General features: G+C 41.4%; 3 protein-coding genes, 2 long non-coding RNA genes and 2 pseudogenes across 5 annotated transcripts in view; 3 read left to right on the top strand and 4 right to left on the bottom strand.

Moving 5' to 3' along the window:
* Positions 1-3,467: 3,467 nt before the first annotated feature.
* On the bottom strand, positions 3,468-12,226 carry LOC116058502 (calpain-2 catalytic subunit-like). Its single transcript, XM_036006377.1, has 13 exons — positions 11,990-12,226; positions 11,408-11,477; positions 11,040-11,158; positions 10,676-10,809; positions 10,308-10,576; positions 10,199-10,260; positions 10,030-10,115; positions 6,142-6,216; positions 5,826-5,986; positions 5,575-5,744; positions 4,501-4,512; positions 4,140-4,342; positions 3,468-3,582 (listed from the first exon to the last, which is right to left on the bottom strand). The coding sequence occupies exons 1-13, from the start codon at positions 12,224-12,226 to the stop codon at positions 3,468-3,470; spliced, it is 1,713 nt and encodes a 570-aa protein (XP_035862270.1).
* A 1,718-nt stretch (positions 12,227-13,944) lies between these two features.
* LOC116058505 lies at positions 13,945-20,190 on the bottom strand. The gene is made up of 3 exons (XR_004107067.2): positions 20,065-20,190; positions 15,667-15,674; positions 13,945-13,956 (listed from the first exon to the last, which is right to left on the bottom strand). It is a non-coding gene; the product is annotated as an uncharacterized LOC116058505 (long non-coding RNA).
* Positions 20,191-21,725: 1,535 nt separating this feature from the next.
* LOC116058486 (angiogenin-like) lies at positions 21,726-22,163 on the bottom strand. Its single transcript, XM_031311316.1, has one exon. It carries the CDS (start codon positions 22,161-22,163, stop codon positions 21,726-21,728), a length of 438 nt encoding a protein of 145 aa, XP_031167176.1.
* A 21,058-nt stretch (positions 22,164-43,221) lies between these two features.
* On the bottom strand, positions 43,222-69,304 carry LOC116058503 (annotated as a pseudogene).
* A 28,970-nt stretch (positions 69,305-98,274) lies between these two features.
* On the top strand, positions 98,275-99,428 carry LOC116058397 (annotated as a pseudogene).
* A 211-nt stretch (positions 99,429-99,639) lies between these two features.
* Positions 99,640-110,265, top strand: LOC116058387. Its single transcript, XR_004898513.1, has 5 exons — positions 99,640-99,725; positions 99,813-99,986; positions 101,687-101,860; positions 109,710-109,756; positions 109,880-110,265. It is a non-coding gene; the product is annotated as an uncharacterized LOC116058387 (long non-coding RNA).
* A 9,821-nt stretch (positions 110,266-120,086) lies between these two features.
* LOC116058396 (NLR family CARD domain-containing protein 3-like) overlaps positions 120,087-123,021 on the top strand; it is a 15,292-nt gene continuing 12,357 nt past the window's right edge. The window contains exon 1 of the mRNA XM_036006116.1: positions 120,087-120,171. The gene's annotated coding sequence lies outside the window, so the exon portion shown is untranslated. The remainder of the gene's footprint in view (positions 120,172-123,021) is intronic.

Genomic DNA, 123,021 nt, shown 5'->3' with positions numbered 1-123,021 from the left:
GTAGTAATAGATTACTCTGATTCATCAGGTAGTAACAGATTACTCTGATTCATCAGGTAGTAACAGATTACTCTGATTCATCAGGTAGTAATAGATTACTCTGATTCAGCAGATAGTAACAGAATACTCTGATTCAGCAGGTAGTAATAGATTACTTTGATTCAGCAGGTAGTAACAGATTACTCTGATTCATCAGGTAGTAACAGATTACTCTGATCCATCAGGTAGTAACAGATTACTCTGATTCATCAGGTAGTAATAGATTACTCTGATTCATCAGGTGATAATTACTTAGGCAATGGTGGATCAGTTCCTTGAAAGTGAACAGGTGTGTTATCAGTCCATCTGACTACAGTGTTCTTGTTCTTGACTGATGAACCACTGTACTGACAATAGGGAAACTCATCCTCAGGATTCATCAGCTTGGAGTCAACAATGTCAAAGGGGTCTATGCTCTTTCTCAGATTCATAACTTCAGGTTTATCTGGGTCAGTGTATTTGGATCCTTTATCCCCACAGATTTCTTCCACGGCTTTGATAGACGCATTGATGAAGGTATTTCTCGGCTTCCAACCTTCAGAGTTTGTCTTGATTTTTTTGTTTTTAATCACTTCGTCACATTGCTTATAAGTCCTAATTATTATTATTCTTATGTCCTTGTAGATATGCTGTCTGTTAAACTTGTCAGCTTTACTTTCTCCAGGCTCCACCTTTTTTTTAGATCTGCCCCTAGAGACCACCACAGAGACCACGACCACAGAGACCACCACAGAGATCACGACCACAGAGACCACCACAGAGACCACGACAGAGATCACGACCACAGAGACCACGACAGAGATCACGACCATAAAGAGCAGCAGAACACCAGCAAAGATAGAGATCTTCATGTTGATCTGGAGAATACAGAGTTAGAAAAGCTGTTAGAGACTTTACTCTGACATATCTAACATCTCTTTATATTATCATATAAAAGCTGTTAGAGACTTTACTCTGACATATCTAACATCTCTTTATATTATCATATAAAAGCTGTTAGAGACTTTACTCTGACATATCTAACATCTCTTACCTTCCTAACGTAGCATATATCTCTAGTACATACAGCATTCTCTAAGCAATTCTTTGTGTCTAACACAATGACAAATGACTTATTTTCTCACTTTCTGTGGAAAGACACTGCTAATCCATTGGAAGATTAACCACTGCACCTTCAGCCTCATAAGAAGCTAACAGCATGGATTTCATTAAAGCAGATCTTTTTCCTTGTATGTCACGTAAGAAATCACAAATCCTCCCCTTTAAACAGCACATAATGTCACACCACTTGCACCCCTTAAGTGTTCTAATGGTGCATTGATTTGTGTATTCATCCTTTAATAATCCATCATTGTGTACCACTATTTCAAAGCTGCATATCATACGTTGCATTAATTTTCAGATTTTCAGATGGTCTGAACAACCACATGTGGCTCCTGGCTCATAAGGTGGGAGGGATGGGGCCGCAGGAGGACTTTACTTTACATGAACAGGCAACCAGACACAGGCATGCAGCCAGAAGAGAATGATGCAGAGCACCGGATCATGACTTTATCGTAAAATATCGACCAATAATAATCGGCGGGCGATCAATCGGGGCATCCCTAATTCAAACCATTCATTTTTTAGAAATTGCTTTATATTAAGTTGTAGTTAAAGTGGTTTTATGTTATGAAAGCTGTCTAAACTATTTATTAAACTCCCTGTTCTGAGTAAAGGTCTTTCTGTTAAATGCATCAATGCCTACCTGATTTTGTTTTGTGTGACTGTTATATCATTGGTGCAAGACATGTTTCAGCAGCTACCAAGGAAAACTGGAATCTATGCAAATATTTCTTCTGCAGAAATGTTGTGATCATTGGAGCATCTATAGCCTACAGCTTATATTTCCCAGTACAGTAGGTGTGTCTCAATATCTGTGGAAATATACTGCTAACCATTTAAACAGTAGTCACTGCACCTTGGATTTCATTGAGGTGGATATGTTTTTAGTGTTTACTCTGTACCATTTGTATGTTATTGTATGTATGGATATTATCAACGTCTAACTTTGCTGCCTTCTTGGCCAGGACACCATTGATTTATAAAGGTCAAATATGAAATATAATAGCTGTAATGGTAGGTTTACAAGATGATGACTACTGAAATTATTATTATTAAACATCCTGGGCTGAGTAAATTTCTTTCTGTTAAATACACTGACTATGTTTATATGCACATAATATTACATTTTTTGCACTTATTCTAAAAAAGACAATATTCCGAGTAGGCTGTTTACATGGTAAATGGAAGGGAATATTCTATAACTATTGCAAACTGTTTGCTAGTTGGTTTGAGTACAACAACCATAGCAACACACAGATCTGACTGTAACAGGTATTCTACATTGCATGCGTAACAAATGCAGAGTGGGAACTTGACGCCAGAGGTCCTTGACCATGCATCAGACATTTGACGAGTAGGGAGTGAGACTGTGTTGAATCTTTTGGTGTTTGTTTCCATCTACTTATTGTACCCACCTCATGTCTTTTCTAAGTGATGCCCTGAACATTGTAGGAATTTGGTCCAAGTTCTTTGAAGCCTAAGGATGAGGGCAGAGCCTCAAAGCAGTCACCCTGAAACAGCTGTCCTCTCTCTGGACAGCTTTTTCTCAGCAATTCAATGTCCTGGTTGAGTTATTTGGCCACCTGAGAGTTGGATCCTATCTTCTGCGATTTCTCTCAGCTGGGCTGAAGTTTAGCTGCAATGCAACATTTTAAAAGATTAAGACTTTCTGTCTGTTTATGACAGTCTAGTGTGTGTGTGTGTGTGTGTGTGTGTGTGTGTTTAGACAGGCTCTGTGCTGTATGTGCAGCTTCACTGTCTTCACACCCTTTATTGTTCATGCCAAACTGTCTCTTGCTCACCTGTCTCATTACTCTGCCTCTGGCTTTGATTGATGGCCCGTGATTGGCCCAGATGGATGAATGTGAAACGTGTGCTGGTCCACAAAAGATTAGATTGGTGGAATGAAATCATACTACTACTAAACATCATAGTTACTGCAATTGCATTACTGCAATAATCTCTCCCCAACAATCATAAACAGTGAAAACTATTTCACCTCTGACTATTTTAACCATATGTGTCTGATCTGTGTCAGGTTTTATAAATTATAGTCTGATAGTCCAGAGGCCATAGTTTGTTAGTTTCTTTATTTTCTTTCATTTCACAGAAGTTTTGCAACAGCTAAAAGAGCCAAAACACCAACTAATGAGACAGAATTGTTCCCGCTGCACACCAAAGATTAAAAAATGGAATAATACATGTGAGTGATACAACATATCTCCATGTTTATGTTCAGCAAATATGATTCAAATTTACACACTTTAGCCATTTTCAAGCATTTGGAACTTATAGAGTGCTTGTGAGCTATCATTGACTATACTTTATATATAATAAATGTGATTTTTTTGTGAATTCAATGAATGTATTGTTAATCCTCCAGCAGGTATCATCTCACTTGTCTTGTCTCCAGAGTCAGTAGATCGCCAGGCACAGCCACTGAGAGAGGAAACAACATTATACAGCAAGCTGTCTAAACTAGAAGTCCTGACAAACCAGCAGCTTTTGTTATCATCTTACACACCTGTTGCATATCCAGCTCAATCTTCCCTGTGTCAGCTCTCTCCAGAGTCTTAAACATTTCTGGTAGAGACAGAAAAAAAAGTTCTGGTAATGTAAACATGCCACTGCTCTCAGAGTCTACAAATCAATATTAGATATACTGAATGGATAATGTTGTGTTTTGTGGACACTTACTGAAGAGCATTTCCAGTTTAATGAGACAACCCACAAAACAGTCAAAGTCTATGACATACTGAGCATCGGAATAACGGCTGACAATGGAAATAGAAATGCATAGCTTGAACACACTCTGTTGTCATGCAAGACAATAACATTAACAGTAAGTTTTGACTGTGAATTTAAGACTTTTCTGTGACCAAAGAAGGAGCTGACCTCTGAGCTTTGTCCACTAGATGGCTGTATTACAGCAAAGCTCTGAGGTCTACATTAGCCTGCAGACATCAATCAGTCTGTATGTTACTGTAACACAATACCTGGCTGCAGCCTTTTTCTCAGAGAACACCCTGAGAAGGAAGCTGCCATTCTTGTCAGGCTTTTCGGTCGAGGGAACAATGGCATATTCTCCTGGAGGAAGTTTAAAGCGATCGTACACTTCCCGTTTCTTGGCGAAGGAGCACTTGGCCACAGGTCTCTGCAGGGCATCTGGACCCAGGTGAACATTGCTTTGGCCTTTGTACTGAAGAGTAACAGGAGAAAAGGCCTTTTATAGATGAAATGTCAAAAAACCACCCAGAAAATCACAATGCAATCAAGTAATACTCGTGACACTTGAGATGTCTATCTTGCATTTCAAATTTCAGAGAAAGTAAGGGATAAAACAGTTTAAATACAGACCTGATCTGGGACCTGTAAAAAGGAAATGAAATGAAAAATCAGTCAAATACAGAGCTCTGATTTCATGATAATGAATAGGGCTGTCAATCGATTAAAACATTTAATGTAATTAATTACAGACTCTGTGATTAATTAATCGAAATTAATCGCATACATAATTAACGGTGCCTGAACCGATACTTTTTAAGAAATTAAAAAAAGAAAAGAAAAAAAAGGGTACTAAACAACAGTTGGTGACATTAAAGAACGGAGTGTTTATTGCTAAGGCCATATGGTCAAACAGTCACACTTTACACAGTTTAGCGTTAGCTGTCAGCATTTTAACCGTGTTTAATCCAGCTACTAGCTAGCGGTAAGCTAACGTTAGCTGCTGTCAAGTATAGTGTTAACTAGCTAGCGGTAGGCTAACATTAGTTGCTGTCGAGTATAGTGTTAACTAGCTAGCTAGCGGTAGGCTAACATTAGCTGCTGTCTAGTATAGTGTTAACTAGCTAGCTAGTTGTAGGCTAACATTAACTGCTGTTGAGTATAGTGTTACCTAGCTAGTTGTAGGCTAACATTAACTGCTGTTGAGTATAGTGTTACCTAGCTAGTTGTAGGCTAACGTTAGCTGCTGTTGAGTATAGTGTTAACTAGCTAGCTAGTTGTAGGCTAACATTAACTGCTGTTGAGTATAGTGTTACCTAGCTAGTTGTAGGCTAACGTTAGCTGCTGTTGAGTATAGTGTTAACTAGCGTCACATGCAGCGGTGTTTGTGTTTCCTGTATCGTCTTCAGAGCATCAGAGAGAAGAGCAGACATATCAGTGGCTCCAGATTTCGGTAGCCAGGGTTGGCAGGAAGAAGATTTTTACAGTAAATGTTCCAGTTAATGATCCAGGCAGCACATTCTCGTCTCCCTCCTTCATTTTACAGTCCAATGGAGGCTAGAACGGCTCCGGGTCAAACCTCAATATGGAATGGATTAATCTGCGTTATTTATTTTAACTCGTTATTTTTTTCTCTGATTAATTAATCGAAATTAACGCGTTATTTTGACAGCCCTAATAATGAAACATCAAATTATTCTGAGGCACCTTATAAATGTCAAAGCCAATGGTCTCAAGTTTGCGGCCGAGCCTCTTCTGCTGTCGGCCACCCTTTTGCATGAGCCCAACCAGAAAGGTGCATCCATCCTTCCCATCCAGGGGATCATCATCCACATCCTCCAGGCGCACCACAAACTGAGGGTTGGACGAGAATGTGGCTGGAACAGACAAAAGTGTAATTCTTTATATGAAGTGTAACAGAACTTCTTGCTCAGAGGTACATATGGTTCCTCTGTTACCTGGGAACCTGTGGCAGCCGCCTGCAGTAGAGCCCACCGTCCACGTCCCTTCAAACTGGTAGTGGTTCCAGTGGCCCACTTCATCACTCTTGAGTGAGTCTGGGGTCAAGTTACAGATCTGCAGCTGGGTGAACTGCTTGATAAAGTCTGAATAGGACATCCTGAGGAGAGAAACACATTTCTCAACAAAGAACATTGTGTCCATCACTTTTCCTAGTCTGAGCCTAAATAATGTAGTTCATTTGGTGATGGTGAAAATATGTAAATTATTACATTTATTCTCATGGAAATGAAAGGTTAAAGCCAATAGATTTACCAGAATTCTCCATCATCAGCCGCATGGTTCAACTTTGATTTCTCATCTTTGCTGACATTGTTCCATTCACTGGACCTAATTGTGATTAAAAAAATAATCATGCTTTTAGGATAATCCTGGAAATATCTATTGGTAGCTTATGGTTAAAGGGGCGCTATGCAGTTTTGGCCATTTCTTCTCTGTTTTCTGGCTTTTTGCTCCCCCTACAGGTATCTCTATAGAGCGCCAGCTACCAGGGCTCCAGACTAACTTTTTGCCTTGGTTGCACTGGTGCGCATAACTTTTTTTTTTTTAGGGGAAATTAGAATAATTAAATGTTATAAATAATGTAAAAGAACTAGGAAGGGCGGGGTATTAAATAATGGAGGAGGGATGTATATGTCTGGTAATGTACATGGCTTGTAGTTATATTTTTGTTGAATTTAGAAACGTTAGAAATGGGGACCAGGTATCTTCACAGGCTGACATTTGCTTCTTTCTGTGTACATAAAGCACAAAATTTAGATGCACCCAAACTTTTCCTTGCGTCGCCGTTAACGCCACAATTTCAAGGTCATCTTTTTATCATGCTCCATATACATTTATATATATTATGTAAATTATTTTAAACAACAATTTAAAACAATTGGAGTAGCTAAATACTTTTTTTCATTTGAAGCACAATTATACTGTATACAAAAACATGTTTAAAGTGTTTCACTGAGCTGCCAAAACTAAAACATTTTAAGCAAAATAAAACATTTCAATGTAGAAAGTGCTACTGTTTAAAAGTGCTTCCCTGAACTGAGACCCAACATTTCATGGCTCAAAGTCTTATAGCGGGTCCCCCCTTGCTGTCGCATGTCCCTCAGATAGCCAACATCTGTCATTTTTCCCCCATTGGCCTCTTGTCATAGTCCCGAGCATCAAAATCCTTCAAACTGCCCCCCCCCACACACACTGATTCTTATCAGATATTCCACTAGTCCAGGACTAAAAATCATATCTCTGTATTTTTCAGCTGAATGGTGATACACGATACTGTATTTCTTTTTTACAAAGACAGGGTTTCCTTTACCAGTTTAAAAATATACAGCTGCAATACACGTAAATTATCTGAAATAAATATTCTGGGATATATTTAAAAAAAAAAAAAATCTCTGAGAAAGCTCCTTCACTTGTTTTCAAAAACAATAACCGATTAAACGAGAGAGAGGACGCCCGGATAGCTCAGTTGGTATATATAGAGGTTCGACTCTGACCTGCGGCCCTTTCCTGCATGTCATTCCCCCCTCTCTCTCCCCTTTCATGTCTTCATCTTTCCTATCAAAATAAAGGCCGAAATCTTAAAAAAAAAACAAAAAAAAACCAGACAGACAGAAACAGGGAGACAGAGGGAGAGAGGGGGAGACAGAGGGAGAGAGGGGGAGACAGAGGGAGAGACGGGGAGACAGAGGGAGAGACAGAGGGAGACAGAGGGAGAGAGGGGGAGACAGAGGGAGAGAGGGGGAGACAGAGGGAGAGACAGAGGGAGAGAGGGGGAGACAGAGGGAGAGACAGAGGGAGACAGAGGGAGAGAGGGGGAGACAGAGGGAGAGAGGGGGAGAAAGAGGGAGAGACGGGGAGACAGAGGGAGAGACAGAGGGAGACAGAGGGAGAGAGGGGGAGACAGAGGGAGAGAGGGGGAGAAAGAGGGAGAGAGGGGGAGTGCGATGGACTGAAGTGTATGCTACTCACAGAGTGACGGCTGACTCATTATGAATGGGTCCAGCACGGGTCGAATCCGCTTTGGCGGGTCAGCGGCGTTACACACGTCTGGTGTATGAAATGTCTGTATCGTCACTGCGCTGCATTTTTATGAACTATGATAATGTGGCCATGGGTCACATCTCTCGCCCAGGTCCAGCAGGCTCCGTCTCACGCTATTACTCAACCAGCTGAAGTTAGTTCCATTCAATAACTTCTTCTGTGTTTTTCGCCGTGGCGGCCGCAATAACAGAGAGTTACCAGCGGAAACACTGGTACCAATACAGGTTCCCTCTCATACTTAATATACAGCTGTGGTAATAATACAGGTTCCCCTCTCATACTTAATATACAGCTGTGGTAATAATACAGGTTCCCCTCTCATACTTAATATACAGCTGTGGTAATAATACAGGTTCCCCTCTCATACTTAACAATAAATAGCTGTGTTAATAACAATTAAAACTGTAGGCGGTGCTGTGTCTCTCCATGTTGCAGGGGAGCCGTGTGTGAGCGAATGGGGGGGGGGCACACAGAGGCACGGCTTTACAGAATGAACGGGTCATGTAACGCAACATTAAACATATCGATATAAACAATATCGCTTTGTTCGTGGAGAGGCAGCGGATGCGAGGACGTTAGGTGCACCGGTGCGACCTGGGAAAAATCTTAGTTGCACCCTTACAAATTTTGGTCACACTCTAGAGCCCCCCCTACAGGTTTCTCTATAGAACCCCCCCCCTACAGGTTTCTCCATTGAGCCCCCCTACAGGTTTCTCCATTGAGCCCCCCCTACAGGTTTCTCTATAGAGCCCCCCCTACAGGTTTCTCTATAGAGCCCCCCCCCCTACAGGTTTCTCCATTGAGCCCCCCCTACAGGTTTCTCTATAGAGCCCCCCCCCCTACAGGTTTCTCCATTGAGCCCCCCCTACAGGTTTCTCTATAGCCCCCCCTACAGGTTTCTCTATAGAGCCCCCCCCCCCTACAGGTTTCTCCATTGAGCCCCCCCCCTACAGGTTTCTCTATAGCCCCCCCCTACAGGTTTCTCCATTGAGCCCCCCCTACAGGTTTCTCTATAGAGCCCCCCCCTACAGGTTTCTCTATAGCCCCCCCCTACAGGTTTCTCCATTGAGCCCCCCCTACAGGTTTCTCTATAGAGCCCCCCCTACAGGTTTCTCTATAGCCCCCCCCTACAGGTTTCTCCATTGAGCCCCCCCTACAGGTTTCTCTATAGAGCCCCCCTACAGGTTTCTCTATAGAGCCCCCCCCCCCTACAGGTTTCTCTATAGCCCCCCCCTACAGGTTTCTCTATAGAGCCCCCCCCCTACAGGTTTCTCTATAGAGCCCCCCCCCTACAGGTTTCTCTATAGAGCCCCCTACAGGTTTCTCTATAGAGCCCCCCCCCTACAGGTTTCTCTATAGAGCCCCCCCCCCTACAGGTTTCTCTATAGAGCCCCCTACAGGTTTCTCTATAGAGCCCCCTACAGGTTTCTCTATAGAGCCCCCCCCCCTACAGGTTTCTCTATAGAGCCCCCTACAGGTTTCTCTATAGAGCCCCCCTACAGGTTTCTCTATAGAGCCCCCCCCCCTACAGGTTTCTCTATAGCCCCCCCCCTACAGGTTTCTCTATAGAGCCCCCCCCCTACAGGTTTCTCTATAGAGCCCCCCCTACAGGTTTCTCTATAGAGCCCCCCCCTACAGGTTTCTCCATTGAGCCCCCCCTACAGGTTTCTCTATAGAGCCCCCTACAGGTTTCTCCATTGAGCCCCCCCCTACAGGTTTCTCCATTGAGCCCCCCCCCTACAGGTTTCTCTATAGAGCCCCCCCCCTACAGGTTTCTCTATAGATCTCTCAGTCAGTCTGCCGTTTCCTCTTTCGTTGTTCTTCCGACAATGCTTTCCTAGCTTTCTGCTTCTTGACGATAGTGTGAAAAACTCCATCGCTACCTTGAAAGCCAGTTCCTGAATGGGCGTATGTGTGCAGTGCTGTGAGCGAGGGGGGGTTTTTCAGCTCACAGGCGCTAGGGGGGAGCGAAACGGCCTCCATTCAACCCGAAAAAAGTCATATAACCATTCCAATGGCTCCGAAGCTGTTCAGTTAAGGTAAATTAAGCTAAAAAACTGCATATTTCCCCTTTAATGGATCAAGAACGTAATTATTTACTTATCACTCCAAGGCCCAGTCCACTCCTTATAACCCCATGGGTTCCTCATGCGAACCAGCTGAACCGGCTCACCTTGGAAATGAACCTGGGAGAGAACAACAGCAGGCATTGTAATTTACATGCAGTTGAAAAAAACAGCATAATGTGACAGTTTAGATAATCATATACCTCCTCTGCACCAGTGACTGAGTATGCATGTGCCTTGACAAGTTTGAGTGCTTTAAATTCCTCTGTCTCGGCACTGGTGGTCTGAAAACACCAAGAACAACACTTCAACCTGATGACATGAGTACTTTACTTCTGTTGGTGTGTTGGCTTGCAGGTAAACATGCAAATCTGTATGAAAATAAGCAAATTACTATGAAAATAAGACCTACTTGAATAGAGCAAGCAAGAAATGAACCCAGGCTCAGGGCCTTCTGCATGATTTGGAAGAGCTTCGGTGGAGCTTTGTCTAAGTAATATATTTCTGCGATCCCTCCTGTGAAATCCTCCAAACCCTCAGTAGTGTTTCTTCCTGTCAGGGCCTCATAGCTGCCATACAACCTGTCAGACACAGAGGGATGTGACCAGATTTACCAACTATATATTGTACATTTTCACTGGATTAACGTTTTGATGAATCAAAAAAAGAACGATCCATACTTGGCGTAGGCCTTCTCCAGCAGCGCGCTCCAAAACTCTGAGCCCACCGCTGAGTGAACAAACAGCAGCTTTCCATTTCTTGTGGGTAAACGGTCATCGATCACCACTTCCACCCACTCACCAAACTGCCAGAACTGAGAAGAAAATATTCCCATCAGTAAACTCAACGTCAAATACTTTTATGACTCATTGTAAGACAATTGTGTGATCCTTGAATATTATGTTCTATGCTCTGCATGTCACAACATGGCAATATAGGGCAACTTAGTACAAAACACAAAAGTACACTATTTTTTGTTACCATTTTATGGTCGAACATGGTAGGAAAAAGTTAGAAGTCAGATAAGAAGGACATTTGTCTGACCTGGAAGTGAAATATCCCGGCGTAACCTTCAGTAAAACTCTGTTCCTGGGGCACCACGCGAGCCAGGATCTCCTGGTTTAGAGTCAGACAGGTTATTGCAGCCAGAAGCCAGCAGTCACCTACACAGTAAAATCAGAGACATGATCTGAGATTGAGCAGTATGTGGCATTCACCGCAGTGCAGCACATGCTGCAAACAGCATGTGCCCACAAACAACCACAAGCTTAGAATGGTAGAATGGGTTGAGGGGCATAGACCAGGGATGCTTGTGGTTCCCTTTGAAAATCCAAAACACCCCATCATCCATCCCTCCATCCATCCATCCATCCATCCATCCATCCCTTCCTTCATTCTTTCCCCTCACTTACCCAGCTTTCCTTGGCAAATGTCCATCCTTGTGGCTCCATCATCAATGAACTTTGGGTTTGAGCACAGCTCCTATATAGAGGACCAAACAATCACAGACAGTTGAACATTGAGAGCAGTCTTGAGAAATCTTTCCTTGGATTGTCCAGTATCACACTACTGAGATAATAGGAGGAAATACAGTTCAATGATTTAGCTCTGAGGACTGCGTTGAAAGTAAAGAATCTATGAAAATAATTCACAAACACATGATTCAACACATTTAGGTAAATTCTCTCCCAGAGATTATTACTATGGTGAATATTATTACAGTATGAGGCTTAAGTTTAAACTTCTGTGGGTTTAAAGTGTTCTGAACTGAAGTAACGAGGTACAGATACTTTTTTTATAAATGTTTTTTACTTCTGCTGTTTTCCAAAGTCTTAGTTTAAAATATTCACAATTCAGTAAATGATAAGAAATAAAATAATTAACGTCAAGTCAGTGACAAGCTCACCAACCATAGGATCATTTAAAAAACACAGTGTTCCTTATTTGTTTGGTTAGTTTTCATTGCTGTGTGTTTTTTCTTAGAGGCTTCCTACCTTTGGCCTTTTCCAAACAACCCCCTTGGTTTTGGGTGAGTCTGGTCCCAGCTCATCGTAGCCCAGGGATGTGGGCTCAGCTGGGAAGAAGTTGTCCTCAAACAGGCGTCCACTCTTCAAACACTGCTCGCGCAGAGTCTCATAATCCTGCTGGGAGAACTTCACTGCTTTCTTGTTTGTGCCAATGCCTTGTTCCCTGTCCTGCTGACGGGCCAGTCGATCTGCTGGGGATGTCATCCTCACCTTGTGTAGTGTATATAGCCCTCCTCTCTGTGAGCTGAGTTGGGTTGACGTCTGCTGCCTTTGTCCCAGCCTCCTTTATACAGCTGCCAAAGGTGAGGGGAGGAGAGGGTGGGATCACAGACACTTTAGCACTTTTAACACTTTGGCACTTTAGCAATTTAGCTCTTCACCATTCACACACATTTTCTGAAGGAAATCTAATATCTAGTAGCTAGTATCATATAAAAGCTGTTAGAGACTTTACTCTGACATATCTAATATCTCTTTATATTATCATATAAAAGCTGTTAGAGACTTTACTCTGACATATCTAACATCTCTTTATATTATCATATAAAAGCTGTTAGAGACTTTACTCTGACATATCTAACATCTCTTTATATTATCATATATATGTCTTTAGTTTTATAAATGTCTCCTAACTGTCTGATGATGTAAGAACTTGTTAAGTGACATCAGGAGTTTCTACAGCTCAGAATAACTGCTCACAGGATTATTAATCTACATCTTTCTGCAGAAGTAATCCATAAAGTCCTGATGCAGCCAGAAGAAGTTCTGAATGATTGCAGATATAAACATACAGAGTTTAAATGTGTTAAAGACAGAATAATAATATATCACATGATAACACACTTCATTACTAAGATTATACAGAAAAACCAAACATGTGCTGGTCATATGGGATCATAACAGACAGGTTACATCACAGTTCTCTTCTTTAGAGAGGGACGGACAGAAGATGCAACAACTACTGATACAGTTACAAAATAGCAGAAAAACAACAGAAACATCAAAAATGTTGGAAAAATGTGCCTTAAATTTTAAAACCACATCTAACTTCAAGGCTCTTCAAAAAGTTCAGAAAAAGCTTCAACAACTACATAAAAAGTGACAAGAAAGTCTGCACAGTGACGTTTGAAAAATGCGCCTCAAGTTTCAAAACCACATTTAAGTTTAAAGTTCTTCAAAAAACAAAGAATAAAGCTGCAAGAACTGAGAAAAAGAGAAAAATTAGCCCTAAAAACAAGGAAAGAAACATCTGAAAAAACGCCAAAATGTCTAAAAAAAGAAATTCACCAAATAAACCCCACAGAAACATTGTAAAAAAAAGCTCCAGATGCGTTGGAAAAAGCAGCCAGAACTGCTTAAGAAGCATAACAATGAAACAGAAACATTAATTTAGAGTCAAAACCATTTAAAAAAAGCATCTACAGCTTGATAAAAAGTTAGTTTCTGGCAGCTGAAACAGAATCTAAACCAATCAGAGAAGTTTTAAAGACAGAAAATATAAAGAATATTTACCTGAATGACAGGAGAGAGAGATAGAAAAGTCTGAGAACTCCTCCATCTTTATACTGTCAAATATTATAATACATGCCCACTTTATCTTTCATAGGGCCAGCAGCAGGTAAAATATTGTATCATATTACAGTTTTTCGATTGCTAAACCACAGTGGGCACAACTGGAGTAATGTGCAAAACTCTAACTACAGTCTACACAGCAGCAGTTCATGTGTTTGGTAACTTTTATTATTATATTTACTGTTTTTTAAAAGGTCACATAGCATGAAAATATCACTTTATGAGGAGACACAGAAATGCCACATCCTAAGGAAAGCTCATTGTGGGACTGGCTCTAGTGGCTGGAATTCTGGACCAAGGCTGAATTTAGGGAAAGAGACTTCAGATACAGTATTAGGGGATCAATATATATATATGTAAGCCTCTAAAGTCACTGTAAAATAGTCTTGTGACATCATAAAGATGAATCTCTGATCAAACAGATAGTAACTTCTGTCTCCTGTCAATAAAATTGACTCACATTATTCACACATTACGTGCTACAAGTTTCTATTATTACATCTGTGAAGGAGAGAAATACTTTAATATAAAGAAACCTGATGTTGGTATTCTCAGAAAAAGATAAAGAACCTTTGAGATTGTTGGATGAACACTGTAAAAGGTTAATGCTGAGTCTCCCAAATCAGTTTTCAGCCTCATATAATAATAATAATAATTTACATATGGTGGACATCTTTCACAATCAGATGAGACCAAATTATACACAACCCTTTGCATCATATCATGAAGCTATTACACAACTCCTGCAGCCTCATGCAACAAAGTTTTAATTAAGGCAAGTCCAAATTAGGCCTAGTTTAAAAAATGTTGAGTTTACATTGGGGTACCCTATATTTTCTGCCGGAGGATGCTCATCTTTTTTCTTTTTAGTTTCTAGCTATTAATGTTCATCAACCGCAAAACTATAACATTGTGTTTTTAAATAACGATGTATGGAATAAAAGATGCTCCTCTGTGTAAATAGTTTATTTTTAAGTAATGGAAAGAGTCGTCTCCCCTGGCCCCACCTCCCCAGACTGGAAGTTCACAGGGGTTGCCAGGTTGAGAACGCAGCATCCAACATTGTCAATGTTAGCTAAATGCTAGTCTCCAATTGGCAGACTTTACTCCACATCGCTGGGAGTAGCTAACGTTGGATGCTGGCTATGTTGAGCCTGTTCTCTCACAGAGCTCTCTACCCGACTGACAGCCACCCTTTCTCAGCTTACAATCACGGCATCAACCGCTACAAACACGACAACCTCGCCATTCTCTCTACCCGACAGACAGCCACCCTTTGTGGGCTTTAAAATTTAAAATTTATTTAAGGTGTGATGGAATGAATGCAACTCTGGTAATCCAGTTTGTTTGGTTGGTGCTACCAACCCTGTGGCACGTTGGTTTTACTTGTTTGTTTTTCATGTCCGGGTGTCAAAATGTGCCTTTGACTACCACACACAAACCAAAACTAAAACGGATTCCATTATGTCTATATATATTATTACTTTAACAACGTGCTGAGCGTCATGAAAAAACTCATGTACACCAATCAATAGATTAAATTACGTGACCATTTCACAAACTGCCGTGAGACTGGGTTGAATTATTAGCTATGTTTCCATATCATAATTAATAATAATCAAATTATCTGAAGTTCCCCCAACACATTCATGCGAATAAAGCCAATAAAAGTTTCCATCCAATGGACGTCACATGCTGTTTTGTTGTCAAAGTGGTATGTGGAATAGATTTGAGACATTTTAAAGTGTTTCCATTCATTTTCACACTAAATCACACAACATTGAAGCTAATATTTGCAACGTTTGCTAGCCAAAATGTATTGCGACATCCATTTACAAATGATTGGTCCAATATGTAATATATTTACTGTAATAAATCCAAAAATGACTCCAATGCATCATCACATATTAAGGAAACATGCTAAGTTGAAATATCTTTTCTGACCACAATGCTAATGCCAGTATTTTCTCCTTTTGGAATTTCCGTACTGTGTAACACAAATTTGTGACACAAATAGTTTTGGCCTGTGTGATGTTATCAACTGCCCAGTTTGACAGTCAGGACGGATTGACAGATATACCTGTAAACACGTAAACCCAGAGCGCTACAGATCTGTGTGTTGCTATGGTTGTGGACCCAGTAGAGATGCATTCCCAAAAGAAAAAGGGACACACAGATACTTTAAAACATTATCAAAGACTTGGATATCAACAGGTTTTAGGATATGAACAAACATCACAACGCCGACCTTTTACAGAAGATAGTTGATGGAATGGAAGAGGGAGGCTGTGTTTACATAGTCCAACAAGTCCGCCATCAGTGGAAAACTTTGAAATAAATATTCTATACTATTTTACATTTATAGAATATTCCCTTCCATTTACCATGTAAACAACCTACTCTGAATGTTGTCTTTTTTAGAATAAGTGCAAAAACTGTAATATTATGTGCATGTATACATAGTCAGTGTATTTAACAGAAAGACATTTACTCATCCCAGGATGTTTAATAATAATAATTCATGTAAACCTACAATTACAGCTATTTTATTTTATATTTGACCTTTATAAATCAATTGTGTCCTGGCCAAGAAGGCAGCAAAGTTAGATGTTGATAATATCCATACATACAATAAAATACAAATGGTACAGAGTAAACACTAAAAACATATCCACTTCAATGAAATCCAAGGTGCAGTGACTACTTTTTAAATGGTTAGCAGTATATTTCCACAGATATTGAGACACACCTACTGTACTGGGAAATATAAGCTGTAGGCCATAGATGCTCCAATGATCACACCATTTCTGCAGAAGAAATATTTGCATAGATTCCAGTTTTACTTGGTAGCTGCTGAAACATGTCTTGCACCAATGATATAACAGTCACACAAAACAAAATCAGGTAGGCATTGATGCATTTAACAGAAATACCTTTACTCAGGCTAACAGGTTACATAATAATTGAAATAGCTTCCATTACATGAACTCACTTATAACTACAACCTGGTATAAAGCAAATGTCTAAAATATTAATGGTTTGAATAGAATAGAATGACTGTACATTATATATGCACAAACCCGAGTGGAATGCAATCATATATATTTGATTTTATTCAGAGTTAATTAGTGCTGTCAGTTAAACGCATTATTAAATGCGTTAACGCAAACCCATTTTAACGGCGTCAATTTTTTTATCGCAAGATTAACGTTCTTTTTGGCCTAGCAAACTTTGTAGTTTTTTTCACATGCTGTTGCAACAACTAGTAACGTTAGAAAGACTACAACACCACACCGGATCTAGCGAGACCGGAAACACAACAACAGGCACGCCGCACACACTGGTTTTGGCTGGCGAGCCGGCCAAAGAGTAGTAGGCTAACGTTACGTTTTGAGTGGATGGCGAGCATGAGATGCTGAAATGGATGCCAAGAAGATTCTGAATGGAAAGTTTACTTTTAAAAAGTTGCCAAATGGTTCCATTGACAAGACCAAAGTGATCTGTGTGTTTGGTGGTTGTGAACTGAGCTATCATCGCAGCACGTCCAGTCTGAAAGACCACTTGATGGCCAAGCACACAGCTGATGGTCAAGCACACAGCTGATGGCCAAGCACACAGCTGATAGCCGAGCACACAGCTGATGGCCGAGCACACAGCTGATGGCCGAGCACACAGCTGATGGCCGAGCACACAGCTGATGGCCAAGCACACAGCTGATGGCCAAGCACACAGCTGATGGCCAAGCACACAGCTGATGGCCAAGCACACAGCTGATAGCCGAGCATACAGCTGATGGCCGAGCACACAGCTGATGGCCGAGCACACAGCTGATGGCCAAGCACACAGCTGATGGTCAAGCACACAGCTGATGGCCAAGCACACAGCTGATAGCCGAGCATACAGCTGATGGCCGAGCACACAGATATCACAGAGATCACAGATAATGAACACATACTAAATTTGTGATTCAGCATATTAGCTTGTGCATACATAATACAGTACTGTCTATGAATGCCCCTATCATCAGACAGGTCATCAGTTATGTAGTGCCTTAAGTAATTGACCTCATCACACACTTTAAGGACAGTACCAGACAGAGAGAAAGCAATCACAATATCACTCTTCTTAGAATTGTACTTAATGTCAAAGTCTGAGCCATATTGGGAGCTGACCCTTAGTAACTAGCATCATAATTGCATCATTTATTTCTTGAGGGAAAACAGTCACATCTTCATTATTATCAATGTTACCCACTATAAATGAGTTACTTTTAACACAATTAAACAGCTCATAATAATGTTTCTGCCACAACTGAGTAATTTTCTCTGAGCCACTGACACCCTCAATGTTCGTTGGTAACGATGTTTTACAGTTATTCATTCTTTTGATTTCTTTCCAGAAATCAATAGGACTATTTTATTGCAGCTTCCTTGCAAGAGAGTCAGACCTCATTGTATTTTCATTTCTCTTAATGGAACGTAGAGCATATTTAAATTTAGCATTTGCATGTTTTTTATAATCAAATAAGGGACCATGTTTATGCCTGCCTGACTCAACCCATGCTTTGAAGGCCCTTCTTGCCACAGCATTTATCTCTTCCACATAGTCATTCCAGCCTGGCTTGACTCTGTACAATCTGTGTGTCTTATACAGGGGCCTGCTCGAAACAAGGAGGGACTTCACAATATTCTCACACAGGGAGCACAGCTCAATACCATGTTAAGGGTTATTACAATTGATATCACAGCATGCAGTGGAATCCTTTGGTAATTCAATGTTACTCAACAAGATGTCAGACTGAATATAGTATTCTTTAAGATCCTCCTCAGTCAGGTTAGACCAATCTATTTTCCCCACACACATGTTGTTATCTACAGACACAAGAGTAGGTATATTGCCTAGATTTACAGATAAAGAAAAAGGCACATGATCAGTAGTGGCAAATTCATAATTAATACTCATGGCTTCTAAAGAATCATGAGCATCAGCCGTGCAAATACAGTGATCTAGCCATGAGGTTGTGTGCCATGCCTCACTGATCTAAGTGTAGCTACTATCAGGCAAGAGCACTTTGCTAGAGAGAATCAGACCATTATCAGAACAGAACTGCATTAAATGTTTGGCAAATAAAGAGCTGCCATCGGAAACATCTGCATTCATATCACCCACAATAAAGAAGCACGTGGAAGCATTATCTTGAATGAAAGACATGACACAAGCCAATCTATTAAGGTATTCATCTTCATTTTGAGAACACTCATAGGGCGTATATATGTTTAAGATAATGAAGTTTTTATTACCACAATTAAACTCAATTCTTATGGCCCAATCAACATCCAGTCTAACCACATTAACCAGCTGATCATATTTTGTATGCCATAGCAGGGCAACAGCGCCAGGTATTCTACCATGAATTATCCCATTACTCAGGTCAGTAGTAGATTCAACCGCCCCATAAAAGTCTTTATGCAGGGAATTTAGACCCTCTAAATCCTGCTTTGGTAAAAACGTTTCTTGAACACATAGTACATCACAGGCCTCCCAAAGTTTATCCACTACAAGGCGGCGCGATTTGTCTGCTTCACTGTGCCCAACGCGCAGTCCTCGTGCATTACATGACACAATATTGATATTCGTTTATATTTATTCATCCCGGGCCGCAACCTGGCTGCTGCTCCCCTGTGGAGCTACAGGTGTAATTTAGATTTAGATATTTCAATATGGGTTAACTGAAATATTACCTCAGTGTAGCCTAAGCAATTGATTTTATTACTGAATAGTAATTGAGAGAACTGATTTGGCCTTATCTACAGGAGGTCCAGTCCACAGAGGGATATTGAATCACATCGACTCTTCAGATCCCAGAGACTTCAGGGTTTAGAGATTCCCAGTTCAGTTGGCTGGGTGGCGAGCTACAGGATCGAGACTCTGAAGACGGATTGCCCTGGATTCCTTCTTCATGGTGGAAGGACAAACAGAAACCAAACTCATATGGGCCCCAACGTTTAACATCTCTGAACTCTTGTCATCAAAGAACAATTGAGCTCCTAGAACTGAAAAGGGTTTCTTTTATGTGCGCACTTTATTATTTTAGTTGTTATTTTTCATACCTGTGTTTTATCTGTATATGTGTATGCCATGTTTCTGTGTATATTAATACACTTCTCAAACTTTATCCTGGTTTTCTAGTCTCTTTATTGACGTTCAATTATCTGGCTCTTAATCTAGTTTTCTTCTGGTTCTGGTCCAAATTCACACTGATATCAACTACATAACACTACTACGAGCTATTTCATAAATCATTACATCAAGTACATTCTGACTACATCTTAATAAGGGTTACAAATACTGTTTTTACTTGTGTTTCTGTTGTATCTGCTAGCCTTTGCAACTCATTTATAAATGCTTTGTAAAGCATAGCAAGTCCTCACTTTAGATGGGCTCACACCATGAAGTCAACTAATCAGTACCCAGTGAGCAAAAAGTCGTCTAAAATACGTCTAAAAGACGTGATTTATGGACATCCAGAGGACGTCCTCTCGGGAGCCAGAATGAAAGGTTTTTATACGTCTTTTCTGGACGGTGCATAGACGTCAATTAAAAATGTTTTAAAGACGTAATTGTTGGACCAGTGTGCATTTTTTTTCTGGACGTTGTATAGACGTCACCCAAAACACGTCCCAAAGGCAGCCAGAATGAAAGTTGTTTGGAATGGCTTTTTTGGACGTAGTATAAATGTCAATTAAAGATGTGTTGAAGACGAACAGACATTAAAATCCCAACTGTCCACATTTGCATCTTTTAAAAAACCTTAACTTTAAAAGAATGGCAGTGAGTTAAAAACACAAAACAAGAGCTTTGAGAAAAATCCAGTAATTGTAAATGCAACACAGTCTCACTCCCTACTCGTCAAATGTTTGACGCATGGTCAAGGACCCCTGGCGTTAAGTTTCAACGCCAGGGGGATACCCGTTGCATTATTTTTCGACGAGAGGGTCCGTCAGATAGACATTCATGTTAATCCCTCACCGTCAGATATCGACGAAAGAAAAAACACGCTCCCTTAACTCGAAATCTGTAACAGTTTTATTATTGGTATTTTTAGCCCAATAACCGCTGTTTTAATCAACATTATTCACCAGATCTTATCATGGTTTATATGTATTTCTTTTAATGTTATTATTTCGGTCTATTTCGGCCAGGGAAGCTGGGTTGCTTTGTTGTTTATTTATATTTTTAAAACTATAACGCTACATCTATCAACATTTATTTAGATGTTATCATAGTATACATTTCTTTATTTTAATAATATTATTTTGGTCTTATTACCGGTGAAATATTACAGTATGCTGTAATACAGAACACGATATGGTCTGAGCTAGACGCTTTCAAAGCTGATATCCCCCAATGCAATGCGGCCATTCATTCACAGAATCGGGCAGCGATCAGCGGGTCAGTCTCCCTTCAATATACATATATATACTGACATGAACATAAAGAACTCATTCCAACGTTTTGAGGGCAGAAAATAAAACAGATCATTGTCCTGTTTGTCCTTTTTTCAATTGAAATATAGTAAATTTAGCTTCAGCATTAGCTTCAGTCTGTGTGCAGTCAACATGTTAAAGGATGTTTAGCTTTAATACCGATCTTTACCCATGTTCTCTCCTCTTTCTCAGATGTTTTCTGTTGATGTTCTCAGGACTTTTAGTTGTACATCGTTTGTTGACTATTGTTTTTTGACTCTATTCATATGAACATGAATATTTCTTCTGTATGTCTCTTTAGATTTTAGTTTGTAAAACACTTTGAGCTGCATTTAATGTGTGAAAGGTGCTTTACAAACAAGATATTATTATATTGATGTGTAGTTTTATCTACTTTATGAATGAGTGAACATAGAGGCATTAAAAACAGACCCAGAGTTAAACTGTCACACGTTTTATTCAACAGGAGACACAAGTTACTCTGATTCATCAGGTAGTAATAGATTACTCTGATTCATCAGGTAGTAACAGATTACTCTGATTCATCAGGTAGTAACAGATTACTCTGATTCATCAGGTAGTAATAGATTACTCTGATTCATCAGGTAGTAACAGATTACTCTGATTCATCAGGTAGTAACAGATTACTCTGATTCATCAGGTAAAACCCTTACAAAGTGAACAGGTTCACGTTTTTCATTACATCCAACTACAATGTTCCTGTCGTCATATCTTACACTATTGTACTCACAGTGAGGAGGTTTACCTCGACCTCCTTTGCAGACAACAATTTTGAATTTATTTTTGCTTTTATAATTATCACCACCAATGTTCTCTCCTTCAGCCCTACAGACGTGTTTGACGCTGGTGAACTTTGCTTCAATGAAGGTATTTGTCGGCTTACAGTTGCCGTTGCAGTCCGTGATTCTTCTCTTCTTCATCACCTCGGTGCAGCCGTCATCGTCCATCTTCTCGTTGATATGCTGGTTTATAAACTTCTCAACAGGATCTTCTTCTTTAAACTCCAGAGAGAGCACGGCAGCAGAGAGCAGCAGAACACCGGCAGAGAGAGAGATCTTCATGGTTGTCTGGGGAACACTGAGTTATAATAACCATCATTAATAAATGGTAAACAGATTATTATTTTACTTATGATTCATAGGCCAGCGTTGAAAATATAGAAAGGCATAAAAAAAGAGCCAAAAAGCATTGAAAGAGTGAATATATTAACTATCCATGTTGATGGATAAACTCTTGGATTTCCTCCAGCAGCAGAAAGCAGCAGAACACCAGCAAAGATAGAGATCTTCATGATAGTCTGGGAACATAGAGTTATAATTACCTGAGATTAGATGAGATTATTATTACTCAGCAATTTACTGAAGAGTTGTTGCAGAAATCTTCAGTCTGTCCTTCACTCCTCTGGTTTCATACAATGAGAAAGATGAAATGGTTACCAAAACAAAGAGTAAACTCTGACACGATGCAAATCTGAAGAGTCTGTAGACAGAAAAATGAAATCATCTCGTGTCTTATATTGTCTGACAGAGAGAGGTTGTCTCTGAAGTTCATCACCATATATGGTCCCCAATCAGCTCCAGGTTCAGGTGTTACCCCCACAGATCACATATACATACACACTTTACTGATGGTCAAAGGTAACCACAGGAAATCAAGAAGGAAAGTTAAGAAGTTGTTTTCACACTTTCTTCTGATGCAGACGCTGACTGTAGTTTTTAGTCAGTTTTCAGTCAGGATGTACTGAGGTATGCTTGCACTTTTGACCCTGTTCACACCACAAGTAGTTTGTTCCTCTATGATAACCACAGAGCTGGTTCACACCACAAAGCCATTCTTACAATTAATATCTTACACAAACACCTGTTTGATCAATCAAAATAAAACAAGATACTATCGTAAATTCTAATGAAGATATATTTGCAAAATAAATTCTGTAATTATATTGGCATGTTATGGAATTTATTCTCATGAATAATATGATAAACAGAACTAAAAATAGAGTGATGCTGTTTTCGATGCCTCCGTCTGTCCTGAACTAAGAAGTCTTATGATGGTGAAACTAGAACCACAGACTGGTCCAGAAAAAGCTGATGAAGATCTCCACGCTGCAGCTCTGACCATGTTCCAAGGAGAGGCTGAGGTCAGAGCAGAGGCCAGCGTGGGACAGGAAGCTCCATGGGACGCCACCCACATGACCCTGAGGTGTACTTCAGATATGACACTAAAGACACTGGGCCAAAGACTGTCTGCAACAACAGACCAGCAGCCATCAGGCCGACGGAAACAAGGAGGGGGGGGAGACCTCAGGCTGCTCTGACTCATCTGACGCCTGTGGAGGACGGTACTACACCAACAGCACACACACATTCTGATAACACACACATACACTATTAGGAGAAGATAAACTACTAGATCAAGATATTTATTACCTCCAAAACAAGTATGCACCCCTTGTGTGCACCTATGTGAAGGATCAGTTGCACCCATTCTAGAAAATGCCTCAATGTTGATTCAGTTGCTGATTAAATTGCTGAATGTTAGAACATTGAGTCACATTGGTCATTATTACTGAGACTTATGAAGTGTCAGGTTTAGTTCCATCATAGTGTCAACAAACGTTAGCTGATGTTGTTGTTCAGTAGCTCAGAGATCATCAGATAATGAAATTACTGGTTTATCCATGTCACATTCTCATTAGGGGCTGAGCCTCCCTAAAGATCTGATCCTAGATCACCCCTGTTGAAAACTGTGACATTTTTTGCAAAAATAATGATTAATGAATAATGAAAAGTGGGAAATGTATTAATCTGTTATACTGTTGCTTAATCTTTCTTATAAATCTGCAGTTTCTAGTTTGTTCCTCTATGATAACCACAGCATCACCCCCATTTTGTGTGAAAATGTGACTACAGATTGGACAAAAGGATGTTAGCGATTGTGATGAACTGTAAGCTTTTAAAGATATGATTTCAGAAATTCAATTATCATATATATGTCTTTAGTTTTATAAATGTCTCCTAACTGGCTGATGATGTAAGAACTTGTTAAGTGACATCAGGAGTTTCTACAGCTCAGAATAACTGCACACAGGATTATTAATCTCAATCTTTCTGCAGAAGAAATCCATAAAGTCCTGATGCAGCCAGAATAAGTTCTGAATGATTGCAGATATAAACATCCAGAGTTTAAATGTGTTAAAGAGAGAATAATAATGTAAAGTATATTTACCTGAATGACAGGAGAGAGATGAGTTCTAGAGTCAGCAGCAGGAGAGATACCTGGAATATCACATTATACCACACACACTACGTTACATCACAGTTTAATTCAAGCTTCTTTAGAAAACAATCAAAAAAATGACAAAAAACGTCATAAAAACTAAGCTATAAAAGTGTTGAAAGCGAGCATCACGTTGGAAGCGAGCATGGCAAAAAAAAGAAAGAAAACTGTTAAAAGTGTTGAAAGCGACTTTGAATGAGCCCCAAAACTAACCGGACTGTCGGGTTCAAACAGCTGAAGTTAGAGAAGAATCGTCGGATACTTTAGACTATTTTATTACAATAAAGAATACAAAATAAAATGAGAGGAGAGAGTCAGCATCAGTCTTGTTGGTTCTTGGGTGGCCCAGTGGTGGAGCGAGCGTCCATATGTAAAGGCCCAGTCCTCCAACTGTCACAAATTAAAGGCCTAAATGCCCAAAAAAGTGATGGAATGGAAAATCACATATCTGACTATTAACCCTAACACTAATATATCTTACTAAAACATGTCAAAAGTAAAAAAAAAATTGTGAAATACAGCGAAGAAAAATTGTTGTGAAAAAAGTGTTGATAAATTGACAAAAACATTAAAAGAAGTGGCAAAAATATCAATAATTAGAGAAGAATTATTACCAAGAGTTGTTGCAGAAATCTTCAGTCTGTCCTTCACTCCTCTGGTTTCATGCAATGAGAAAGATGAAATGGTTACCAAAACAAAGAGTAAACTCTGACACGATGCAAATCTGAAGAGTCTGAAGACAGAAAAATGAAATCATCTTGTGTCTTATATCGTCTGACAGAGAGAGATTGTCTCTGAAGTTCATCACCATATATGGTCCCCAATCAGCTCCAGGTTCAGGTGTTACCCCCACAGATCACATATACATACACACTTCACTGATGGTCAAAGGTAACCACAGGAAATCAAGAAGGAAAGTTAGGATGTTGTTTTCACACTTTCTTCTGATGCAGACGCTGACTGTAAATGATGACCTACAAGAACAGACAAACATTAAAAATACTTTTGTTAATATCACAAAGTAGTCAGTTTACAGCCAGTTTACAGTCAGTTTTCAGTTAGGATGTACTCATGTATGCATGCACTTTTGAGTGTGTGTGTCTCTGTGTGTCTCTGTGTGTGTGTGTGTGTGTGTGTGTGTGTGTGTGTGTGTGTGTGTGTGTGTGTGTGTGTGTGTGTGTCTGTGTGTGTGTGTGTGTGGCATAAATGTGGGATACGCACAAAAAAAGACGTACGCCGCTCTCTAAGCAAGAATTGGGATTTATAAAAAGCAAACTTGATGAGAAAATGTTCGGTCCTCCACGGACTCTCTGACCCCGGCGTACACACAGAAAGGAACGGAGGAAATGAGAAACGGTGACTCCGACGGGAGATGGATGAAACACGTCAAACTGAGACCAGTGTGTAAAATAAAACAAAATATTGCCCCTCATTGATGATATGAAAAATTCACAAAGCCATTCTTACAATTAATATCTTATACAAACAGCTGTTTGATCGATCAAAATAAAACAAGATACTATCGTAAATTCTAATGAAGATATATTTGCAAAAAATGTTCTGTAATTATATTGGCATGTTATGGAGTTATTCTCCTGAATAATATGATAAACAGGACAAATAGACTGATGCTGTTTTCGATGCCTCTGTCTGGCCTGAACTAAGAAGTCTTATGATGGTGAAACTAGAACCACAGACTGGTCCAGAAAAAGCTGATGAAGATCTCCACGCTGCAGCTCTGACCATGTTCCAAGGAGAGGCTGAGGTCAGAGCAGAGGCCAGCGTGGGACAGGAAGCTCCATGGGACGCCACCCACATGACCCTGAGGTGTACTTCAGATATGACACTAAAGGACACTGGCGGAAACAAGGAGGGGGGGGAGACCTCAGGCTGCTCTGACTCATCTGACGCCTGTGGAGGACGGTACTACACCCACAGCACACACACATTCTGATAACACACACATACACTATTAGGAGAAGATAAAATACTAGATCAAGATATTTATTACCTCCAAAACAAGTAGAAATTCAGCTGAAGAGTTTAAAACATTTTAACTAACAGATATCAGCATCAAACCTCTCTGATTAATTACATTAACCCTCCTGTTGTCTTCAGGTCAAATTTGACCCATTTTCAAAAAGTTTCTATATCCGAAATTTGGGTTTCTGTCAACCAAATGGTCAAAACAAATAACGTGGCTGGTTCCATACAACACTCTTCACAAGTAAAATATATGATCAGTTGACTACTTAATTGAATTTTGGGTGTTTTATTCACTTTTATTGTATTTGAAAAATAAATAAAAAATAAATAAAAAAATGCAGAAAGAATCGACAAAGACATCCGAAAAAGTGAAAAAAAAGTTTTTATTTTAAATTTTCACCCAGAAAAACAAAAAGTTGCCGACGGAAAGACAACTAGAGGGTTAATACTAGTATTTTCTGTCAAACAGACAGAGTGTAGTAACATGAATGTTTCCTAAAGAAGGCATGTTATGGAAGATTAATAAAGGTAAAGATGATGTTTCTGTCTGTTAGTGTCTCTCCTTAAAAACAGCAGCATCATCAACATCAACCATTTAGAGATCAGAGCTGAAGATGAAGAGATTATTTTAGTTTCTGCTCCACTTGTGTTCAGTCTGTTCTTGTTTCTGACAGAATATAAACTGTGAAGAGAGTCAGGGCTCCATCTGGTGGAACAATCCTCAACTCATCCTCAAAGAAACATTTCTTTGTGTGTGTGTGTGTGTGTGTGTGTGTGTGTGTGTGTGTGTCTCTCTGTGTGTGCGTCTGTGTGTCTGTGGTAACCCTATGTTTTAACATTTTCATAAAAAACTTAAAGGGGCATTCATGAGAAAAGCTACGTATTCTCTTCCTGTTTTAAGCTGCCATCACTACGACAACTACAGACACATTTGGCTGAAAGTTGTCAATTAACAGTCGCTCGTTAAACCGAGGCTGCGGTCAAATAGTCAGTTAAAGCTGCTGCCATGATAAGAGCCGTTGGAATTGTCAAAGTGGTAAGGAAAGGTTCATCAATGCTTCCTTTGTTACCTCCTTTAGCATAGGATACATTGGACCATCCTTTATGAAAGGAAAGAAGATAACGCCATCCCACAAGTCCTTGCGGCAGGAAAGTTCTGGCAGCCATAATCACAGTGTCTACGCATGGCTTGTCTTAATATATCTTTAGTTTAAAGTCAATATATTATTATACAGATATGATTATTTGGACCATGTGTGAATTACCTTAAATCATCCACCCCCCCCACAGAATCTGTAGGCGATTGCTTTTTAACTCTTGTGTTCTTCTGTGCTTTTTTATCACTAAAACCAACTTATTACCACTAGTTTTACACTTTTTTTGGAAATCAATAGTCAATAAACTTTTATTTATATGAAACATATCCTTATCCTTTGAGTTAAAATGCTGAAATTATGAATTATTTTGACTAATAGTTAACATCAGGGGAACTTATGTTGAAGTTTAGTCAGGATACTGTTTTAAAACCATTTCAATTGCTTTTTTTTAAATGTTATAAAATGTAATAAAACACCCAAAATTCAATAACAGTAGTGAACTGATCCTTCAGCGTTGAATGGAACTATCCGTGTTGTTTTTTGGGAAATTAGGTTAAAAGAAACCCAAAACGTCTGATATAGAAACTTTGAAAACGACCCGAGGACAACAGGAAGGTTACATGATGTATTGTAGTGATGTATGTGAGTTATTTCTTTAAAGATAGACTTTAATAATAGAGGCTGCTTTCAGTTACTAAATGTTTCCATGTGTACAGTAATGTCCCTGCAGCTAATCGGCCTATCGTTGGACATTTAAACAGCTAAACTAAAATCTATAGTTATAAACTTGACAGAGAAAACATAACTCAACTTGTAGCTTATGAAATAATGGATGGATTGATGCTGTTGACTGCTGTCCTCGTGTGTTAATGTGCACAGCAGCCCTCAGCTCTGCTCTGTTTACAGTTTAAAGAATATTATCCTCATTAATAATATATTTCTGTCACCCACCCGCAACCATCTAACCCTTATAACATGTAATATGTATAGTAGACTGGTGCACTACCCTATCCCACCCATAGTGTTCTATTTATTGACAAATGTACATACTGTACTTACACTTATACATAGCCATATCCTACTGCTCTTCATACTATTCATCCTGCACATACACTTACTCTTACTACTCTTATAATGTTACTACACTGTACATAGCTGTACATACTGCACACAACTATCTATATGGTTCATACTGAATATCCATATTTATTCTGTTTTTTTTATAATATATTCTGTTAATACACTGCATATATCTATATTATTCTTACTATTATAATGTTACTGCTACTATCTGTACATGTTGTTCATACATTGTTCATATTACATAGCCATATTTATTCTGCTCTTATAAGGTAACTGCTAATACACTACACATATTTATATTTAATTTATATTACTCTAAACCACCTTCTGTAAACCTTCTGTATACTACTGTCTACACTGCACTATAGTTCTTGTCCTGTCTACTTGAATATCACATTGCATTTTTCTGCTCTTTTTGAACCTCTTGTTGGATGCAAACTGCATTTCGTTCTCTTTGTACTTGTAATCTGCCCAATGCCTAACAAAGAGTTGATTGTTGAGTAAGCAAGTTTGGACACATCTATAAGATATTGTATTTATGTGTGTGTGTGTGTGTGTGTGTGTGTGTGTGTGTGTGAGAGTGAGTGCGCTGATGGCGCCCCTGTTTTCCTGTTTTTTTGCTAAACTGCTTGTTTTTAATTACTATGGACATCATGTTATCTATAATCCTGTGAAATTTCTATTTAAATTGTTATTTTTTAAATTTGTTATACCTACCCAGGGACTACAGGTGGAAATTAGCAATTGCTGCTATAACCTGGCCCAGGACATATTCTCTTGTTTAACAAGTTTAATGTTTATTTGTGCATTGTCCCTGTTTGAAATAAATCAATTTCCATTTCCATTCCATTTCCAATGACAAAATTAAATCTAATCTAATCTGTGTTACACCTTCTGCTTATCTTGCATATGTTTAACAATTATTTTCATCCAGTAATCAGGATTTATGTGGATAAATATGAGTGGACAGGAGGAGGAATCGTGCTCTGAAAGACTTGTTTCTGTGTTCTAACCCTCGTGTTAGTTTTTCTAGGTCAAAATTTAAATGTTTTGGACGTCTTTGTCACAACCTGTCCGTGACTCAGGCTGTGTTTCCTTTTTTTTGGTCTTCTGTGTGTGTGTGGGAGTGTGTGGAGTGTGTGGGCAGGCGTGGCTTTCTCCAGGGCACCTGGCTCTCCAGCCCAGCTGCAGGCGATCTACTAATCAAGCTCCAGCACTAGTACTCCTGTGATCCAGGCAGCCAGCGCCAGTTCGTTTCAGTCTACCAAGTGGTAACTACTCTCGACCAAACACTCTAGTTCTCTAGTGAACCTGTTTTGAAGTTTTTCTTTGTATTAACACTGTGTCGTCTTTCTGTGCGCAGACGTTGGAGGGCTTCCTCATCTTCGCTTCCAGCCACGCCACCAGCCTTGTGTGTTTTCGAGCCTGCCTTGCCTACCTCCACTCCTCCACTCCATTTGGATCACCACCCTCCCTAGTTAAATTGCAAGACTTCTGTTTGGCTGAACTTACATTAAAGAATTGTTTTCAAATTCCACCCATCTAGTCTGTGTTCGCTCTTGGGTCCAGACCTCACCCTAACAGTCTTTTTCGACATTTTGTTGCTTTTCCCGATGTTTTTGTCACTTCTTTTCAACGTTTTTGACGACTTCTTCTGTACGTTTTTTAAATTTTTTTTTTTTTCAAGTTTTTGGAGCTTTTTCTGACATTTTTGTAACTTCTTTAAACATTCTTTCATCAATTTATTTTTCAAATGGTATGAAAATTTAATAAAACACCCAAATTCAATGAAAATAGTGAACTGATCCTTTACTTAACTTGTTAAGAGCACCGTAGGGAACCATCCACATTATTCCTTTTGGACATTTTGGTTGAAAGAAAACCCAAATATCTGATGTAGGAATTTGACCCGAGGACAAAAGGAGGGATAACAAATAACCTTCATTTTTTATATATTTTATATTATATATATTTTATTTACTTAGTGACTTTAGAGTCTCTTTTAGATACTTTGGCTGATGTTTCCTCTGAAAGGACTTCATTTAGTTTATACATTGTTTGTTGACTATTTTATTTAACTGCCACTTTTACTGCTTTTGGTTCTGGACCTTTTTAACTATTGTTTTTATTATATTAATATGAACATAAATATATCTTCTGTATGTCTCTTTAGAGTTTAGTTCGTAAAACACTTTGAGCTGCATTTAATGTGTGAAAGGTGCTTTACAAATAGAGTTATTATTATTATATTGATCTGTTACCTACTTTATGAATGAGTGAACATGACGACATTAAAAACAGACCCAGAGTTAAACTGTCACATGTTTTATTCATCAGATATTAACAGATTACTCATTTACATCAGGTAGTAATAGATTAGAATCAGAATCAGAATCAGAAAGGGCTTTATTACCAAGTACGTTGCACATATGAGGAATTTGTCATGGTGTTGTTGGAGCATGTCACACATACAAATATAAGAAGGATAAAAAGAATATAAACAATGTAAGTATAAACATATACACACAGTACATATTAATAACGATAAAATAAATTTAAATAAATAGTAAAATAAGTTAAACAGTAGTGAAAAGGGACGCTACAGCAGAGTAGGTACAGTGGCATGAGGAGCCAGAGGTGGGGTGTGGAGAGAGTCAGGATGGATTCCGGGCCTTGTTAATAAGACTAGTGGCGGAGGGGAAAAAACTGTTTATGTGGCGTGAGGTTTTGGTCCTGATGGACCTCATCCTCCTGCCAGAGGGGAGTGACTCAAAGAGCTTGTGTCCGGGGTGGGAGGGGTCAGCCACAATCTTACCAGCACGCTTCAGAGTCCTGGTGGTGTATAGGTCCTGGAGCGGCGGCAGATTGCAGCCAATCACCTTCTCAGTTGACCGAATGACACGCTGCAGCCTGCCCTTGTCCTTGGCAGTGGCAGCAGCGTACCAGATGGTGATGGAGGATGTGAGGATGGACTCAATGATGGCTGTGTAGAAGTGCACCATCATTGTCTTTGGCAGGTTGAATTTCTTCAGCTGCCGCAGGAAGTACATCCTCTGTTGTGCTTTCTTGACGAGGGAGCTGATGTTCAGCTCCCACTTGAGGTCCTGGGAGATGGTAGTTCCCAGGAAGGGAAAGACTCCACAGTGTCTGTGGAGCCACAGAGGGTGATGGGGGCAGGTGGGGCTGGGTTCTTCCTGAAGTCCACAACCATCTCCACTGTCTTTAGAGCGTTGAGCTCTAGGTTGTTTTGCTTGCACCAGGTCACCAGGTGGTCAGCCTCCCACCTGTAGGCGGACTCGTCTCCATCAGAGATGAGTCCGATGAGGGAGGTGTCGTCCGCAAACTTCAGAAGCTTGACGGACTGGTGACTGGAGGTGCAGCTGTTGGTGTACAGGGAGAAGAGCAGAGGAGAAAGAACGCAGCCCTGGGGGGATCCGGGTATTGGATACGGGTATCCAGGTATTGGAGAGATAACAGGTTGTGGTTTAAACGGTTCATTACCTTCAATGTGATAAGGTGTACCACCGTCTTTGCTGCTGGTACAGCTGACTATAATTCTCCTGTCGGTATAAGTTTCACCTTTGTAAACACAGTCGGGATACTGGGAAACTTTATCCCTCTTACATTCAACAAGTGGGTAAATAGCTTTGCTAATTTTAAATTTGTGGTTTTGTGGCCACAGCTCCCCTCCTTCTCTACTACAACAGATTGTTCCGGTGGAATCTGCATTTTTACCATTCAAGAAGGTATTGGTAGGCTTGCAGACTTTGTTTTCCTGATTGATTTTTTCATTGTATTCCTCATTGATTCCTCTATTTTTTATCACGTCGGTACATTGGTCTTCAGTCATCCCCTTGTTGACGTGCCTTTTATAAAAGGACAGAGCAGCATCTGCACCATCTGCAGTTTCTGGTCCCAGGAACATGAGAACAGCAGAGATCAGCAGAACACCAGCAAAGATAGAGATCTTCATGTTGATCTGGAGAACACAGAGTTAGAAAAGCTGTTAGAGACTTTACTCTGACATATCTAACATCTCTTTATATTATCATATAAAAGCTGTTAGAGACTTTACTCTGACATATCTAACATCTCTTACCTTCCTAACGTAGCGTATATATCTCTAGTACATACAGCATTCTCTAGGTAATTCTTTGTGTCTAACACAATGACAAATGACTTATTTTGAGGTCAGGGAGCTTGTTGTAACCATGGAGTTATGGTCATTTGAATAGATCATGTTGCTGTTGTAAAAATAATACATTAAATATAAATAAAATCAAATATATATATGTTTGCATTCCACTTGGGTTTGTGCATACATAATGTCCAGTCATTCTATTCTATTCAAACCATTCATATTTTAGACATTTGTTTTATACCAGGTTGTAGTTGTAATAGTGGGTTCATGTAATGGAAGCTACTTCAGTTATTATAAAACCTGTTAGCCTGAGTAAAGGTCTTTCTGTTAAATACATCTGCCTATCTGATTTTGTTTTCTGTCGGTGTTATATCATAGGTGCAGAACATGTTTCAGCAGCTAGGCAAAGTAATAATTAAACTATTGTAGTATATGATTTACTTCCACACATGGTTCCATTTGTCTAAAACAAATGGTTAGAGGACACAGTGACTTTGCTTGAGCTAATGGGGGTCACTGACTGATTGGCTCCAGCACTGGACTGAACTACCCCCATCACCACGTCTCATGTTACACAGGACAGTACTTAACCTCATGTTTGAAGAGAAAATCTTCAGAGTAACCACTGACTGAGGTACTCTCTGGGTTCTGCAGAATCCGTCATGATGCTGGAATCTTTGATGTAATAAACCTTTTATTATCAAGATCAGCGTCAGCGAATACTTCTTCCAAACAGCATTACAGCAACGAAACTAAAGATACCACACTATAAAAAAATAGACTGGAATCTTTTCAAGTATTCTCTCCACAGAAGCGGCATCATCATTGACACGTCTTTATAGTTTTAGTTCCCAGTAGGTGTGACTCACTTTCTGTGGAAAGACACTGCTAATCCATTGGAAGATTAACCACTGCACCTTCAGCCTCATAAGATTCTAACAGCATGGATTTCATTAAAGCAGATCTTTTTCCTTGTATGTCAAGTAAGAAATCACAAATCCTCCCCTTTAAACAGCACATAATGTCACACCACTTGCACCCCTTAAGTGTTCTAATGGTGCATTGATTTGTGTATTCATCCTTTAATAATCCATCATTGTGTACCACTATTTCAAAGCTGCATATCATACGTTGCATCCATTTTCAGATTTTCAGATGGTCTGAACAACCACATGTGGCTCCTGGCTCATAAGGTGGGAGGGATGGGGCCGCTGGAGGACTTTACTTTACATGAACAGGCAACCAGACACAGGCATGCAGCCAGAAGAGAATGATGCAGAGCACCGGATCATGAGTTTATAGGAAATATATTGACCAATAATAATCGGCGGGCGATCAATCGGGGCATCCCTAATTCAAACCATTCATATTTTAGAAATTGCTTTATATTAAGTTGTAGTTATAGTGGTTTTATGTTATGAAAGCTGCCTAAACTATTAATTTAACTCCCTGTTCTGAGTAAAGGTCTTTCTGTTAAATGCATCAATGCCTACCTGATTTTGTTTTGTGTGACTGTTATATCATTGGTGCAAGACATGTTTCAGCAGCTACCAAGGAAAACTGGAATCTATGCAAATATTTATTCTGCAGAAATGTTGTGATCATTGGAGCATCTATAGCCTACAGCTTATATTTCCCAGTACAGTAGGTGTGTCTCAATATCTGTAGAAATATACTGCTAACCATTTAAACAGTAGTCACTGCACCTTGGATTTCATTGAGGTGGATATGTTTTTAGTGTTTACTCTGTACCATTTGTATTTTATTGTATGTATGGATATTATCAACATCTAACTTTGCTGCCTTCTTGGCCAGGACACCATTGATTTATAAAGGTCAAATATGAAATAAAATAGCTGTAGTTGTAGGTTTACATGAGGAAGACTACTTAAATTATTATAATTAAACATCCTGGGATGAGAAATTTCTTTTTGTTAAATACACTGATTACGTTTACATGCACATAATATTCCAGTTTTTGCACTTATTCTAAAAGAGATAATCTTCCGAGTAGGCTGTTTACATGCAGCCTTACAAAATAGTATTGAATATTTATTTCAAAGTTTTCCACCGATGGCAGACTTGTTGGACTATGTAAACACAGCCTCCCTCTTCCATTCCATCAACCATCTTCTTGAAAAGGTCGGCGTTGTGATGTTTGTGCAAATCCTAAAACCTGTTGATATTGTGACGACCCTTCCCAATCTGCCTGCCTGTCATGTTCTGCTCCTTTGTCTGCAGCTACTGGGAGTGGGCAGGCAGGTGGAGCTGGGAGGGTTGTCTGTACCTGGCCATCTGGGCGTGACTTACAGAAGGCATAAAAGACTGCCCTCCTGGGAGTCTCTCTCACTCTCTCTCAGCTGGTGCTACTGCATCCATCCACCATTGTGTTCTTTGTTTGGTTTGAGCACCTTACAACATACATCACACCATTTATTCACTCATCCACACATGGCAAACACGACTGATGTCTTCTACATTTACACACCCCACTATTGTATTTATGTTGAGTTAATTTGTGTTATTAGTATATTTAGTTAAATAAATTACTTTTTGACTAACTTATCTGTGTGTGACCTCCCTTTTGTTGCCAGCCTTGAGCCAGACGGTAACAAATGGGGGCTCGTCTGGGATCTTTAGTACTGGGAAACTGTAAAGAAAAAAAAAATTTGGGAGTGTTTCACACAGATTTTTTTTTATCTTCTGGTAATTGTTAATGTTAACATGTTTTCCTGTACTGCTGGGCAGAGTTGAAGGCTGGTGAGTCTTTAGGAACCTTTATTCCTGACAGGCATAAGCAATGACGGGCACTCGTTGTTCCCATTGACCTGTTTTTTGTTTTAGTTTGTTATTTTTGTGCAGCAGGTGGTTAGAGCGGTTCCAGGAGCTGCTCGGGTGCACTCCATGGCTGTCTAGGTGATTTTCAGCATGCTGAAAGTTAACCGGGTTACTGGGTTTGTGCTTAATTTATCCCGCTGCTAGCCTGCATGAAGACTAGGGTTGAGTGAGAGAGGTAGTATTGGTTAGGCAGTTAGCCAGAGGAATGAGGTTCCATAACTAAAACAGCCTGTCATCTTTGTCTGGTGGTGGTGAAAACTTGTTTCTGGTGGTGTTCTTGTCTACCTGTAGTGTGCTGGTACAGTATTTCTTGCTGAGGAAAGGTTCTGTCTGGAAAAATGGCTTCAATTGAAGAATTTCTTCGGTGTCCAAGTGAAGAGTTGCTTAATTCTTACAAAAAAGAGCAGCTATTTAGAGTGGCTGACCATTACAGCGTAGATCTCCCCAAGAAGTTCAACAAAGATGAGTTGCTGGACACCTTAAAGGCCAAATTAGTGGAGCAGGATGTTTGGCCTGTCCTAGTGGAGTCTGCTAGTGTGCCTGTGGTAGTGACTAGTTTATCTGATGTAAATGGGGATGTTAAAGTGTCTAACATGGCTCCTGTGCTGGCTGGTTTTGTCATTTGAAGAGCAAAAACAGCTACTCTTGCTACAATTGCAGAACGCTATGGAGTTAGAAAAGGCACGACAAGATGTTCGTCTTCGGGAAACTGAACTTGCCCATGATCAGGCGAGACAACAGGTAGAGTTGGAGCGCTATAGGTTGGACCTTATAAGTAAGGGAAGGCTTCAGCCTGAACCACAGAGGGCTGAGGACTCAGTATGGCTTGCTCCTCATACTCCATCATTTGATGTTTCTGTAAATTTGCGGTTAGTTCCTAAATTTAATGAACGGGATCCGGACATTTTCTTTGTGTTGTTTGAACGTTTAGCGGAGGCCTGAAGATGGTCTGACACTGAGAGCACTCTACTGCTTCAGTGTGTGCTCACTGGCAGAGCCCAGGAGGCATTCTCAGCCATGAGTGTTGCTGACAGTGTTAGCTACCAATTGGTTAAAGCTGCTGTACTTAGGGCCTATGAATTGGTGCCAGAAGCATATCGTCAGCGGTTTAGGTCAGAGAAGAAAGAGAAGCGGTCTTACACTAGCGGTGATTTGGCCACTCATTTTAATCGATGGCGTGCTGCGTCTCAGGTAAAAACCTTTGAGGATTTGCAGGAACTAATTTTGCTGGAACAGTTTAAAAATACTGTGCCTGGTCGTGTTGTAACTTATATAAATGAACAGAAGGTAAGCAAGGTTACAGATGCTGCTAAATTGGCAGATGAGTTTGTCTTGACCCATAGAGGTTTTTTGGGAGAACCGTGGTCGTGGAGATGCTGCCCACTCTAACAGGAGTTTGTCAGAAGGGACAGAAAGGTTTTCAGTTGAAGCAGACAGGGGTTTCCAGGGAAAGCTGGATCCAAATCGTGTCTGTAATTACTGTTTGGGTGAGGGTCACTGGAGAAATGAGTGCCCGGTGCTGAAGAAGAAGTTGAAGCCTGGGTATTCACCAGTATAATCGTCTGCTGCTGCTGCGTCTTTGCGTGCAGAGCGAAGTCGTGTCATTGCTGCTGTGCGGGAACACACAAAACCTTCATCAGAGTCGGGGACTAGGGTTCCTGTGATGGAGCAACAGCAGATTGTTTCCTCAGCTAATGAGGAGATTGAACCTGGTTATGCTGCGTTTGTAGCTGATGGTTATGTTTCACTGGTTGGGAGTGGCAGGAAAGTTCCTGTAAAAATATTAAGAGATTCAGGGGCGCTTGACTCATTTATTGTGGACTCTGTGCTATCTGTCTCCTCTGAGACAGACACCGGCTCCAGTGTTGTTGTCCGGGGGATGGGTTTGACTGTTTTTTGCGGCCTTCCTTGCCTATGGGGGGAGTACACGTCATTCTTGGAAATGACCTGGCAGGAAATCGTATGTGGCCTGGTTCATCTGTTCCGGTGGACACTCCAACTCACCAGGTAGAAGGTTCTGACTCACCCAAAAACATTTCTGTGGTGCTTTCAGATTGTGCAGTGACACGAGCTATGAGCCGAGCCAGTGATGGTTCCTGTCTGGATAGTCCAGTTAAGAAAAGAGAGTCTGTGTTTCCTGTGCCTGCTTTTCCCTTGCCTATGTCTTGCAGTGATCTGGTAAAAGAGCAAAGAGATGACCCAACCCTTCAGGCTCTGTACAGCCAGGTTCTTCCGGATGATGAGGTGGAGAGTGCAGCTTGTGGTTATTTTCTCCAAGACGGCCTGTTGGTGAGGAAGTGGGTTCCCCAGGGGGACTGTTTTGTGGGGGATGAAATTGTGCAAATAGTTCTGCCGTCTACATTGAGACTTGCTGTACTTCAGATAGCTCCTGATGGTATGGCAGGTCATTTAGGGGTAAGGAAAACCTATGATCGAGTTTTGCGACATTTTTACTGGCCTCTTTTGAAGAGAGACATTTCTGCTTTTATTAAAACTTGCCATACATGTCAGTTAACTGGTAAACCAAATCAGGTAATTAAACCTGCCCATCTGTATCCTATTCCAGTTGCTGAACATCCATTTGAGAATTTGATCATTGATTTGTGTTGGTCCTTTGCCACGCTCAAAAGCTAGAAATACCTTTTTGCTTACAGTAATGTGTCAGGCTACACGTTATCCTGTTGCTTATCCCCTCAGAAACATCACCACTAAGTCAGCTGTGAAAGCTCTTACACACTTCCTGTCTATTTTTGGTATTCCAAAGGTTATTCAGTCTGATCAGGGTTCTAACTTCTGTTCAAAGTTGTTTGCAGAGGTGTTAAAGCAGTTAAATGTCAAACATTCTCAGTCCAGCGCTTACCATGCTCAGAGCCAAGGAGCTCTAGAAAGGTTTCATCAAACCCTGAAGTCTCTTCTCTGTGCTTACTGCACTGAGTTGGACCGTGACTGGGAGGAGGGGTTACCGTGGTTAATGTTAGCTGCCAGAGAGGTGTCCCAAGAGAGTTTGGGCTTTAGTCCTAATGACCTGGTCTTTGGTCACAAAGTAAGAGGCCCTTTAGCCTCACTACATGATGACTGGAAAGCTGAGGAGGCTCCAACCAATTTGATAGATTATGTAAATGGTTTCAGACAGCGGTTGTACCATGCAAATAAGTTGGCGAGAGATAATCTTCAGGGAGCTCAGAATAAAATGAAAACGCTGTATGATCGGCAGGGAGAACGCCATGATTTTAGTTCAGGTGATCAGGTTTTGGCACTTCTGCCGTTGGTTGGCTCTCCTTTTCAGGCAAAGTTCTGTGGCCCCTATACAGTGACCCGAAAAGTGTCAGACCTGAACTATTTTGTCTCAACTCCAAATCGAAGGAAGTCTGTACAGTTGTGCCACATTAATTTGTTAAAACCCTATTATGCTCGCTCTGCTATGCCAGGTCCCGGGTCTACGGTTTCCTCAGGTGCTGCAGCAGTTACAGTAGAGCATTCACCTCCATCTGTGGATCCAACAGTGGAAAATGAGGAGGAGTTGATTACACCCGATGATGGTGTGTTAAGAGGGCGTCTTAAGAACTCTGAGTCATTTGCTGAACTGGAGGGAGTGTTAAAACATTTACCTGAACCAAAGCGTGCACAGTTGGTGAAATTGATAAGAACTAATCCGTGTTTATTTGATGTTCCGTCTCGTACTCATCTTGTTGAACACGATATTGAGGTGGGAGATGCTAAGCCAGTCCGACAACGTTTTTATCGCATGTCTCCGGATAAACGAGAGCAGTTGGAAGCAGAGGTCAGTTATATGTTGGAAAATAACATTGCTGAGCCATGTGCGTCTCGTTGGTCCTCTCCATGTTTGCTTGTAAAGAAGCCTGATGGTACGTTTAGGCCATGTACTGATCTTCGTAAAGTGAACCAAGTGACGAAGCCTGACCCTTTTCCACTTCCACGTATGGAGGACTGTGTGGACCAAGTTGGCTCTGCTAAGTTTGTCAGTAAGTTTGACCTACTTAAAGGTTACTGGCAGGTTCCTCTGAGTCCTAGAGCTAGAGAGATTGCGTCCTTCATTACACCCAGTGGTTTGTACTCCTATTCAGTGATGCCATTTGGGTTACGTAACGCCCCAGCCACCTTCCAACGTCTAATGAATAAGGTTGTGTCAGGACTGGTGGGTTGTGCTGTCTATTTAGATGATGTTGTGATATACAGTGACTCTTGGGAGGATCATCTTCAGCGCATCCAGTCCCTGTTTGATCGGTTGGCCTGGGCTTGTTTGACCATCAATTTGGCAAAATGTGAGTTTGCTGAGGCGACAGTCACCTACCTGGGTAAGGTGGTTGGTCAAGGGCAGGTTTGTCCAGTAAGAGCAAAGGTGTTAGCTATTGACCAGTTTCCTGTTCCGACTACCAAGAAAGAACTCTCGTTTCTTGGGTATGGTGGGTTACTATCGTGGGTTTTGTAAAAATTTCTCCACAGTAGCAGCTCCACTCACTTCTTTACTAAGCCCAAAGGTGAAGTTTGTATGGTCGCTTCCATGTCAAGATGCCTTTGAGTCTGTGAAGTCGTTATTGTGTTCTGCCCCTGTCCTAGCAGCCCCACAGATGGACCAGCCTTTTTCGCTGTATGTGGATACTAGTAAGGTGGGAGCTGGTGCTGTACTCATGCAGACTAATGAAAATGGTGTCGGCTGTCCGGTGAGTTTCTTTTCTAAAAAATTTAACTCACATCAGCTGAATTATTCGATCATTGAAAAAGAGGCACTGGCCCTCATCTGGGCATTGCAGCACTTTGAAGTTTATGTGGGGGGTGGAGTGAGTCCGGTGGTGGTTTATACCGATCATAATCCTCTAACTTTTCTCCACTCACTCCAAAATCCAAATCAGCGGCTTATGCGTTGGTGTCTTTTCCTCCAACCATTTCATTTAGACATACGACATGTAAAAGGAGCTGAAAATACGGTGGCTGATGCCATGTTCAGAGCTATGACTATTTAAGTGACTTGGGTTTGCTTCATGTAGTATCTTTTTCTATTTGTTTGGTGGTAGTCTCTCTTAAATTGCTTCCTACAGGTACCAAGGTTGCTCGGAGGGTGACCTTGATGGGTAAGCTATGAGGGCGTCTGCAGGTTGTATTGACATACACAGGTTGAAAGTGATGTTCCAGAGTCATATTGTTGAAGATCTGAAATTTGAATTTTGAGTTGAGTTTTTTTAGTGTCCTTGGGACAGTTGGAGTTACATGTTGTAATAGTGAGGACTCCCATCTTAAGGGAGGGGGTGTGACGACCCTTCCCAATTTGCCTGCCTGTTATCTTCTGCTCCTTTGTCTGCAGGTACTGGGAGTGGGCGGGCAGGTGGAGCTGGGAGGGTTGTCTGTACCTGGCCATCTGGGCGTGACTTACAGAAGGCATAAAAGACGGCCCTCCTGGGAGTCTCTCTCACTCTCTCTGGTGAGGTGGTGCTACTGCATCCATCCACCATTTTGTTCTTTGTTTGGTTTGTTGCACCTTACAACATACATCACACCATTTATTCACTCATCCACACATGGCAAACACGACTGATGTCTTCTACATTTACACACCCCACTATTGTATTTATGTTGAGTTAATTTGTGTTATTAGTATATTTAGTTAAATAAACTACTTTTTGACTGACTTATGTGTGTGACCTCCCTTTTGTTGGTGTGTGTGTGTGTGTGTGTGTGTGTGTGTGTGTGTGTGTGTGTGTGTGTCACATCCGCTCTACAAGCGTAATAAATCCTACCAGAAATACCAGGAGAAGAAGAGAAACAGGTCCTTTTTGACAGCTACTGTCCTCACATTTCTTACACAACACACACCATTCTTGAACAGGATGATCAGCAGGGTGTCATATCTCTCACAGTATTAAACATTAAGCGATAGGAGTTAGGGTTTTAGAGCCTCGTCTTGGTGTTGAGGCCTGAGGTCAGTTATCAGAGTCAGTTTGTCAGTTAGTCCATCATGACATCATGTTAGCTGACAAATAACGCCTCCTTTCTTCCTCTCATCTTCCTCTCCTTATATTTGTACGTGTGTGTGCACATTTGTACTGTGTGCATTTGTACATGTGTCAGTGTCAGTTGATTGAGATTACCTTATCTGACAATTCCCCACTTTTCAGACTCATTCATTCTCCTTTAGCTGCTTTGTCATCCAAATTGAAGCCAGCAATCCCATTTAGCATCATCTTAAAATTAACTCCCATTCCCAGTTTTTCAACTATTCTCACTACTTTACCTTCTAACACAATTCAAGTCAGCAATCCAGTTTCCCAGTTTCCAATGGAAAATCTTCGGGAAATCGCTTAACATAGTTCAAAACAACCCCTCTTTGGGGCCATACTGTATCGCCATACTTTAATGTAGAAAAATAATTAAAAGTTTAAACCGAAGACACGACTTTGGCCTTTATTGGGCTGAATGGGCATTATGATATCAAGCACGGTTTCTACCAAATCACAGTTTATGTATTGTCCAGTTTTCAGACCGTTTCAGATTTTCCAATGTGTGTGTATGGGGTCAGAATGTTGAGAGTTAGAGTGGAGGACAGAGGGGGGAGCTGCAGTACGATTCTCTGAAATATTTTCCAAACAAATTGCCCTACACTTTTCACTCTTCATACATCATGGTTGGTCAAAATGTAGGAACATTTGTGCCTGTTGCAGACATGTTACTATGAAATCTACTGGACCTAAACTTTTGGCTCTGCTCATACCAACTGCTGATAGAAACAAGGAAAAAATATCTGGAAGGACGCAGACGGTTCCCTGTTTGTTACCTGCTCTGTGTTGCATACGTCAAACAAACACAACGACAACTTCTTGACATAATTCGGTCATCTATTATATGTAAATGTGTTAAATTTTAAAAGGTACACCTCTTTCTTTGGAACTTGACGCCAGGGGTCCTTGACCATGCATCAGACATTTGACGAGTAGGGAGTGAGACTGTGTTGAATCTTTTGGTGTTTGTTTCCATCTACTTATTGTACCCACCTTATGTCTTTTCTAAGTGATGCCCTGAACATTGTAGGAATTTGGTCCAAGTTCTTTGAAGCCTAAGGATGAGGGCAGAGCCTCAAAGCAGTCACCCTGAAACAGCTGTCCTCTCTCTGGACAGCTTTTTCTCAGCAATTCAAAGTCCTGGTTGAGGTATTTGGCCACCTGAGAGTTGGATCCTATCTTCTGCGATTTCTCTCGGCTGTGCTGAAGTTTAGCTGCAATGCAGGACATTTTAAAAGATTAAGACTTTCTGTCTTGTGTGTGTGTGTGTGTGTGTGTGTGTGTGTGTGTGTGTGTGTGTGTGTTTAGACAGGCTCTGTGCTGTATGTGCAGCTCCACTGTCTTCACACCCTTTATTGTTCATGCCAAACTGTCTCTGGCTCACCTGTCTCATTACTCTACCTCTGTCTTTGATTGATGGCCCGTGATTGGCCCAGATGTGAACCAAACAGATGAATGTGAAACGTGTGCTGGTCCACAAAAGATTAGATTGGTGGAATGAAATCACAATTATATTTATACCTCATTTGGTCCTACTAAACATCATAGTTACTGCAATTGCATTACTGCAATAATCTCTCCCCAACAATCATAAACAGTGAAAACTATTTCACCTCTGACTATTTTAACCATATGTGTCTGATCTGTGCAAGGTTTTATAAATTATAGTCTGATAGTCCAGAGGCCATAGTTTGTTAGTTTCTTTATTTTCTTTCATTTTACAGAAGTTTTGCAACAGCTAAAAGAGCCAAAACACCAACTAATAAGACAGAATTGTTCCCGCTGCACACCAAAAAGATTTAAAAAAAGGAATAATACATGTGAGTGATACAACATATCTCCATGTTTATGTTCAGCAAATATGATTCAAATTTACAAACACATTTTAGCCATTTTCAAGCATTTGGAACTTATAGAGTGCTTGTGAACTGTCATTGAGTATACTTAGTTTGTAAAAAATAAACGTGATTTTTTTGTGAATTCAATAAATGTATTGTTAATCCTCCAGCAGGTATCATCTCACTTGTCTTGTCTCCAGAGTCAGTAGATCGCCAGGCACAGCCACTGAGAGAGGAAACAACATTATACAGCAAGCTGTCTAAACTAGAAGTCCTGACAAACCAGCAGCTTTTGTTATCATCTTACACACCTGTTGCATATCCAGCTCAATCTTCCCTGTGTCAGCTCTCTCCAGAGTCTTAAACATTTCTGGTAGAGACAGAAAAAAAGGTTCTGGTAATGTAAACATGCCACCGCTCTCAGAGTCTACACATTAATATTAGATATACTGAATGGATAATGGTGTGTTTTGTGGACACTTACTGAAGAGCATTTCCAGTTTAATGAGACAACCCACAAAACTGTCAAAGTCTATGACATACTGAGCATCGGAATAACGGCTGACAATGGACTGCAGCACAGCACTGTTGACCTGGAAACCTGTGGAAGAAAAATAACCATCAGTTAGCATGATGTTCTAAAAGGTGTCAGATAATAACAGGGTGCTAATGGTAGAGTTACACAGCCTGGCCCACTCGTATTTGTTCCTGTGGTAAGTATACATGAATTAAATCTATGTGCAGGGAGGGAGTCCTCTAACTGGCTTATCCAGTCTGCCAGTAACTCCCAGGAACTGCCCACACACACACACACACACACACACACACACACACACACACACACACACACACACACACACACACACACGCACACATGGGTGCCTGTGGGGCTCAGTGGTCAAATACAACCCAGAAAAATAAGCATCATAAGTGCTGTATTTACAAAGCTGTATTTTTTTTCCATTTTTACAAGCATGTCATATTTTGAATATGTGTCTCATAACTTGATATATGTGTGTAAACTATAGTGGCATACTCTGTTCAAAAATAACTAAAGTATGCAGGCAACATATTTAAATAGCTGATTTTGATTCTTATCAGGAAAGCAAATGTTATCCCTGAATTTCAAGCTATAAAATGTAAACTTGCAGAGAACATTTTGCAGCAAAGCAGTAAGGTTATGATAAATAATGTAAATAAAGAAGGTCTTTTTCATATTCATGGCCATAATTTTAGTGTATGAGATTCCTCAGGTGATAACGTTTGTTACCTGCTTCAGTGGCGGCGCCTCTCATCTCGTGGGAGTTCATGGTGCCAGAGCTGTCTGTGTCATGTTTGTTGAAGATTGCCTATATGACCCAGGCACCCATGTGTTCTGTTAACAGATACAACCAGGTATAACAACCAAAACTCATTTCATATTCATACATTGCATAAATGACAACTTACCAGGTATTTCTGGATTTTGCTCCAAAGCAAGTTGAATTCCATCAGCCCCAATTTGCCACTTTCATCTTTCTGAGGAATGTTAAAGCAGCCATATTATGCTCATTTTCAGGTTCATAATTGTATTTTAAGGTTGTACCAGAATAGGTTTACATGGTTTAATTTTCAAAAAACACCATATTTGTGTTGTACTGCAGTGGTCTCTCTCACTGCTGCAGATCCTCTTTTCAGCTGGTCTCTGTTTTAGCTACAGAGTGAGACCTCTTTTCTTCTTCTTCTTCTGTACTATCTTTGATTGCACTGCACATGCCCAGTAGCTCAGATGTAGATCATGTCAGCTAGCTAGCTCCATAGACAGTAAAAGAAAGGCTGTTTCTACAACTTTGCTCAATTACAAGGCAGGATTAGCTGGGAGACTTCTAAATGAGGGCGCACATGGAAGTAGTTCTTTTGTAGATTATGGTGAACTTGTGTGTGTTGTAGCAGTGCTTTGCTATTGAGAACGAGGTAGCATGCTAGCGTTAGCATGCTAGCGTTAGCCATAGCGTTAGCATGCTAACGCTACGAGCTAATGGTTGCGGTTAGCCTGCTCGTTTCGGCTTGTGACATCACAAGCCGTGCTGATTTTGAACAGCTCACCCAGAGACTGAAGGCAGGACACATTCAGAAACCGTATCTCTCTCTAAACAGCATGGGTGGATTTTTTTCAAAGTTTGTATGTGTGGGGAAGCACCAGAGACACAACATAACACCCCAAATCCCAGAAAAAGTGATTTTTTCATAATATGGGCACTTTAAGGTTTATAAAAAGCTCATCCTGGATGATGAATTTAATTGATTGTTCACATATCTTAATTCCACACAGTATATTATAATGCACAAACTGCAAGTTCAGTTTCAAAACATCAGCTGTGGGAGGACAATTTATTCCTTAAAGAGGATACATCTAGCAGACTGACAATAAGGCGACCTGTCTCCAGGCTGAAGCCATCTGTCTTGATATCAGACCCTGCAAGAAAGAGACACAACATAGCTAGCTCTAACTCTTACAGTAAGTCAATGAAAATAAAAAGGCTACTTGTTCATGTATGTAAGAGATTAAATTTACTCACGCTGAGAGAAAACTTTGTTCAAAATTTCAACCAGTTCAATGTCCTGTTTGAAAAATGCACATTATAAGTTGTTTTACTGCTGGATTTGTAATCCAGGTTCAGAGCTGTTGATGTATTTCTTTTATCCAATAGTTCTCATGTTGACATACATTGCCATCAGTCTGCTTGAAGAGCTTCTTGAAATGAGGATCCACATCACTCTCAGATAGCTCCTCCTGTGAGACGGAGACAGTATGTTACTCATGTCAAATAGGAGAAGAACTGGCTCTTCAAATTTGATTCATTTTTTTTTTTTAAATATTGTTAAATGTAACACAACATATGTTAAACATTAAGTAATAATCATTTCAAATTAAATGTGACATGATATTTCATTTAATCTCAGTACTAAAGTGGAAAGGAAAGAATGCCTAACCAAAGCAAGAGCAGCTATATCATTCTGTGGATGTTCTTACCTCCTCTATTTGAATGTCAATGTCATCCTCCAGTGGACTGAAAAAAATAGAAATGCATAGCTTGAACACACTCTGTTGGCGTGCAATTACAGCAAAGCTCTGAGGTCTACATTAGCCTGCAGACATCAATCAGTCTGTATGTTACTGTAAGACAATACCTGGCTGCAGCCTTTTTCTCAGAGAACACTCTGAGAAGGAAGCTGCCATTCTTGTCAGGCTGGAAGGTCGAGGGAACAATGGCATATTCTCCTGGAGGAAGTTTAAAGCGATCACACACTTCCCGTGTGTTGGCGAAGGAGATCTTGGCCACACAGCTCTGTTCCAGCAGGACATCTGGACCCAGGTGAACATTGTTTTGGCCTTTGTACTGAAGAGTAACAGGAGAAAAGGCCTTTTGTAGATGAAACGTCAAAAAGCCACCCAGAAAATCACAATGCAATCAAGTAATACTCGTGATATTTGTGTTGTCTTTTTTGCATTTCAAATTTCAGAGAAAGTAAGGGATAAAACAGTTTAAATATATACCTGATCTGGGACCTGTAAAATGGAAACAGACAGAAGAAGTATTTTTTTTTTAAAAAATCAGTCAAATACAGAGCTCTGATTTCATGATAATGAAACATCAAATTATTCTGAGGCACCTTATAAATGTCAAAGCCAATGAACTCAAGTTTGCGGCCGAGCCTCTTCTGCTGTCGCCCATCCTTTTGCATGAGCCCAACCAGAAAGGTGCATCCATCCTTCCCATCCAGGGGATCATCATCCACATCCTCCAGGCGCACCACAAACTGAGGGTTGGACGAGAATGTGGCTGGAACAGACAAAAGTGTAATTCTTAATATGAAGTGTAACAGAACTTCTTGATCAGAGGTACATATGGTTCCTCTGTTACCTGGGAAATTGCGGCAGCCGCCTGCAGTAGAGCCCACCCTCCACATCCCTTCAAACTGGTAGTGGTTCCAGTGGCACACTTCATCACTTGTGAGCGTGTCTGGGGTCAAGTTACAGATCTGCAGCTGGGTGAACTGCTTGATAAAGTCTGAATAGGACATCCTGAGGAGAGAAACACATTTCTCAACAAAGAACATTGTGTCCATCACTTTTCCTAGTCTGAGCCTAAATGATGTAGTTCATTTGGTGATGGTGAAAATATGTAAATTATTACATTTATTCTCATGGAAATGAAAGGTTAAAGCCAATAGATTTACCAGAATTCTCCATCATCAGCCACATGGTTCAACTTTGATTTCTCATCTTGGCTGAGATGGTTCCATTCACTGGACCTAATTGTGATTTTTTTTTTTTTTAAATCATGCTTTTAGGATAATCCTGGAAATAACTAATGGTAGCTGATGGTTAATGGATCTAGAACGTAATTATCTACCCATCACTCCAAGGCCCAGTCCACTCCTTATAACCCCATGGGTTCCTCATGCGAACCAGCTGAACTGGTTTGCCTTGGAAATGAACCTGGGAGAGAACAACAGCAGGCAATGTAATTTACATGCAGTTTAAAAAAACAGCATAATGTGACAGTTTAGATAATCATATACCTCCTCTGCACCAGTGACTGAGTATGCATGTCCCTTGAAAAGATTAAGAGCTGTACGTTTCTCTACCTCATTGGCACTGGTGGTCTGAAAACACCAAGAACAACACTTCAATCTGATGACATGAGTACTTTACTTCTGTTGGTGTGTTGGCTTGCAGGTAAACATGCAAATCTGTATGAAAATAAGCAAATTACTATGAAAATAAGACCTACTTTAATAGAGCAACCAAGCAATGAACCCAGGCTCAGGGCCTTCTGCATGATTTGGAAGAGCTTCGGTGGAGTTTCTTCTAAGGTGTATATTTCTGCAATCCCTCCTGTGAAATCCTCCAAACCCTCAGTAGTGTTTCCTTCTATCAGGGCCTCATAGCTGCCATACAACCTGTCAGACACAGAGGGATGTGACCAGATTTACCAACTATATATTGTACATTTTCACTGGATTAACATTTTGATGAATCAAAAAAAGAACGATCCATACTTGGCGTAGGCCTTCTCCAGCAGCGCGCTCCAAAACTCTGAGCGCTCCGCTGAGTGAACAAACAGCAGCTTTTTTTTTCTTGTGGGTAAATGGTCATCGATCACCACTTCCACCCACTCACCAAACTGCCAGAACTGAGAAGAAAATATTCCCATCAGTAAACTCAATGTCAAATACTTTTATGACTCATGAGCAAGTCAATTGTGTGATCCTAGAATATTGTTTTGTTATGTTCTGTGCTCTGCATGTCACAGCATGGCAATATAGGGCAACTGAGTACCAAAGACAAAAGTACACTATTTCATTGTTTTGTTTTTAACCTATTACCATGAGCCATCATTTTATGGTTATGGTTAAGTCAGATAAGAAGGACATTTGTCTGACCTGGAAGTGAAATATCCCGGCGTAACCTTCAGTAAAACTCTGTTCCTGGGGCACCACGCGAGCCAGGATCTCCTGGTTTAGAGTCAGACAGGTTATTGCAGCCAGAAGCCAGCAGTCACCTACACAGTAAAATCAGAGACATGATCTGAGATTGAGCAGTATGTGGCATTCACCGCAGTGCAGCAGGTGCTGTAAACTGTAAAAATCCAAAACACCCCATCCATCCATCCATCCCTTCCTTCATTCTTTGCCCTCACTTACCCAGCTTTCCTTGGCAAATGTCCATCCTTGTGGCTCCATCATCAATGAACTTTGGGTTTGAGCACAGCTCCTATATAGAGGACCAAACAATCACAGACAGTTGAACATTGAGAGCAGTCTTGAGAAATCTTTCCTTGGATTGTCCAGTATCACACTACTGAGACAATAGGAGGAAATACAGTTCAATGATTTAGATCTGATGACTGCGTTGAAAATAAAGAATACCCCTATGAAAATAATTCACAAACACATAATTCAACACATTTAGGTAAATTCTCTCCCAGAGATTATTCAACCTGGTCTCACAGAATTCCGTGAAATGAACACGGAACCTTAACCGAAAATCTGTGACAGTTTCACAGAATCGCCGAAAATTCCGTGACGGGCCCACGGATCCGATGCCTATGTAAGTCAATGACAGACATCATCCGTGGTCTACGCTCAGATTCCCTGATCACAGCACGTTTCTTTCTGCCAGTCGGGCTGCAGCAGTGAAGCTGTATAACTTTGTTATTATTGGTATTTGTAGCCCAATAACCGCTGTTTTAATCAACATTTATTCACCAGATCTTATCATGGTTTATTTCTATTTCTTTTAATGTTATTATTTCGGTCTATTTCGGCCAGGAAAGCTGGATTGCTTGTTTGTTTATTTATATTTTTTAAACTATAACGCTAGATCTATCAACATTTATTTAGATGTTGTCATAGTATACATTTCTTTATTTTAATAATATTATTTTGGTCTTATTACCGGTGAAATATTACAGTATGCTGTAATACAGAACATTACGATATGATCCGAGCTACTGACACGCATTCAAAGCCGATATCCCACAATGCAATGCGGGCATTCATTCACAGAATCGGGCAGCGATCAGCTGGTCTTTAACGCCAGTATCGCTTCAATGTACATATATAATATAATATAATATACATATATAATATAATATACATATATACAGTCAGTGGTTTAGTCACCAGCAACAACACGTTGCTCAGCTTTGTTCCATTAAGTTATTCACCGTAATAACGTTTCAAAAAATCCGCGGAAAACTCCGATAAGATAAAAAATACATAATATTCGTAATATTGATGTTTTTGTCTGACGTTGTATTTGAGGATGTAAACAATGAAGATATTAATAATAATAAAATACAGTTTCATGTATTTGTCTCATGTATTGTGTGTTCGGCCGGCCGGCGGTGGCGGCAGTCTGAAATGGAATGAAGCCAGCAGCCACGGCAGACAGCAGAGACACAGGAGTCCAACATGTCCCCCCACCCTCCCCGGAAGAACTACAAATACACAAGCTTTGTAACAGCTTCTGGGGCCTGTCTATAGTGGGAGTTGTAGATTTTAAAGATATTGGTATATTTCTCATAATTACAAGTTGGTAGTGTAGAATTATGGATACACCCTGAGGTTTTTTGGGATGGGGAACACACTGGTGTCATCAGATTTTAAAAAATATAATTGTTGAATAGGTGAAAATAGCTTATTACCACATTTGACAGTGCTTACAGTGAATAAACTTTGGTGACCATATCTCCATGACAGCTGAGGTCCAAAGCTTTCTAAACCAGCTGGTCCTATGTGTCTAGCACCTTCTATAACAGCTGGTCCTATGTGTCTAGCACCTTCTATAACAGCTGGTCCTATGTGTCTAGCACCTTCTATAACAGCTGGTCCTATGTGTGTAGCACCTTCTATAACAGCTGGTCCTATGTGTGTAGCACCTTCTATAACAGCTGGTCCTATGTGTGTAGTACCTTCAATCCAATCCAATCCAATCCACTTTATTTATATAGCACAATTTAAACAAACACAAGGTTTCCAAAGTGCTGCACAAAAAGATAAAACAGAAATAAATAAAATAAATAAAACACAATATGACAAACACCATACAAATATGCAAGTATACACATAAGATCAACACTCTACCAGGAGTTAAAAGGCCAAAGAAAAGAGGTGAGTTTTAAGTAGATTTTTAAAATTAGACAGAGAGGAGGACTGTCTAATGTGCAGAGGCAGTCCATTCCAAAGTTTTGGCGCTGCAACGGCAAACGCTCGGTCCCCTCTGAGCTTAAGCCGAGCTTTAGGCACCGTCAGGAGCAGCTGGTCAGCTGACCTGAGAGATCGGCTGGGAGTGGAGGGGTGCAGCAGCTCAGAGAGGTAAGGTGGGGCAAGGCCATTCAAAGCTTTAAAAACAAATAAAAGAATTTTAAAATGAATCCTCAAATGGACAGGCAACCAGTGGAGTGAAGCTAAAATAGGTGAAATATGCTCGTACTTGCGTGTGCCAGTTAAAAGACGTGCAGCAGCATTTTGTACCAGTTGCAGCCGAGCAATGGAGGACCCACTAGCCCCTATATAAAGTGCATTACAGTAATCCAGCCGAGTGGTCACAAAGGCGTGGATTACTGTTTCAAAATGCTGTCTCTGAAGGACTAGTTTGATTTTTGCCAGCTGCCTTAGCTGGAAAAAGCTGGACTTCACCACAGCTTTAATCTGGTTGTCAAATTTGAGGTCTGAGTCCACTTTTACCCCCAAATTTGTCACAATAGGCCTTTGATACTGTGCAAGAGAACCCAGATCAACTAGGGGGGGGGTCACAGACGAGCCACCAAAGACCATGACTTCTGTCTTTTCTTCATTAAAATTTAGAAAATTTAAAGACATCCAAGCTTTAATGTCGTGTAAACACTGTAGCAGTTGGTTAACAGAGTAGGAATCAGACTTTTTAAGGGGAAGGTAGATTTGACTGTCGTCCGCATAGCAGTGAAAAGAAATGCCATGTTTCCTGAGAATGGAACCAAGTGGGAGTAAATATAGAGAAAATAAGAGAGGGCCAAGCACCGAGCCCTGTGGGACCCCACATGAGAGAGGAGCAGTGGAGGACACAGAGTCATCAAGGCCGACACAGAAAGTCCGATGTGACAGGTAGGACCTGAACCGTTCCAGTGCTGTGCCACCGGCGCCCACCCACTGCTCCAAACGAGCAATGAGGATGTCATGGTCCACTGTATCAAATGCTGCAGTCAAATCTAAAAGTACAAGGATAACACAGTGACCAGAGTCAGTAGCTAAAAAGATATCATTAAAAACTCTTAAAAGCGCTGATTCTGTGCTGTGCAATGCTTTAAAACCAGATTGAAAAATTTCAAGAATATTTTGTTCATTTAAAAAGTCCATCAGCTGGGAATATACAATCTTCTCAAAGATTTTAGAGAAGAAGGGCAATTTGGAGATAGGCCTAAAATTTGTCAAAATAGTAGGATCCAGCCCAGGTTTTTTTAATAAAGGCAGCACAACTGCATGTTTAAGATTTACCGGGACTACTCCAGAGAAAAGACTGCTATTAATAACTGTGAGACAAGATGGCCCAACAGTGGTAAAAACCTCCTTAAAAAATCGAGGTGGGACAGTATCATCCGGAGAACCAGAGGGCTTCAGATGACCCACAATCTCCTGCACAAAAGACAGGGTCACAGGCTCAAACATGTCAAACACAGCAGGGCAGGGAACAAACACCGAAGGATCAGAAGTAGAAGGTGAAATAAGTGCTCTGGTAGAAGTGACTTTATCAATGAAGTAGTGAAGAAAATCCTCACACACAGCAGGAGAGGCCTCAATTACAGTCTGTGGTGCATTTAGAGCCGAGTTGATAACTTTAAACAACACACGGGGTTTACAACAGTTAAGAAGAACAATATCAGAAAAATATTTTCTTTTAGCCTCTTTCACAGTGGATTGGTAATGACGCCAGCAATCCTTCAATATTTGAAAAGAGACTTGCAATTTATCCTTTTTCCACTTTGGCTCAGCTCTTCGGCAGTCCTGCCTGGCAGTGCGGGTTGATTCATTCAGCCAAGGCTCTGATTTGGCTTTCTTCTGCCTGGTCTTTAATGGAGCAGCAATGTCTATAGCAGTTTGACAGGTGTCGAGAAACCATAAGTTAAGAGCCTCTGTATCCTCACACACAGACTCGGGAATGACGCAGATCTGGCTGAAAACTGCGGAGAAGTGAGCAGCAGTGGAGGGGTTAAAAACTCGACATCTGCGAGCAGCAGCGCGAGGTTTAACTGTGTGACAGCAAACAGCAGCTTCAAAAAGTACAGGCATATGATCCGAGAAAAGAGCGTCACAGACCACCAGGTTAAGAACAGGCAAACCATAAGATAAAACAAGATCAAGTGTGTGACCACGTTCATGTGTAGGCCCAAGTACAGACTGCACCAGATTAAAAGAGTCAATGATGTTTAAAAAGTCTCGCGCCAAAGGGTTTTCAGGGCAACACACATGAATGTTACAATCTCCAACAATAAGGACCCGGTCATATTTGGGCATAATATCAGCCAAAAACACAGAAAATTCTGTTAAAAAGTCTCTGTTGTATTTGGGAGGCCGGTAGACCACAACACACAGCACCGTGTGAGAATGCCCCAGCTCAAACAAACTGAGTTCAAAGCTGGTGAAGAGGGATGACAGCGATAACTGTTTACATTTAAAGTCACTCTTAAAAACAGTTGCAATGCCTCCTCCACGACCAGACATCCGAGGAGAGTTAAAAAAGCAGCACTCATCAGGTAAAAGTTCTGTGAAGACACTAGACTCACCAACACTCAGCCAGGTCTCGGAGATAAAGAGGAAATCCAGTTCCCGGGATATGAAGAAGTCCTTAAGGATAAATGATTTATTCGCAAGCGATCTGGCGTTTACCAGGCCAAACCTAGCAAGAGCTGGCGGATCAGGGCGAACAGCCGACAAGGAAGCCCGACACAGAGGCCGCAGGTTCCCCAGATTTACTCCGCGCCAGCGGAGACGAGGAGAGCAGGGTCCGCGGGGGCGGAACACCACATCCGGGCCCGCCACCGGCACCAACCAGGCAGCGACAGGGTCCAGCGAACGTCAAGAGGTACAAAGGCGAGGCCCCGCTCCACATCCACCCCGATCACGACGTACCAACCCAGCCCTCAGCCTCACAAGATAGCCACCACGCCTACCCCGCCTACCTACCTTCTATAACAGCTGGTCCTATGTGTGTAGTACCTTCTATAACAGCTGGTCCTATGTGTGTAGTACCTCTATAACAGCTGGTCCTATGTGTGTAGTACCTCTATAACAGCTGGTCCTATGTGTGTAGTACCTCTATAACAGCTGGTCCTATGTGTGTAGTACCTTCTATAACAGCTGGTCCTATGTGTGTAGCACCTTCTATAACAGCTGGTCCTATGTGTGTAGTACCTTCTATAACAGCTGGTCCTATGTGTGTAGCACCTTCTATAACAGCTGGTCCTATGTGTGTAGTACCTTCTATAACAGCTGGTCCTATGTGTGTAGTACCTTCTATAACAGCTGGTCCTATGTGTGTAGTACCTTCTATAACAGCTGGTCCTATGTGTGTAGTACCTTCTATAACAGCTGGTCCTATGTGTGTAGGACCTTCTATAACAGCTGGTCCTATGTGTGTAGTACCTTCTATAACAGCTGGTCCTATGTGTGTAGTACCTTCTATAACAGCTGGTCCTATGTGTGTAGTACCTTCTATAACAGCTGGTCCTATGTGTGTAGTACCTTCTATAACAGCTGGTCCTATGTGTGTAGTACCTTCTATAACAGCTGGTCCTATGTGTGTAGTACCTTCTATAACAGCTGGTCCTATGTGTGTAGTACCTTCTATAACAGCTGGTCCTATGTGTGTAGGACCTTCTATAACAGCTGGTCCTATGTGTGTAGTACCTTCTATAACAGCTGGTCCTATGTGTGTAGGACCTTCTATAACAGCTGGTCCTATGTGTGTAGTACCTTCTATAACAGCTGGTCCTATGTGTGTAGTACCTTCTATAACAGCTGGTCCTATGTGTGTAGTACCTTCTATAACAGCTGGTCCTATGTGTGTAGTACCTTCTATAACAGCTGGTCCTATGTGTGTAGGACCTTCTATAACAGCTGGTCCTATGTGTGTAGTACCTTCTATAACAGCTGGTCGTATGTGTGTAGTACCTTCTATAACAGCTGGTCCTATGTGTGTAGGACCTTCTATAACAGCTGGTCCTATGTGTGTAGTACCTTCTATAACAGCTGGTCCTATGTGTGTAGTACCTTCTATAACAGCTGGTCCTATGTGTGTAGTACCTCTATAACAGCTGGTCCTATGTGTGTAGTACCTTCTATAACAGCTGGTCCTATGTGTGTAGCACCTTCTATAACAGCTGGTCCTATGTGTGTAGTACCTTCTATAACAGCTGGTCCTATGTGTGTAGTACCTTCTATAACAGCTGGTCCTATGTGTGTAGTACCTTCTATAACAGCTGGTCCTATGTGTGTAGTACCTTCTATAACAGCTGGTCCTATGTGTGTAGGACCTTCTATAACAGCTGGTCCTATGTGTGTAGTACCTTCTATAACAGCTGGTCCTATGTGTGTAGTACCTTCTATAACAGCTGGTCCTATGTGTGTAGTACCTTCTATAACAGCTGGTCCTATGTGTGTAGTACCTTCTATAACAGCTGGTCCTATGTGTGTAGTACCTTCTATAACAGCTGGTCCTATGTGTGTAGTACCTTCTATAACAGCTGGTCCTATGTGTGTAGTACCTTCTATAACAGCTGGTCCTATGTGTGTAGGACCTTCTATAACAGCTGGTCCTATGTGTGTAGTACCTTCTATAACAGCTGGTCCTATGTGTGTAGGACCTTCTATAACAGCTGGTCCTATGTGTGTAGTACCTTCTATAACAGCTGGTCCTATGTGTGTAGTACCTTCTATAACAGCTGGTCCTATGTGTGTAGTACCTTCTATAACAGCTGGTCCTATGTGTGTAGTACCTTCTATAACAGCTGGTCCTATGTGTGTAGGACCTTCTATAACAGCTGGTCCTATGTGTGTAGTACCTTCTATAACAGCTGGTCGTATGTGTGTAGTACCTTCTATAACAGCTGGTCCTATGTGTGTAGGACCTTCTATAACAGCTGGTCCTATGTGTGTAGTACCTTCTATAACAGCTGGTCCTATGTGTGTAGTACCTTCTATAACAGCTGGTCCTATGTGTGTAGGACCTCCTGTTGCTAAATGACAAGCCTTCAAACATGTACTGGGTTCAAGGTTCAGAGGTTAATATTTCAAAGCAGGAGTAATGTATCCTCTTCAGACTGACATATGTTACTCTCCAGGTTGAGAAGTTTCCAACGATGTGTTTGATAAGTCCTACAACAACGTTTTAATTTTTACATATCATGGAGACCAATTTGCAGGTGATACTTGATTGTCCCCAGAGGGACATCTGCCTTGAGTTCAAATGCTTCACACATAACACTTGACATATTGTTTTATCATACAGCTGACATATACTTACAATAAAAAACAACATAAAGTGATATGTAATCACACTGAAGCACATCACACAGCCACAATCTATTACTCATCTTTCACAGTGACAAGAGCATCCTACACACAACCCTATATGCATCATATCATGAAGCTATTCCACAACCAGCCTTAAGCAACATTATTTAAAGTTTTAATTGAGGTAGGTCCAAATTAGGCCGATAGTTTAGAAATATTTAGTTTACACTGGGGTGCCAGCAGAGGATAAGAGCTACTTGGCATGGAGAATAAAGATCAGACCATATTAGGTGCTTGTCTGGAGAGACAACCTTCAGTCACCTGACAACCAAACTTTAAATGAGATGTTTTTAGATACTGTCATGCTTTCTGACATATGAATATGCTCTGTAATGCAGCCTTGTATAACATAAACCCTCTGATTCACCGTGTCTGCTCTAAATGATAACACACACATTGAACACGGGCCTTCCAGCCAGGTGATGTCCACATGAACACCAAGGAGCCTATAGGAGCAGAGACGATTAATTGGTTCATCATTTATGACCTCTGGTACCCTCCGACCCATGTCACAACGTCACAAACTCCTCAGTTTGTGAAAAAAATGCCAAAACACATGTTGTATATGTACACAAACAAAGCTACATGCTTCCTAAAACTAGTCCCTTCTTAATTTTGAAGGTTATATGGCTACAAGCTGTAACCACGGTGATTGATATGAGGATCATCTTCTGAATATAACAATTAATATGTTAGGCCTACCATAAATTGATATTTCAAAAAGTCAGTTATTTGCTCATTTTGTGTTTCTCTGTTCTGTGCACCATCCAATATTACCAGGTTCATATTGTGGAATCTGTTCTGTATGTCTGAATGATAAATGGTGCTAATAAAAAACGGAACTAAAAAAAAGTAATTTATTTAAAACAACTAATAATGCAGTGTGATGTTAAATCAAAGTAAGTCCCACACATACATATGCTCATGTTTTTTTTCCCTTTAATCTTTGTTATTAACATTCATCAACCACAAAATTAGAAAATTGCGTTTTTAAATAATGATACATGGAAAATAAGATTAAAAAAAGAATGCTTCTCTTTGTAAGTAGTAATTTTTTAAAATTATTTAAATATTCAAAAGAACCATGAAATTAAATTGGAAGCAAAATATGTCATTCTTAATTACGATAACAAAAACAAAACAATACATAGAATTGTCAACTTATTAATTCTACCAGGTAAATTTCATATCCATAAAGCAACGTTTTTTAAATCTTTTTTTTTTTACTTTATTAAGTAAGGTTGTAATGTTCCCTGGTTGGAAATTATTTTTTTGTATATGATGCCGAATTGTTCTACACTATACTACATGTTTGTAAGGTTTTGCAAGTAAAAAAAAAAAAGATTTGTTGTCACAATACATGAGAAAAATACATGAAACTGTATTTTATTATTATTAATATCTTCATTGTTTACATCCTCAAATACAACGTCAGACAAAAACATCAATATTACGGATATTATGTATTTTTTATCTTCGTCTCCGCCGAGCGGGACGTACTGCGTCACTTCCGGAGTTTTCCGCAGATTTTTTTAAACGTTATTACGGTGAATAACTTACTGGAACAAAGCTGATCAACGTGTTGTTGCTGGTGACTAAACCACTGACTGTATACTGTATATTATATTATATATGTATATTGAAGCTATACTGGCGTTAAAGACCAGCTGATCGCTGCCCGATTCTGTGAATGAATGCCCGCATTGCATTGTGGGATATCGGCTTTGAATGCGTGTCAGTAGCTCGGATCATATCGTAATGTTCTGTATTACAGCATACTGTAATATTTCACCCTAACCCTAACAAGACCGAAATAATATTATTAAGGGACCGTTCGGTATTTATGGAATGGACCACCGGAGGAAAATAGGGGAGGGTCATGTCTTTCTATTTGTTGTTGAGGGGAGGGTCATCCAACATTTTTTAGTCTGGGTGGGGGGTCAATCAACTTTTTTATTCATGAAAAGAGCAAAATTTCAAAGTGGCTTGTTTGGTGCATATTTATCCATGTAGCTCTTAGTCTCGGCCCCCTAGCAGATGGTCTGACCCCATACAGAGTTTGCTGGGGGGGGGCCCCCTGGTGGCTCAAACAGGTAATTGTATTGTTTAAAACATTTGTGGAATAATTATATCTGGCATGACCAGATATTAAATAAATATCTTAAATAACACAAAACAACTAAATGGTGATAGGTAATACATCTGATTTCATATACTGCTTTGGTAAAAAAAAAAGACTGGCGATGGGAGCAGCAGGACGCAAAAAACGAAAGTTACTGTTGCACTAGTCTGGACATGTTGCCGTGCCAACCTTGCAATAAAGGTTTCCTAAATGCCATGTATATACATGTGATGTCAGCTTACTAACTGATTGCGGGTTTTGTGTAGATTTGGACTTTTATACGTTTATTCCACTTTGTTTAAACGGTGAAGTGGAGAGGCCTCGTTCACCTGTTTGGAGCTGGCTGGTGAATGTGACGCTCGTATCAGCCTTGCTGGATACACCGTGACTCTGTTTGTGGATCTACTGATCACTGTGGATTACTTTTCTTTCCGTGTCATTGGATTATGGCAAAATAGGGATCTTTTTTCTCAACGTGTCTTAACGTTTTATGGTGTGACTGCGCTTGGTTTCTGCGTTTGGAGAGGCATCTCAACAGACTGTAGGTCCAACACTGATTGTTCACTGTTACACACTGTTTAGTTGAATTTAAGCGTCTGTCTATTGCATTCCAAAACAGCCGTGCCGCGATTGGATTTCATAAGGGCGAATTGTTAAATTGTTACAATGTAACTTAAAATCTGCTTTAAAAATAAACATATGTGTTCTGGAATATAATGTTCAGCTTCAGCAGCTTTACCTATGTGCTAAAATATACACTGACTGAGGAAGCCTAGTGACCAGTCCATAGCAACCAGTGTCGGATTGGTTATATCCCAGCATCCTTTGCTGAATGGTCTCAATGTTTTATTATTTTATTTCATGTGAATACTAGTTTACTAGAGGAGTAACTTAGTATTTGAAGTAATGCAGTAATGCATGAAGTGTGCATTTAGTTTCCATGCTTATTGTGTTTCCACAACAATGTTAGTGAGTAAATCTACTGAAATGGCCCCCACACCATAACAGAGGAGTGGGATGTGTAAGATGAGAATGCAGATGTTAACTCCTGTACATCATGGCTGTAAAAATCAAACAGTATCTGACTTCTTTGATAAGTGCAAACTTGCACGCAAGGGGAGGGTCATTCCTTTTTTTCAAATCATTTTGCAGGGTCATAGGAAAATTATTACTGACGAGGGGAGGGTCACGTCTTTTTAGGTTAGAGACCACAGAACTCCTCCGGTGGCCCCTTAATTAAATAACGAACAGTCCCTAAAATAAAGAAATGCATACTATGATAACATCTAAATCAATGTTGATAGATCTAGCGTTATAGTTTAAAAAATATAAATAAACAAACAAGCAATCCAGCTTCCCTGCCCAAAATAGACCGAAATAATAACATTAAAAGAAATAGAAATAAACCATGATAAGATCTGGTGAATAAATGTTGATTAAAACAGCGGTTATTGGGCTACAAATACCAATAATAGCAAAGCTACACAGCTTCACTGCTGCAGCCCGACTGGCAGAAAGAAACGTGCTGTGATCAGGGAATCTGAGCGTAGACCACGGATGATGCCTGTCATTGACTTACATAGGCATCGGATCCGTGGGCCCGTCACGGAATTTTCTGCGATTCCGTGAAACTGTCACAGATTTTTGGTTAAGGTTCCGTGTTCATTTCACGGAATTCTGTGAGACCAGGTTGGATTATTACTATGGTGAATAGTAATACAGTATGAGGCTTGAGTTTAAACTTCTGTGGCCATCAAGTGTTCTGATCGCGATGCAGAAAGTAACGAGGGACAGCTACTCTTTTTTATTTATATTGGTTTTTACTTCTGCTTTATAAAGTCCTTTAAGTTTAAAAGATTAAATATTCGCAATTCAGTAAATGAAAGAAAAACAATAATTAATGTCAAGTTAGTGACAATGTCACCAACACCACAGTGTTCCTTATTTGTTTGGTTAGTTTTCATTGCTGTGTGTTTTTTCTTAGAGGCTTCCTACCTTTGGCCTTTTCCAAACAACCCCCTTGGTTTCTTCTGAGCCTGGTCCCAGCTTCTTGTAGCCCAGTGATGTGGGCTCAGCTGGGAAGAAGTTGTCCTCAAACAGGCGTCCACTCTTCAAACACTGCTCGCGCAGAGTCTCATAATCCTGCTGGGAGAACTTCACTGCTTTCTTGTTTGTGCCAATGCCTTGTTCCCTGTCCTGCTGACGGGCCAGTCGATCTGCCGTGGATGTCATCCTCACCTTGTGTAGTGTATATAGCCCTCCTCTCTGTGAGCTGAGTTGGGTTGATGTCTGCTGCCTTTGTCCCAGCCTCCTATATACAGCTGCCAAAGGTGAGGGGGGGATAGGGTGGGATCACAGACAGAGAGGGGTCTCTAATGGACAGGTGAGGTGAGCAAAACAGACAGCAGCAACCCTAAGCAAATCTACAACGAGATGGCTGTGGCCACAGCCGAAATACAATCAGAGACACATCTAGAGGCAACTTGAAGCACCACTGTCATGGCCTCATTTTGATTGTGTTTGTGTGTGTTAGGTAAGGTTTGTTACATCGTTACATTTGATCTGGTAAGTTTTGGTTTCACACTGCAGTTATGCAAGTGAACTAAAGATCTATACGTGACAAAAAAAAAAACTACGTCCTGCCGTCATCACATATGTGAGCTGTGTCTCCAGATACTTCGAATTGATTGGTTTGTTGACGGGCTTCCCAGTCCTAATGTATCCTCTCTCTGTGTCGGAGTTTTTTCATCTGACTGCTGCTCTCCCCGACTGACTGCTGCTCTCTCCTACTGACTGCTGCTCTCCCCGACTGCTGCTCTCTCCTACTGACTGCTGCTCTCCCCGACTGCTGCTCTCCCCTACTGACTGCTGCTCTCCACTACTGACTGCTGTTCTCTCTTACTGACTACTGCTCTCTCCTACTGCCTGCTGCTCTCCCCTACTGACTGCTGCTCTCTCCTACTGACTGCTGTTCTCTCTTACTGCTGCTGCTCTCCCCTACTGACTGCTGCTCTCCCCTACTGACTGCTGCTCTTTCCCCGACTGCTACTCTCTCCTACTGACTGCTGCTACTCTCTTACTGACTGCTGCTCTCTCTCCTACTGACTGCTGCTCTCTCCCCGACTGCTGCTCTCTCCTACTGACTGCTGCTCTCTCCCCGACTGCTGCTCTCTCCTAATGACTGCTGCTCTGCCCTACTGACTGCTGCTCTCCCCTACTGACTGCTGCTCTCTCCCCGATTGCTGCTCTCCCCTACTGACTGCTGCTCTCTCCTACTGACTGCTACTCTCTCCCCGACTGCTGCTCTCTCCTACTGACTGCTGCTACTCTCTTACTGACTGCTGCTCTCTCTCCTACTGACTGCTGCTCTCTCCCCGACTGCTGCTCTCTCCTACTGACTGCTGCTCTCTCCCCGACTGCTGCTCTCTCCTACTGACTGCTGCTCTCTCCCCGACTGCTGCTCTCTCCTACTGACTGTTGCTCTCCCCGACTCCTGCTCTCCCCTACTGACTGCTGCTCTCCCCTACTGACTGCTGCTCTCCCCTACTGACTGCTGCTCTCCCCTACTGACTGCTGCTCTCTCCTACTGACTGCTGCTGCTCTCTCCTACTGACTGCTGCTCTCCCCTACTGACTGCTGCTCTCTCCTAATGACTGCAGCTGTCTCCTACTGACTGCTGCTCTCTCCTACTGACTGCTGCTCTCCCCGACTGCTACTCTCTCCTACTGACTGCTGCTGTCTCCTACTGACTGCTGCTCTCTCCTACTGACTGCTGCTCTCTCCTACTGACTGCTGCTCTCTCCTACTAACTGTTGCTCTCTCCCACTGACTGCTGCTCTCCCCTATTGACTGCTGCTCTCTCCTACTGACTGCTGCTCTCTCCTACTGACTGCTGCTCTCCCCTACTGACTGCTGCTCTCTCCTACTGACTGCTGCTCTCCCCTACTGACTGCTGCTCTCCCTTACTGACTGCTGCTCTCTCCTACTGACTGCTGCTCTCTCCTACTGACTGCTGCTGCTCTCTCCTACTGACTGCTGCTCTCTCCTACTGACTGCTGCTCTCCCCTACTGACTGCTGCTCTCTCCTACTGACTGCTGCTCTCCCCTACTGACTGCTGCTCTCCCCTACTGACTGCTGCTCTCTCCTACTGACTGCTGCTCTCTCCTACTGACTGCTGCTCTCTCCTACTGACTGCTGCTGCTCTCTCCTACTGACTCCTGCTCTCTCCTACTGACTGCTGCTGCTCTCTCCTACTGACTCCTGCTCTCTCCTACTGACTGCTGCTCTCCCCTACTGACTGCTGCTCTCTCCTACTGACTGCTGCTGCTCTCTCCTACTGACTGCTGCTCTCCCCTATTGACTGCTGCTCTCTCCTACTGACTGCTGCTCTCTCCTACTGACTGCTGCTCTCCCCTACTGACTGCTGCTCTCTCCTACTGACTGCTGCTCTCCCCTACTGACTGCTGCTCTCCCTTACTGACTGCTGCTCTCTCCTACTGACTGCTGCTCTCTCCTACTGACTGCTGCTGCTCTCTCCTACTGACTGCTGCTCTCTCCTACTGACTGCTGCTCTCCCCTACTGACTGCTGCTCTCTCCTACTGACTGCTGCTCTCCCCTACTGACTGCTGCTCTCCCCTACTGACTGCTGCTCTCTCCTACTGACTGCTGCTCTCTCCTACTGACTGCTGCTCTCTCCTACTGACTGCTGCTGCTCTCTCCTACTGACTCCTGCTCTCTCCTACTGACTGCTGCTGCTCTCTCCTACTGACTCCTGCTCTCTCCTACTGACTGCTGCTCTCCCCTACTGACTGCTGCTCTCTCCTACTGACTGCTGCTGCTCTCTCCTACTGACTGCTGCTCTCCCCTACTGACTGCTGCTCTCTCCTAATGACTGCAGCTCTCTCCCTGGCTGCTGCTCTCCCCGACTGCTACTCTCTCCTACTGACTGCTGCTGTCTCCTACTGACTGCTGCTCTCTCCTACTGACTGCTGCTCTCCCCTACTGACTGCTGCTCTCTCCTACTGACTGCTGCTCTCTCCTACTGACTGCTGCTCTCCCCTACTGACTGCTGCTCTCTCCTACTGACTGCTGCTCTCCCCTACTGACTGCTGCTCTCTCCTACTGACTGCTGCTCTCCCCTACTGACTGCTGCTCTCCCTTACTGACTGCTGCTCTCTCCTACTGACTGCTGCTCTCCCCTACTGACTGCTGCTCTCCCCTACTGACTGCTGCTGCTCTCTCCTACTGACTGCTGCTCTCTCCTACTGACTAATGCTGCTCTCTCCTACTGACTGCTGCTCTCTCCTACTGACTAATGCTGCTCTCTCCTACTGACTGCTGCTCTCTCCTACTGACTGCTGCTCTCTCCTACTGACTAATGCTGCTCTCTCCTACTGACTGCTGCTCTCCCCTACTGACTGCTGCTCTCCCCTACTGACTGCTGCTGCTCTCTCCTACTGACTGCTGCTCTCTCCTACTGACTGCTGCTCTCTCCTACTGACTGCTGCTGCTCTCTCCTACTGACTGCTGCTCTCTCCTACTGACTGCTGCTCTCCCCTACTGACTGCTGCTCTCTCCTACTGACTGCTGCTCTCCCCTACTGACTGCTGCTCTCCCCTACTGACTGCTGCTCTCTCCTACTGACTGCTGCTCTCTCCTACTGACTGCTGCTCTCTCCTACTGACTGCTGCTGCTCTCTCCTACTGACTGCTGCTCTCTCCTACTGACTGCTGCTGCTCTCTCCTACTGACTGCTGCTGCTCTCTCCTACTGACTGCTGCTGCTCTCTCCTACTGACTGCTGCTGCTCTCTCCTACTGACTGCTGCTCTCCCCTACTGACTGCTGCTCTCTCCTACTGACTGCTGCTCTCCCCTACTGACTGCTGCTCTCTCCTACTGACTGCTGCTCTCTCCTACTGACTGCTGCTCTCTCCTACTGACTGCTGCTCTCTCCTACTGACTGCTGCTGCTCTCTCCTACTGACTGCTGATCTCTCCTACTGACTGCTGCTCTCTCCTACTGACTGCTGCTCTCTCCTACTGACTGCTGCTGCTCTCTCCTACTGACTGCTGCTCTCTCCTACTGACTGCTGCTGCTCTCTCCTACTGACTGCTGCTCTCTCCTACTGACTGCTACTCTCTCCTACTGACTGCTGCTCTCCCCTACTGACTGCTGCTCTCTCCTACTGACTGCTGCTGCTCTCTCCTACTGACTGCTACTCTCTCCTACTGACTGCTGCTCTCCTCTACTGACTGCTGCTCTCCCCTACTGACTGCTGCTCTCTCCTACTGACTGCTGCTGCTCTCTCCTACTGACTGCTGCTCTCCCCTACTGACTGCTACTCTCTCCTACTGACTGCTGCTCTCCCCTACTGACTGCTGCTCTCTCCTACTGACTGCTGCTGCTCTCTCCTACTGACTGCTGCTCTCCCCTACTGACTGCTACTCTCTCCTACTGACTGCTGCTCTCCCCTACTGACTGCTGCTCTCTCCTACTGACTGCTGCTGCTCTCTCCTACTGACTGCTGCTCTCCCCTACTGACTGCTGCTCTATATTTTTTTTCCTCGTCATGTTTGGATGTCTATCGGTAAGGGGGCACTGAGAAGGTCAGACTCAAAAGGAAAAAAATGATGCCCTGAATGTACTTTGAAAAGTTGACTGACAATTATGAAACAACCGTCTCTATGTGAGGAAAGCTGTGAAAGGCTAGCCTGGGAAAAATCTGACTGCTTGCTCTCTCAAACTTCCGGCAAATTTGAGATTTGCTCTGCAACGACCTGGCGACCTGACCAAACTGCACAGCAGCGACGGGTGCCTGCAGCACCTCAGAAATATTTGTTTGTTTGTAGTTGATGTTGTTTTCTTTTCTTTACACAAACCCAGTTATCAACACCAGCATAGATTTGTAAAGGGCTGATTGAGGAGAGAAGTTGAATGAAGCCAAGATGCGTTTAACAGGACTTTTCCTTATCTACCTGGCAATCCTGCTGTTGCCTATAGCCATCCATTCACAAATTTTACGGGGCTACACGGCAGAGCAGATCGCTTCAATACATGGAATTCTCCACTACAGCCGAGACGAGCTCTGGCAAGTGAGGGAGCAGTGTTACTGCGGGATCTTTCCACTCGACTTACCTGAGGAATGCAGGAGAGCAACGAAAACATAGAGGAGAAGAGGACAGCACGGAGGGGTGCAACAGCGAGTCCGGGCCCGCGGATACAAGCCACCTCTACCCACGGTGATTCTGGCAAACACCCGCTCTCTGCCCAAGCAACTCACGGAGCTAAAGACTGCAGTGAGGTATTGCTCAGAGTACAGAGATAGTTGTTTGCTGTGCTTTACTGAAACGTGGCTCAGGGAGTCTATTGACAATTCTATACTCAAGATTACGGGATTTAGCGACCCTATAAGACTGGACCGTGATCCACAGGTGACGGGCAAAAAACTGGGTGGGGGATTGTGTGTTTACATTAACCAGGAGTGGTGTAACAATGTCACACTCAGATACTCTCATTGCTCGGAGGATATTGAACTTTTATCCCTGTCATTTAGGCCTTACTACCTGCCAGGGAATTTGGCCAAGTGTTTGTGACTGTTGTATATATCCATCCCGTGCTAACATCAAGACCGTGGCAAGCATAATTTATGACACAGTGGCCAAGTTAGAAAATATCTCACCTGATGCGCTCAAAATTATACTTGGAGATTTCTATGGTTGTTCTATAACATTTGTACTGCCTAACTACTACCGATATGTCAACTGTCCCACGAGAGGAGAAAAAACACTCAACCTATGTTTTGGGAACATAAAGAGGCTTATGAGGACTACGCAAAACCGCCACTGGGGGATTCATCTCGTTCCGTATTACAAACAGAAGCTTAAATCCAGCAAGGTAAAGATAATTAAGAAGTGGAGCGATGAGGTGATTGAGAGCCTTAAAGGCTGTTTTGACTGTACAATATGGGACACCTTATTCAACGCTTGCAGGGATCTGGAGATATTAAACTCCGTGGTGACAGATTATGTTCAGTTTTGTGTGGACTGTGTAATTCCAGATAAACACATTAAAGTATTTCCCAATGACAAACCATGGGTAAATAAATAACTTAAAGTAGCACTAAAAAGGAAAAGGGAAGCTTTTGAACAAGGGGATATGGCCCAGATGAAGGTTGTACAAAGGGAGATAAGGCATTTAACCAAGATGTGTAAGCATAAATATAAACTACAGATTGAGGCAAAAATGAGGGGTAATGACTTAAAACAGGCATGGCTGTACACACTGATAGGGAAGGAGGTGAGGAGAAGCCACATTAACACAAATGGAGATGACCTGACCCTTGCAAATGAACTAAATACACTTTATGCCAGATTTGATACATCAGATTTCTCCTCAGAGCGTAATTCTATCAGACAACAACTTCACTGTGGCCCCCCCCTGGTTGTACCAGCTGAGGAGGTGCAAAGACTCTTCAAAAAGATTGATCCAACAAAGGCAGCTGGTCCTGATAAGATCAGAGGAAGGGTCCTAAAGGAGTGTAGGGAACAACTTAGCCCTATATTTGGGCAGAATTTTCAAATCTCTCTTGACACACATTACATTCCAAAGGCCTGGAAAACCTCACTGATAGTGCCGGTACCAAAAGTGACAAAACCATCTGCCTTACATGACTATCGTCCAGTTGCCTTAACATCGATTGTAATGACAAGTCTTGAGAAGATTGTCTTAAAACATCTTCTAGGAGATGTGCAAGGGCTTATTGACCTCTACAGTTTGCATAAAGGACAGAAAGGAGCACTGATGACGCCCTATTGTATATGCTCCATAATATTTATTGTCATCTTGATCAGCCCAAACAATATGTACGTGTGTTATTGATAGACTTCTCATCTGCATTCAACACCATTAGGCCTCACATTAAGATGGAGAGGCTAGTGCGGTTGGGAGTGCACAGTGACGTCATCAGATGGTTGAGTCCTCTCTGACTGAGTGCAGTGTGTCAGAGTAAATGATGCAGTGTCTTCTCCCATTATTACAAACACAATGGCTCCACAAGGAAGTACATTCTCCCCAGTCTTATTTACCCTGTACACTAATGAATGCAGGAGCAACACACAGGAACATGTTACAATAAAATTTGCTGATGATACAGCGATGTAGGTTTGAGACGGGACAACGATGAAACCAACTACCGGGCTCTGGTAGATCAGTTCATAGAATGGTGCAGGTCCAGTTGTTTTCTGCTAAACACAAAGAAAACTAACTGTGCGTCGCTTAGTGTCCACTCTCGCTGTAAAAACCTGTGCAGCTTCAGGTTTATAAAGGACGCGCTCTGCTGTCGACATGCTGCAGCAGATGTGTCCCGTTTGTGCTCTGTGTATTTCTGCCGTAGTTTCAGTTTTCCACCTCCGACGTAGAGTAACGTTCAGCCACTTCCCTAAACTTTGTCTCACTCAGAGACCAGAGACCCAAACGGGGCTCTGAGTCTGTCAGGAGGTCTGAGATCTACCGTCTCAGCAGAGATATCACATAATGCACAGCAGACTACGGTGCAGGTGGATTATTTTCTGAAATATTGTGACTTTATTCTTATAATAGCCTGTTATCACTTTATTTTTCTCAAAATATCAGTCCACCAAACCTCAGAGAACACAGATGGGATGAGTTATATTTAGAATGTAAAGTTTTGAACATGAGCAGAAATCTTGCTCAAACACCTGAAATATTAGCCTACAGTCCAGAGGTTTATTAATAAATTAAAATGAATAATGTATCATTGAGGTGAATAACTGTCATATGCACTTTAAGGAGGTTACTTCCTCAACAAAAGACGCAAAAGAGGAGGGAGGAGTAAATGATGCCTAGGCTACATGTGTGCTGATCCAAAGGCCTAAGAGCCTTACTGCAATATTTTATAATCTAAGTTTAAATTTGAAAACCACTTTGATGAAGTGAAAAATAAAGCTTAGTCCTCACAGCTGAAACAGAATCAGAGGAGTTTAAATGTGTCAAAGAGAGAATAATAATGTAAAGTATATTTACCTGAATGACAGGAGAGAGATGAGTTCTAGAGTCAGCAGCAGGAGAGATACCTGGAATATCACATCATAACACACTACGTTACATCACAGGTAACTTCTTTAGACAGAAGGTTCTTTAGAAAAACAATCGACAAAAGGACCAAAATTGTCAAATAAGTGACAAAAAGTAAAAACATAGCCCTAATGACAAAAAATTGTCAAAAAAACAAAAAAAACACCAACAGAAAAGTCTAAAAAAGGGCCCAAAATGTTAAAAGAAAGTGACTTAATTGTTGAGGAGGGAAAATCATCGAAAAAAAAAACAAAAACATGAATATAGTGACAAAATGTCAAAGAAATGATTGTAAATTGTATTTTTTTTTTTACGTAAATTGCCAACAAAAGTTGAAAAAAACGCCCAAAAAAAGTTATTAATAAAATGACTTAAATGTTGGATAAAAAGAAAAAAAAGTTAAAAAAAAATGTCCAAAAACCAACAACATAAATTGAATTTTCTTTTTAAATTCGACCAAAATGTTAAAAAAGTGACAAAAAAGTTGAAAAAAAATAAATAAAAAATCGTCAGAAAAACGTTGAAGATTATAAAATACTAAAGTTGGAGAAGAGTGAGAGTCTTACCGAAGAGTTGGTGGAGAAAGTTTCAGGTACGAAGGTCCAAAAATGTATGAAGATGATGAAGAAGAGCAGAACTCTGACAAGATGAAGAATCTGAAGAATGTTCAGACTGAGAAATGAAATAATTTCTCAGTCTTATATCCTCCAACAGAGAGAGGTTGTCTCTGAAACAAACAGCTGAATATCATCTCCATATACGGTAAACATTCAGCTACAGGTTCAGGTGTTACACCCCCACTGATCAGATGTCAACAGCAGTGCCCTGCTATGACATGAACTACAACTACCATTTTTTAGTCACTGATCCATTATCTTTGTGACTATTATTGCCACTGTTCATCACACCCCCAACCGGCACCGTCAGACACCTCCTACCAAGAGTCTGGGTCTGTCCCAGGTTTCTCCCTAAAAGGGGTTTTCCTCGCCATTGTCGCAATGTCACACTATGCATGCTCTTGGGGGAATTACTATAATTGTTGGGTATTTGTAAATTATAGAGTGTGGTCTAGACCTACTCCATCTGTAAAGTGTCTCGAGATAACTCTTGTTATGATTTGATACTATAAATAAAATTGAATTGAATTGAATCAGATACATTAGAATAAACAGTTTCTATGGTTACAGGTCAAAGGTTCAGACACGTACACATTTAGTCAGAAGAGAAGTTAGGATAATATCAGACTCATGCTGTGTTGTTGTGAGTCAGCAGCTACACTGAGTATGTTTACATGCACTTTATATTCCACCATTACTCTGAATGTGATACATGTTACAGTTTTTGCCCGTTGCTTGAACACGTTTTGCAAAACTTGGCTCATTGTGTCAAAACTCTACACACAAGCAAATAAGACCCAACACTGGGAAATAAACCGTTCACATCTATGTCAAACTGAAACTCTGCTATCAAAACTTAACAATCCTTTGTCAAAATGTCACTCTGATGACAAAACGATACCCACTTGCATCATATGAATACACTTTCAGATCAGCAGCAACACACTAGTCTACTTTACATAAAAAACTGCAGTCTTTTGTTTTCAATGTTTTTATTCAGGTCCACAGAGGGCATGTTTTCACAACAACCAAAAAATGAAATACTGAATTCAAAAGCATTACATTACAGTAGTATATTTTACAGTACAGTAAATTCAGTTAAATCAAAAATAAAACAAACAATACACTATTGTAAACACAGAAAAACACAATTGTGCGCAAGTGGGCTTATGGATTCTGCTGTCTGTTGGGGTCTGGCCACAGGATCTCATCAACATCACAAGCAATGTCTTCTCTCGCTAAGCATCGGGGAAAATATCCCCTTGACCTCACCTCAATGTCTCCGCAGGCCTGTTCCATTGCCTGCAGAAGAAGCATACGGGCATGTGGTTGGCCGCTCATATACGCTCCATCTTCAAGCGGAAAAAAGTCCTCTATAGGATTTAGAAATGGCGAGTAAGGGGGCAAGTACACAACTTCAAATTGATCATGGTTGGTGAACCAGTTCTGGACCAGAGCAGCCCGATGGAAACTACCATTATCCCAGACAACAACAAACCTGGGCTGCTCTGGTCCATCCTGTACAACCCCATCACGAAGTGCATCTAGAAATGTGATTATGTGTTGTGCATTATAGGGACCCAGTTTGGCATGATGGTGCAGTAGCCCTTGAAGACTTATGGCAGCACACAATGTGATATTTCCCCGCGCTGCCCCGGGACGTGCACAATTGCCCTTTGGCCAATTATATTACGTCCCTGTCGTCTGTTTTTGCTAAGGTTGAATCCAGCCTCGTCAATGTAAATACATTCATGCAGCTGGGCAGCTCCATCCATGTCCAAGATTCTCTGTCACAAAAAATACATATTGTGGATGGCTTTACTCAAAGCACACACCTACACTACTTCACATACAGAACCGACCCACGCCACACAGGTACCTGTGTAGCTTTCTGAATGTATCTATGTGGTACTAATCCAGTGGTACATATTCATCTGTTACTGGACTGCACCCATTCTTTATTGTAAATGTAAAGGACTGAAACACTCACCCCGCATTTCCACAGGATGCAGAATGTCTGCGGACCGGATCTGCTGCTGAACGGCTGCGTTCGCCGATGTCCGTCAATACCCACCAGGTCCGGATTTGTTGCGTAACGGCTGCGGCCAGCCGACCACGAGATCTCGCGAATTCACGTATGTTTATGCGATATAACAGGATGTAGTTTCTATAAACAGAACCACAAAACCAACACCAGTTAGTTTCCATCCAGAAGAGTAGAGGGGAAACTACTCTGAGCTGTGCTTTCAAGCTGTAGTGCAGGGAGATATGACCTGCCGTGAGCACGGTGGATTTTATTTTGAAAAGTAACCGGATGTTTTATTTTGTTTATTTTGTTTCTGTGCTCGACTTCCTGTCCCGCACTATCTGAATTGTGCTGAATTGCTGCGGAGCTCTCTGTCGTCTGTCAAAAATAGAAGCTCTGCGTATCTGCTCCGGAGGGCTGGGACTGACGGAGCTGGGACGGAGTCGGGACGCAGACGTTCTGCAGTCTGTGGAAATACACACATTGACTTTAATGGAAACCTAATGACTCCGTCGACGTTCCGGAGACGTTCCGCATCCAGTGGAAATTGCTGGTTACCTGTACATATTTATGTCTTCAAGTTCTTTGACCCTGACACTGTTCCTCTCAAATGGGACCTTGTACAATTGCTTCATGGTCATGTTGTGCTTTACCAAGATGCGTCTGATAGTTGCAATGCTTACTCGATTTATGTTGTTGAATACTTGCCTATCTGCAAGTATTTGTTGCTGTAGCTGGTGGAGAAGGATTGCATTGTTTGCTCTGACTAGGTTCACTATGGCAAGTTCCTGCTGTTGGGTGAACAGGCGTGGGTGTCCACCCCCAGTAGGTCTTCTAGCCATTCTGTAGAAAAATGCAACCACAAATTGTTCTCGTTTGCTTCTTTTTTACAGTACTGTGTATACTGAATCTGAAATATCTACAGTACTGAAACATCTCAACACGTTATCACGGTATGTTTCACAAAACTACCACTTTTGTTGGAAAAGGAGCATTAGCCACCCTGGAATACAATACATGTGATACAGTAACGTGATATGGTACAGTACTGTAAATACTCTAGATACAGTCTGAGTAGAGAGTTGAAGACATACCTGTTTTCCAGTCGGAATGTCCTTATTATGGATGAAACTGTGAAACGGCTTAGATTAGGATGGACTCTCTGCCCAGCTTCCCTCATAGTCAGGCCATGGTTTATGACATGGTCCACCAAAGTTGCTCTTATGTCATCCGAAATAATGGCTCCATGCTTACAAAGTTCTCAAAATGGCTTAACTGAGGCCTTTTTGTAGCTGGCTGATTGGTGTTCAGTTTTGTAAGTAAGTATTTTCAGGTGTGTGTCTACGTCTTTTCATTTAACCAATGTGTGTTGTATTTTGAATAGATGTGTTTTCCCAATGGTACCCTGAGATTTCATTTTTGAACTAAGTGTCTTATGTATGAAATAGTGTGTAGTGTCTAGGAGCAAGTGTGTTGCAGAATTACAACTAAAGTGCAAAGTAGCGCTTTTGTTTAAGGTATGGTTACACTTTGTTTAAGGTATAGTAACAACAACTTCAAGTTATGTTACTTTGGTTTAAGCATGTGTCTATAGTGTTCAAGCAACGGGCAAAAACTGTAAACAATATAAGTATAGATATAAACAATATAAGTATAAGTATATGTACAGTGTACACAGTATGTATAAAGTTAAAAATAAAGAATAAATAAAGATATAAATAAAAAATAAAGAGCAAAGAGCATTACAGCAGAGAGAGAACAGTGGCATGAAGGTGGAGAGTCAGGGTGGTTTCCGGGCCTTGTTAATAAGACTAGTGGCGGAGGGGAAAAACTGTCCTTGTGACGTGAGGTTTTGGTCCTGATGGACCTCATCCTCCTGCCAGAGGGGAGTGGCTCAAAGAGCTTGTGTCCGGGGTGGGAGGGGTCAGCCACAATCTTTCCAGCACGCTTCAGAGTCCTGGTGGCGTAAAGGTCCTGGAGCGGCGGCAGATTGCAGCCAATCACCTTCTCAGCTGACCGAATGACACGCTGCAGCCTGCCCTTGTCCTTGGCAGTGGCAGCAGCGTACCAGATGGTGATGGAGGATGTGAGGATGGACTCAATGATGGCTGTGTAGAAGTGCACCATCATTGTCTTTGGCAGGTTGAATTTCTTCAGCTGCCGCAGGAAGTACATCCTCTGTTGTGCTTTCTTGACGAGGGAGCTGATGAATATGTTTGTTTTTTAGACTATTTAGAGAGCTGTAATTTCAATTCAACAGGGTCACTGGTGAGGGTTAAGTCCAACAGACTGAAACCTGAGGCCATTCCGTCAATGATCGATTTTTCAGGCTACAGTACAGGGCAGACCGATAGACCAACAGCAAATACTAGCACAACCGATGCTATCTGCTGCAGAGACAGGGCGCTGAAACGCTCACATCAGGCAGAGGACAGAGAGGTATGTTTAGCTGTTATCTAGCATGCTAGCAAGTCTACTAGGCAAAGGGCTGGATGTAACGTTGTTGTGACATACATGTGTAGGCTTTATAGCGTTCAACAAAACTGAGACTGATACACTGGGCATTCATTAAAATTGAGTCACAAAACCAAGCTATATACCAAATGATGCAACGTAGGGAAAGGGCTAGCAGCTAAACACGTTGGAAGCACTTATGTCAAACTCCACAAGCTAGCGCTCCGACCATAGACTGTATAAATAAACCATGACTCCGATGATATCACAGATCAATAATAACGCGTTACTAGCGGCTAACTAAACCACAGCGGGTCTGTAAACAGAATCCAACGTCCCTTTCTACTCCCCCTGAAGCTAGCTGATGTCTCAGGGCACATTGTTGATGCAGAGGGAGTTCAACTCACAGAAAAAGCTGCTAGTTCCATAATAAGAGGTATCTGTGCAGGATCCATTTGTGCAATATCCATCAACGACCACAAGGAAAAAATCTGCCAACTCTGCACTAGCCTAAAGTAAACGGCATCCTCCGTGCATCCGTCAACCTCCTACGTGCAGCAAACATTTTTTTTTTTTTACTTTATTTATTTTGGTTTAAACATTTTGCGTGCAGCTAACTTAACAAGCGATCCCATTGGATGAATTCATCCAATCACATTTTCCATTTATCTGCCTCGATTTTCTAAAACGCACAGGACCTTTTCTATTTTCTCTAAATATACACGATATATAAGCAGTCTCTATTCCCTAAAATGCATAATGTGCTTGGATACAATAAATGAGAGTACATGACAGGTAAATGGTCCAGGTTAACCTCTCTGCCAACAGATGGATTCAGTTGCAGTGTCCATGCTCCGGCAGAGCCCTCTTAATACTCATTTTCATGTGTATTTAATATGCTGCGCTGTAGCCTTCGCAGGTCCTACCATGCCAGTGACATCATCGAAATTGTCAGCGTTCTAATACTAACAAACGTATTTTTGTGTTGCTTAAAAAAAGCTATATTGATTTTTTTAATTAAAATGTTTAGTGTAATTTATTTTTATTTGTCATAACCAACACATTATCAACGTTTATTCTTTCAGTTCAGTTCATCTTTAAGTAAAGTACAGATACCTGAAAAATGTACTTAAGTACAAAGTATTTGTACTTTGTTACATTCCACCACTGGCTATAACCCTCAAAAACGACTGCTGCTTTACCATAATGGCATATGGTAAAGTCTGCATATGACGGTGAACCAGGGAGCCACCGTCAAGAACATAATGCTCAGTTGGTGGGATGGAATCCAGGACAGATTTGCTAGATTTCTTGTTTAAGAACTCAGTGACTGCCTGTGCTAGTTGGGGCTTGTTGGCTTTACAGGAGATTTCCTTCATAGCTCATTACATCTTCCAGTGAAAATTGCCCAGTTTTCGACATGATGTTGGGGCTTGTTGGCTTTACAGAAGATTTCCTTGCCTACGAACAGGGCTGCAGGAAATGAGCATAGCTCATAGCTCATTACCTCTTCCAGTGAAACCATCCTGGATGGTTTCCAGGATGGTTTTGTTAGATTTCTTGCTTGAGAACTCAGTGACTGCCTGTGCTAGTTGGGGCTTGTTGGCTTTACAGAAGATTTCCTTCATAGCTCATTATATCTTCCAGTGAAAATTGCCCAGTTTTCGACATGATCAGGAACCGTTTGAACAACAAAGCAGGATCAATGGTTCGATCTTGGGCAACTTTGATGGTGGAGTCATCTGCAAGGGTTTTTGCCCAGTCTTTCCGTTTGAAGGATATTCCAAAATGGGTTTTCCAATCATCTTTTCAATGATCTCACTGCCAACAGTCTCAAACTCATGCACATTCACCTCTTTGGCAACAACACCAGTTACAATGTTTCTCAGAGATGGGTCTGGAGAGAATGGTGTGCAAATGCTAAGCTTTTCCTTGATCTTTTCTAGATCAGAGTGATCTTTTTTCATCCTTGCTTCTGAGGATTCTCGGTGCTGCTCGCTGGTCGTGTAGGTGAGGTCATTGAATTCCTGCATGGCGTTGTTGTATTCAGATGTGATGGGTGTAGACATGGTCCACAATGCTCACATTTCTTCTGTCATTCCACTTCCATGGGTCAAGCCTCCACTGCTTTTCAAGGATCACATCAATGTCTGCTCGATGACAAGGTCAGAGCTAAGGGCTGTCCAGTACTGGTTAAATAACTTTTACATTTAATGTCAAGTCTGTTTTTAAGCAAAAAAAAGAGTCCAAAAACACATACTGAGTAGGAGTTACATGACATAGGCTAAACCGTTTACATCTCTGGTTCACCCCAAACAACCTTATAGTAATCTCACAAAATCATGTATTCCATAAGTATGTAATCATGTCAGTGCAAATTAGTCCGATGGCTTCATAGACCCAGACAACACGGGGTTACACACCAAGATTACTTGGCTAGGTCAAATATTGAAGGATTTAGGATTTTTTAAGGGCGTCCTGCCCATCTTGGACGCCATCTAGAAAATTACACCTTTCTAGTGGTCAAACTTTGGTTATTAAGGACACCTAATACTACAAAAACCAGCTGAGAAACCTTTTGTTAGAATTTTTTTAGGGTTATGTGTTTGTTTTTTTATATATGCAGCCGCCTATATTGGCTGCAAACAGGAGACATTTGAAGCTGTGGTGGGGAGGAGCTCACTGAACAAACTGTTATCTATCATGGATAACCCCGACCACCCTCTCCACCCCCCCACACTGGTCCAACAGAGGAGCCCCTTCTCTAAGAGGCTCCGACAGCTTCGATGTCGCACGGACCGCTACAGGAAATCATTCCTACCACAGGCTATAAAACATTTTAACACTTCATCACTGAGTGTGAGATAAGACTCAAATACATCACAACTGCACTGAATGCACCTTGACCAACCTTGAACAATAGTTTTATCTATCCTATCATTACTAGTCAAACAGTTATACATGTTTACTCCCCAACTTGCACATTAAGTTTATCTATATCTATTGAAACAGTTGTACATTTCATTTCCAAATTGTATATATTTTAAATATTGCTCGTGTAGTATTCTATTATTATTTCATGTATATTGTTTCCTATTATTTAATGTTTACTCTGTACGTGTGCTGTGTGTCTGATATTTTGCTGCTGCAACACCGTTATTTCCCATTTTTTTGGGATCAATAAAAAAATCTATCTATCTATCTATCTATCTATCTATCTATCTATCTATCTATCTATCTATCTATCTATCTATCTATCTATCTAGAGACTAAAGTGATAAAAGCCATTCCAATGACCCAACAACTTTTGGTTCATTCACATGTTATGTGAGAGACGAGGCCTCTTTGTGTTAATGGTGTCAGTTTCAACAGCAAACAGTTCACTAACAAGTTTGTTAGATATGTATTATGTATAAAATATTATCGCTTTCAACTGAAAAGAAGACATATTCTCTGAGACTATAGTGGTCCTTATCCTATCCTAAGATCCTTATCCTATCCTCTCCCACCAAACGCCAAAGAAGTGACATTTAAAATATGAAATTATATTTATCCATTGAATGACTTCCTACATGTTAAATTTAATTGGGAAAGTAACTCCTGTGTACTGTGAACCTATTTTCTTTCAGTGTGAACTGATTAATGACTTGTGTCTGATGTCTTATCAATGCTGACTTCAATCTAAAGGTATACTGCTGCACCCATTCAATGAAAAGTCAATTAAAGCTGGACTATTTGTAACTCTCCTGTTGTCCTCGGGTCAAATTTGACCCATTTTCAACATCAGAAATGTGGGTTTCTGTCAACCAAATAAGAATAAATAAATAACGTGGATGGTTCCATACAATGCTCTTCACAAGTAAAATAAATTATCAGTTCCCTACTTTCATTGAATTTGGGTGTTTTATTCAATTTTATAGCATTTACAGAGAAATAAATTGATAACGACATTGAAAAAAATGGCAAAAATTTCCGAAAAAGCTTCAAAAATGTAAAAAGGCGATACAAAAATCGACAGACATCGGAAAATGGGTGCCTGGGTGGCCTAGTGGTAGAGCAGCGCCCATATAAAGAGGCTCAGTCCTTGACGCAGATGTTGCAGGCTCGATTCTGCATGTCCCCCCCCCCCCCCCTTTCATTTCTAATCTGTCCTGTCACTAAAAAAATCTTAAAACATCGGGGGGGGGCGACAAAAGTGTCAAAAAAAGACGACCAAAAACATTGAAAAAACGTTTTAATTTTAAATTTGGACCCAAAAAAACTAAAAGCTGCAGGATGTTCGAGGGGAAGACAACACAAGGGTGAAAGGATAAGAATTTAGAGTTCTTGATGAACAACTTGATTGAAGATTGTAAACATTGTATTCATAGGTGTAAGTATTTAAAGGTCAAACTCCACATCAACTGTTGGAAGAATGAGCTTTAAAAGCTTTATGCTACATCTCTTCAATACATGACAAAGGAAAACACCAACATAGTCTTTTATTTGTTGGATTTATATTCCCTACTGGACTAAAAAGACCCCTAGTATATTTATTTTCTTTATTTTTTTATGTTTTGTTGTACATATTGTCTCTACCTCAAAGCTGTCAACACGTTTTTGACAAATGTACAAACACATTGGGCCTTGATTGTTTGTATCAATATTGTATAATAAAGATAGAAGAAAAAAACCACCACAACAAGGCAACAAACAACACGGAGGCAGAGGGGCGTCAAAACACACACACACACACACACACACACACACACACACACACACACACACACACACACACACACACACACACACACACACACACACAGGACAGGACTTTTCTTTCTTTCTTTAAATCAGCAGAAAATTGTACAGAGTTTGGTTGGTGGAGGAATCAGGAGGTTTGGATAACATTAGATTCGTTGTAAAAGATTTCCAAAAAAACAGAGGTGGAAAGTAACTGAGTACATTTACTCAAGTACTGTACTTAAGTACAAATGTAAGGGTACTTGTACTTTACTTGAGTATTTCCATGTTCTGCTTCCTTCTACTACTCCACAATATATTTTGCTGATATTCAGCCTAAATGAATCTTTTTATCTACATATTTAAGTTTTAATGGAAACAAAAACATGTAATATGACTGAAATCAGAATAATGTACCATTAGTTGTACTTCACTCCATCTCAGAGGGAACATGTATCCCACGAACACGCCTATATTACCAACAGTGGACTATCAGGCTACATGGACCAAGTATGCATATTGTTGTTCAGACAAAGAGGGGACTATTGAAACCCAAATGTGCAGTCCTCTCATATATGTGAAAAGATCATCAGACCATCTCAAAGTGCTTAAAGCTATTGCTGTGGAAAAAGGGTGAGCACAGCTACATCTGGCTTTACATATGTTAATCACAGTGAATAACTGTGTGTGTGTGTGTGTGTGTGTGTGTGTGTGTGTGTGTGTGTGTGCGTGTGTGTGTGTCTGTGTGTGTCTGTGTGTGTGTGTGTGTGTGTGTGTGTGTGTGTGTGTGTGTGTGTGTGTGTGTGTGTGTGTGTGTGTGTGTGTGTTTACACCTGGCCTCACCCTTTTTCCACAACAATAGCTTTAAGCACTTTGTGAAATCACTGTCCAGATAGCTGGTGGGCTTCGGTAAGAATACCATGGTAAGCCAATCAGAGCCAAGTATGGTGGGTCATGCATTCACCAACCAATGAAAAGAGATATCTCGGCCAGGCTTGTATATATATTCTAGCCTGCTCAATGTTCATCTCTACCTTTGGCTTTCGTTGACCACTTTGCAAGGGTTTGGAGGACAACACCTTGAGCTTGTTGTACTTGTTTCATTGCTCTTTTACACTTCATCTACTACAATCTTCCTTCTAGTTATCCCTACCAATAGGTAGTATAACTACAGATTCAGGCACATTTCACTTCTTCCTTTAAACTAAACTGAGTGGCTAAAGCCAGAGGTAAGTTCCACATTTTTACAAATTCTTCTGTTTGTAAAACATGATAGCTGAATATCCTTTTATAAAGTTATTCAAGTTATCGTGCCTTTCATCACTTAGTGTATAAACTGTCATTTTACATTGCCTTGTTATAGGTCATATACTGTATTTAATCATGTTTTTTCCCCTTAAATATCTCACAGAAAAATGAGACCAAAAGGGGTTTGCCCTGAAAAGGAAGCCTTGCACTTCATTGCTTCTGGGAAAGATAAAGACATATTTCAGAAAAAACTCATCAATGAGGAGAAAGGTATGTTATTACATTACAACATATGATTCTCTTGTCAAAACTGCATGCAGGCACAAGGTTTTTGGTATTTGGTGTTGATCTTCTCAGTTGAACTAACAGCAAGGAAGTCATTTTTAGCAGGACAGTTTGAGTTATGTGCAATTATATATCTATATATAATTATATATATATATCTATATATCTATATATATATATATATATATATATATATATATATATATATATATATATTTCACTTTCTCTAAACCCTTAAAGCCCCAGTGTGTAATGTTTGTAGTTGTTCATTATCAAAATCTGTGTTGCCCGTTTACAAACTTGTCATTTTTCATGAATATTTACCACCACCATCAATTCCAAGTATTCCTATTGGCTTGACATTTACATTTGCATTTCCATGAACTCTGACGCTCCATATTCATGCTCCATCTAGAAATACGTTAGCCGGTAAGGGACATACAGGACATACTGCTCCACCTTTGTGTGTGTGTGTGTGTGTGTGTGTGTGTGTGTGTAAGGGACATACAGGACATACTGCTCCACCTTTCACGTTTTCTCTGTAACATGATAAACTAACAGTTGCTGCTAATGCTGCTAACGGGTATCGTAGCTTCCTGAAGAAGGAAACCTGGAGGACCACACGTATTTATAATCCAAATTTCAAGAACAGGAGTCTTCTTCTTCTTCGCCCAGAAAAAGAAAAAGGATATTAAAAAGAGCAAGAGAGCATCTTATTGAAGCGTGAAAGCTACCGTAGCTGGAATATGTACTTTAAACTGCGTGGTGCGAGAGAGTTGATATATATTTGATCTCAACACTAGATGGGAGAAATTCCTACACACTGGACTTTTAAAGTGACAATGCATATCATCATCAGTGCTATAATTGCTGATATAGTTTTTGTTGTTGTTCATTGTGGTGACAGTTGCATCAGTTATGTATAATGTAATTAATGAAAACATATTATTGACTTATTCAGTTTTATAATCTGTTTTTCAGGTCATGGAGTAATCTCCACCATAAACATTGAGCAGGGAGATTTCTGTCTTGAGTATGTTGGAAGACACATCACTGGCTTGGAAGGAGAGGCCCTGTTCCAAGAGTACTCAGAGACAGATGCTGCATTTCTTCATTTCTACTCCTTTCAGGAACAGACTTTCTGGTAAAAAAAACGTTGAATGAATGTTCTTTCTATAAATAATGTAACTGTTTAATTGTTTTTACCTTTATTTAACCAGTAAGAGACTTATTGAGATTAAAAATCTCTTTTTCAAAGGTGTGCTGGAAAACAAAAAAACACTAAAAACATAAAACAGCTGAAACAGCAAATCCCTCAAAGTCGACCAGAGTCCTGAACACATCAGCAGAACATCTACAGCTAGATGTGGCTGCCTCTTAAAAGCTCTTCATATTTCTAAACTGTTAAATGGATTTCTTTATTTTTTGTATGCAGTGTTGATGGCAGTAAGACTACAGCGAGACTTGGACGATTCATAAATGATGACCATATCAAGCCGAATAGCAAAATTAAAATAGTAAGTAACAGTCAAAAGTCACCCTGCCAGCATTTTTTCATTATGTGTTTTAATCACAACATATATACATATATTGCTGAACCTACTGTTCTATTTGACATTAGTAATGTGAAATACAATAACTGATTATAATTGTGATTTTTGTGTCTGTGCTTATGTGACCAACAGATACTGGATGAACAGAAAAGCCCACATCTGTGTGTATTTGCAATCACAAAAATAAACGCCGGCGAAGAAATTTTATACGACTACGGAGACCCTAACTGTCCATGGCGACATGTATGTTCATTTATATTGACACATTTTGTTAGATGAGACTTATCTCAGGGATTTCATCAAGTAGTAAGGACTTCTTTCATCGCACAATATTGTAAATATGCGTTGTAAACGGGCATCTTTTAAAGGTATTGTTAAAACCCAAAATGTAGAGTGGGGAATGAAAGTAGGTAGAGAGAATGTGAGGATGTAAAGTCCATCCTTGAAGAAAAACTGTTAAAGCACACTAATAGTTTGCCCCTAACGTTGGCAATAAATATAATAAAATACAATAAACAAGAGAAACAGAGAGAAAGGATGTTAGGCATGCCTGCCTGTACACTCAAAGGATTATGGGATGACTAATCTAACCATCACCCTCTCACTCTCTCTCTCTCTCTCTCTCTGTCTCTCTCTGTCTGTCTCTCTCTCCCTCTCTCTCTCTCTCCTTGTGAGTGTAACCCATATTTTTTTCAAATTAATATAAAGTTTTATGGATTGGAAAAGTGTTATACTCAAATCCCTTCTATTGAAATGATGCATGTTATTCTAATGTATTTACAGGTTTCACACATCAGCCTGATTATACTGGACCCACAAACATATCTGGCAATGAGAATAGAAATAAAGTAAGTCATCTCAATGTTGTGCACCAAAATAACCTAAAAACATTGATAATGCAGAGAGGAAATCTATAACCTATATCTAATAGAATGTCTTGTATGTTATTGTGGATTAATGCATATGTTTACTACTATGGAATTTACAGAAATAGTTTTATATCAGAATCAGAATCAGAATCAGAAAAAGCTTTATTGCCAAGTACATTTACACACACAAGGAATTTGTCCTGGTGCTGTAGGTGCATGTCACATTAAAGCAACACGCACAGACACACCGAGACGCCAAAACAACTCTCTCTTAACTCTCGCAGGGAGAATACAGCATGACATGAGGAGAGGAGAGGGGGAAAAAAAAGCAACTCTCAGACTATCCTCATAAAGATAAGAACAGTGTGGGAACAGGAAAAAAAACACCTCAGCACATAGCACACAAACAGTACATTTGCACTGCTGAACATAACATAACATAACATAACATAAATGTACAGTTGCACATTTGGCTGCGAAGGCGTGGGACTGGGGAGAGGGTAGGTTGGGGGAGTTTGGGCTGCTGAGAAACACACAGCCCAGCAGTCCCACTAGTGACCCAGTCCGCAGAATGTTATAGCGAAAACACAGCACGTTGCCATGGTGACACCCTTGAACAGTCCAGAACCGATACGACAATCAGCAGACAGTGGGGAAGACGGGGGAGGAACCAAGAGCGTCTCGCTTGCAGAGCCCCAACAGGGTGACTGTTTGTTCCAAGATACGGCCTTGGCAAGGCCGTTCAGGATAAGGGAGCCCAAAGATTAAATTTGTTTTGTCTACGCGAATGGCTGCTCTAATTTAAACATTCATTCTATTGTCCAACTACACACTGTTCAACTGGTCAATTTTTCTTTCCAAATCCATGACCTTCCTCATGATGGTATCCAAGCCGCGGGTCATTACCATGTTGGTTTCCATCACGCGATTAATAGTTCCAGTTTGCGAACTGATCGCTTTCTCAACAGCTTCAGTCAGGCCAGGCAGCTTCCTTGGGCTTTGGACAGCTACCAAAGTCTTTCCAATTCTTCGATAAACCAGAGCGAAGCATCCTCCAATCAGCAACATTCCAGTTATCACGGTTCCAAATAGGTAGATATCCTCAACGTCCTCCACGGAAAGAGCAGAGAGACACACGACACGCCGTTTCTCCCAGCCGTCCATCGTATACCCCGCAGCAAACGTCCCGTCAGGACATGCTGGCTCACCCGAACCAGTGCTCCTCCTCGAGAATACAGTGTCAATTGCGTTGAGAGACCAGTTAATCAATTCCATGATTTTTAGGTATTTGTAGAGCCTTGCAGGGAGAGTCTCTAAAAAGTTAACAGCACACGACACAAGACAAGATAGCAAGCAGGGTAGGCCTGGGAGGGAGAGGGAGAGAAAAGCGACCGCCTTCGCTGAGAGCTGGAAAGAGAACAACTTACAAGATTAACAAGATTATTTCCATATTGACCACCACTATTTTCATTGTACATTTAACACCTGCATGTTTCGACCTAATTTTAAAATATATCTGGAAGTCTCAAATACATACAATGAGGCATGGCAGCAACATAAACATGAACACATGTCAGAAAATGACACAAATCAGGCACTTGATGTTTGGATTGCTGCAATGTTTTTTTTTTCTTCTTTTTTTGTTACAGGTCAGAACGTCTACAGCAAATTGCTGTCCCCAAACAGCAGATGAAATGGACATCTCAAGAAGTATTGTCGGTGATCAGCCAGAGATTAATGCCAATGACCTGATGGATACATCTTCTTCCACTGAAGAGGAATCATCTCTGTGTGAAATGGTAATTAGGGTTTCATTACATAACCAGAGGTGGTGAACAATGCATATGATAACTGTCAGGAAAAAAGTATTTCAGTTAGAAATGTATTCTGTTTTTATTTGCAAATTAATAAATATATTATGCTTCTTTATTTCAGACCACTGAGCAAGAACTTTCCATTTCCCTGGACATGTCAGATGAAGAAGAAGAAAAACAGGCAGAAGAAGTAGCAGCAGCAAAGGAAATAATCCAAGGAAAACCCCCTTCAAAAACCCCAAAGGCAATGGCAGACAATATCAAAGTGAAAATGTCCTCAAACTCCAAACATCAGAGAATCTATGACAAGAAGAACTACTGCCTTTACTGTGAGAAGCCTTATGCTAAAATCACAAGACATCTGAAGCAGAAGCATTCTACCAAAGTTGACGTGGCTAAGGCCATTGCAATGAGGAAAGGAACACACATGCAACATCTTGCTTTCAGCAAAATAAGAAACATGGGAAACTACCAGCATAACTGTTCTGTCCTGTCCTCTGGGGAAGGACAGATCATACCAAAAAGACAAGCAACCTTTCCATCAACAGCAAGAGACTATCAGCCTTGTAAGTTTTGCTTTGCTATGTACGTCAAAACAGATCTTTGGAGGCATCAAAAGCGTTGCAAACAACAAGTCAACAAGGATGGACCAGTAAAAAGAAGAGTTCAGGCAAGTAGTTCCTTGATGTTGCCCACGGACAATGCATTTTCCAGCAGACTTAAGAAAGTTCTTGAAGACATGACATACGACACTGTAACTCAAGTGGTGAAGTCTGACATGCTTCTCATTTCACTGGGAGAGAAGTGTAAATTGAATAGCATCAATGTGGTTTCAGGAAACTCAGAGGGTGACGTTCAGATCACAGGGCTGCTACCTCAAGGAAGAAAACTGGGCTCATAAAAAACTCGTTGCCATCAAAAGGGTGAGTTTTTCCTAAGACTCCAAAGAATGGTGTATACATGGAGGACTCTTGACATTTGTTGACCAAAATTGATGGATAGTGATTTTCATTCATCCATGTATTCACTTGCTTTCTTTCTTTTATGTAAAGAGAAATCAAGAAGGCCCTGGTCACAGTCTGAGAGAGAAACCAGAACAACATTTCAAGGACTTCCTGAAGGAAATGAATGTCCCTGGAAAAGTAGACTGTCAAAGAAGCTTAAATGAAAATAAGACTGGACAACGAAAGACTGGAAAGCCGTAAAATACTTTGTGCACAATCAAATAATATATAGCGAGAGAAATGTGTACCAAGGGCTTTAAGACCAATACAACTGTTGGGAAAAATGTTGTTGGTTGTGTGTCTTTTACTTTATGCAAACTCCATTTTACAAAGCTGTTGTTGGTAGAGCAGCATGTTACAGCGGCTACTCGTTGTGAACCCCATTTACATAGCAGCGAAGGAAGAGACGAGAGACGTTCTGCTGCTTCTCATGGCTCTCACACTGCAACTGCAATCAGCTGTGTGCATGAGGACTGTTATTAACTACGCCCACAGACAGGTGGCTCGTCAGCGTTAATCACAACTTACATCACAAATGAAGTTTGCCCATCATTAAATGAAACTATTTAACAGCCCTCAAATATGCTATTTTCAAATATGCATTTTTAGGTGTATTTAGTTCACACAAAATACACCTGGTGACTAACGAATTAATTAGGAATTGAAGTATTACACACACACACACACACTCTTGGGGGCGGGCATCTGCCGGTGCCGGTTGGGACACAGACAGTGACAGATATACAGATAGAGAAATATGATCCATAATAGTTTTAGCAGTTGGTATGATGAACAGTGACAATTATAGTAACAATAAAAATAATGGAAATATGACTAGAAATAACAGTTGTAGCAGTAGTAGGGTGTAGTGGGGCATAGCAGGGCTCCAAGCAGGACCACAGCAGCAGCTGCAACCATGATTTAGGTGCCACCCCAATCTAAGGAAGAATGTGAATTGAGAAAACATAAGGACTACGGGGAATAAGCTCCACGGAGCTAAGTTGGTGACAAGCATTACTGGGACATGGATGCACACAGATGGAAAGAGAGAGGAGAGAGAGGAGCTCAGTGTGTCAAAGGAAGTCCCCTAGCAGTCTAGACCTATAACAGCAGAACTAAGAGCTGGTCCAAGGCAAACAGGACCCAGCTCTATAAGGGTTGGTAGATGAATCTGATGACTATGAAGAGAAGCAGAGAAGAGAAGGGGTTCCATGTCTGTAGCTTGAGACTTGCCAATCAAAAGTCCTTATTTTAATGTAATGTACTTAAGAATAACATTATCTTATGAGTGTGAAGAAAAATGGAATAAAGACATTGTAAAAAAAATTGGGAGTAGTGAATAAGTGAACATGGAAATGATGTTACATATGTTTAAAAAAAAAATCTATATGATAAATAAATTTACTTTGTTTCATCAACTTGTCTTACCATCTATGAAGCCGCCACGCCAGCCAGGCGAGGGGGATTTTTTTTATACGCACGTTCAAACAAACTTAAACTTAATTCCAACGAAAATAGGATCTACTATCCTTCTAAATACAACTTAAATATCCTATCCAACGGTGTATGTGTGGGTCAGTGTAGATGTAAAAGAAAAGCTTGAATCTTATTCACTTTGGTATTCGTGGTTTGGTGGTAAAAAACGATATCGGTCCCAACTGTGGCTGGCGTTTCTTCTGTAAGGCGGTCACCTACCAGGCCTCATTTCCTGCCTACCTATAAAGGGTTCCTGGTGGTGTCATAAGGCAAAGTAAAAGTGCCAGCAGGGGGAGGTAAATTTCAATAAGATAAACTTAAGATGAAATAGGATCTAACATCCTTGGTGATGTTCCTAGTTCCATACATCCAGCTTTCTTCTGTATTTCTTCAGGTCTGGATGGCAGCTGACCCAATCTGATGTAACGTGACATCAGCATTTATGATCTCACAGTGGCAACATAAAATGACAGCATGATATCACTTGAACAGTTTATTGAGTTTATCATTTGTTGAAAATGAAGTGAGACATGAGCATCACTGACATAATAGAAATCTTTGGCATCAGTTACTAAATGTAAGCTCCCTGTGGGACATTTCAAGCGGGCCCCTCTGGTGACCACGGGGATCTCATGCGTTTAGTTCTTAGTTTGCTCATGAGTGGGACAACTTGGCCTCTGATGGAGTCAAAGATTTGTCTCACAACATTGTGATTGCAGAAAAAACAAAAAAGAAGAAAAAAGAAACCAGAATTTGGCCAGAATAAGAAGAGCGAGCCATCATGACATCAGGGTCATTTAAGAGATCAGTGTCATGAACATGCAGCTGTTTCTAGTCCTAATTGTAGATATCTCAACCTCATTTTTACAGTCTATGGTCACATCTCATCAACTCTGAGCTTTCAGAAGATTTCCACCTCAGAGTTGGTGAATACCACGAGAGGAGGAAGTTCTTATGGACTCTTGTCAACATGCTAAATACGACCCCATCTGAGAGCAGCACTACCATCATCAATGTTGGCATTGTGAGAGCATAAATGATGATGTGACATCATCAGTGAAATCATCATAAAGAGGATCCGTTACTCCCATCAGGTTGTTTTGGACAATGCAACGCAGACGCAGACTCACCGTTCACCCTCCTCTTCTAATAAAGGTATTTTTACAAAAAATGTTCTGTAATCATGGAATGACATCATGGGATGACATCATGGGATGACATCATGGGATGTCACAGAGACAACATTCCATGATGATAATTTCCTGTGACAAGATCAATGACACACTGGTGACATAATAGAACCCTATGATGTCACTGTTGATTGAACAAAGTTTTTTGTTGACTAGGATTTGTGACATCATCAGTGATGTCAGTCAGACGCTAGGCAACGCTAATAAACATGTAGCCCAAGCATGACATGACAGTAGCCTCAGTTCCTTTAACCATAGAATAGTAAAAAAGTTACACTTCATTTATTAATTGTTTAATTAACATCAACATCATGTTTAGTAAAAATTAACATGAAAAAGAAGAAAGAAAGAAACCAGAATCTGGACTGAGCCAGAACAGCGAGCCATCATGACTCCATCAACAGCAGCAGTTTGATCTTGTGAGGACTTTGTGATTAATTAGTTTGAGACTTGTTTTAAAAAAAGTTGTAATGTAATGTGCTACACAATAACATTATTACCTTTTATTCTAAATGTAATGAAAAATCCATAAAGACATTGTTAAAAAAAGATTTAAAAAATTGGTAGTAGTAGTATGATGTGTATGTTAAAAAAAACAAAAAACCAATCCTAATAATAATGTAACTTACGTGGTGGTGTTGGTAGTTCCAACCATCCAGCTGGTTTTGGTATTTCTTCAGGTCAGGATGTCAGCTGACCCAATCTGGGAAAAGATAAAGTGAGATTAGTAATATACTATCTCTGGTATGTAACAGGTCCTATTTATAAACTCTCATGTCTATGTTCTGTGATGTCACTGATGACGTCACAGTTCATGTGACATCATCATTTCTGATCTCTGACCTCTGATGATCAATGATTTGTCTCCCAACATTGTGATTTCAGATATCAACAACTTCATTCTTCCTAGGACAGATGACGTCACTTTCCTCAATTATGTCGAGCTTTCAGTTTCAGATATCTACGTTATTCTTCTGATCCAGAATCAACATGATAGATTTATGCAATAGGAGATTTATTAGTTAGAACTCCATTTTTAGACTTCTACAGTCCAACTGTTGCTGGTCATAACTTTAATTTCAGATATTCAAAATGAAAAACATATCCCAACAATACATTTGTGGATATGTATTGCATTATTTCTAATCATAATTGTAGATATCTCAACCTCATTTTTTACTGCAAATGTCAGGAAGTCTTGAGAATCAGTGTAATTATATTATATATTATATTAAAATTATATTTATGATGAGAGACATGATCAGACAACAGATGAGACGGACTCACGATCTTCTAAAGTACAGTTTACAGTTTACTGGGAGAGAGAGTACTGCAACGGCTCTACTCATCTCTCATGTCTCTCTCTCATCTGTTCTCTCACATCTCTATCTCTTCTCTCATCTCTATATCTGTGTCTCTCTCTATCCTCTATACTCTAGTCTCTGTTCTATCGCTTCTGTCTCTCTCTCTCTCTCTCTATCGCTATCGTCTATATCTGTCTCTCTCTGCTCGTCTTTCTGTCTATCTCTATCACTGTCCTTATCTCTATCTCTATAGTCTCTATTACTACTGGTACTCATCTATCATCTATATGTACTATAGCTCTACTCTAGATGCTCTATATCATCTCTCTGCTCTATATATACGTACTATCGCTCTATCTCTCTCTCTCTCTCTGTCTAGGTAGCACTCTCTCTATATATCTCCTCTACTATCTATCTATGTCGGAATCTCATATATCTATCTATATATCTAGTATTGTACTAGTATAATATCTATCTCTATCTAGCTATAGGTCTCATGTATATCTGCTATTCTCTCTATATATCTATTCTAGAAAGGATAGAGTAGAAGATGGTGAGAATAGAAGAGAGAGAGAGGAGAGAGGGAGAGGGGGATAGAGAGGATAGAGAGATAGGAGATATGGATGATAGAGATAGAGGGAGAGAAGAGAGAGAGAGAGATAAGGAGAGAGAGGTGGAGAGAGAAGTAGTAGGTAGATATAGATAGAGAGGGAGAGAGGAGAGGATGGAGAGAAGAGAGTATTGAGGGAGAGAGAGAGCTAGGTATGAAGGAAGAGCAGATAGTAGAGAGAGCGATATGTGCTCATATTATAGGATGTTATATATATAGTAGACTGTATTAAGATCTCATACTAGTATATATAGAGGTATATAGTATAATTATATACGATGAATATAATTATATGGATCATATAGAATATACATGTTTTAGGTGTAGATATAGATATATCTAGAATAATATAATCTGATGATGTCTCTATATATATATTTCATATCGTCTCTATCTCTTGTATCTGTCATATAATTATCTATCTATATCTAGGTATCTATGATAGAGCTGTCTCATCTATATATCTATATCTATATAGATATGAGATATATGTTCGATAGCTCGATATAAAGAGATACTAATATATGGGTATAGACTATAATATAATCTATATATAGCTATATGTGTGAGTAGATATATATGATAGGCTATCGTATCGATTTTGTTTGTTTAGGCGCGTTGTCTAGTATATATAGTATCATATATATATGTAGGAGATATTAGATATAGAATCAGAGCTAATATAGTATATATATATATATGTCTCTATATATGAGAGAGATATAGATACGGTAGATGTCCTAATATCTATATGGACTGCGAAGATATTATAGTGGAGCATATATTAAGATATATGGAACTCTCTCTCTTATCTCTCTATGTCTCTCTTTCTCTTGTATATCCATCTCTATTTGTCCTATCTCTCTCTCTCTCTGTCTCTCTCTCTCTCTCTGTCTCTCTCTCTCGCTCTCTACTCTGTTCTCTCGTCTGCTCTCTCTCTCTCTCTCTCTATCTCGTCTATCTCTCTCATCTCTGTCTCTCTATCTCTATCTTATCTATGTTCTCTCTCTATCCTGTCTCTCCTCTCTCTCTCTCTCTATGTCTCTCTCTCTATCTATCTCTCTCTTCTCTCTCTCTTGTCTCTGTCTATCTCTCTGTCTCATCTCTCTCTCTCTATGTCTCTGTTCTCTCTATCTCTGTCTCTCTCTGTCTCTGTCTATCTCTGTCTCTATCTCTCTCTCATCTCTCTCTCTCTCTCTCTCTCTCTCTGTCTCTCTCTCTACTCTCTCTCTTGTCTCTCTCTCTCTCTCTCTCTCTCTCTGTCTCTCTCTCTCTCTCTCTCTCTCTGTCTCTCTCTCTCTCTCTATCCTCTCTCTCTCTCTCTGTCTCTCTCTCTCTCTATCTCGTCTGTCTCTCTGTCTCTCTCTCTCTGAGTCGGAGCGGAGTGTGTGAGCGTGTGTGAGTGAGCTGCTGTATTTGTAGTTTTCTTACTTTTCTTTTTGTTGTTTTGATAATTCATTTAGTTTGGTTAGTTAATGGTATAGGTCACTTATATTTAATTTATAGTACTTTTGGTGGTTAGTTGGTTTATTTGGGTGGGATTTGTCTCCTGCCGGCGTCTCGCCGGTCGGCGTGTGCAGCCGCCATGGTGAATGGAGAGGGGTTCTCCACGCTCACCAGGAAACATGGCATTAAGATCTGTCCTAGTTTCCCGTGCAGCGTGGAGGACATTAGTTTAGCTGTGGGGGAAAAAGGTCGGGCACGGTAGTATTATGTCGGGCCCGCTCGGCATGAACGGCGCCGTGGTCATCTTCCTGGACCGAGAGGACAAGGTGAACCAAGTCATCGAGGCAGGCATCACCGTGAGAGAAATGTTTGTTCAGGTGCTACCACTGACACAACCGGCCACCAAGGTAGTCCTGTCAAACGTCCCACCGTTCATCTCTGATGGCTTCCTCAGCAGAGAGTTGTCCAGACACGGGAAGATAGTCTCCCCGTTAAAAAGATCCTGTCTGGATGTAAATCTCCGTTGCTGAAGCACGTCGTGTCTCACCGCAGACAGCTATATATGATACTGAACCATCGGAACGAGGAGTAAACCTCCGGTCCATGTAAAGTAGATGATTATGAATACGTGATTTTTGCAACGTCATCAGAGATGAAATGTTTCGGTTGTGGAGAGGTGGGACACACGGTGAGGGCTGCCCGAGACGAGGTGATCCGAATCTCCCGGTCGGGAGCCCCCGCTCCCCGGGGGAACGGGTGAGCCGGGGCGGCGGCCGCGTCACGAGCGGCCGATGACCACTCGCGCGCTGCACAGCGGCGTGATGATGCCGTGCCCGACCAGACACACGGGGTGAGTAATGTAAATACACTGGGTGTTTGTGTGAATGAAGTGGGGAGGGGAGGGTGAGGGAAGTGTGTGTGAGGCAGTGAAAAGTGGTGTGGGGTGAAGAAATGGAAAAAGAAAAAAATTGGGTGAGGATGTGTGTAGGGAGCAGACAGGTGAGATGGAGGAATCAGTGAGGCTGAGCTACCTGTCCTGCAGGCGCAGCAGCTGACGCAGAGAGGAGGGGAGGAGGTTGTTTGGATGAAAATGACAAAGTTCTAAATTTGTCTGCAAGGAAAAGGAAAAAAAAAGAGGACCTCAGGAATAGGGGCTCTCAGGCCAAAAAAATGGCAGTGAGAGAGGAGGAAGAAGGGGAGGTGGAGGAGGGAGAGGTGGAGGAGGGAGAGGTGGAGGAGTTAGATATTGAGGAAGATGAGGAAGAAGAGGACTGTACTGCACTCAGTCAGCCTCTGACTGACTCCCAGGTCTCTGTGGGGTCAGTACAAGGAGAACTGTACCAGGTACAAAAAATACAACAAAAAATTCCTCCAGAAAACTAAAAATAGTAAAAACATAAACCTTGAAGACTATTTTGAGAGCAAAAGTGTTTTACTGATCTCAATACGATCTCAGATGAATCTGAGATGTGAGGGAGGCTTCACTCTACCGGAGTTTTTCCGTTTTAAAGAAACTGGTTCTGAGGATCAAACTAGAGCTTTTAAATGATGGAGAAAGTGAGAGAATGTAAGGACCGTCCGTTGTTGTTGGTCTTAATTTTTGTGTCGTTTTTTTTGTGTGTCTTTCTCACATCTGAAATGATGAATAATTTTAAAATCTCCACTCTTAATATAAATGGTGGCAGAGATGTGAAGAAGAGGGCTGCCTTTTTGAGTTTTAAAACTAAAGGAGTTGATATTGCAATGTTGCAAGAAACGCACAGTGAGACTTTAAATGAGAGCGACTGGAGGAGGGAATGGGATGGGGAGGTGGTTTTAAGTCATCTTAGCAGCATCAGCGGAGGAGTGGCAGTCCTATTTGCAAGAAACTTTCTACCAAAGTCTCATACTGTAGACGAAAGAATAAAGGGCCGACTCTTAGTAGTCAGAGCCCAGTATGAAGTTTTTAATCTGGTTTTTATAAATGTATACGCTCCAAACTCAGGACCTGATAGAGTTCTTTTTTAAATGAGCTCAGTACGGTTTTAAGTGAGTGTGAACCAGAGGAGTTTTTATTTTTGGGAGGGGATTTTAACTGTACACATGATGATGATTTGGATCGGAATCATAACGAACCACATGCTGCTTCTAAAAGAGCCATGCAGCGGCTGATGGAGACACATAGTCTCTCAGATGTATGGAGAGACCGCCATGCACAGCAGAGACAGTACACATGGGTCCACAGCAGAGACAAACGGTTAACTATGGCTAGGCTAGACAGGTTTTATTGTTTAAGCACCATTTAATGTTTTTAAAGGGTTGTACTATTTGCCTGTCGGTTTTTCTGATCATTCATGTGTGTATTGTGATGTTTACATCGCCAATATAAAACCCAGATCTGCGTATTGGCATTTTAACACGGCTTTGCTTTTAGATGCACATTTTAGGGATGTTTTTATTTTTTTTTGGAAAGTTTTAGAGACAGAAGGAGAGATTTTAGTTCACTGAGGCAGTGGTGGGACATGGTAAGGTTGAAATCAGGCAGCTTTGTCAGCAGTACACTCTCAATGTTTCTCGAGACATGCCAAGTCTATGAACGATCTGGAGATAACTATAGTGGACCTGCAGAGTTCTGCAGACTCCACAGGAAATCGAGGCTGTTTTGAAGACCTCAAGTCTAAAAAAGCCGTCTTGGCAGACCTGCTGGGCATGAGAGCACAGGGGGCATTGATCCGGTCCCGTTTTCAGACTGCTGTTTAATGGACTCTCCAACTAAGTTCTTTTTTAGTTGGGAGAAGAAGAATGGGCAGAGCAGGATGATTCATGCTCTGAGATCAGCAGGAGGACAGCTTTTAACGACAGCTTCCCAGATCCGAGAGAGAGCCGTGGACTTCTACTCTGATCTCTACAGCACAGAGTACACAGAGGACAACGAGTCTTTCACCAGGTCTGCAGAGACCTGCCCACGGTTTCTGGGGACGACAATGAGGAGCTAGAGGGGCCCCTGACGGAGGAAGAGGTTTTTAGAGCTCTACAAGGCATGCAGGGGGGAAAGGCCCCTGGGATGATGGTCTCCCTCCAGAGTTTTACAAAACTTTCTGGACATAATGAAAACAGACATTTTAGATGTTTTTATGGAAAGTTTTGATGGCTGCTCGTTACCGCAGAGTGCAGAAGGGCAGTGCTGACTCTCCTCCCTAAAAAAGGGGACTTGCAGGACATTAAGAACTGGAGGCCAGTCTCTCTGCTGTGTGCAGATTACAAGATGCTGTCCAAAGTCCTGGCATCCAGGCTGAAGCTGGTGTTGGACCGGGTCATCCACAAGGCCCAAACCTATGTGTGCCCGGCAGGTCTATTATTGACAATGTGTCGTTGATCGGGATATTTTGGCAGTCTCTGGTTCATTGGGTGTAGACACTGGTCTGGTTTCTTTGGACCAGGAAAAGGCGTTTTGACGGGTTGAGCACCGTTACCTGTGGAAAGTCTGGAGAGGTTCGGCCTCAGCCCTGGTTTCATCGCCAAGATAAAGGTAATGTATGAGAACATTGAGAGTGTGCTGAAGATTAATGGTGGGTTGGTGTAAACCCTTCACAGTAACCAGGGGGATAAGACAAGGCTGCTCGATGTCAGGGATGTTATACGCCTATCCATTGAACCCATGCTGCATAATGTCCGCTCTGGCATCAATGGCCTGTTTTTACCTGGTGTTTTGAATACACATTTTACTGTATCGGCCTACGCAGACGACATCATAGTTTTTATTAAAAACCAACAAGATGTAGGATTGTTAGGAAGCATTGTTCAGACTTTTAAGGAAATTTCTGCTGCCAAAGTCAACTGGGCCAAAAGTGAGGCCCTGGCAGTGGGGAGCTGGGCTGGAGGCTCCCTCAGCTTCCTGGTGGGTTGACCTGGAAGAGGGGGGTGTCTATGGAGGCTACACGGCCATCAGTGGATGTGCTCGTGCCTGTAGACACACACGCAAACAGCAGACCGATGCGTTGTCTTGGTGATTGATCACACAGTCACGTGAACAGTTAAAATCTTAATATAGTATCTTGGTATTGATCTATGAAAAGGTTGTAATGTATTGTAATGTATTTCATAGAAGTAATCCAACGTCCTCTGATCTGCTGTATGTGTTCACTTTGAATTTAACTGATAAACATACTAATATTTGAAATAAAAACAGTTCAGATTTTTTTTGATTTTCGATTTATGTGTTTTGTTTCAGGATCCAGCAGAGACCAGAGTCTCTGAACCTGAACCTGAACCCAGCTGTTTGTCCTTTGAGAGCGACCAGTCACTGGATGGTATCACCATATAATGAGATTCATATATATTTTAGAGGTATTTCACATAGGCAAAATTTCTGTCAGACACAAGATTGTATTAAGTTGCTGTGAGCTGTAAATTCACCTCTTCTTATTATTTGGTATTTAGGCATTTATTAGTAGCTTAGACATGAAAGGGAAGAGGGGTGACATGCAGGTCAGAATCAAACCCACGACCTCCGCGTCAAGAACTGAGTCTCTATATATATGGATGGCTCAACCACTCGGCCACCCAGGCACCCATACAGTATATTCACCATTTCTAAACACACAGCAGAACATGACGTAATCTGGGAGCTGACCGGGCAAAGAGAGCAGTCTTCCTCACTCAGACCAGTCTGCTGCTTCAGGAGTCCTTAAAGCTGCTTACACACCAACCAGAAGGCCGACCGTCGGCAGAAAAGACAGATTGATCAGTCGGCTCCCCGAGGTCCAATCAATGCCTCGGAACACACCAAGGCGACGCTTTTATGGAGACATGATACGTCTCCATAACAGCAGGCGCCACTACTCTGTATTGTCACCCAAAAAATGAAAACCAGGCAGCTGATTGGACGATAATTGGAAGATAATTCACTTGTTTCTACGTTTTTTTATTTTTTTTTTTATTTTGAGAGGCTTAGTCACACTCATTTCACACGCCATTTCCGGGTGAGTCCTGACTGCCCTGTCTCCGACTGAACACATCAGGTCGGCCAAAATTAAGGCTGACGGCTCCTTTGATGGATGATGGCACGTAACACACCGAACAGTCTCAAGTCACCAACCTCGCCAGACTGTCAGACAGCCGATCATCGGCCAACCATGTTGTAGCCCTTGTTTACTTCTAAGGGCGTTTTCACACATACCTCATTTGGTCCGGACTTTCAGACTTTTTTGTTTGATCCGAACCAAAATTAGAGGTGTGAAACCCCCCCCGGACCACGGTCCGGCTCAAAAGACCAAATTTTGGTCCGATAAAAAGAGGTGGTCTCGGTTAGTTTATAGTGTGAAAGCATTTTTTGGATGGTTCGGACTTTCGGACCAAATACAAGGATCTCTGGCAGGCCCTCCTTGGTTACAAGACCGGGGAAGCTCCTTTAAGGAATAGCTTGGTGCTTAGTGTGTAGGCTACATGAGAGAGTAACGGTGAATGCGCTCAGAGCAGACAGCTGTCGGCTATCAGAGCTGAGAATACATCAGCAGTTTATTTGTTAAGTGGTAGTAAATGTACAGTGTAAGTTTCCATTTGTCTCTGAATAAATTCTCTAGAAAGAAAGTTTCCGTGTCTCGCTTCTCAACATCACAACAAAACAAAAAGAGCTGCGGCAGTAGGGGAGAGCAGCAGTCAGCTGAAAAAACTCCGACACAGAGAGAGGAGACGAGAGGATGGGGAAGCCCGTCTACAAACCAATCAATTATAAGTATCTGGAGATGCAGCTCACATATGTGATGACGGCAGGACGTAGTTTTGTCACGTTTAGATCTTTAGTGCGCTTGTATAACTTCAGTGTGAAACCAAAACTTACCGGATCAAATGTATACAATGTAACAAAAACATGAACATTGGTCCGGACCTTGGTTCGGACTTCCATGTGTGAAAACACCCTAAGTTCTCTCTGTTGATTCTCAGCAGTACCACCAGCACTTTATTGTCAGTGGAAACCATCTGATTCATTGTTGTAATCAACACTTTTAAGTCTCAGGATCTTTACCTTGTGTTTGTCTCCGTGTGGACAGACATGATGTGAGCTAATTCTTCCTGATTCCTCCACAGAGTGGACCAGGAGAGCTCAGAGGTTCCCAGTGGTCAGTCTGCCCAGCAGCATCAAACACACCTGGACTCCATATTTATGGTCTGTACATGTACTAAAACTACTTTTACATCTATTCTGTTCACAATCATCTCCATGCTGCACTTTTCAGACCAGTGGATTGTCAGTCTGTGGACATGGATCTGATGATTGCTTCCATTATTTCAGTTTGATTGTGTGATTCATATAATCTTCTGTTCCAGCTGCTGGAGGAGGACATCGTCACTTTTGTGAAGAACGAGCTGAAGAAGATCCAGAAGGTTCTGAGTCCAGATTACCCACAATGCTCAGAGTGTAAAAGGGAGGGTGAGGATGAAGAGCAGAGGAGGAGCAGAGAGGCATTTCTGAAGATCACACTGCACTTCCTGAGGAGAATGAAGCAGGAAGAGCTGGCTGACCGTTTGCAGAGCAGTAAGAGGATTTCTCCAAAGATTTAACTAGCTGGACTAATGAAACGTTTACTAATGTCTCCAGAGATAATATGTTTACATGTAAATTATTTAGGGGACAGAAACAGTCTACTTTGTAAGTTACATACTGATCTTCTTTGTTGTGTGTTCATTCAGGAAGTACAGCAGGAGTTTGTAAATGTAAACTGAAATCTAACCTAAACAAGAAGTTCCAGTGTGTGTTTGAGGGGATTGCTAAAGCAGGAAACCCAACGCTTCTGAATGAGATGTTCACAGAGATCAACATCACAAAGGGAGGGACTGCAGAGGTCAATGATGAACATGAGGTCAGACACATTGAAACAGCATCCAGGAAACCAGACAGATCAGAAACAACAATCAGACAAGAAGACATCTTTAAAACCCCACCTCGAAGAGATGAACCAATCAGAACAGTGATGACTAAGGGAGTGGCTGGCATCGGGAAAACAGTCTTAACACAGAAGTTCACTCTGGACTGGGCTGAAGACAAAGCCAACCAGGACATCCAGTTCACATTTCCATTCACCTTCAGAGAGCTGAATGTTCTGAAAGAGGAAAAATACAGCTTGGTGGAACTTGTTCATCACTTCTTTAGTGAAACCAAAGAAGCAGGAATCTGCAGGTTTGAAGAGTTCCCGGTTGTGATCATCTTTGACGATCTGGATGAGTGTTGACTTCCTCTGGACTTCCTCAACACTAAAATCCTAACTGATGTTACCAAGTCCAGCTCCATGTGTGTGTTGCTGACAAACCTCATCAGGGGGAATCTTCTTCCCTCTGCTTGCCTCTGGATAACCACACGACCTGCAGCAGCCAATCAGATCCCTCCTGAGTGTGTTGACATGGTGACAGAGGTCAGAGGATTCACCGACCCACAGAAGGATGAGTACTTCAGGAAGAGATTCAGAGATGAGGAGCAGGCCAGCAGAATCATCTCCCACATCAAGACATCACGAAGCCTCCACATCATGTGCCACATCCCAGTCTTCTGCTGGATCACTGCTACAGTTCTGGAGGACGTGTTGAAGACCAGAGAGGGAGGAGAGCTGCCCAAGACCCTGACTGAGATGTACATCCATTTCCTGGTGGTTCAGTCCAAAGTGAAGAACATAAAGCATGATGGAGGAGCTGAGACGGATCCACACTGGAGTCCAGAGAGCAGGAAGATGATGGAGTCTCTGGGAAAACTGGCTTTTGAGCAGCTGCAGAAAGGCAACCTGATCTTCTATGAATCAGACCTGACAGAGTGTGGCATCGATATCACAGCAGCCTCAGTGTACTCAGGAGTCTTCACACAGATCTTTAAAGAGGAGAGAGGACTGTACCAGGACAAGGTGTTCAGCTTCATCCATCTGAGTGTTCAGGAGTTTCTGGCTGCTCTTCATGTCCAATTGACATTCATCAACTCTGGAGTTAACCTTCTGGCAGAAGAACAAATAACATCAAGACAGTTCTTCCAGAGTGCTGTGGACAAGGCCTTACAGAGTCCAAATGGACACCTGGACTTGTTCCTCCGCTTCCTCCTCGGTCTTTCTCTTCAGTCCAATCAGACTCTCCTACGAGGCCTGCTGACACAGACAGGAAGTAGCTCAGTGACCAATCAGGAAACTGATACTGAAAATGGGGATCTGTCTGCAGAGAGAAGCATCAATCTGTTCCACTGTCTGAATGAACTGAATGATTGTTCTCTAGTGGAGGAGATCCAACAGTACCTGAGTTTAGGATTCTCCTCATTTAAACTGTCTCCTGCTCAGTGGTCAGCTCTGGTCTTTATCTTACTGTCATCAGAAGAAGATCTGGACGTGTTTGACCTGAAGAAATATGGTGCTTCAGAAAAGGCTTTTCTGAGGCTGCTGCCAGTGGTCAAAGCATCCAACAAAGCTCTGTGAGTGTGATTTATTCATCAATAAATACTCTATCTTCCAACAGGAGTTAAATATAATAACTTGTTTGCTTCCTGTTGTCTCTCCAGACTGAGTGGCTGTAAGCTGTCAGAGACAAGCTGTGAAGCTCTGTCCTCAGTTCTCAGCTCCCAGTCCTCTAGTCTGAGAGAGCTGGACCTGAGTAACAATAACCTGCAGGATTAAGAAGTGAAGCTGATCTCTGATGGACTGAAGAGTCCACACTGCACACTGGAGACTCTCAGGTCAGATCAAGAACAATAATCTTTGAAAACACAGTATTGAAAAAATGTGAATGTTTCCAAAGTATTTCATTATGATTTAGAATAAATCTAGATAACTGAAGAATGAAATATGAACTGTGGCTGAGATCCAGAAATCATTTATATTTTCATATCATGTGACTTTGATCACTGAACGTTTGTTTATTCCTGATTATACAACAAGAAGATCCGACGAGACTTTTCTGATTGGTCAACTAGACATTTAGAACGTACTCATATCAGCATGACAGCACAGCCATAGCCATTTGAGCACACCTGGTACATCACGTAAAATATTACTCATAGTTTGGGTCACATCAGCTGTTTGGATCACATCAAATGTTTGGATCACATGAGCTGTTGGATCACATCAGCTGTTTGGATCATATCAGCTGTTTGGATCATATCAGTTGTTTGGATCACATCAGTTGTTTGGATCACATCAGCTGTGCCACTGAAATCAATAATGAAGTTCGCAGACATATAGTAGCTAAATCTATCCATGAAAACAATATTTCTTTCAATAGATATTTTAGTTATAACCAGATTAAGTTAGCCAAGCAGTTTGGTGTTTATATGTGCGGTAGTTTTGGAAAATTCCACGATCTCACCGTTACAAAGCTAACGATAGCTTAAGATGTCTGGCTGACTAACGTTTAACAGGGAGGGACTACAAATCCTCTCTGTTGCTTTTCTTTATTTTGAGAGTGAATTGCCCCACAATATGAATACAGTTTGATTATAACTTTTATTTAGTTGGTAACCGTTGTTGTATAATCACTTTATTACATGAGACGGTTTGATTTGACGTCATATTATCACTTCAGTCATTACGAACCTTGGCCCCAGCGCCTCAGTCGTAGCCGCATCACTGTCTGGCCAATAATGACATTAAATCAAACCCTCTTGTGTAATATTGCTTAATTCAGTCACGATTAATTATCATGTTTCCAACTTGTTTAGAAAACAGATTTTATATTCTGTATCACCAAAAGACCAGACTTAACAGTTAAAAACAAACGTTATCTGTCTTCTTCATTACCGTCCCTCCAACAAAGCTCTGTGAGTGTGATTTATTCATCAATATATACTCCGATATCTTTCAACAGGAGTTAAATATAATAACTTGTTTCCTTGCGGTTGTCTCTCCAGACTGAGTGGCTGTAACCTGTCAGAGAGAAGCTGTGAAGCTCTGTCTTCAGTTCTCAGCTCCCAGTCCTCTAGTCTGAGAGAGCTGGACCTGAGTAACAACAACTTGCAGGATTCAGGAGGGAAGCTGATCTCTGATGGACTGAAGAGTCCACACTGCATACTGGAGTGTGGACTCTTCAGTCCACACTCCAGTATGCAGTGTGGACTCTTCACACTGCATACTGGAGTGTGAAGAGTCCACACTGCATACTGGAGACTCTCAGGTCTGGATTCATTAACCCATTCAACTGATGACCATTTAAACTCTGATTAACTTTAGTTGATAAACAGCTGGCGTGTAGCTTTGTGTCTGTTTATACGACAAACTTTAGCAGTAGTTTCGAGACTCAATAATTAAATACCACAGATGATTTTAAAGATGTATTCTAAATTTTGACCAAAATGTTTCTGGACAACAAACAAACATAAAACAAACACATGGCTCCACATGTTGACAGAGGTTTCCTGTGTGTTGTTCTGTGTGTTTGCAGTCTGTCAGGCTGTCTGATCTCAGAGGAAGGCTGTTCTTCTCTGGTCTCAGCTCTGAGCTTCAACCCCTCCCATCTGAGAGAGCTGGACCTGAGCTACAATCATCCAGGAGACTCAGGATTGAAGCTACTGTCAGAGGGAAAGAAGGATCCACTCTGGAGACTGGACACTCTCAGGTACAAACACTGTCACGTCTAGTCCCTGTGTCAAGTTTCTTTGTTTAGTTGGTTTCATGTTTTCTGTTGGTTTTCCCATTTCCTGTTTTATTTATATTTTATTTTATTTATATTTATATTTTGGTTTTCCCGCCCTTGTGATTGTCTTATGCGTTTCACCTGTTCCCCTGCCCTAGTGTCACCTGTCCCTCGTTTCCTCATTATCCTGTGTATTTAGTCTCTGTGTTTCCTTTGTGTCTTGTGGGATCATTATGTTCTGTCTGTGTGCTGCATGTGTTAGTTTCTGTTTTTCTGTGCTGTTTGGATGTGCCTGCTCTTTCCTGTCTTCCTGGCCTGCCTGTTTTTTGGAACCACTTGTTGTAAGTTTCTTTGCTAATAAACTTTGTTTTCTCAACTGAACTGCATTTGGGTCCAAGCCTTGCTACTTACCTTCTTGACAGAATGATTCCACCCGAAATGGACCCAGCAGTGTGCAAGTTTAAGCCATTTTTTCACCCCCTTGACTCGGTCAGTGAGAGTCTGGTGAATTTTTTTAGTGAGATTCATGAGGAGGATCCCGCCTTTGCCAGGCACATCATGGAGGCTCACTGGCTGTCTACTGAGCAGGAATTTGGCCTTCCTGTCTCCAAGCCTGGCAGCTTTCCAGAGTCTGAGCTGACGTGCAGCTTTCCAGATTCCAAGCAGGCATGCAGCTTTCCAGAGTCCGAGTTGACGTGCAGCTTTCCAGAGTCTGAGTTGACGTGCAGCTTTCCAGAGTCCGAGCTGACGTGCAGCTTTCCAGAACCCCAGCTGAAGTGCAGCGGCCCAGAACTCCAGCTGATGTGCAGCTTTCCAGAGCCTCAGCGGACCCGCCTTCCAGAGCTTCAGCTGATGAACAGTCCTCCAGAGCCCTCGTGTTGTGCAGCGGACCGGAACCTTTGGTGTTGTGCAGCGGACCGGAGCCCTCGGTGTTGAGCAGCGGAACGGAGCCCGTGCTGTCCAGCGACCTCGACGTGCAGCCTTCCAGAACCTCCGCTGACGTGCAGCTTTCCAGAACCTCCGCAGACGTCCAGCTGTCCAGAGTCTCAGCTGACGTCCAGCTCCTGCCCCCCGTGTTTTGTCGGTGGTCCGGCCGACTCCTGCTCCCCGTGTTTTGTCGGTGGTCCAGCCGACTCCTGACCCTCTTGCCTTGTTGCCTGTTACTGATCATGTTGCCTTGTTGGCGGACACTGGCTCAGCTGACCCGTCGCCTGTCTCCAGTTCAGCTGACTCGTCGCCTGTCTCTAGCCCAGCTGACCCGTCGCCTGTCTTCAGCCCAGCTGACCCGTCGCCTGTCTTCAGCCCAGCTGACCCGTCGCCTGTCTCCAGCCCAGCTGACCCGTCGCCTGTCTTCAGGCCAGCTGACCCGTCGCCTGTCTTCAGCCCAGCTGACCTGTCACCTGTCTTTAGCCCAGCTGCCCCTTCACCTGCTCAGCCTGCCTGGTCTTCAGAAGGGATTCGCCTTCGCAGACGGCCTCCAGAGGGGTTTCGCCTTCACGGATGGCTTCCAGAGGGGTTTCGCCTTCGCGGATGGCCTCCTGAGGGGATTCGCCTTCGCCGCCGGCCTTCAGAGGGGATTAGCCTTCACCGCTGGCCTTCAGAAGGGATTCGCCTTCACCGCCGGCCTTCAGAAGGGATTCGCCTTCGCTGTCGGTCTAACCCTAACCCTACCGAGGGAAATCGCCTTCGTTGTTGACGACCTCCAGAGGGTTTTCGTCTTCGCCGCAGACCTCCAGAGAGTCTTCGCGGTCCTGTCCGTCCTCCTGAGGGACTCCGCCTTCGCTGTCCTGCTTGACCTCCAGAGGATCTCCGCCTTCGCCGTCGTCTTCCTGAGAGTCTTCGCTGTCCTGCTCAGCCGCCAGAGGGGTTCCGCCTTCGCTGCTGTCTGCAGTCCCGCACCCCATACTTAGCTGGCCACAGCACTTCGGTCCCCTAGCCCCACTGTTCTCAGTTCCTGAATTCCCACAGACCTTGGTTCCCTAACCCTGTTGACTCTTGTTCCTCCCTTCGCCCCTCTGTGGGTTGACTTTTGTTTGTCCCTCCTCCGTACCCCCTCCGCCCTCCCTGGCCTTTTTGCCCTATTCTGTGGACTATTTTTTCTTTTTTAAGGGCCGTCTGGTAGCCGTCCCTTGAGGGAGGGTTACTGTCACGTCTAGTCCCTGTGTCAAGTTTCTTTGTTTAGTTGGTTTCATGTTTTCTGTTGGTTTTCCCATTTCCTGTTTTATTTTCTAGTCTGTCTTTTCTCCCTAGTCTTGTCTGATTTACTTCCTGTCTTTTGGTTTTCCCACCCTTGTGATTGTCTTATGCGTTTCACCTGTTCCCCTGCCCTAATGTCACCTGTCCCTCGTTTCCTCATTATCCTGTGTATTTAGTCTCTGTGTTTCCTTTGTGTCTTGTGGGATCATTACGTTCTGTCTGGCCTGCCTGTTTTTTGGAACCACTTGTAAGTTTTTTTGCTAATAAACTTTGTTTTCTCAACTGAACTGCATTTGGGTCCAAGCCTTGCTACTTACCTTCTTGACAAACGCTGATGAACAAAAAGCAGATATTTGTGTAGGAAGTTTTAAAGGATAACATCTCCATGAACGAGAATGCTAACTTTCTTTTATTAATAATTGATGTAGTTTGGACACATCTCTGTATGTTAAAGGAAGTGTCCATGGTTTTAAGAAATGAAAAGATGTTTTCCAGTAGCCTTACAATGAGTTTAAAATAAAATGTGGGATCAAATTGGACAGTTTTAGATCCTGTTGCAGTGTATTCCAGGTATCTCTCTCTCTCTCTCTCTCTCTCTCTCTCTCTCTCTCTCTCTCTCTCTCTCTCTCTCTCTCTCTCTGTGTCTCTCTCTCTCTCTGTCTCTCTCTCTTTGTCTCTCTGTAGTCTATGATAATGACATCATTTCAAGTCAAACAGGTCAAATGTACCGATAGCCTAAAAAGTGAAAGGTTAGATCCCAGGGAAGGAGTTCTCAGACTCCCTTTAAAGTCCAGCTGGTTCTCCAGTTGTTGAATCAGGGCCACGTCATAAACTCTGTAAAATGTTGTCCAAATGTAATAGTCACACGCTGATATATATATATAGATAGATAGATAGATAGAGATATATATATAGATATAGATATATATAGATATAGATAGATATAGATATATATAGATATAGATATATATAGATATATATAGATAGATATATATCTCTATATTATATCTGTCTCTCTCTCTCTCTATATATATAGATATATATCTCTATATATATCTCTATATATATCTCTATATATCTATAGAGATATATATCTATATCTATATAGATATATATTAGGGCCGGGACTCGATTAAAAAAATTAATCTAATTAATTAGAGGCTTTGTAATTAATTAATCGAAATTAATCGCATTTTAATCGGTCGGGCTAACGTCCACGCTAACTCTATCCTATAGATCAGTTTATCAGGAACTAGAGACAGACATCTCCATCCCATAATACAACAACCTGTAGTTTCAGTAATATTCTCATGACCTGCTGATTATGATATGATAAAGTAGGCTAGGAACACACTCTCATACACATCAAATAGTCTATTATAAGATCAGCTGATTTCTGGAGCAGTAAACAGCTTTAGAGGAGGACGGTTGTTGTGCGTACTATGAAATAAAATCCTGACTTAGACCTCCTATCTGGAAAGTGTCCTGAGATAACTTCTGTTATGATTGGATACTTTAATTTCAATTCAATTCAATTCAATTTTATTTATAGTATCAAATCATAACAAGAGTTATCTCGAGACACTTTACAGATAGAGTAGGTCTAGACCACACTCTATAAAGCCCCAACAATTCCAATAGTTCCCCCAAGAGCAAGCATTAGCAGTGGCTATTGCGACAGTGGCGAGGAAAAACTCCCTTTTAGGAAGAAACCTCGGCAGACCCAGACTCTTGGTGGGCGGTGTCTGACGGTTGGGGTTATGACGGTACAGGATGTAGCGTGGCACAGCAGAGCATGGGTGGACGCGGTGGACGCAGCAGGACGTAGTCGGGCATTGCAGGGAATCGCAGAGCGTAGCAGGGTGTAGCAGGTCCATAGCCACAGCTGCACCCAAGACCCAGGTCTTGGTGTCGCCCTAATCCGAGGCGATGTTCTGGGTGAAGAAGAAACATAAGGACTCCGGGGAGTAAACTCCCCAGAGCTAGGTGAGTAACAAGCACTTCTGAGACATGATGTGCATAAAAGGAAACAAAAGAAAAGAGCGTGTCATAAGAAGGAACTTCCTCGGCAGTCTAGAATTATAACAGCATAACTAGGAGAGGCACTATATTATTGATTATACGATAGGTAAATCTGATGACTGTAAAGAGAAGCAGAGAAAAGCAGGGGTGCTGTGTCTGCAGCTATATACCCTGCCCCGCCGGTCTAGGCGTTCACTGCAACTCCTCACTCCCTAACTATAAGCTTTATCAAAGAGGAGAGTTTTCAGTTTAGTCTTAAATGTAGCGACGGTGTCTGCCCCCCGAACCCAGATTGGGAGCTGGTTCCACAGGAGAGGAGCCTGATAGCTGAAGGCTCTGCCTCCCATTCTACTTTTAGAGACTCTAGGAACCACAAGTAACTCTGCATTCTGGGAGCGTAGTGCTCTAGTGGGACAATAAGGTACTAAGAGGTCCTCAAGATATGAAGGAGCTTGACCATTTAGAGCTTTATAGGTCAGAAGAAGGATTTTAAATTCAATCCTGGATTTTACAGGAAGCCAATGGAGAGAAGCTAATACAGGAGAAATATGATCTCTTTTCTTAGTTCTTGTCAGAACACGCGCTGCAGCATTCTGGATCAGCTGGAGAGTCCTAACGGACTTATTTGAGCATCCTGATAATAAGGAATTACAGTAGTCCAGCCTGGAAGTAACGAATGCATGGACTAGTTTTTCTGCATCGTTTTGAGACAGGATGTTCCTAATTTTAGCAATGTTACGAAGGTGAAAAAAGGCTGTTCTAGAGGTGTGTTTTAGATGGGCGTTAAAGGATAGATCCTGATCAAAAATAACTCCTAGATTTCTGACAGTAGTACTTGAGGCCAGGGCAATGCCATCCAGAGTAATTATATCTTCGGCTAATGAGGTTCGTAGGGGTTTGGAGCCCAGGACAATAACTTCGGTTTTGTTTGAGTTTAACATCAGGAAATTGTAGGCCATCCATGATTTTATATCTTTAATGCAAGCTTGAAGTTTAGCTAGCTGGCTGGTTTCGTCTGGCTTGATTGACAGATATAATTGGGTGTCATCCGCATAACAGTGAAAGTTAATTGAGTGTTTCCTAATAATATTGCCTAGAGGAAGCATATATAAGGAGAATAGAATTGGTCCAAGCAATGAGCCTTGAGGAACGCCATGGTTAATTTTAGCGTAATTGGAGGGTTTATTGTTAACATTAACAAATTGCGATCGATCAGAGAAGTAGGACTTAAACCAGTTTAGTGCGATTCCTTTAATGCCAACTAAATGTTCCAATCTCTGTAAGAGGATGGTATGGTCAATAGTATCGAATGCAGCACTAAGATCTAATAAGACAAGTACGGAGACAAGTCCTTTGTCTGATGCAGTTAGAAGATCGTTAGTGATTTTCACCAGTGCCGTCTCTGTGCTATGATGCTTTCTAAATCCTGACTGAAAGTCCTCAAATAAGCTATTGCTATGTAGAAAATCACATAACTGGTTAGCGACTACTTTCTCAAGGATCTTGGAGAGAAAGGGAAGGTTAGATATAGGTCTATAGTTGGCTAAGACCTCAGGATCGAGGGTGGGTTTTTTCAGTAGAGGTTTTATCACAGCTACTTTAAATGACTGCGGTACATAACCTGTCAATAAAGACATATTTATCATATCTAGCAATGAAGTGTTAACCACGGGTAACGCTTCTTTAAGTAGCTTCGTTGGGATGGGGTCCAAGAGACAGGTAGATGGCTTAGCTGAAGAGACCTTTAGCATTAATTGTTGAGGGTTTATAGGATAAAAGCAATCTAAGTATATGTCAGGTCTAGTCGTTCTTTCTAGCAGTCTGTCAGTTAAAGGTGACCCATTAGAGGTTGGGGGAAAGAGGTGATGAATAGTATCTCTAATTGTTATAATTTTATCATTAAAGAAACTCATGAAGTCATCACTACTCAGAGCTATAGGAATAGATGGCTCAGTAGAGCTGTGGCTATCTGTCAGCCTGGCTACAGTGCTGAAAAGAAACCTTGGGTTGTTCTTATTTTCTTCTATTAGTGATGAATAGTAGTCTGATCTGGCCTTTCTTAGGGTCTTCCTATAGGTTTTCAGACTGTCTTGCCAGTCTAAACGAGATTCTTCCAGTTTGGTGGAACGCCATTTACTTTCAAGTTTGCGCGAGATTTGCTTTAATTTACGAGTTTGGGAGTTATACCAAGGTGCTAGTTTCCTTTGCTTCATCGTCTTCTTTTTAAGGGGAGCAACAGAGTCTAAAGTCGTCCGTAGGCAGGCCGTAGCATCGTCTACGAAATGATCAATTTGAGAGGGACTAAAGTTTACATAAAGATCCTCTGTTATATTACGGCACGTTAATGAGTTTAGTGCTGTTGGAATATCTTCCTTAAATTTAGCTATAGCACTGTCAGATAGGCTTCTAGCGTAGAAGCTTTTATCTAATTTCGTATAATCGGGTAGTAAGAATTCGAAAGTTATTAAGAAGTGGTCTGATAATAAAGGATTTTGCGGGAATACTATTACGTCTTCAATTTTGATGCCATATGCCAGCACAAGGTCGAGGGTGTGGTTAAAACAGTGCGTGGCCTCATGCACACTCTGACTGAAACCAATTGAATCTAGTAGTGAGTTGAAAGCAGTACTAAGGCTATTGCTGTCAACGTCCACATGGATATTAAAATCACCTACAATAAGTACTTTGTCTGATTTTAGGACTACACATGATAAAAACTCTGAGAATTCCGATAAAAATTCACAATATGGACCTGGTGCTCGGTAGACAACAACAAATATAATAGGCTGTACTGTTTTCCATGTTGGATGCTGAAGGTTAAGAACGAGATTTTCAAAAGAGTTATAATTTAGTTTAGGTTTAGGATTAATTAACAGGTTAGAGTCAAATATGGCTGCAACTCCCCCTCCTCGGCCTGAGCCTCTAGGAATTTGAGTATTAATATGAGTGGGAGGAGTGGCTTCATTTAGACTGACATAATCTTCATGGCCCAGCCAGGTTTCAGTTAGACAGAATAGATCAATTTGATTATCGGATATCAATTTGTTTACTAGTATTGCTTTAGAAGACAGAGATCTGATATTTAGTAGACCGCATCTAATTTTCCTATCCTGTTCTATCATTGCAGTGGTAGTTGTAATTCCAATTAGGTTGTTAAGTATTGCCCCTTTTTTGGTTACCTGTGGCTGACGTGAACTGGATGCTAAATTGACTATGTTTGCAGTCAACTCCTTATTACTTAGGGGATTCAACACTTTGTATGGTCTATTGTTGATTATAACTGGAATAGTACTAGTATTACATTTTACCCTGCAGAAAACATTTTCAGATTCATTCACTTGTAAAGTGCCATTAGGATCAATACCTGGGGGGCATGAATCTGTGATATTTTCAACAGAATGTCAATACTTAACTTTCAGTGTGGTCGTTATGTTGTCAGATAGCAGCCTGGCTCCATGTCGGTTTGGGTGGAAAAAGGAGGAAATGAAACTGAATTAAATATTTTAATTGATTCACAGCCCAAATATGAATATAAAATGAATAAATTCCAACTCTACATTTGATGAGGATGAAGCTGTGTATGAGAGTGATGTAATGCCCCTCCTCCTTTCAGGGTGGAGCCTGCTGGAGTCAGATGGTTGACACCAGGTCTGAGGAAGTGTAAGTGTGTTTTTAATTTCATTCATCAAACTGTGACATCACTCATTCAACCCTCTGATGTCATCATCAAAGTGCTGATTGGTTAATAACTGCAGCTGTGTTGTGTCTCCTTCTCTCCGTCAGATTCCTGTGAACTCACACTTGACACAAACACAGCGAACAGATACCTCAAACTGTCTGACAACAACAGGAAGGTGACATTAGTGGAGGAGGATCAGCCATATCCTGATCATCCAGAGAGGTTTGACTACTATCATCAGCTGCTGTGAGATGGTCTGACTGGTCGCTGTTACTGGGAGGTTGAGAAGGGAGGAGGGGTTGATATAGCAGTGAGTTACAGAGGAATCAGCAGGAGAGGACACAGTTATGACTGTTGGTTTGGATGCAATGATCAGTCCTGGAGTCTGGACTGCTCTCATGGTGATTACTCTGTCTGTCACAATGACAGAAGATCATCCATCTCCCCCCCCTCTGTCTCTGATAGAGTAGCAGTGTATGTTGACTGGCCTGCTGGCTCTCTGTCCTTCTACACAGTCTCCTCTGACTCACTGATCCACCTCCACACCTTCAACACCACATAATAATAATAATAATAATAATACATTTAATTTATAATGCACTTTTCATCAAAGATCTCAAAGTGCTACAGGTTAAAAACACAAAAAAATAAATAAAAAAATAAGCAGTTTAAAATACAACAAAGAAAAGAAACAAAAAAGAAAAAATTCTAAAGGGGACCAAAAGCTTTGCTAAAAAGAAATGTCTTAAGACCTTTTTTAAAACAGTCAGTGGATTGAGGTGCCCTCAAGGTGTCAGGGAGGGCGTTCCACAGACGTGGGGCAGCAGCACAGAAAGCCCTATCTCCCATTGTGTTTTGTGGGTTGATAAGTTCTTTGAGGAAGGGGGGGGCATGTCCATGGATGCATTAATGTGTGAGGAGGGAAACCTTGTACTCAATCCTGGTGGAGACGGGAAGCCAGTGGAGTGAGTGGAGAATGGGGGTAATGTGCTCATGTTTCCGCACTCTCATCAGGATCCTAGCTGCAGAGTTTTGGATGTACTGAAGCCTCTGCAGACTCTTTCTAGGAATCCCAATGAGCAGTGCGTTACAGTAGTCCAGTCTGGAGGAGACAAAGGCATGAACCAGCTTTTCGGCATCTGAGAGGGAGAGAATGGGGCGGAGTTTTGAGATGTTACGGAGGTGGTAGAAAGAGGTCTTGCATAGGTGGTTTATATGGGCTTCAAAAGTGAGTTGGGAGTCCATTTTTACACCAAGATTTGTGACTGTTGATGAGAGGGGGATGTTGGAGCCAGAAAAGGTGATGCTGGTTATGGATGATGATTTGGTCTGGTGAGGGGTGCCAACCAGGATGGCTTCGGTTTTGGAGCTGTTGAGTTGAAGGAAGTTGTGCTCCATCCGTACCTTTATCTCAGGTGGTGAGTTTTGATGGTGATGACTGTGAGAGTGGGGTTTCAGCTGTGGCATTCACGCAGCCTCTTTATCCTGGGTTTAGGTTCTGGTCTGGTTCCTCAGTGTCTCTGTGTTCTGTGTAGGACGGAGAGTCTCCTCCTGTTTCTCACTGCTGATCAGCTGAGTCTGTACAGGATCACACTTACAGAAATATGTCATGTTATTGTTATGAACTAATGAATGAACTTTGTATAAAATAATTCAGAATGATTGAACAGATTCCTTGTGAACATTGTAAACTTCTTCCACTTCCAGTCCTTTAAAGATGGAAGCTGTGATCATGAAATTGTAGAAATGCTGTTGACCTGTGTCATGTTTAATTTTGAGTTGTCTCTTTTCACAATAAAACTGCATAAAGTTACTGTGATGTGTTTGTGGTCTGGTCAAGGTTGAAAAAAGTAACAAAAATTAGGGACAAAGCTTGAGTGAAGGTTATAAAAGCAGCAGACAAAAAGGGAAAAAGAGACAGAAACGTGGAAAAGAGACCAAATGGTCAGTAAATGCTACAGGAACGTGGAAAAGTGAGCAAAACATTGAAGCCAGAAAAAAAAACAAAGTTGCACCAGAAGACAACAAGTAGAATGAAAGCATTTGGGATGGCACCAGATAAAGAATGAAATTGTGTGAAAGGAATGTGAAACATGTTAACATTGATAAAGTGTTGATAGGATAGCATATCAGCAGATTGATGGAAAAGATGAAGAATGTGATGAGGTTTTTAAAATAATACAAATAATATATGTATAAATAACATAAAAACAAAGCTGAAATAAAGAGATCTAGTATGAGTAAATGTACGTAAAATGAGGAATGTAACGGGGTCAAACACACACACGGAGAGAACGAGGAGAAGAGAGAACGGGGAATGACATAAACACAAGAAAAGAGGAACAAGACAAGCGAGAATAGTTTCCTGGGTGTGGGACAAGCGAACAAAATGTGTTTAAAATGAGACATTGGGTGAAAGTTGAGTCATGATAGGAATCAAATGTAGAAGAATTGATAAGTCAAACGGGGTTGGCTTGAGGAAAAGAAGAAAGCGACACGAGAGCAGTGGTGGAATGTAACAAAGTACAAATACTTCGTTACTGTACTTAGTAAATAAGTAAGTACATTTTTCACGTATCTGTACTTTACTATAGTAGAATCAATAGTGCATACTTTTGACTTTTACTTTGTTACATTTTGCAGCAATTATGTATACTTTCTACTCCACTACATTTCTACAATATTCCGTTACATTTTCGTTACATTTTCCGATCAGTTTTTCCCCGTGTCAAAACGTCTTCCTGACCATCACACGTTTGCAGTCCGCAGGGAAGCCTGCATTGGCAGCAGTCCGTCCAGCTCTCGGTACCGCTCGCAATATTACGAATCCCACTATGGCCACGCCAAGACCCGCCCTTCAATAGCATTTATTGGCCAGGCGCGTACCGCTCCCGGTACTGCTGCTCCTGTTACTGCTGCTGCTCCCGATACTCTGCTGGGTCAAATGTAAAGCATCCGTTCACATAAGGTTAATATACAACCTGTATATGTATCTTAAAAACACTCCCGGTCCTCCTCAGCTTTGAAGCCACGTAATTGTTGTCCAAGCCCGTGTTCTCGCTATATAAATGTGTGCAGCATTCACTGTCCTCTGAGAAAAAGTCGAGCTTCATGCGGATTACCCTGATAGATAACCAGAATTGTAAGTCAGAATGTAAACTGGGCCACAGATGATAAGCACAATTACATTAACCTTAATTAAAATGCCATTTTTTTTTTAATTATTAGAATATAGACATTAAGAGAATAATCGTTATGCAAGTACTTTTATTTTTAATACTTAAAGTACATTTAAAATCAGGTACTTTTTACGTTTACTTAAGTAGGGTTGTCATTGTGGTGCTTCTACTTTTACTAAAGTAAATATGTCTCTGGTTATTTGTACTTTTACTTAAGTACTGAGATTCAGTACTTCCTCCACCACTGCACGAGAGAAACAGCCTGTACAACGTAAAAGGGGAAACCGAAGCATGACAACATGACAACATGACAACATGACAGCATGACAGCATGACAACATGAGAGCATGACAGCATGACAGCATGACAACATGAGAGCATGACAACATGACAACATGACAGCATGACAACATGACAACATGAGAGCATGACAACATGACAACATGACAACATGACAGCATGACAGCATGACAACATGACAGCATGACAGCATGACAACATGACAACATGACAACATGACAGCATGACAGCATGACACATGACAACATGACAACATGAGAGCATGACAACATGACAACATGACAGCATGAGAGCATGACAACATGACAGCATGACAACATGAGAGCATGACAACATGACAACATGACAACATGACAGCATGACAACATGACAACATGACAACATGACAGCATGACAGTGTGACAGCATGACAACATGACAGCATGACAACATGACAACATGAGAGCATGACAACATGAGAGCATGACAACATGACAGCATGACAACATGACAGTATAACATGACAACATGACAGCATGACAACATGACAGCATGACAGCATGACAACATGACAACATGACAACATGGCAGCACGACAGCACGACAGCATGCACATGGATAGAACGAGGACAAGAAGCCAGAACGGGGAATGAAATGAATGGGATGAAAGAGGACAAAGTACAAGCGAATGTGTGTGTGTGTTTGAAATGAGAAATTGGGTGAAAGTTGAGTATTGAGGTTGCAGAAAGAACTTTTGGTATGAATGACAGGGAAAACGTCTCCATTTCAAGGCAAATCAAGATGAATTGATAAGTGGCGGTAGAAAGAAGAAAGCAACGCGTCACGTCGGTCTGGCTTCTCCCCGACCATAATGGCGGCTCGTTCAGAATACGATCTCATATTTTACTAAAATAGTTCACCGAAACGTGTTTCTGAAAACATTTGAAGAGAGAAATAGGCCGTGCAGTTGCTGAATCTGTCTTAATTTCAGATCAACAAAGGTCAGTTTAAAAGATTTTCATCAGATTTTGAGAGACTCTAGTCACGCTCATCCCGCTCCCCGTTTCCTGCTTAGCTCTCCACCAATCAGATGGGTCATTGAGTCCGACTGCCCGCCTTCCGATTCAACATGTCAGGTTGGCCAAAATGAAGGCCGACAGCTCCTCTGACGGACGACGGCACGAACACACCAAACAGACTTGAGTCACCGACCTCGTCAGACTGTCAGACCGACGATTATCGGCTCGGTGTGTCCGGACCTTAACACAGCTCTTTTGCAACGAGCACAAAATACAACTTTGACTGCTAATATTATACATTACATCACAGGGTTCATTTGGCATCAACAGCCTAACAGCTGATGTTGAAACGTTAGCGGTGAGCTAATCAGAGTCTGGATCCTCCCTGATGTCGTTGTTGTTGTTGTGAAATAAGCAGTGTTGGGGAGTAATGGAATACATGTACCGGCGTTACGTATTCAGAATACAAATTATGAGTAACTGTATTCCGTTACAGTTACAATTTAAATACTTGGTATTTAGAATACAGTTACATTGTTGAAATCAATGGATTACATGACGATACTTCTCTCTTTCATGAGTTTATTCACTCTCTAAATAAATAAATTAAGGCAACTCCATGCATTTCCCAGAAACCCCAATATGAAAACGAAAAAATGAGCTATTTGCGTGATCACTGATAGAGGTAGAGATGGAGCTGGAACAACAGAGCCAGGGCAGGAATGCATTTCTATCTTGGAAATTCAAACAGCATTTCACATTAAAGAAAGCGAAGGGAGAACAAAATATAACTGTGCAGTGCAACCTCTGCTTGCCAGCAACCAACCTCCTTTCAGCGTCCAAATTACTCCACCTCCAACCTGAAGAAGCATCTTAAAGTAATTTATTTTTTATTTAGCCAGGCGTAGTCGTCTGCTGTAGTTTTACTGGTCACCTTGCTAATTTATAGTTGACGTGTGACGTTACATTCTCCTACGTGCTGATTTACTAGCCCCAGAGCCATTGAAAGACTGAGTAGCCCTGTTTGACATGCTAGCTAACGTTAGCTAAAATTAGCTCGTGGTAGCTTAGACTGCGGTTAGATATTTGTAGTTTGCAGTTCGGGACTACAAATACAACAATCTATCTGCTTGTTCAGGTACACATTCAGCCAGTTGGACCAGAAGAACACACCAGAATAGGCCTGTTTAGTAAACAGGATTTGATGGTCGCATTCCTACACTTATAAAATGCAATTCAATGTGGAAGTAATCCAAGTATTAAGAATATGTTACTCAGATTGAGTTATGTAACGGAATGCATTACAAATTACATTTTTAGGCATGTTATTCTGTATTCTGTAACAGAATACGTTTTGAAAGTATCCATCCCAACACTGGTTAACTGTCAGAAGTAGATTTGGTAATGTTGTGGTTGTAGTTTCTGCTGATGTCCACCAGAGGGCGCCATGACGATGGGGACATTGGGTTAGTTTGATACTGCGTCTCTCTGGGCGTCTCCTCTTGTTTCCTGTTTAAAGTTTACTTTCACTTCCCAGAGTTTGTCGCAGCTTGTTCTCTCCGTGTGGAGCTCCAGCTGAAGGTAATTTAACTCTAATGTCTGTAAGGTTTTATATATATAGTTTTAATGTAAACTCTTTAAACATCATCTGGCACCATTTAAATTTGGTTTCAGAGAAAGTTAAACATAATGAAAGTGTTTGAACTCATTTCTAAAGGCGGTAAAAACAAGTTTCACTTTTAGTCTTTTTGTGTGTGTGTGTGTCTGTGTGTGAATGTCTGTGTGTCTGTGTGTGTGTGAGTATGTGTGTCTGTGTGTGTGTGTGTGTGTGTGTGTGTGTGTGTGTGTGTGTGTGTGTGTGTATGAGAGTATGTGTGCATGTGTATGTGTATCTGTGTGTGTGTGTGTGTGTGTGTGTGTGTGTGTGTGTATGTGTGTCTGTGTGTGTGTGTGTGTGTGTGTCTGTGAGTATGTGTGACTGTGTGTGAGTATGTGTATGTGTGTCTGTGTGTGTGTGTGTGTGTGTGTGTGTGTGTTTAACCATCATTTTGTTTACTTCTCGTGGCCAATCAGTGAAAAGCACTATTAACCTCCATATACGTGTCCCTCGTGTTGCATTCATGGGACAAAGGAAGAACAAACACATACTGACAACCTCAACCACAGTTACACAGAGAGAAGAAACAAAGCTCTTATTGTGAAAATCTTCCTGACAGATGGAGCTGTGACTCATCAGGAAACAACTTCCCTGAGTTCTTCTCCGTCAACTCTTTGGACTGTTTGAAGAAACTGTAAGTTGCTGTTTGGTACTTTAACAACACGTTAGTCTTTGGTCTCTTCAGGGTTAGTTTCTGGCTCTTTAATGTTAAATATAATGTTTCTACAGTGGAGGTTTTAAATACTTTGCCAGGTGTTTATACGTCTGTCTGTCCCAACCGAAAGACTGCAGTCAGAAAACTTTACAGCTGTGTAGTTGAGATCTAAATGAAGGCTGAGTTTGAAGCTGGGTGGGGTCCGAGCCTTTCTCCTGCTGTCAGAAAACACACCGTCGTCTCCATCAGTGTAAAGTCAGACACAACAGGACTCTACTGTTCCCTCTGGAACCTTTCAGAATAACATATAGTGACCTAAATGCCTCTGTTACTGTTGTAGTGATGTGTGGAGGAGGATGCACAGGACAGAAAGGTGAGATTGATTATCATAATGGAATCTTGTCTCCATTATCAATCAATCAATCAATCAAAAATGTATTTATATAGCACTTTACAGCAACCAGCAGGTATCCAAAGTGCTTAACATCAGAAACCAAGAATAAAACAGCATATTATACCATAAAAAGAATGAAACATATAAAACAGTAAAATCAGAAAAGGAGAGGACAGAAAGATAACATTAGTCATGGAGTCTTTCCTCTAAACCTCTTCTTATTATTTGGTATTTAGGCCTTTATTCCTTTATTAGTGACAGCTTAGCCATGAAAGGGGAGAGGGGGGGGGGGGATGACATGCAGGAAAGGGTCGCAGGTCAGAATCAAACCCACGACCTCCGCGTCAAGAACTGAGCCTCTATATATGGATGGCTCAACCACTCTGCCACCCAGACACCCATACACTATATTCACCATTTCTAAACACACAGCAGAACATGACATCATCAGCTGACCGGGCAAAGAGAGCAGTCTTCTTCACTCAGACCAGTCTGCTGCTTCAGGAGTCCTTAAAGCTGCTTACACACCAACCAGACGGCCGACCGTCGGCAGAAAAGGCAGTTGGACTGATCAGTCAGATCCCCGAGGTCCAATCAATGCCTTGGAACACATCAAGGCGACGCTGTTATGGAGACATGATATGTCTCCATAACAGCAGGCGGCGCTACTCTGTATTGTCGCCCAAAAAATGAAAACCAGGCAGCTGATTGGACGAACGTGTCATGTGGGTCTAGCTTTTTTCAACCGGCCAATGCAGCCATTAATGGTGGCTCATTCAGAATACGATCTCATATTTTACGAAGATAATTCACGAAACGTGTTTCTGAAAACATTTTAAGCGAGAAATAGACAGTGGAGTTGGTGAATCTGTCTTCATTTCAGATCGACAAAGGTCAGTTTAAAAGATTTTCGTCTGATTTTGAGAGGCTCAGTCTCCAACTGAACATGTCAGGTCGGCCAAAATTAAGGCCAACGGCTCCTCCGACGGACGACAGCACGTAAAACACTGAACTGTCTCAAGTCACTGACCTCGCCAGACTGGCAGACGGCCGATTATCCGCCCGGTGTGTAACTGCTCTTAGGCCAACCATTTTGTAGCCCTTGTTTACTTCTAAGTTTTTTCTGTTGATTCACAGTGGGGTCAGCAATACCACCACCACTTTATTGTCAGTGGAAACCATCTGATTCAATGTTGTAATCAACACTTTGAGTCATAGGACCTTTACCTTGTGTTTGTCTTTGTGTGGACAGATATGATGTGAGCTAATTCTTCCTGATTCCTCCACAGAGTGGAGCAGGAGAGCTCAGAGGTTCCCATTGGTCAGTCTGCCCAGCAGCATCAAATACACCTGGACTCCATCTTTATGGTCTGTACATGTACAACAACTACTTTTACATCTATTCTGTTCACAATCATCTCCATACTGCACTTTTCAGACCAGTGGATTGTCAGTCTGTGGACATGGATCTGATGTTTGCTTCCATTATTTCAGTTTGATTGTGTGATTCATATAATCTTCTGTTCATGGTGCTGGAGGAGGACATCGTCACTTTTGTGAAGAACGAGCTGAAGAAGATCCAGAAGGTTCTGAGTCCAGATTACCCAGAATGCTCAGAGAATCAGAGGGAGGATGAGGATGAAGAGCAGGGGAGGAGCAGAGAGGCATTTCTGAAGATCACACTGCACTTCCTGAGGAGAATGAAGCAGGATGAGCTGGTTGACCTTCTGCAGAGCAGTAAGAGGATTTCTCTAAAGATTTAACTTGCTGGACTAATGAAACGTTTACTAATGTCTCCAGAGATAATATGTTTATATGTAAATTATTTAGGGGACGTAAACTGTCTCCTTTGTAAATTACTTAATGATCTTCTTTGTTGTGTGTTCATTCAGGAAGTTCAGCTGGAGTTTGTAAACGTAAACTCAAATCTAACCAGCAGAAGAAGTTCCAGTGTGTGTTTGAGGGGATTGCTAAAGCAGGATACCCAACCCTTCTGAATCAGATGTTCACAGAGATCTACATCACAAAGGGAGGGACTGCAGATGTCAATGAAGAACATAAGGTCAGACAGATTGAAACAGCATCCAGGAAACCAGACTGATCAGAAACAACAATCAGACAAGAAGACATCTTTAAAACCCCACCTGGAAGAGATGAACCAATCAGAACAGTGATGACAAAGGGAGTGGCTGGCATCGGGAAAACAGTCTTAACACAAAAGTTCACTCTGGACTGGGCTGAAGACAAAGCCAACCAGGACATCCAGTTCACATTTCCATTCACCTTCAGAGAGCTGAATGTTCTGAAAGAGGAAAAATACAGCTTGGTGGAACTTGTTGATTACTTCTTTAGTGAAACCAAAGAAGCAGGAATCTGCAAGTTTGAAGAGTTCCCGGTTGTGATCATCTTTGACGATCTGGATGAGTGTTGACTTCCTCTGGACTTCCTCAAAATTTAAGAGGAAGAGAGAGAGACAGAGAGAGAGAGAGGGAAAGAGAGAGAGAGACAGAGAGAGAGAGAAGGAGAGAGAGAGGCAGAGAGACAGGGAGAGAGAGACAGAGAGAGAGAGGGAGAGAGAGAGAGAGAGGCAGAGAGACAGAGAGAGAGAGAGGGAGAGAGAGAGAGAGGCAGAGAGACAGAGAGAGAGAGAGGGAGAGAGAGAGAGACAGACAGACAGACAGACAGACAGACAGACAGACAAGACAGAAAGACAGAAAGACAGAGACAGAGAGCGAGCGAGAGAGAGAGAGAGACAGACAGACAGAGAGAGAGGGAGAGAGAGAGAGAGAGACAGACAGAGAGAAAGATAGAGAGAGAGAGAGAGAGAGAGAGACCTGGAATACACTGCAACAGGATCTAAAACTGTCCAATTTGATCCCACATTTTATTTTAAACTGATAATAATATTGAATGAACTTTGTATAAAATAATTCAGAATGATTGAACAGATTCATTGTGAACATTATAAACTTGTTCCACTTCCAGTCCTTTAAAGATGGAAGCTGTGATCATGAAATTGTAGAAATGCCTTTGACTTGTGTCACGTTTTGTTTTGAGTTGTGTCTTTTTTCACAATAAAACCATAAAGTTATTGCGAGAGGGTTTGTGGTCTTTCTGTTTAACTTTAACACACGATAAGATGTCTCGGTGTCCCACAGGTCTTCCAGGTCGAGCTGCAGCATGAGAAACCCTCCAATCAGAGCAGTCAAGTACGTAAGTCTTTCACTTTTTCATTTTCATATTGTGTTGAGTTCAGGGAGCAGAGAGTCTGTCTGTTTTTTCTCCACGTTAGTTATCTGCTCAGCCAGCTGCTGTAACTTCACACTGTGCTATTAGTACTTTTACTGCAGTAACATGTCATCAATGTGACAGAAAAGCTGTTTGATTGTGTCTGTTGGAGATTTGATTCCCTCCCACATTAATATGTTTGTGTTGAAGACTTCACTGTTGGTGTGTGACTGTGTGTGTGTGTGTGTGTGTGTGTGTGTGTGTGTGGGTGTGTGTGTGTGTGTGTGTGTGTGTGTGTGTGTGTGTGTGTGCATGTGTGTGTGTGTTGAAGACGTCACTGTTGGTATCAGTGAGTAAAGAAGACAGAGGGGGGGATGGATTTCATATTTTAGGAAACATATTCAGCTTGCGTAATGAGTAGTCAGTGTCTACAGTCATTAAATCTTTCAGTCAGTAAATCAACAGCAGTCCAAATGTCATTTTATTGTGAACATCTGCTCCTGTTGCAGCCCTTCCTGCCTGCTTCCTGACAAGTGGAGCTGTGACTCATTCCAGGTAAGGGACCGTTTGGTATTTATGGAATGGACCACCGGAGGAAAATAGGGGAGGGTCATGTCTTTGTATTCTTTGTTGAGGGGAGGGTCATCCAATTTTTTTTAGTCTACGGGGAAGGGTCACCCAACTTTTGTATTCATGAGTCAAGCCCCGCCTTCTCGCGGGCTGCAGTGAGATGTACTTGTGTACAGAAGCCGTGTGAGAAAGGAAAAGGGGAGAGGGGCGCGGCGGACAGTTCACCTTTGGGTCTCGCAAATGGAATGGTCAGGACAAGGGGGGTGGAACGGGGGACCGTGAGCCTCCACGAGCTCATCACTTTTATCCATGATAAGGATCTATCGGAGATCTACCCCAACTTTTGGACTGCTCTGAGGATTGACCTTACTCTGTCAGTCACTGGGGCTCAAGCAGAGAGGAGCTTTTCAAAACTAAAGTTGATCAAGTCATACCTGAGGTCAACCATGTCCCAGGAACGGCTCACTGGCCTCGCCGTCATCAATATCAATCACCCAATAGGGGAGCAGATTTCATATGATGACACCACTGATGATTTTGCATCAAGGAAGGCCAGAAAGGTCAGGTTTTAGTTTTAGTTTGTGTTTTCTGTTCTTAGTGCTATAGTGTAATAATTATATTATCTTTAGTGTGTTTTCACATTTATGTGATGATGGATTTGTGCTATTTAGAATATTTATTCTACATTGTATTTGTATATTATTCTTAATATTTTATATTATTGTTGCTCTCTACTCTTGTTCCATTTATATATCTGATTGTATATGTTCTTGGCACATTTATATATATTATTATAACAACATAAGTGAAAGAGAAAGTTATATTTCTCAATTGCACAAATTGTTCATTAGAACATTTTAAAAACACACTTAAGAGAATCCAGTTATTGAACTATTGCAATTACAACAGGAAACACGTTTTAAAGTGTACAATCTCCACCTCCAACATTGCCAAAAGACAATGAACACAATTCTGCGCAAAATATGACAGTATAATTTATCTGAACTTATATAAATATACACTATATGTGTATGGGGGGTGCTCGAAGGGGGTCTCGCCCTGGGTGTAATTCAATGTAGGACCGCCACTGGTTACAGTTTTTTACAATCATTTTGTTACTAATTTCAAAACCTTGATGTCATTTTTCAAAACTCTAGACACGAAACTTACAACGGTCATCACTTGTAACAGGCTGTCCAATGTTCAAACATTGCATTGTGCATTCATATTTTTAAAGAAATCTTGCATATCCACATTGGTTCAAAAAACTAATTTATTGTGAAATACCATTGAAACGTTACTTTAGATCACCCACACACAAGCTACCCATAGTTTCACTGAGTCATCATTCGTACAATCATTAAATAATGTAGTACAAAATAGGTGATACATGTTTCATTATGGTACTACATGTAAATACATCCCTGTAAAAGTACGGCAGTGGTAGAGAGAAAACTACAGACACAGTGGAATCATTGAACCAAATCTGAAACGTATTGATGAAAAACAATACAGTACAATCACAACATAGTTATTTGAATCAAAGCAAAATAATTAGCTAGTAAATAGAAAGGAAAAGACTGTAGTACTTTTACTGTAAATCATCAAATACTTGTACTGTAAAAGGCAAACTCTCATCTACATCAAAATGGATGTTTTCATTAGCCAAACATCTTGGAAAAAACCTTTAGGCATGGCGAACAATGTGGTACAAGTATATATATAAAGTACTGCAGCAGTAGAGAGAATACTACAGACACAGTGGAATCATTGAACAAAATCTGAAATTTATTGATGAAAAACAATACAGTGCAATACTGTCAATACTGTAAATAGTCTCAAAAGTGGTACATGGGACCATAGAAACAGTGTCTGGTAAACAGTAATACATTACAGTAAAGGTAGTACATGGGACCATAGAACAGTGTCTGATAAACAGTAGTACATTACAGTAAAGGTAGTACATGGGACCATAGAAACAGTGTCTGATAAACAGTAGTACATTACAGTAAAGAAGGATGATGAAATATTACATCCATAGATAATGTAATCTAATTGGTTCATGCTCCACACTTTCATGAGCTAAACATTGAATATTGTTTGTCTGTTTCCATACAACTATACAGTAAGAGTAATGCAACAGTTACTTATCATTTTGAGTAGTTGTATCAATTGATAGTTAGATGATTGTAATGAAATTAATAGCCAATCATCTGAAATGTAATGTGTGAATTGCTTTTTGAAATAGTAGTACTTTGATGTTAA

This window comes from Sander lucioperca, chromosome 10 (assembly GCF_008315115.2).
Source record: "Sander lucioperca isolate FBNREF2018 chromosome 10, SLUC_FBN_1.2, whole genome shotgun sequence".
NCBI classification, from domain to species: Eukaryota; Metazoa; Chordata; class Actinopteri; order Perciformes; family Percidae; genus Sander; species Sander lucioperca.
The sequence above is the reverse complement of the archived record's forward strand: the minus strand, read 5'-3'. Positions and strand labels throughout refer to the sequence as shown.

Bases quoted from the DNA above. Each gene is read 5' to 3' on its own strand.
- LOC116058486 (XM_031311316.1), bottom strand. From the start codon at position 22,163: ATGAAGATCTCTCTCTCTGCCGGTGTTCTGCTGCTCTCTGCTGCCGTG.
- LOC116058502 (XM_036006377.1), bottom strand. From the start codon at position 12,226: ATGACATCCCCAGCAGATCGACTGGCCCGTCAGCAGGACAGGGAACAA. The intron at 10,810-11,039 runs GTCAGACAAATG...TTTTCTTCTCAG, and splicing joins CCGGGATATTTCACTTCCAG to TTCTGGCAGTTTGGTGAGTG. The intron at 6,217-10,029 runs GTAAATAATTAC...AATCACAATTAG, and splicing joins ACTGGGCCTTGGAGTGATAA to GTCCAGTGAATGGAACAATG.